This window comes from Drosophila guanche, unplaced genomic scaffold (assembly GCF_900245975.1).
Source record: "Drosophila guanche unplaced genomic scaffold, DGUA_6, whole genome shotgun sequence".
NCBI classification, from domain to species: Eukaryota; Metazoa; Arthropoda; class Insecta; order Diptera; family Drosophilidae; genus Drosophila; species Drosophila guanche.
Genome location: NW_022995750.1, coordinates 1,273,445 through 1,406,503, shown reverse-complemented (window position 1 = coordinate 1,406,503; position 133,059 = coordinate 1,273,445). Strand labels below are relative to the sequence as shown.

Sequence of the window (133,059 nt, the reverse complement as noted above, 5' to 3'; positions counted from 1 at the left end):
GGGGGTGGGGCTTCTTGTCAGGCAAAAGGATATGCTGTCATATGCATTTATTGTGGCACTTGGCATAAGTTTCGCTGCAGCTTCCACATATCTACATCCACTTTTGCTTAAAGTTGGCTTTAAGAGCGGAATCAGGATCAGAAAGGACAAACCCCCCCACACACAAACAAAAAGAGAGCGAGAGATGTATATTTATCCTTTTTATTTCTGCTGTTTTTTTCTGCTTTTCCGCTCGTAATAAGCAAATTAATGAATGCGTGGAAGTGCAAATTTGTTTGTGAAAAGGATGAAAAGTATTCAGCAGTCAAAAGCGGCACAAAGCAGTGACACGAGTGGCAGTGGCTGTGCTAGTGGCAGTGGAAATCCTATGCGGCAAAGGCGACATCCCCAAGAGTCGCTGGAGGCAAAGAGTCGACTGGGCGATTCAAGGGGAGGACTCTGGAACGAGTGGGTGGCGGGTAAATTGCTTGTAAAATGTAAGCAGCGTCTAAATTAACTTTTGTTTGCCTTTCCCATAAACGTGGAGTCCTCGAAGGGGAGTGTGGCATGGGTCTGCGAGGGGGGGGGGGGGGGGGGGGGGGGGGGGGGGGGGGGGGGGGGGGGGGGGGGGGGGGGGTTGGTGGAGAATAATTATGTAGCGCTGTCTTATTTTAATAATTTCCAGCTAAAGGCAGGCAGTGAGTCCAGTGAAAGGACTCTTCGCTTCTAATAAATATGCAAATGGCGCATTTAAATACAGAAACGAGTGAAGCGATGCGAAGTGTAGGTGTGGAGAGGGGCGTGGCGTGTGGGGGACGCAAATGGGGTGCTTCCTCTTTTTAATGTCATTTCTTAATAGCTTCGAATAAATATAAAATCTGAGAGACGGGAGACGCCACGGACTGCCCAGAAGATGCCGTCCCGCAGATAACGCGCATACCACACGTAAGCCGCTTCGTGGAGCGTTGGACACGCCGCCTGGGATGCTACCAGCTGCTCGATCCTCCTGCTCCGTACGGATGGTCACGTAGTCATTAAAAAACACACACACACACACACACACAGAATATGTCCATGACCCGCCCCTCTGTCTCTCCTCCTCTGTGCCGTCGTCCAGATTCCATTTTACGGCCAGTGACGCCACAAACCCGAATTAGATGTAGGCGGACACTCCCTCTGTCCCTGCCCCACCCCCCCCCCCCTTTCCCTTCCCTGCCACAAGGTGCAAATCCTTGAGATCCTTGTCTGTCCCTGCCCCTCATTCTCTTCCTTCCCCTCAGTCATTTTGCGGCGCGTGTTCGTGTGTGTGTGTGTGTGTGTGGCGGGGGCCCTCCGTAAATATGAAAATAAATAAATCCTAAGCGTAAGCCAAAGTTTTGATGTATGCCCCAAGCAGTTAAAATGTGGCATGCAGCACGGACACGGGGCACGGGCACGGTACGGAGGCGTACTCTAAATCCTAGGAGCGCGCTCCCAAAAATCTGTGGGTTTGTTTGCCTGCCAGAGAGAGGAGAGAGAGAGAGAGAAAGAGAGTGTGCCAGGGGGAGGGGAGGGCCAGTCAAAGTTATTTTAGGGCCGCATTTTAAGCTCTTTGCCAACGTGTGTGTGTGTTTGTGTGTGTGTCCTGTGCGCATCCTGGCAGCCGAGGGAACGTGCTACAGCCTTATCTTCAGCGCCACCGTTGCTCCTCCAGTACGCTCCAGCCACCTGCCTGCTGCCTGCTGCCTGCTCCTGCTTGTGCCTGATGCCTCCGGTTGGACGTGGGATTTGAGGGACTTGAGGGTGGTTTTAATATTTTAGGTGCTTTAAAGTTACATAACGCAAGGATGAGCCTGATGGCCATGTCCTGCCCGCTTTATGTGTGCTTGGTGCATGGAAGGGGGGCATTATTTATCAGCAAACAGGAAATTAACAATCCTAAAGCGCAAGCAAAGGCCTCAAAGGATCAACCCGAGAGTTACTACCGCAAAGAGAGGAGAGGAGCCTCCTTTTACAGGAGGAAACTTTCAATCATTGACTCAAAGCAGCAACAATACACAGCATTTACCCAGCGGATTAAGGATTAAAGATCGGGCATCATAGAAGGGGATTAAGGACTGCCTTTTTGATTATCTTTTAGCCTTAGCAGAGAATTTGTTTGCTTGAAAGTGAGTGGCGACATCGCAAAAACGAGTTTAATTAATAAGAGACTGTTCGCTGGTTGGAGTAGGAGAAGCACCAGCAGAAGGAAAGAGAGAGAGAGAGAGAGCGTGAGCTTAGGGGTGGTTGGCCTTCGCTTTCCTTTGCTGATGCTTCTGTGGTCTTTTCCCCTAAAAAGTTTCGTACATGTGTTGTGTGCTGCTCCTGCTCCTCCTGCTGCTGTTGGTGGGCGGAGGTCAGTCCGTGTTCCCTTATCAAATCCACCGCAGCGGCAAAGTTACAAAACTATTAACTAAAATTTTCTATTAAAACTTTTCGCTGAAACGAAAACTTTGCCCCGATGTTGCCGCCCTCCCTAGTGCCCCCCGCAACGCGTTGCTTTGGTGTTGCTTTAGTGCCCACAAGCACACACGAGTTTAATTTGTTGTAAACTTTCATGTCCTCGGACCTGAAAGTAGATAAAGCGGAGATGTACGCTGGTTCGTTGGGGTTGGGGTCCGCTTCGGACCGGTCCATCGTCTCCTGTGGCTTTTTTGTCTTCGATGTCGCAAGGACACCAAAAACACAAAACACAAAACACATTTTGTTTTAACTTGTTTCTCAACTCATTTCATTTTTTTTTCTCTCTCTCATCTCATTGCAGATTTCCAACAACGAGAAAGCAACAGAAGGTTTCCAGTTTCCCCATAGATGCCGAGTCCCCCACTAACCTTTCCTCTAGCCCTAAGAAAATGCTTAATAGAAAACCCAATAGATATTTGATACTTGTAGTGTTTGCTTTTGGCTTTAGTTAATTTAATGCTTCTTCCTATGATTAATCGCTTGAATAAAATGCTTTGGGTTTATTGCAAATTTTATTGCCTTGTTTTGTTTGCTTTTTAATGATTTTTCTTACTCCCAAAAGCCAAAGGAGGATCGAAGGATCGAAGGATCGAAGGAGTAGCAGCAGCAAAGAAAACATAAAACAGAAACAGGTTGGTTCCCCCCTTCCCTTCCCTCTTCATTTTCCACCCTTCAAAATTAAGTTCAATCACCAAAAAATTGTTCTAATCAGTGGGAAAAGTTCCCGACTGGCGCCATCTGTGGCTTGTCGCTCGCACCACTTGCAACCCTTGCCACACACGACACACGCTGAAGGGGTGCACATGGAATGCTTTCTAACATTTCAAATCAGAAAGCTCTCTTCTGTGCGCAGAGCTTTCAACACGCACTCAAAAGAGTTGAAAATGCTAATTAGAATTCTCGAGCACTACTTGGACGGGAGAATCCTTCATCTAGGGGAATGTTTCCTGTTTAGGTTTCGCTTTATGCTGTAGTAAATCTTTTCAACTAAAGACGAGCATCTAAATCACCTTTCAGCTGAGTGAATCCCCCCGGAGGAGTGGAAGTCTGAACGAGTTTGTGGGCTTCCTACTGCATAAACATTAGGCAGATATTCCAGCCACATCCTCTCATCTGTAGAGTACAACAAAAAAATTGGTAGACAAGCATTTATCGGTGGGTGGGGGGAGACCTTATCAACGACAATGCCAGGTCGTTAGGCTTGCATTCAAATTTCACCTGAAGGAGCAGGAGGAGCAGTGGCGGAGGCATGCAATGGAATGGACTGGTCACGGCACAAGAAGTAACCCAAGGGGGGAGCCTGCTGGGCATAAGGTGGGGTCTGCTTTCAAAGGACCAAGACCAGGACCAGGACACGAACACGAACACGGCCATGGCTCGCACCCCAGAAGGGCAGAAGAGAAGATGGGTCTGGTCTGGTGATGGTTTTAATTTTATGACTCGCCAGGGTTAAAAACTTGTGCACATAAAATGGCCAGAGACATGCAAATAAAATGAAACGCCACAAAAATTTTCGCAAACACAGAAAAGGGGCACAAGGCAGGCAGCAGAGCAGGAGGAGCAGCAGCAGGAGGTCCAGGAGTGTGGAGGATGGAGTATGGGGCATGGCCATGATTTGTTACAGATTTCCTTCTGGCTGCGCCGCTTGCAATTGAACAGCTTACGGCTCAATTGGTAGCAGGTAGCAAACACAGCACAAACAGCAACAGAAAACAGAAAACACAACAAGTTCATGTATGGCAGCGTCTCAAACAATGACAAGGATAACACAGGTTCTGACACAGGCACGCACATACACACAGCGCAAATAAGAGAAGGAACAATGGGTAGAGCTTTGCTTGCACCTGAGGCAATAGAGAATCAGAGGAGCAGAGAATATTAATGGATCTGTGCCATAAAGACGACAGCTGGCAGACACGCAACAAGAAGAACAAAGAACAGAGCACAGCAGAGCCGAAAGGCAATGACAATCGGCGTCGCATTAAGTCAAGCAGAATAAAATATGTTTGCGTGTGTGTGTGTGTGTGTGCAGCCAATTGGTGGCATGGTTGGGAAAGGTGAAAAGGGTTACGGGGTTACGGAAATTTGGTGTTGCCAAAAGTATGCAAACGGAACAAAGGTTCAACGGAAAAGTTCATGACAGCTCACAACAAAAAAATAACAATAGAAAACTGCTTTTTCGAAACACAAAAGACAAAAAAGAAAACCAAAACCCATAGACGGCGGCCATTGTGAAAGCAGCCACCTCACCCCCCACTACCTTACACCCCCCCCTCATCAGCTTGAGCTACAGCTACAGCTGCAGCTACAGTTCCAGCTATAGCAAGCCAAGAAGGGTTGTTTGCAAGGGTTGGTTTCAGTTGGTTTCGGTTGCCACAAGAAGAAGCCGCACACAACATTTGCCATTTGCGTTTTCCAATGCCGCATTTCCCTTTTGCATACTTTTAGGCTTGCGCCTTAAATATTCCAAATGGGGAAAACCTTTCTCTGTCTCTGTCTCTGCCTCTGTCTCCCACACCGCACTTTTGCTTTTGAAATGAATTTTAATTTCTTGTCTGCGGTGCTGCCTCCCCCCTGCAGTCGCTCCCAACCTCATGAATGAACAGACAGACAGGGAGACTGGCAGGGAGACACGAAGAGAGTGAGCAAAACAAAAAGAAAAAGAAAGCAAAATCAAGTTGAATTAATTTCGCAAATCATGGCCGCCGCCAGGGGTGCACACCGCATCTCTCCACGCCGGCTACTGCCATGTTTGAGTTGCTGCCTGCCACTGACAGGACGGCAAGGACGTGCGAGTGGCCTGTCCGTGTGAGGACTCCCCTTTCGGGTGGTACGTGTACGATAATCTGCTTGCAGACGTTCCCTGCGATGCGTGTCTCCTGCTTGACTCCTGCTGAAAGGTAGCAGGAGGAGACGGTAGAAGGTCCTGTGCCGGTAGTCATCATCAACAGCAAGAGCAGCAGCAGCACCGGCACCAGCACCGGCATCATGGGGCATCAGAGTGGCATCAGGCGCATCGAGTCAACCGCAAAGGCGAGTACGGGGCAAGGACTCTGTCGTGTCACGTAGTCGAAAGTAAATCCACTTTCACCCTTGTTTCGCATTCCCCACGTCACCTGGCTCCCTTCTCCTTCTGGCCATTTCGTCTCATATCCTGCTTCCCCTACCCCCTTCGTTCCACTGCAAAATGGCTTCTATAATTTGCCTTCTTCTCTTTCGTCGGCAGTTTGTCTGTTGTAGTTCACCGCCTAAAGCACGTCCCAGCACATGCCCCTTTCCTGCTGCTTCCATTTTCCATTTTAGGCAGCCCCTAACCTCCATCCCCTGCGTACACCCACAGTCTGCATAATGGATGCGCCGGAAGCTTTTTACAATTTATAAAATTACATTTTGGCTCATTAATTTTACTTATTGTTCGCCCTGCTTCGCCTCGTTTGCCTCTGTTTTCTGTTTTCCGTTTTTCACAATTTGTTTTGGCCTCCAAAATGGTTTTCTAGCGTATTTTCCACATCACATCGCTGTCGCTGGCGCTGGCGAGCTGATATATAGCCAGGGTCAGGGCTCAGACAACAACTGATAAATGGCTGAAAGTTGATGCTCCGCAACGAGAGGGAAGAGCCTCCTCGCTTATTAATTATCCTTGGCCGCAGGATCCTCCTTTTTCCAAGCAGCTTCTTAGCCCCGTTCCATGGCTATTATCGACATTAACAAATAGTCCAAGAGATAATGAAAGCGCTCTGTTTTGCACGTAAATCAGAGACACAGAGAGTGGAAGGAGAATAATGGACAAATGAGAGAAAATTTAAAAATGTTACCCTTTGCAGGAGCATTAGTCACCAAGGAATATTCCTACTAGATTTCTGTTAATATTATTAATTTAATTTGAAAGTTAACTCAATTAGATGCTCCTCTGTCTCTCTCCCAAAATCGTTCTCTCCGAATTTTTGTATTTTTATACCCGGTACTCGAAGAGTAAATAGTAATAAATAATAAAAATATTGTAGCTGTGTGGAATAACGGTTGAAGGAAGCGTTTCCGACCCCATAAAGTATATATATTCTTGATCAGCATCAATAGCCGAGTCGATAGAGCCATGTCTGTCTGTCCGTCTGTCCGTCCGTCCGTCTTGTTTGTCGGCTAGTTCTCAGAGACTATAAGAGCTAGAACCACCAAATTATGGCTCCAGACTGCTGTATGCTCACACTGACACCAGTGACACTGTATTTCAAAAATGAGCCCCGCCCCCTTCCGCCCCCGCAAAAGGGCAAAAACCTCTCAAATCTACAATTTTTAAGATAAAAGAAACCTAAAAACGCCATTCTGTAAGGAATGACCATATCTATCAAACCAAATTGGGATCCGATTGGATCATTATTATAGCCACAATGCCTCTGCCGCTAGTCTGCAGTGTGTGGCTCTAGGGGAGGGTGGCGAGCTAAAGGAGCATGTTGGCTTGAGAAGTGTTGTAGATGTAGATGACAGATGAAGAAAAAATGTAAAATTTGACAAATAACCGCAAAGGTGCAGATTTAGTACTGAGTACCGGGTATAAAAGTTGTGACGCGTAAGAAGCGTCTCACACGTCCCTTCTCGTTTCAATTTTTATTTCAAAGGTCAATTGCCAGTCAGTACGTCAGTACGCTTTCTCCCTGTTTCTCCAGTAAAACACTTCCTTTAAACCATTCCTTAAAAGTTATCCCAAGATCAAGAGTACATAAAATAATCTCTCCACCGAAGAAGATGCACAAAATCTAGCAGGAAATGCAAAAGTTGCTGCCTCGCCCGAGGGTCTGCGTCAGTTTTGCCCTCGCTCCCAGACTTTAATTTGAAATGGGATTTGGATTTGCTGAGCGGCAACGAAACGGAACGTAACGCTGCAGTGACTATAATTAAATATTTTCCCACTTAATAAATGGGAAATATTTCGGGAACCGCAGCAGTTAGCCATGCCACCATGCAACACACACGAAGCCAGGGCGCCGACTACTGCTGCTGCGGCGGGCCACTCGCACTAATTAAACAAATATTTAATTATAAAATATTTTACTGCAAAATGCAAGCAGACGCATAAAATTTATAGCTTAACTATTATGCGACACACACATCCTGGTGCACCCTTTCTGCCGCATCCTTCGGGAGCCCTTCCAAAAAATCCGCATCAACAATATTTTCCAACTAAAAGCGTGGAAAAGTTTTTTAATTTAATTAAATTAGAAGCAATTAGTGGGAAAGCTAATAAAAGTTGTGCCAAAAACTGCAACAGCAAGCAGATCGAAGGAGAGGGATGGGGACGTTACACAGGAGTGTAACCAGGCGGGAAGGACAAAGGACAGACCAAAGCCGAAAGTTGGGCCTCAACTTTTGGATTACATTTGCACAGGGCAGAGCTCTCCTCCCTTCCCATGAGTGGATGTTTGCCACAGCAAGTAATTGGGCAAGGAGAGCTGCTGGAGCCGCCACAGTAGTGATAATTGAGTATCACTAAGTGTCATTAAGTGCTCCGGTTCAGAGGCCTCTGCCTTCGATGTCCTTCAGTGCGTGCATCCGCATACGCATCCCCACATCCTTTGAGGCACACTTTCCACTCCTTGCGTTTGCCTGGTCGCCGCTTGGCAAATAACTAAATGTGTTTACTAAACCACTTACTAATCACTCAACGACTGCCACGACACAGCCAGGACACACAGCCATGTTCCCTCTGTCTGTAGTTGTAGTTCTTCTCTGCTGTTGCTGTGGCAGGATGCGGATGCGGATGCAACGTGACCAAGTGCGGCAGAGGCTGCCCCCAGTCCCAGTCCCCTGTCCCAGTAGCAATAGAAAAAAGAACAATGGCAAATGGCAACAAAACAGCCAAAACACATTCCATGCAGCATGGGACATGGGCAGGGGCAGGGTCATGGTAGGAGACGCACCACAGACGCGTCTAGTCGGGAGTGCAGGCAGGAGGGAAGACAGGCGACAGGAGATGAAGGAGCAAAGGAGCAACAAGGGGAAATCGTTTTCATTTTTCATAATGCTGTTAACTATAAAATATATCCTCTCCCTATCGCCATTGTCCCTCTCTCTCTCTCTCTCTTTATGTCTTTCTCTCTCTCTCTCTTTTGGTCTCTCTGTTCATAAAACACGCAGCACGCAAAAATATAAATGTTAAAAATAAAATGTGAAAAAGCAAACAACACAAAATCAAAGGCAGGAAAGCAGCATCAGCAGCAGCACCAGGAAAAAACCAGGAAAAATCCCCTCAACACACACACACACACACACACACACACAGAGACATCTGTGTGTGTTGGGGTTTTTGGTATGCTGCTCCGAGTTAGCCTTTTTTCCCCCTCTTTTAGCCCGTTTTCGTGCTGGAATGGTGATGCTGCCACTCCTGCTGCAGCTGCTGCTGCCGACGACTACGACGACGACGATGTGGCAGCAGCAGCAGCAGCAACAGCAGCAGCCAATGGCCGTGCAGCAAGTAGGTGGAGCTTAAAAAAAGACAAAAAATTCTCTGAGCGAAAAAAGCAAAAATGTTATTTAAGTGTGGACCCAGGGAGGAGGGTGGCGGTCGGCAGGTGGGTGGCAGTTCTGGCAGGGTCAGGTGGGTGTTTCGTTGTATGGACTTTTTGCCACGTTTTTCTATATGAAGCAACCGGCTGCTGGCAGCAGAGTCGTGGCGAGGCGAGGCGAGGCGAGGCGGCGTATCTGGACTACAGAGTCCTGAGTCACAGGACCTGCGTCTGAGCGACTTCGCCGTTCAGCAGGAGGCTGCCACACGGTTCAGGGGAAGGCAGAAATTGGTGGGGCAGGATGTTGGAGCTTTTCTTGCTTTGCTTTTGGGCCGCGCATTTTATGTGATTTTATTTTATTCAAACTCTCGCGTTTGCTCTCTTTTTGCATCTCTTTTGTGGCTTTCTCTCTTTCTCTCTCTCTATCTCTCTGTTTCTGTCTCTTTTTGTGTTTGTGTGTGCCATCGGGGGGTAGAAGTAGGAGGGTAGGCGACACTGCAATGGCAAATTGTTGGCTTGTGCATTGAAGATGCAGTCGAAAGAGAGAGAAATGCAAGAGAAGACTCTCTAGCTGGAGAGGAAAAACGATAAAAGATTTACGAAAATTAATTGATTTCAATAACAATTGATTGAACAATTATTAAAAAACAAATAGAAGGGGGGAGACTTTAGGATACTAGCAGTAGATGCATTGATTGCTATTGGAAATGGTTTAAAAATAAAATTTTTAAAGGTTTAAAGTTTATGGAAAATTCCCCAATTAAAAGAAGAATTAAAGAGGAAAGATGAAAGAATTTCTCTTACATTCCAGCTTGAACTATTATATGGAGTAGCACAACCAAACCTTCCGCGACATCTTCCCCTTGAACTTCACCTCCAGCTCTCCAGATCTAAAACTCCATGTCGTTGCCCCATTTGGTGGCAGGGCAAAAAAGAGAACGAGGCCTCAGCAAACAATCTCCAAATGCTGCGTAAATTCGCAGCGAAAAGCAAAGTAAAAATCGCTTTTTGTCGCAACTGTACTGCCTTTTTATCCTTTTTTCATGTGTGTGCGCTGCTGCTTGCTGCTGCGGCTGTTTTTCTCTTTTTTCGTTAATTTTGTGTACACATTCGCATCCTTTCGCATCCTCCGATGCCGCCGTTGCCGTTGCCGTTGCCGTTGCCGTACGCTACGATGACGACGACGATGATGCCAATGGAGAAGGAGAAGGAGACGTGGAGCACTGGCTTTGGCTGCCACAGCTTCAAGTCATCCTTAAATGTTAATTTTGAATTTCGAAATGTCAGAGGGTCCCAACCCCCCACAAGGAAGATGATAGGAGAAGCGCAAAGGGTGTGTGGGCATGTGAAGAAGCGTGAATAATTTAGGATCTTTGGAGCGGCATTTGAATGCATAAAAAACACCCCGAAAAGCAGGCAACAGAAAAACAGATAAACATCCCAGGAGCGAAACACTGCGGAAGGCAAATGATGGAAATGGCAAGAAGGGACGCAGGACGCAGGCAACGAAAGAACTCTGCAGGGCAAAAATCCTTAATGCCCAAATAGAGCTTACAATAAGTTGAACGACAGCGAGAGGGGGTGCAGGGGGGTGAGTGAGAAGAATAAATGAGCCACCCGAAGGGGGTGGACAGGATTTTCTGTATGCAGCAATTTCCAATTTTTCGTTTGTTGTTCCCGTTGTTGTTTTTGTTGTTGCATGTTGCGGCATTTTATTTTCTATATGCGAGAGAAAAGCGTCGAAAAATGGGGGAAATTTGCGAAAGCAGAAAAAGGAAGGAAAAAAACAAAATGGCGGCTCTTGTTTCTCTTTTTATGCGTACTAAAAAGCGCCGCCCCAGTCCGACAGCAGCAAAGAAAAATGCGAAAAACAAAAAGCAAAGAGAGAGAGAGCAGAAAAAGGAGAAGAAAAAAAAGAGAGAAGCAAAAGAGCGCAGAGAGAAGAGTGAGAGAGGGGGGAGTGGACGGGCAGACGGGCGGATGAGCGGCTGTGTGGATGGAGGTGGGGAACAAAAGGATGAAAAATGTCGAGGAGGAAAAGCTCATGATTTATGATTTAAATTTCAGGCGCGTGGTGTGAAGACCAAGAGAGTCATTCCTCCTCTTGGCCGAGGAGTATCTGCATCTGTGTGTGTGTGTGTGTGTGTGTGGGTGTGTGGCTGCTTTTGATGTGTGAGCGCCATGGCTCATGAGGCAGAGGGGAACATGGGGTCCACGGACGACAGGCGACAGCCGCATCCTTCTTCCACGCCTCGAATCCTGCAGTCCTCTTTCGCGTTTGCCTTTGCTTTTTCTTTCGCTGTCAACTTTTCAATTGAAGCTGTTTGTTTTAATTAATTACATTAATAAGTTTTTCTTGTTTGCGCCGCTTCACATTGTCATCATTATCGCCACTGGCTCGGGATGTGGCCTCTGCTGTTGCCTGCGACTGCGAATCGGAGGAGGCAGCAGCCACTCGCATGTAGATAATGGCAATCAGGTAATCTGCCCCATCTTGAACACACAGGCACACACAGAGGAGTCCATTGCAACCGCCAGAAAATGGCAAATGGAAAATGGAAAAGCCATTAGCTGCAACGGCAGACAGACCGACAGGCAGTAGCATTAGCCGCGACATTAAAACGGGTTTACTGCGGCAGCAACAGCAGCAGGGTGGAGGGAGGCATGCCAGATTCGGCGGCCTTTTGTATCTTTGAATCTAACGGCTACAGAAATGAGAATTCGCTTGCCACAGTAGGGAGTGCCGCAGAGGCAGCTGCCGGGCTGGGCCAGAACAAAACAAAGCAAAGCGAAATGTGCGGCAAATTTGATTCCTCTTGGCCATTTAATCGGTTGCATCTGCACACACACACACACACACACACACACACACACACACACTTGCACACAGAGGGATGACACGCAGAGGGACACACACAGATACTCGTGTGAGATTGCATTCATTTCTGTGGCTTTTATGCCAAATTGAAATTAAATTTAAAGCACAAAAAGTTGCTCTAAAAAAAGGTATCCTTGGTATCCCTGTCCTTCCTTCCGCCCCTTTGTGCTTCGGCTGCTTCTATTGGGAATCCAAAATGGCCGCCACAAAGATGAAAAGTTACCCTTTATTTGTGTGCTTCTGCTTATTGCTGCCTTAAGGGTTTGTTTAGCTTTCCACCCCATTCCAATGCGGAATGCCGAAGCACAGCCCACTCCACTGGCAAAAGGGGTGGCTTTTCGGCAGCTGCGTTCTTGCAATTATTTAAAGCTTTAAATAATAAAAGCGTTTGGATGGATCCTCGCTAGCAGCTGCTCTGCCAAGGATCGAGCTACCGTCAATGAGGATGTAATTTCAGCATAGGACACGGATACTCCTCGGCGCTTTTTCCCGCTCTCTTCTCCCGTTTGAAGCCCTTGATTAATGGAATTTTCTATGGCAGATTGCATAGCAGCAGGGCTTCGCTTCCATCACAGCCATTCATCTATCCATCAGATACTTCAGCGCCGCACAAAAGTCCCTTTGGAAGACCATATATTTATCCGCAAAACTCTATGTGTTCGTGTGTGTGGGTGTGCGTGTGTGTGGAGGATATATATTTTCATTTTAAATGCACGTTGCGTATGCGAACGAGCGAGCCTCAACGTCAAATTACAGACGACATTACATAAAATATCCACGCAAATACGCGCTTCTCCCTCTCCCTCTCCGTCTCCCTCTCTCTCTCTCTCGCGCTCGCTTGCTCTATCACTCTATATCCCTCCCTCTCACTCTCTCCCTATCTGGGTGTAGCTGTGTGCGTGCGTTCGTCGTTAATTTAAAATTTTACCATTTTTAGTTTAAGCCGAGAGGCAAAAAGTAGGGGGAAAAGTTTACCACAAAGTGCCAGCCAAAACGAATCTTCAGAGTCCTGCAGTAGCCAATGTGGATACGAGGGATCGAAAAGCACAAGAATCTCTGGGAAATGCTGAAATTTCTAGGAAGAATTCAGCTTTAAAAGAGATTCCGTAATAATAACTTTTTTCAGCTTCGTTTTTGTACTTAATCTAATTATTTTTAATTATCAGAAAGCAAGAGAAACCTACAGAGTGGCCTTCCCCCTTGATTTCCCCCTCAATTACTCATGAGACATAATGACAATGAAGAGCTCCAATGCCTGTCTGCCGCTGACGTAGGGCGCATATCCGGTCCCAATTGCACGCACAAAGCGCTCACACACACACACACACACACGCAAGCAAATACCCAGGACGATAAAGGTTAGAGAGAGCGAAAAAGAGAGTGGGAGTGGCAGAGGGAAAGGCAATAGATGAGGGAATATGGCAAACAGCAGTGGGTTGGGACTGATGGCCGCAATGGCAAAATATAAAATACAACAAAAAAAGCTCCAAACCCAAAAACGAGTCGAGTAAATTATATACGCCAACAAAAAGCAGCCGCAGCAGCAGCAGCAACAGCAACAGCAACAACAACAGTAATGACAGTGGCTGTGGCAGCAGCAGCGGTAATGTAAACCCACTCGCTCCACGATATAAAAATATATACATATATATCTACATATACTGCACATCCTGTACATATATTTGATGGTGGGTTAAAAAAAAGAGGTCCATGTACTCGCACAGTAAATTATATTATATGCGGCGATGTGTGCACTAAATAAGGTAATTTGTGTGTGCGGCCGCCCAGCGGCAGCCCAGCGGGCAACCATCGGGGCAGCCAGCAACGACAGGAAAAACAACATCAGTGGGCAGATGGAGCCAGCAAGAACAAAAACAGCACAAAAAGCAACAACAAAAATTCATTAAAATGAAAAATGAAATTCAACCTTTTTTGAAGTGTGATGGAAAATTTTGGTGTTGTTTTTGGTTTTTTGTTTTTCAGCAGCCTGGGGTACCCCGGGTGGAGCGCAGGAAAGCCAAAACCCAAGGGAAGCTTCAGCTTCGCCAGAACAGGTTTAAATTTGCGCCATTTTCACTCGAACGTCAAATAATTTTTCCACTTGATGTATGCGCCTGACGCTATGCCACTTGGCACTTGCCACACGGCGCGCCTTTCCACAGCTACAGCTCCAATTTCAGGCACCGCAGAAATGAAGGGGCCTCCACTTATTCTTTATTCTATTTTCGCAGCATTATTTGCTTATGTCGAGCGTGCTGCTTCGTTCTACAATGTCCCTGAGGCGTCTGTTTTGTAGGAGTCTTTGCAGTGTATACATATCCTAAATTTCTCCATGAGGAATGCTAGTTGGAGATTTAGTCTATGATTTAAATAATACGCCATACCATAATCATAGCGCGGTTTCGTTTCACTTTCACATTTCCCCGTCGCCTCATTAAGCTCTCCCTTCGATTACTCTTTCCTCCATTACATAAACTCCCCAAAAGGTTGCGACAACACGCCCCCCATCCGCCTTTGTTGCAGCTGCTGGACCGTATGCATCGTAATCGTAATCATCGATTAAATGTCAATTAAACGGCTGACAAACAGCTGATTTTCGACTGCTGCCATCCTGCAGGACAGCAGGACACACACTCCCCTCAAGCAAACACACACATGTGGAGTGATGCACTGGCCGTGACGTCATAATGTAAACATTATAAAGTGTCAAAAATAAAAAACAAAATACAAGCTGGACGGGGCATACAATAAAAAGGGAAAAAAAACTTTAAAAATTCGCGCCTGCAAAAGTGGCACGCGCCAACAAAATGAGAAAACGGAAAACAAATTGCAATTAAATAAAAATAAAAATGAAACGAAATACAAATTTAAAAACCAACCAAAAAAACCAAAAAAACCAACGAAAAAAGGCAACAACTCAAATGGCAACAATGACATTGACAATGTCAATGAACGGCCAAAAAAAGAGAGCAGAAGGAAACAAAAAACACTCACACAGAGGGAAAGAGATAAGCATGTGTGTGTGTGTGTGTGTGAGTGTGTGTGTGGAAAATAAACAGCCAAAAAAGAAACGCGTGGAGGGAAGAGTGTGGAGGAATGCATGCCACGTGCCAGGACACAAGCAGGCGGCAGCGCAACCGGCAATTATCATAAGCAGCAGATGCAACAGTCTCTCTCTCTCTCTCTCTCTCTCTGTCTCTCCTTCACTCGTGAATACGTTTAAGTGTATGTGTGTGGCTGCCCAAAAAAAAGAATAAACTAAAAATGACCGAATGCACAGCGAGAGGAAAGAGAGCGAAGGGCAGCGCCTGGGTGCAGGGCCAGACTGAATGCGGCCAGACTGCGGCTGGTCATTCATTTTTTTCACACTTGCAGCGACACGAAGGAGGGGCAATGGGAGTGGGAGGGCAGCAGCAGCAGCAGTGTGGCAGACTGGTGGGGCAGGCATTTAATTTAATGCCAATTACGTGTATGAGCCGCATTAACCGCACACACACACACAGACACACAGACACACGCCGAAAAAGGACGAATTTCATCGCAAGCCGGCAAGTATGCAATGGATGGAAAAGTGCAAAGAGAGGGAGAGAGAGAGCGTGAAAGAGAGGGGGAGTTTAACAGTGGGACCGGGAGGAGAGAGAAAAGTTGCAAAAGGGGATGAGGAGCAGGAGGAGGCAGAGGTGCATCCAACTATTGAATGATGAATGAAATTCAGAGATCTGCACAATTCACTATTCGAGTTCGTACTCCCACACTGCCCCTCCCAAACCACCATCAAGTCGCTTGGGAACGAGAGTTAATTTCTGTTTTTCGCTGCACAGTTCATGCCACACTTAATGAGCGTGGGAGGAGACTGAGTGTCAGTGGAGCGGAGAGGAGATGGAGTGTAGTGCCTGCCGCCTGTTTGGCATGATGCATGCATGCGGATGCGGCAATGACAACGCCAGACTCTCTCTCCGGTTGCTGTCCCCAGGACCTGCCACCAACCGCTTGGACCTCAAGCCGCGCGAGGAGTCGCTTAACACAGGGACAACGGGACAACGGGACAATGAGGACTGGGGGTTACAAATAAAAAAAAAAACGGCGAGAAAAATGAGCGAAAATCGCACATACGCCCCGTCGGACAGAGTCGCCTGATGCAACGGGCAGACCGGCAAACCGGCAAACCGGCAACCGGCAACCGGCACCCAGTCATCTGGCAGGGCAGACAGCAGCAGCAGACCTTGACAGTGTCCTCGTCCTTCACCTAGAATTATTTTTGTACATTTTTTTGTTGCCCCACCAGCAACAGCAACAGCAACAGCAGCAACAACAACAGCCACAGTGCACTGTGGCAGCAACAGCAGACAACGCTCTTTACATAATATGCAATTTTTATTTTGGTGTTTCCCGACCCGAAGAAAAATAAACAGCAAAAAAATGGCACTGCATTACGCTTGTATCTGTGTGTGTTTCAGCATCAACAGTAAGTGTGAGTGTGTGTGCCATTGGTGCCACACGGTTGTGTGTGCGTATTCCATCAATGCACACGCATTAATAAGCCCTCGTTCCGGGTCCTGCATCCGCGATCCACGCATCCGAAACTGAATCTGGGCGCCGGGTGCCCTCACCACCCCACTGATATGCCAACGATGTCAGGCTGCCAATGGAATCGAAAGCGAAAGTGCGAGGATTCCCCCAAAAAAAAAGGAAGAAAACTGCAATGAGAGGCAGGGAGGAGGAGGAGTCGCCCGAAAAATAAATATAATTGCAGGCCAAAAAAAAGCAAAAAAAGGGAATAAAAAAAGTGTGGAAAATGGAATGGAAAATGGGGAAGGGGAAAACGATTGGAGCGTCCGAAAATGGAGAGCCGTCGACATTAATCGACTCGAAATTGGTTTAATTCATATTTAAATGGAGGCCGCATGGATGCCGACAAGTGGCCTGCTGCATGGTGCAGGGGATACGCAGGAGGAGGGATGTGTGTGGCACAGATACACAAACAAAAACACAGAGATACAAGAGAGTGACAGAGCAGGAAGGGGGCCTTGAGGTAGAAGCAACAGTTGCGTGCCGTTCGCCCTTCTCCGTGCTTGTTTGTTTTGTTTGTCTGCGTGTTTCCGTTCAATAATTCAATTAAGCTTTATTTATGGCCAAATCAAATTCAACTGCTGCCTCCCCCTCCTGGCACTGCCACACACAAGAGCTAATGCGACAGAGGAACAGAGCCGCACACGGGTGACCCTGCCACATAGATAGAAAGCCCCCATGGGTGACCCACAGCGAAAGCCAAAGGCAGGGACAGGGGTCAGCGCCACGAGTTGGTGTGGCAGGTGTTCCACGTGGAAATTATTATTGTTCCAAATTATTGTCCAAATAATTGAACACAAGGCAGGCAGTGCCCATTCTGCCAGTTCGATTGTTGCATTGATTTATGTTTCATAATTTTACGAGGAATATTCCACTAATTGTTGCAACACTTTCGCTGTGAAAATATCTATCTAATGTCTATCTCTTTTATTGCAGGACATCTCTGGCGTGACTGCAATTTCCTCGCTTTAATGTTGAATAAATAAAGACTTTTCTTATGAATATTATTTGCCGTTTTCTTGTTCCATATTATTGCATCAGCAGAAAGAGGATTCTTTCCCCCCGTAGTCCTTACTCATGCCACTTCCTGTCCGAGTTGTGCTCCTGCTGCCGCCTCTGCCGCAGTTTTAATCAGCAAAAGGCATTCATCTTGTTTGCCAAACTAATTTTTTATCTTGCCGGGCAGCCATCCAGGCAGCCAGCACAAGGACCAGCCAGGAGTCAGGGAGGATGTCCTGCTGGCACGTCTTTCAGGCAGCGAGACAAGGCAATGCTCTCAGTGGCTGGACCCACTCCGGGTCCACGTTCTGGTCCCCGAAGAAATGCACACAGAACGGGCAAGACAGAGTGGCAGAGAGGGTGAGAGACGTATAAAACAGGACAAACAGGATGTGCGGCACAAGTAAATGGTGGAAAGTTTTAACGCCCTCGTCCTGGTCTCGAAGCTCTGGGCTTTGGCTCCTGGGTACTGGGTACTGGGTACTGGCTCCTGGCTGCGGTGGCAGCTGCTGCAGCTGCTTCGCATTCGCATTTATTTAACTAACAGTAAAAAATTACTTTTTACCCCTGTCCTGCAGCCAGCAAGGATGCCCAAGCATCCGCAAGTTCCCTCCCAGGGGGAATATTCCAGCGTCCAGCTCCTGTCCAACAAAGTTGTTGGCCCCAAAATGGGAATGGCTACCCCTTGCAGGGAGAGGGAGCTCTGGGGTAGTGGTGGGTGGCTGGCCGAGGACATTCGTTATGCTTAAGCAAAAGAATACGAAACTGTACTTGACAGCCACTCTCCCAACTCTGCCACATGCCCCATGCCTCATCGTGCTGCTGCTGCTGCTAAAACTAATGGCAAAGGGACCCCAAAGGGTTTCTATATGTTTGGCATATGAAAAGAAGAGAAATATAAAAATAAAAGCAGCATCCATCTGCAGCAAAAGAGGTGAAAAAAACAAGAAACGTAATGGATGCCACACACATACACACACACACACACGGTACACGGGACTTCTTCGAGGACTGCAGGGGGGTGTGTCTGTCTCTGTGAGAGTCCTTGCTCGTTGGCCCAGCCTCGGCCTTTGCTTCGTCCTCGGACTCGGGGTTGTTTACCGGCTGCTGCCCTCCTGCCTCTTACTGTCGGCTGTCGTGCTGCAAAAGGAAAATGGCGTCGCCTTAATTTATTTTAAGTGGTTGATGGTTTTAAGGATTCACTTCGAGCCAAGGATACAGGATTCAGGACAAGGAAGCAGAGCCCAAGCAGAGAGCAGAGACCAGAGACCCTTAAACCTGTTTCTCTTTCTGGCTTTCCTTCTTTCTCTCTCTTCCTCTCTGTCTCTTCCTGTGTTAGAGACAGAGTCAGAGAACCACAACAAAATACTCAACCCCAAGCTGTGAAGCCATTGTCCTTCGTCCTGTGCTCTGTAGCTCTGTGGACCTGTGTGTGCCCTGAGCCCTGGCTTTGTCTTTTTCTATAAACCATTATGCAAATGTCCCTTGCCTATGTGGGTGCTTGCCCCAAAAAGGGGCACACAACCCTTGCCTCCCACTCTGCCACACCCCCCACCTTCCCTAGGCGAAGAACAAGTCAAAATTTATGGGCGACTTAACAATTTGCAATGGACTCAAAGGCAGAGGCAGAAACCCAAACAAAACTGCAAAGGAAATCACGAAAAATGTGAAAAAAACGATTAAATATAGGAGGCATGCAGCAGCAGCAACATCCTGCAGCCACATCCTCCTTCCCGCTTCAAACGAAAGCAAACGAATGCAAATTAAAATCTTCCCCTTAAGTCGCTTGGGCTCCAGGATCCACTGACCAGGGTACTCCTCCTCCTCGATGGCTGCCATAAAAAAGTATGTGCTCGTTCACACAGACGTTTGTTCGTTCCACTTGTGCCCCAACCCCGCTCTCCGCTACCCGTTCCCTGCATTTTATGCATAGGGGAGTCATTATATTGAATTGAACGTTAAAGCGCTGATAAAATGTGCAACAAAAGAACCAACAAGAGATGAGAGGAGCGAAGCGGAGTACATTGACTCACGGACGGCCTTCTGTGTGGCATTCCATCCTTCGCCTTCTCCTTCGCCCACCTATATGCAGTGCAGTTAAGTGTGCCGTTCTCAACCTTTATGGCTTCTTCTTCCTTCTGCCTTCTGCCTTCCCCATCATCATCATCATCGTCAACCTCATCATCGTCGCCATCGTGGTCCTCGTAGTCCTCTTCGCTGCTGCTGGCAGTCGAAAAGCCAGTAAAGCAATTGAGGCCTCAGACACTTAAAATGTAAGCCAAAGGCCGCACCGTATCTGTGTCTGTGCTTTTGTGTGTGTTTTTCTCACTCCCCACTGCATGTCTGTGTGTGTCTGTGCAACGGTGTTCATAGCCGTAAGCCATAAGATATTTTTCCATAGACACGCAGACACAGGCACACGCCTGAGAGCCTCCTGAGAGCAGAAGGAGCAGAAGGAGAAGGTGCAACATCGATTGAGTTGCTACGCTGCCAGACGCCAGACAGACGCCTCGCCAGACCTCAGACAGAAAGGAGGCGCAGCCGGGTAGCCAGGCCGAGGAAAGTAGGCTTTTCCAGCGTCACACAGGGTGTTCAAGGTGGCGCCAAAGGATGCACAGGGGAGTACTGCATACACTCCAGAAATGGGAGTGGAACACCCTGCTAAAAAGTGTCGTTCCACCTGTCGTATTGAAGTAACTACCAACTTCCTCGATGGCTTCGCTTCGTGCCCTGCCCTCCAGCCTCTACTCAGAGCCAGCCAGAGACGTCTCTTCATATCCTGTCAGAGAGAGAGACTGCATTTTTTTGTCTCTGTCTCTGTTCGTGCTCCTGCTCCTGCTGCATCCTTCCTTGCTTCGTTTCTTTTGCTGCTGCTGCTGCTGCTGCTGCTCTTATCTTCGTTTAACTTTCTACCATGTTATGGCCCGTTATCTCTGCCTCTCTGTGTGTGTCCTGTGTGTGTCCTTCGTCTCTGTTTGCATTTTTGAGCAAATCAAGTGAAATTACATTTTTCTATGCGATGCTCTTAATGTTATTTGCATACGTATTCTCCATATCCTCATATCCTTCCTGCAGGCTACAATATTTACAAATGAATGCAGTCCCCTTCTCTCTCGTTCTCTGATACTTGGGTCCTTTGGTCCATGCTTGGTCCCCAGAGCATCAGACAAGCGGCAGTTGAGCCTCTCCACCTGCTGCTAAGGGTTGGGCAGTGGTAGGGGGAAAACTAACAACGTTTGCGAAAATTCTTTCATATCCTTTTCAACCATCGTTACGTGCCCTCAAAGTGCCATTTTGTCACTGGGTCCTTTGGCTCTGCTTTTCCTTCCCCTTCCCCTTCCCGTGCCATCCCCTGCTGTCATTTGCATTTTCTTCTCCTCTCGCTCGCTCACTCTCTCCCAGCTTCTTCCACTTCTTCCCTCCTTTTCTGGCATTAATATTTGTTTTCGTTTGATAATTTTCTTTTGCTGCCTTTTATACTTTTAAGTGCACATCCTGCTGCTAGTCCTTGCTAGTTCACCTCCCCTCCTACACTCCCCTTGCCTCACTCAGTTTCTCTCTTACTCTCTGTCGCTCTGTCTCTGTTCAGCACATCCTTGCTTCCTTCTTGCCTTCATCTTATTGGACTCCTGCTGGTGGAACGAAAGGAAGCGAAAGCGCAAAAAAAAAAGCAAAGCCATGCCACACTTGCCGCATTTAAATGTGCTCCGCCCCTTTTCTATTTAAAAAATTCAAAGGATTTTGCTTGGCTTCGCTCTCGTCCTGCCTCCGGCATCGTCTGCTCTCCTACATCCTGCTCCTGCTGCTGACTCTTTCTTTTAATTTATTTTATATATCGCTGCCTCCTTGTCCTGCGCGCTACGGCTGTCGCCACGACTTCGGACCACGGCTACGACTACGGATGCGAATAGAAGGAAGGAGGAAGAGTCCCAGTGGCAGTGGCACTTGAGGATGCCTTGGCTCTTAGCTCTCTCTCTCTCTCTCTCTCTCACTCTCTCTCCTTCACCAATAAGACTCCTCCTGCTAACAAGTCGAATGAGTGGGCTAGCGGGGGTCCAGCGTCCAGCTCTACACTGGGGTTGAATTTTAATTGAATGTTGCCATGGAATTTGGTCAAAACGAAGTACGGGCAGAACTACTGCTGTCGTGGGATCAAGCATGGAATTGATCCCACACTTCAACTTCAAGCTGTTTAGCATTCCTGCAAGGACACTCAATATTCTAACAGATTGCTGTGCTATAATTTTGAATCTTTAAATAAACATATTTCAATTCTAAACTAAATTTGTATTTATTGTTTATCTTTTAATATTTAAAAAAAAATAATTTTAATAAAATTGAATTAAGTGCAAATAAATACCACATAAAAACAAATATAAATTAATCTATCATTTTCACTTATGGCCCACTTAGGCCGATACAAAGCGGAGAAATTGGGATGGGTATAGCAGGTAAAAGGATCATTGAACCTAGATTATAGCTGCATCCGATAACAGAACGGAATGGAACGCCCTAATCGGCTCACAATTAGTCCATAAAATTAGTCCCATCTCGTGATGAGATCGACAAATACAACTGGAATTATGGAAATATCCTAACGAGCTAACAAAAAAAAACTCGTTCAAAAGCTGACCGGCATGAAACCTGCAGGCAGCAGCGCCTCTAGTGGCCAGCAGCTGAAACTTAAACATCCGGATAAACTTTCGGGCCAAGCACCGTCGCTAGGTGTCGCCACAGAGAGATTTAACAATGTAGTTACCGGTGTAGTAAAATGTGTCAGCCTACATCTACTCTGGTCCTTTTTTGTCGATTGCATTTGTTGCATACTTTTGGAATTATTTGCTGAGGAATCCTTTAAAAGAGAATCCTGTACAAATCTGGAAGAGATGCGAAAACCAATGCAAAGCTGATTGGAAAATTTAAATGTTTTTGTATATTTAGACTTTTATTAAATCTTTAATATATCCACGGTTAATTCGAAATATATCCATAAAACCCTCCATCCGTTACACTGCCACAAAAGTTCATGTCCCGTTCGTGTCACGCAGTGCAGCAGCAGAGGCTGCCAACAAACACCAACCCCTCGCCCGGTGATGACCAAAGTCCACCCTTAAAGAAAGAGAGAGAAAGGGCACCGAACAGACAATCCTTTGACCTATAGTCCAGGGTCCGATTCCGTGGTCCTGATGCTGCTGCCGCTGACCAGTTTCACAGGCAAAGAAAATCCTGAGAAAATCAGAGAAATCCACGCAGCATCTTCGGGTGCTTTTACCCTTTTTTTCGGTGGCGTGGCCGTGCAGTTGGTTCAAAGGTTACTGACCATCGGCACCAGAACGCAGTCCGGTCCAGGACCCGTTCTACCAGCAACAGGACCAGTTGCAAGATGCAAAGTGAGGCAGAGACTGATGCTGTGGCATCAGAGGCCTGGGAAAGTTCTGCCTCTGCCTTTGACTCTGACTCCGACTCTGAGTCTGCCACTGCCACTGCCACTGCCGTCGCGTCGTCTCGTTGTCGACAGGAACAACTTGTAGACCAATTAAATGGAATGCCAACACAAAGAATACTTTTTGTTGTTTTTCCCGTTCTGTTTGGGCCGTTATAAATAAATGCATGCCATGCCCCCCCCCCCCCTCCTACAATGTACCGCCTCCTGCCACCCATTCGATTGCCTTCCCTGTCGCTCCTGCGCTTCGGGTTCCGGGAGAAACTTTTGGGGCAAGGAAGCAAGCGAGTAACTTCTACAGAAAATATTCTAATGAGCTACAAAGTTCCACACTCCCCGCAATGGATGGATGGAGAGGAGCGGAGCGGAGCGGAGCGGATGGAGAAATGTCCAATGTCCAAGCATCCTGCCGAGACTGCGACTGCGTCTATGGCAGGGATGGGGATTGGGATTAGGGCAGGGGCCAAATCAAAAGGATTTTCAAGTGAACGGATTAAAGCGAAGAATTTCCCAGCATTTTGGCGTTGGAAAAGCCAAAGCCAAAGCCAAAAGACAAGTTGGCCGCAAATTAGGGAATTAATATTAACATGAGACACACGACTCCTAAAGCAGGGACAGCGGCAGAAGCATCCTCCTCATCCTCCTCATCATCTCTGGTCCTCGGCTCACGTGTCCTTCTTGGTCCTTGGTCTCCTTACGTGTCTCGCAATCTCCCAATCAGATCCACTCCGACCCCCTGCTTCGGGCGACGCGACTAATTAGTTTTGGGGCCTTTTTCCTAGCGGAAGGACATCACATCGCAGCCCCCACCTTCCCCCTTCCCACTTCGCCCTGTTGCAAAGTTTGTTATGCAAAATACAGCGTGGCGCGTATCTCTCAGTATCTGAGCAAATGAAGCTCCATTCAGCTGTGCGGAAAAGCTGCAGAAATCGCTCCGACGGTGGCTGTGGCTGTGGCTCCAAGGCAGCGTTGAGGCAGAGATGATGGCCAATTGCCGGATAGGAATATTTGATAAGTTGCAGCTTCCCACCTCTCCCGCGCTCACCTGAAAGGCAGACTCGAAACGGTGCATAAAGTATCATATTTAATATTTATGGGAACCAACGCAAATGGCCCATTGCCCTGTCCCATGTCCCCCCCTTCTGTGACTGTTCCTTCTTCTCCTCCGATGACTTCCCCGGAAGCAAACGGCGCAGAGAGGCAGACGGTTGCATGCAACCAACCAACCAACCACTAATATCGAACTCTTGGGGCGCTGGGGGCCAGCGTAGCCAATAAATCGAGTTCCTGCTAACAGTGTCCCTCCCTCTCCCTACTCCCTTCTCCCCATGCTGCTGAAAGGATTTTGTTGTTGGCCTGTGGCTTCGTTTGGTTCATCGGTTGGTGGGTTAGTGGCTGCTCCTCCGGTGTGGCTGGATCGTAATTATAATTCTCCGAAACTCGTGAGCAAAATAAATTAAGAAAGGCAAAGTTTGGCCTGCATCAAAGTTTGGCTTCAGCCAACATCCTCCCGAGAGCAGGAGGAGGCCATGGACTGGCTGCGTTCCACTTTTATGCAATTTCCCACGAACAACAACAGCAGCCATGTCCTGGCAATTGCAGTTTGCGCCTGCATGCAAATAAAATTGCAACAAGGACGAAACTTTTATTGAACTTGGGAGCCTGTGAAATTGGAGGCTGCCCTCCTGCCTGCTGCCTGCTGCTTCCTTCCTCCCCCCTCTGAAGGCACATTTTTCCATGCTGCTCTGCTGCTTTGCTGCTGGTAAAAGTTAGCTCTGAAAACCAAAGGAAGTTAACTCTGGAAATTAGTAAAAGTGCAGAAAAAGTTGATGAATGTGCGCTCCGAAGGAGGCAGGAGCGCACTCGGGTGCCATGGAACCAAGAGGGGTCGACTGCAGTTCGCTCCTGTGCCGTCGAGTGGCCACAAAATGACGCCCGTGGCGGCAGCAGGGAGCTCCAGAAGGAGCAGCCCAGAGTAGGACAACGACGCAAGGAAAGGCAACACCCCATTGACATTTTGCCAAAAACTTGATGTTGATGTTGAAATTTTTCATTCAAGTTGCATCAAAAAATAACAACGAAAAACACACAGCAGCCAGGCAAAAGCCAGGAAGGAGCAGCAGGAGCAACAGGGGCAGGCAGTGAGGAAAACAAACTGTGGGGAAAACTCATCTAAAATGCATAAAATTTGAGTTGATGAACTGAAGGCAGGAGAGTAGAGAGTGGGGGCAAGAGGAGGCGATGAAGCAATCAACATCAAGCTGCTGCTGCTGCTGCTGCCAACAGCAAGGCAAAAGGAGAGGCAGCCTCCGATGACTTATGGCCAGGACATGAACAATGGTAGGTGGCGGAAGGCAGTAGAATTATGCGAGCAGAGAAGAGGAGGAGGAGCAGGAGAACTTATTGGCTAATGCGAGTGAAGCTGCCAATTGAGGCGAAAGGCAAGGCAGAAATTTCTGAATAATTCAAAAATCAATTTCAAATAGAAACCCAGACAAAAGATGGACAAGAAACGAGGGAAAAACATATTTGCAAGTGCATGAGGGATACACAGACACACACAAGGACATATCCTTGTGGCAGAAGGAGCTTGCAGCAGCCAGGACAATGGCCTGCAAGAGTTGCACAAACAATTGAATGGTAGTACATGGCAGCTACATGGCAACTACAGCTACAGCTACAACGAATACAAGAAGCAGTTTAGGGCCTCCAACCCATTCTTACTTTTGGCTTCAAAATAAATAAATAAAAGCAGTTAGAAATAAATGCAAAATGATCTCTGGACGACAGGCAGAAGGACATGTGCAGAGACATTCAAACAATGGAAGCAGAGCAGCAATGGAAGCGTAGCCAGGACGAAGAAACAAGAAATCAAGAGCAAGAAATGGCTGCCACAGGCAACGAAGCAGCAAGAGGACGTAGACACGGGTCAGGGGGAGTCAAAGCGTGCGAAGGACAACGTCGTCCAGACACTGGAGGAGCATCATCACTCCTCCTCCTGCTGCTGCTGCTGTCTGGCCAGAAAGTAAATATGCACACACACAGCTCCACGTACTTATGTACACACACACACACACACACACACACACACACAGACAGAGAGATTTGTCTTTGCTGAATTTCTTGTTTTATTTCGGCATTTTATTGTCGGTACATTCCTCTCCTGCCTTCGAGAACTCCTTTTGCCAGAAGATGTAGCCAAGGGGCAATGGCAATGACAAGCGGAAGGACAACCAAAAACCCTCAACCAAGATGCAGACACAGAGAGATGTGAATCCTGCTGCTGCCTCGTGCATCCTTCGTTGCTGAAATTAAAGTTTTCAATTAAAATTTTGCCATTGTTGTCATTTTGCCTGCTGCTGCTGCTGCCTCTTCAGCCGCTTCTTGTGGCACTCGCTTCTCCTTCATCTTTTGCTTCTCGTTTTTCTTCCTGTTGCCATTGGATATATCCCAAAAAACGTTCCATTCCCCGGGGCCAAACAACTCAGGGCAGAGTATAGAGAAGCTGAGAATTTCAGACATTTAGCTAAAATTTGATTAGAGGCCTAATTCGTTTGATTAGTCAGCGCTTTCCCTCAGCTGACAATGGGACATCATTAATATTCATAAATCCAGACAAAAGGATGGATTGGCTGGATCAACGGATGCTTTCTACAAAATGTGGATACTGTCGGAGAGAGAGAGAGAGCAGCATTAGCCCTGATTCGTTCAGGATGTTTGCTTGATGGCTGCAGGCTGGCAGGATGGAAGCCTCATTAATTAGCGATTCATTCATAAATTTTAATAAAACCGAACAGCAGCAGAGAGTGTATCCGCTGGATACACACGCAGCCAACAGATACACGAGATACACTATAAATTGTAGTTTTTTACACATGAACGAGCTGCTTGCTGGTGGATAGGCTTCGGCGGGTGGAGTGTCCCGAGTCCTGAATTATGATAACATTCATTTGCCTGTAAATTGTGGATGTAAATTTCCCAAAAGGCAAGCACTACTCCAAAAACTATGCTCAAAGAGGGTGCAGCGCCCCACGTTGGGGTGGGGTAGGCACACGCATGGACACACATAAGATCTGTGTGGGGCAGGACTCTTGGGCCTGGGCGCTGGGCTCTGGGTTCTGGGGTGTTATTTTTGTACAAAGGATTATTTCGTCTCGACCAAACATGCAATTAATTATAAGCTTAAGGCCTTGGGTCCCTTTTCGGCTCGGTGGCTGTGTTGCTTCTGTGCCTCTGGTGGCACTGCTACATGCTACACGGCCACTCTGCCCCCTTGCTACACGAAGCACTAAAAGCGGCCCAGAAAACTTGAAAGATAATAACCTTAGCTTAAAGCCAGACAGAGAGAACAAGAGATGCACACAGACACACACAGAGAGAGAGAGAGAGAGAGAGAGAGGGGAAAAGAGGGTAGAACTGGAAACCGAAAAGAACTACAACTATTATTTATTCCCAAAAGTTTAAGGCAACATCATTATCTTTTATGCACAACAGAAACCCATCCCAGGCCCAAAGCAAACGCCTGACAATGTCCTGCGAAGGATGTTCTGTTCCTTCCTTTGGCTCCTTCAAGGCAGTGTACACACACTCTTTCATTAAAAGCCACTCACACACTCACACACACACACACACACACACACACCCGCATACAAGTTGTGCTGCCGCCATTCTTCCTGCTTCTCTGTGTGCGGCAACAACCCCCAAAAAAGCTGAATAGAGGGTGGCTGGGATTCTGTGTTTAGTTTCAGCAGAAACACACAAAACTTTTCTACACCATCAGCTCTCAAGACATAAAAACTTATCGCCTGCCACAAGCCTACCCTTCCACCCACTACAGCAGCCTCCCACCACCCCATCTGTCGACTGGCGCCTTGCCTTGAGTTTGCGTAGGAATCCAACCCCCAATTTGATAAATTTCCAAGCAGAGGCAGCTAGAGGCTTGCGGCAATGTGGGATTGTGGTGCATGGTGTTGGGGCAGTGGGGCAGGGGCATCCTTCACTTTTTCGAATCATAAAATCTCCCAGAAATCTACACTATTATATGCATCAGTAGATCCTTGAGAGATCCTGCTATATCCTTGTCTTAACAGCATCTTTTGGACTGCATTTACCACCCCTTTTCGCATCTCAGAATCTCTCGCATCTTCTAGGATCGTCCGGTCAGAGGTCAATCTGGCACAGATTTTCTCACACATTTTTTGGGCAACTTTTCAACTCTTTTTCGCTGGCAACCGGACAGTCGGGTTTTGATTCAGGGCAGGCGCCTCTCAGGCTCTGAAATGGCTCTGGGAACGGATGCTGCTGGCTGTGTCCTGTCCAGTTGTGGAATCATCTTCGTGTGGGAAAGAGCATCTTTAGGGCAGCCAAAGTTTCAGCCTGCAACTCCAAGAAGCGACGTGAGTGAGTACACAAAAATGAGTTTCCTCTTTTATTGGTTGAAATCGTAATCGGAATAAATTACCAAAAATATATAGCACAAGTCACAAGGAAAATTAAAAAAAAAGAGTTCCACACAACTCGAAAAAGTCTGCTGCAAGCCAGCAACAATCTATATATTTTCCCTCCTATCCCCAAACCACTTTCAAACTCCCCATTCCCCCCACTTTCATTGCTGGTAGTTGTAGAAGAACTATTCAAACTTTCAGTCATGGGATAATACCTCCAGCAGCAGCCAGCCAGCGTCCAGCAGTGGCAGTGGCACGAGGCACGTAGCAGGATTTAATGTCCCGCAGTGGTACTTGAGAAAAAGTAGTTGCCACATTTGGTAAATGGCCATAAAGCAGTCGGAGGCAGGAGGAGGCAGGGACAGGCCAGGAACCAGTTTCGGGGGGTCAAGCTAAGAACTTTTACTTTGCCTCTGAATAAAGTAATGGGAGATGCACCACCCTCCATTGGCATACCCCCATTCTCCATGCAGCATCTCCATCTCCAGGCTGCCACAATCCTTGAACGAAAGAAACTTTTGCCAAAAGCAAAAAGTTTGCTCAGCAAAAAGAACCTACACATAAAAGTGTTTGCACATATCTGTAGTATATGGCCATGAATCGTATGTACATATCCATTTATGTACACATATATAATGTAATGAAATAAAACGAAAACACTTTCGGCCTGGCACCCAATAAAAACCTCCCAACCCCATCCCAATCCCAATCCCAACCCCGAACCCCACACACTCGAATCCCAAACTCTGCCTCAGACTCCGGGGCCATCGAGTGGTGGGCCTTGGCAAGAAAACTTTCTCGTGCCGAGGATTGAGGAGCAGCAGGCAGCAGGCAGGCGGCTCGGGGCAAGAAGAAGACAAAATTTAATAGAAAATGTTCTTGTTGGAATTTTCATTTATAAATATTCGAGAGTGTGAGAGAGCACAAGAGACAGAATGAGAGACGTACAGGAGAAAGGCTGCTGTGCAGGAGGACAAGGCACCAACTATTTGCTGCAGCAAATTCCAAGAAGTTTTGGCCCCAAGCAGAAGAGTGCGAGTAAAACCAAAAAGGGAAGGCAGATGTACGCCAGAGAGACCAGAGAGAAGCGGTGGAGGAGCAGCAAGAGTGGACTCTGGTGCATGGCTTCTATTCCTAAATACATTCCATGTACAAAACATTTTGTCGAGTGGTTTTTTTGCGACTCTTTTGCTTATGATTTATTGCAAGAAGACTTCTCCTCAGAGTCGTGTACTCCTGCTCTTCCTCCTGATGCACCATTTCCACTCCAAGTTCTTGTGTCCTGCCGCTCCGTTTAAGTGGAAAGTGCTCTGAGATGTTGGGCAGAGTGGGGGTGTCCTGTAGGATATTTCGTATTACTGCTTCATACTCCATGGCCGAGTGCTTTTCATGTTCCACTTTTGATGTTGCTGCACGACCGCACGCATTACGGCCTTCATTCCAATTTCCCCATGCCCATCCCGTTTCTGCGTCCACCCCCTTTTATAGCGCCAAGAACATTCGCCATCGCCAGAGCATCGAAAACTATTTCTGAGGCTGGGAGAATGAGAAAACGAGAGCCAGAGAAACTTTCCCCTCGTCAAAGTCAGCTTAATTAATGAACAGCCTTCAGCCTCCTGCCTTCTGTCTCCTTCCTCCTGCCACTCCCCCGCCACACACACACACACACACACACACACATTCTTTTGCTGTGAGTGAAAATCAATATTCAAATGCCAGAATCCTTTTGGAGCGGAGGCCGAGGGCACATCCGTGGCGACATCAATTAGAGCACATCATCTTGGGCTTCTGCCTTTTCCGCAGCGCCGCCTCTGAAACTTTGGCCTCTGCAACACAATCGAGAGGTACAGTACACACCCATACAAGTACACACACAAGTGGCCCCGTAGCCGCAGCAGCACAAGAAAACGAAAGGCGTGGCATAGTCCGAGGGGTGTGGAATTCGAGAACTGGTTTCGACTGCCGCAGGACGAGAACGAGAGAACTCACCCCTAGAAATCGACAGGAAGATGCTGGCTGCTGGTCTGATGATGCTTCCTCCTCCTTCCCCCCCCCCTGCTCCACCCTTATTCTAATAAGAAAACGGCGCCATTTTGGAATGCCAGCATTTACCAACCCCCGGGACTGTAGAAGGCGGAGGGAGAGCAGTCCTTTGCGTCCGTCTATAAGCGTGTGCTTCTTATTTATGTCATTTTTATGCTAATGGAATTCACGTCCTACCTCATGTGAGTGTGTGTGTGTGCGGGTACGCAGGGATTAAAGCATCTGATAAGAATCCTTCTACGTATCCTTAATAGACTTATGCGAGCGGCTCTGTATGTGCGTGTGTGTGGGCTGCAGATGTCGTGATGTTGGCAAATGGTGGCACGTCTTTATGGCTGCCAAATTAAAATCCAAGAATCCATCAGAGGAAAGGGAAGGAAGGACAATATGTGTTTAAACTTAGTTCGAGGCAAAAAAGGCATACTTATGGGTTTAATCTACAGTTACAGATTCCTTACACTGCTCTTAAAATATGATAATAAAAATATAAGATACATACATAAAAGATAAAAGAATCCTTCAAAACTGTGTAGAAATCTGAAAGGTTAGCTTGAATATTTTTCAATTAGGGATTCACTTTATTTAAAATTTTTTAAATATTTACCTTAAACCTCCATCGAATGGAACACTCATAAACCAGATACGCAGATACAATAAGAAACCCAAGATACATTTACAGATACAGATACTCGTGCCAGGGCACACATTAGACACTTGTATCTTTATGTGTTTGTCTCTCTATGTGGCATGGGATAAACTCTTTTGTAGAAGGAATCCTCGTACTTGCAGCTGACATAATTATAAAAGGAAACAAATGTGCCACACACATACACATGTAAAGGGATAGAACACTCTCCGAGGACACGCAGGACACAGAAGCAGAGACACAGAAATAGCAATAGCAACAGAGACACATATCTAAAGGGTTCACAACTTGAAACAAAAGGATTTTCGTTTTGGTTAATGATAAAAAATACAACAAAAATGGGTAACACAAACGAAACGGAGAACGGAGCTGGCAGAGGACGAAAAAGGACACACGCACACACACATACAGACACAGTAAACATCTAATGGGGAAAATTTTCAAGTAAACCCAAAGAGCGAGAGAGAGAGAGAGAGAGCGAAAAACGAACCTAAATCGGGGCTTTAATCAAGTTCAGCCTCCTTCACCTCCACCTCCGAGTTACAGCAGGAGGTAGGCGCCCAACCACAGATTTGCCACGCCCCCATTTAAAGGATGCCGACTAAAGGAGTCCCGAGTCGTTGTCCCCACGCCAGTCGGAAAGACGGACAGACGCACAGACGGAAGGAGGCCGGATGCCTGTCGTCGTTGTAGTCAGCCTGAAACGGATAAATAATCCAAAAATTTCCAATTAATTTCCACATCAATTTGTTGTCGTAAATAAGAACAGGATCTCTGTGCTGAAGGACCACTTCTGATGGGAGTGGGGAGTGGGGAGTGACTGAAATTGCCATGCGAAGCATCAATAATGGCATAAAAATTGATTACATTTGGCAGCCACGACACACACCAGCACCAGCACCAGCACAGGACACCAGGAATCCTTCTGCATAGTTATCCTGATAGTTGAGATCTCCCAAAAGTGTTTTTCGACTGACCAGGAAATGGGAGAAGCAGAGTTCGAGTCCCCCAGCCCACAACCACTCCCACACCCATTTGCTGTTTAGTTTTCTTGGTGCAGAATATCCTTGAGGGTCCAGAGTGTGCAGGACATCCAGCAGGAGATATGTAGTTGCCACATAGCAAGAGGCAGCAGCAGCAGCAGCGGGAGGTAACAGGAGGCAACATCATTTAAACTTGCCCCGTGATGAGGGTGAATACAAAGTACAAAAAATGTTTCCGTTTCTTGTTGTCCTGTTTTGATGACTCTCTCTCTATCTCTCTCTGTCTCTCTCTCTCTGTCTCTGTCCCTGCCTGTCTCTCTGCCTCTGTGAAAATGTGTCTGTGCTTTTGGCCAACAACTAATAAATATGACCGAAAATGAAACTGCCCAAAAATTTCCACACAATCACACATTATGCACACCCCCCTCCACACACATACACTTTTGCCCCACACCCCACTGGGTGGGCTCCATCGCACATTAGCCATATTCTGCCTCATATTCTGGTGCTCGTAGTCATAGTCCTTCCTTGTAGTTGTAGTTTTTGCCTATTTTTGGCTTCCAAGTTGACTGCAAAATCCGCAAAAGAACGCCACACAAATACAGTTACACGCACACACACTCTGGCCATCCTTTGGCATCCTCTGGCATCCTAGCGTGTATCTGTGTATATATCTGTGCATCTGTCTGTGTGCGTGCGCATGCCAACTTTCGCTTCATAAGTGGTTGCCATCCCGCATACGTGTGTGTACGTGTGTGGATGTTGCCTGAAAAATGAACCCATCATGGCCGAAAAACTACAGCAGGAAATTCGGTTAGCAAGTGTCGGCTCCCCATTCACCAATGTGCCATGTGTGTGTGTGTGTGTGTGTCAATGTGTGTCTATGTGTGGGTTTAATGAGTGTCCTTGTTCTCATACTCTTCCATGCACAGAAAGTTCATCGGCCCAGCGCCTCGATCAAGGGATAACCAACCAAATTATTTCACATTGAAGAAACAATTTCGAATATCCATCAATTTATTGTCTGGATTGATAGTTCTAAGATCTCTCTATATATCGCACAACTCATTTACTAATTTCTAAGGTCCTTGCCCTTAACCTTCTCTCCTTCTGCATCCCTAAGGCTACACTCCAAGTGGATCCAGCGTATACAATCGTCAGTGCAATATCTGGCGCCTACAGCAGCAGGCTGCTTCTCCATTCAACTCTCGTTTCACTCTGCTTTTTCCTCAAGTCAAATTATGGTAACATAAATGTGGGCGAAAGGCACAGGACAACAACATGGATAAGGATATAAAAGGATGAAAAAAAGAAGCATTTGACCAACCAAAAATGAGGGTCGAGAGATAGCAACTTGTGCGAGTATTTTTAGGCGTCTTTTTGATCCAAACAAAAGGCCGCAGCACTCCCTCCAGCCCTGCCCCTGCACTCCAACACCCAATGCCCCCCATTCTTGAAGGCCCTGGACTCCATTCTGGGCGGGAGCCTATGCTCTGGAAAAGGCTTTTGTTGAATTTATTTTCGGGTATCTGTGTGAGTGGCCGTATATATTGTATGCATGGGTGTATGTGTGTGCATGTGTGTATGTGTATCTTTTGCTGACTTTTCAGGCACAGACACACACCGGACAAAAGGACACTGGACTTTGGACACTTTGGCAAGAGGATAAGGCTGATGGCACGCACAATCCTTCGTGCGCCTTTGCAAGAGCCTCCTTTTGTGTAGGCCCCCCTTTTCGGACGGTGTGATTGTGTTAGTGTGTATCCTGGCAGCTGGTTGTCCTTCTTGCGCCTGTTGTCTTTAGCAGGCAGACCCTTGGCAGATCCCAACACCCCACCACACCTCCTCAATCCTTGGCATTCCCCAAATCCATTTCTCTCTTTCTCTGTTTTTACTTGTATTTTATATGAAAACTTTACGGCACACAAATTTGCATATATAGAAGTCCTTCCCCCAACCCATTCCACCCCACTCGCCTGTGTGTGTGGTTGTGTGTGTGTGCGTATGAATTTGTGTGAGTGAGGAAAATGTATGCAAATTTCAAGTGTTTCCTCTTCGTTATGAACCCAACTTCAATGCAAAATTAACAGAAATATGTAAATTTTCTTTACGTCGAGTCGTCGTCGGGCCTCCCATTCTTCTTCCTTCCTTCCTTCCCTTATTCTTCTTCTACTCTCCCTACCGGTACTTTCTTTTACATGATTTTTTACCAAATTTTAACTGCATTTATATCTACATATACAGATTACATTTAAGAGCATAAGACAGGAAACCCATAATGTAGCAAACGATTATAAATATTAAATAGAGCGTAAAACAAAATAGACAAGATAAAAACAATATTTATTTATTTATTTGGTAACTTTTGGTACCTTTATGGACGATGAATAGCACTCACTCACAGCCACTCACGAACACCCTCAGTGTCGCTGTCGCTGTCACTTTCACTCTCACTATCACTTATGACTTGGTGCCGTTATATTTAATTTGCTGCCTCTCCGCTCATATTATGGATATGATTGAAAGCATTATTGTCTTTGCACACACAAAAAAAAAGCACTGCATAGGGGCTTTAACTTTTGCTGGTTATTAGAAATGCTTTCAATTCTTTTGTCATTCCATTTCTCAATTATGCTCTGCACTTGATCACTTTTTTGGGTTCTCACATCACTTTTGGTACTTTTTCTTTGAACATTCCACTTCAATTCACTTCACTTTCACTTTTGACACACCCGAATTAAATTCCAATAAATCCTGCACTTCTTGATCTGCAACACAAAAACGTGGCTCAACGCATCGAGTACATTGATTTTTGAGCTTTGATATTTTCTTCCACCTGCAGTTACCATATGAGCACTGATCGTTGTTGCTGTAATCTCTCACATAAGCTTTCACAGCTTGAGTGGAAAGCTTCAACTTGAAGAAAGCTTCAAGTGCTAAACTAGCGATGCAACTTACGATGCTTTTCTCTTCCTCGCACTAAGCCTTCCACGATGATCAGATTAAGACAAATTAAAAAGGTTATGAAATCAAGAAAAGTGATGAATTTTCTGCATTTATTTCTGCATTCCATTAGTACGCAGGGCGTATGCTCATTCACAATAGAGAGCCTGCACTCCTCCCTCCGCTCTCCACTCCTTTTGTCATTACTCATGAGAGTGTCCCATTTCGGAATACTCTCACACACACACAGATGTCGTGACCTCACCTCTAACCCAATGACCAGGGCCCAACCCCTGGGCCAAACAAGGGCTAACAGCAATTTGAATTTTGAATTCGGAGGAAAAAAAGTATCCGCAGCCGCAGCCGCAGCGCAACCCTTAACTTGTTGCTATGCCTCGAATTGTTGAAAGATGGCATCCAAAATGAAACTGCAAAATGCGAAAAGATGCGAAAAAAAAGGAAAGTAACGGAGACGGAAGGAACGTTTGCCGCCGACTGACGTCTGGGGCGGAGCGAAGAGAAAGGTTTGACCCACAAGCGGGCGACGGAATTTGTGGAGCATTTGGAGCGGAGATTGATGCATCGTGTGGGGCGGGGATGAGGTGGAGCATTGGTTACATGGAGTAACTGGGTTATAAACGTCCTTCACATGTCCTTTTCGCCGACCTGTGCAGGCCATAAATTTAATGAACGACAAATTCCGCTCGACTCTGCAGAAACTTGTTTCGATTGAATGCGATTCGGGAGCGATGCCACGGCTTGTGGAAAAACAAGTTCATATGAGGACTTTTTCCCATCAGAAGCCAGACAATTGCAGTTCAAATGGTCAAGGATATTCAAGGATGTTGCCAGGCGATCTGCCCGGCGATCACCCCAAGATTAGGCTCAGTCGCTTGAAAACCAGTTCTCTGAACCGACACTCCGGCGGCTGCAGCTTTTTCGCATTTCAGCCCTGGACCGTGGACCCGACGCCGCCAGGTGTGCATCGGATGCTGCCTGATGCTGCGATCCGATCCAACCCCACCCCACAGAAACCAACCGAACCACCACCCGATCCGACAATGGCAATTCGTTTTTCCAATCTTTTGGGCATGAATTTTTCTATAATAAACTTGCGTAACGGGTTTTTCGAGGGTCTCCTGCCTCCGGCCTGCCTGCCAGCGCTCTCCTTTGTTGCCCAAGGGGACTGGACGGACTTCGCCTTTGTCCACATCCGGGCAGAGGGGCAGACAATGGACAAAGCTTTCGCATCCTGCGATTACGATCGCCCGATCTGCCTGGAATTTGCCTGCGATGCTGAGTATATAAGCCACGGCTGCTGCGGAGATTCAATCAGTTTCATTTCAATCTTCAAACGCTGAGGATCACCAGCAGCAGCAGCAGGAGCAACAGTAGCAGCATCGCAGGACCAGGAGGACCACTCGGATTCCCTGGAACTACCGCCATGTCCAGGCGGCGCTAGGAAGGCTGTTTGCAAGCCGCACACATCCTTCAAAGCACACACCGAAAACATCAACCAAAATTCAGTCGAAAAGTTGCCAATCAAAAATATTCACAACTAACACAGAACCGAAAGTCAGATTAATTTTTATTACACTTAAAAAAAAAACACCCAAAAAGACAATACTCATCCAAAACTCCAAGAAAAACGAACAATATTTTCGTGAGAATATGGTTAAAGTATAAAACAAAACTAAAACTATAACAAAAACTAAAACAAAAATCATCATAAATCAAAGACAAAACTAAACAAAAATCAGTTACGAAAATACGCAAAAATTCAATTTAAATATTCTACAAAATCGAACACAAAATTCACAAAAAACAGTTTACAAAATCAAAAAGAAAGTCTTAAAAATCGATACAAACCCTGGAAATACATTGGAAACAAAATATAGAGAAAAAGTTCATACAAAAATCAACAGTGTGAAGAGTGATAATAATAACGTTTTTATATCTTACAGGTAAGAAAAGATCATAAAAGAAAGCTATAAATAGATATAAGAAATTCCTTTCAACTCATTCCTTACACTCTTTCCTCTCTAAATTCTTTCCCACCAAAACAATAGGATCCCCAAGCCGAAGCAGCAAACAGGAAAACAGCAGCAGAGTGAGAAGGCCACAATTATGGATCGGGCTGTAACCTCAAGACAACTCCAATCCAAATCTCCATCCCAAACGAGAAAATTGTTATGAAACTCAACAAAATTCTCAAGTGTTTACTGCTCATCATTCTCTACTGCAATGACCATTGGCCGCCACCCATTCTTCCACCGATTATCCACCGATACGCCACGAAATTAAGCCACCAAGTGGTGTCACATCGCCACCAGAACCGCCACAAAATTCAAATCTTCAACGAAATTCAATGCAAAATTCAACTTAAAATCAACTCTAAGCCAGCAAACTGTAAGCATCTTCAGACACTGCCACGCCCATACGCCTCAGCCAACAGCAGTACAGCCACCTCCGCCCCAAGAGGAGGAGCATTGTGCCCCAAGCAGCAATCGAGGCCAGCAAATCACTCAGAGTCCAGGCAGAAACTGCAAGGAAGGAAACCAAAATTCAAGCATCCAGAAACGCACAGAAACCCCAAATCGCAAACACAAGGAAAGCTCGGGGCAAATGCAGAAGGCGCCATTGCTGTATCGCCGATGATGATGACATCGAGAGCCGGCACTCCAAGACGAGGATCGAGCATCTGAGGGCGACATAAGGAGGTAAAAGGCAGCGACAGGCAGCGACTGAAGCAGCAGCAGAGGCAGCAACAGAGGCAGAGGCAGCGACGTCTTTATCTAAGGCAGCGCTCCCCTTTCTAAGGGGAACAAGTTTTCTACCCCGTTGCCACACACACACAGATACGACGAGTATCTAGATATTTAGCTGAATATCTAAGCAGCAGGGGCAGTGAATGCTGCTGCCCCATGCACCCCTCGACAGGAAGGACACTCACACATACACAACCACCCCAAGCAGGCGCTCCTGCGGCGAATTCACACACAGGCGCACACCCCCTAAGCAGCACTCACGCATACAATCTCAAGCCACAAAGAGAGACAGAAAGAGAGGGAGAAAGAGAGAGCTCAACTTCAGAGAACAGCACATATCTGATGGCGGCACATTACATTTCATCGCAAGTATGTTTCGACTTTTGTTTAGACCCTAAACTTCTGTCACAGGTTCGAGGAAGAGCCAAAGTTCAGGACTCCAAAATGGTACCAAAAATCCAGGGGGGAGAAACCCTCAATCCAAATCCAAATATAAAAGTGAGAAGAAAATTCCAAATTCATTAAATTGAAATGCCTCTTGAGTGAGGCAAACATGCAGCAGAGAGGTAGAAAAAGCAGCAGAAACAGCCAGAACAAAATCGCAAATTTCAAAATCAATCCGAAAGTCAAAATCCCGAAGAGAACTCTTCTTCTACGGCATCGCAGAAGGCTTCATTTCCAGAGCCCCAGAGCACTATACCCCCAAACCCTAAACCTATCGAATCGAACCAAAATCAAAGAATCGTTGAGCAAAAGTCCCGCCCCTGCCACAACCAAAAATCCACACACACTATGCAATAGTTTATCATTTTGTGTCGAAAACGCAAATCGAATCAAATGTAAAATTCAAAATTCGCGTTTCGTCCTTACAAATCCTTAGTTTAACCCACAAACCTTTAACCCAACAAGAAAACAAACTCAAAGAAAAAGACCGTTTCGAATGCCCCAGAGCTTCCAGGCACACACAAATCAACCACCTCTTTGGTCCTTCACACACACACACACACAACACACAAACAATTTAGCACACATACACCAGCAGGGGTGCGCTCAACACACACACCACAAACACACTTATAACCCCCCACACACACACTCAAACACTGATACACACTCACACCCCTTTGGTAATAAAATGGCTGCAAAGGAAGCTGCTTCTACGATTCCCAAGAAGAAAAGAAACAAATAGCCACAGGACCCAAAAAGAAAAAGTCAGAAAATGAAAACCCGAAAGAAATCCGAATTCAAGTTTTATTCACACATTTCTTGGCGCTTTCAATATTTCGTTGATATTTTCATCAAGAAAAGCAAAGGCGTTGCGATATTTTTTAATCCAAAAAAGTTTTATGAAAATTCCAAAGAAATATTTAATGCGCAAGAAATGTTGATGGAAATTTGCACAGCAAATCGAATCCACAACGAAACCATATAGAAGTCAACGAACCATCTTTGAACTCCAATCCAACCACCAGTTAACCCAAAATGTCTCTTGGCCATTGACACAGCCCCTTAGAATTTGACCCAAAATCAAGACAGGCAAGAAATAAATCATATGGGAAAGGTGAAATCTAAACGATTAGGCTAGTGAAATTTACCCACGTGATATATTAAATTCCTAATTCAAAGTTATTACCCCCACAAAGACTAAACTGAAAATCATAACCAAATTCCTTTCACTTTAGATTTCAAAATCAGAAAAAATATGATTAAAAATCATCGTTAATTATTTATTCTTGTCAGATCAAAATCAAAGATACAATTTTAAACAACCAAACTCAGATTTAAAAGCTCCCTCAGATGAAGGAAAAGCCAAAAAAATCAGATATAAAGCAACATATTCTTCCCACAAATTCAAGAGCCTTACTTCCCTGTTATTTATTCTTTGAAAGAAAAGTTCACCATGTAATCTATATAGTAAAAACATCTTCGAACAAATTCAAAATCTGACAGAGTATCAAAAAAACCTATTGAGAAAAACAAACTAGCAAAGTTCAAAAACAATTTCAATAAGTTAAAAACCCCAAAACCAAGGATTTCAATTCTAAAAAAAATCGAATTATAAATTCTTACATTTCAAACGAAAGTTCCCAAACGTTACAAAAAGTTCATACTTTCAGCAATTTTGAGAAATTCATGGAACATTTCCAAATCAGACTAAATATTCCATTTGGCAAATTTAATTAGATATATTTTTCGCAGTTGAAAATAACATTTAAAATTAGAATTCCATTAATCAGACCTGCAGAACACAAGAGAAAGAATAGTCAGATGCAAAGTTAAACATCAAGAAAATCCGAATTTACCTTAAAAATAGGAAACCAAACTATAAAAATTAATTGGATAAATTCTGAGCAACATAAAGCAAACAACAAGAAAAACAATTAAAATTTACCACCAAAAATTATGAAAAACAAACCATATATTATTAAAAAAAAAAACACATAAAAGATAATCAAAATTAGGCTAAATTTATAATCAAAACCAATATCAAACTTAACAAAATCAACAAAATCAAGTTTTCTGACCAAAATCTTCAAAATTCTCCATTAGACTTCAAATTATAAGAATTTAATGGATATTGGCCATCAAATAGAGTTCCCCTTCGTGCATCAACAGAATGCCAAACGCTGAAATGTATGGAAAATTCGAATGAAATTCCAAACTGGCTTTCACTTAAAAGTATTCCATTCGACTTACCATCAGAACAAAGCATACTTCGAAACTATATTCTCATATTCCTTCTGATAAAACTTTAAAAAATATCTCCTTAATTCGAAATAAGACATCACTTATAAAAACTCTTCAGCGTAATCAATTAGAAAGCTTTAAAAATGTAAAGACATAAATTAACATTCAAGACAATAACTTATCGCCTTATTTGAAACATACATTATGACCTACTGAAATATCTTATTTATCTTTAACCTCCAAAACATGCTTCAACGAAATTCCTCTTTGCTCAAACTTAAATTGAATGTATGGCTATCATGAAAAACATTTTTTGCTTGCCTTTAAAAAAGTATAAATTAATTTTTAACCAACTTCTTGAATCAAAAAGCACGGCGCAATCACACATTAATCACGTAAAATTAATAATGAAACTTTACCAATGAGCAAAATCATAATTCAAAGAAAAAAATAATTTGCCAACTTTAGAAACAAAACCATAAATATTTGTTCGACAAAAGCTTTATTTTAAACAAAAACAAAAATAACATAAAAATCATCATTCTAGAAAACATTTTTAAATTCCTTTCAAACAAAAAACAGTTTAGAACCATTCCGAATAGAGAATCAAGAGTGATTTAATGCTTTTCAAATACATTTTTTTTTTAAATGTAATCCTTTTAAAACTTTGGGCTTTAATGCTTTCGGTAAATTCCACAACTTCGTTTAAAATATTACAAATATTACAGTTTTTATTAATCTAATTCTGAGAAAATTTTAAAAGTTTAGGTTTAAAAAAACAATTCTCATTCAAATTATATTGTTTATTCTGTGAAGTTTATTAAACTCAAAAGTCAATATCTAAAACATCAAAAACTATTTATAAAAAAGTCACAAAATTCGAATCGTCCATCCAATTCTGATAAAATTTTATATGTTGAGGTTTCAAAACACAATTCTCACTCAAATTATATTATTTATTCTCTGAAGTTTATTACATTCAAAAGTAAATATCTCAAACATCAAAAACTATTTATAGAAGTGTCACAAAATTCCAATCTTTCATATCGAAAACCAAACCCATCTTATCTCAAATGGAAATCTCCTCAATCCAAAAGTAAATAGGCAACTTCCGAAGAGTAAAACATTTAAAAATAGTATATAGAAGAAGCACGACGAATTTTTACTGTCTCGACATTCGTATTAACATTTATTTATCAAAATTATTTAATTTTAGAAACTGAAACACTAGAAATCCAAAATTCAAACTTTCAACTTTCGGCTCCTCTCTGGCAAACATCAAAATCCGAAAATCGAAAACCAAAATTCCAACAAAATTAAAACACAATTCCATCAAAATTGCACCACTGACCGGCCACAAAATTCAAAATCCAAATTAAATTTAAAGCTTTCCCAAAAACACTTAGAGCAGGTAAACCGACTATTAGCTCAAGACACAAAATAAAATATCCAAAACTAAAGAATCAACAAAAGAAAAGCGAAAAGAAAAATACTATAGATCGATGCTGATGGCTGACCAAAAGAAAACCAAAACGAGAAAAACAAAATCGAGAAAATCCAAAATTCAAAACCCGAGCTCCAAACCAGCCAACACACACAAAAAGAAATCCAATTGAAAATTGCCAAAAATTACCAAAAAATTATCAAAAAGAAAACAAATGTCGCGACATTCGCAAGGAATCCTTCGGTGCATAATTATGGCCACATTACGATGATTAAGTACGCCCGTGGACAGTTCTGAAAACAAAAAGCAAAGCCAAAAAACAAAACACGAAAAGCGAAAACCGAAAAAAGAAGAAAGAAATTCCAGCAAAATTCCAAAAAGGCAGCATTATAAATTACAAGAAATTGCGGAAGTTTTAATGCGACAAAATGTCAGGAGCAAAAGCAAAAAGGAACCCGCGCGCTGGCAAGCAAAAGACGCGACAGGGACAGGCCACCAAAACAGGACGAGGGCAGGACAGGGGGAGGCTGACTGGCTGGCAAAATGCTGGCCAACTTTCTGGCCCAAAATCTTACAAATGGCGGCCCGAGAGCTCGAGAGAGGCCGCCACTCGACTCGGTAGATAAATCACAGCGAAACAAAACAATTCCGCAGCTCTCCGCAGCGACCAAAAATCCACAAAAACACAAACCAGAATCGGTATCCGAATCAGAACAGAATCCGAATCCAGACCAAGAGACAAAGACAAAGAACACGCGATTTCAAAGAACTTTTTGCCTTGATGAAGGCGCAGATGGGGTTAAAGCTGGTCCATAAAAAGGAACAGTTGAGCATAAAGAGGCATAAACAAAATTTCATAAACTATAAAACCCCAAGCACACCCACCGCAGTTAGCCCAAGATTCGACCGATGACCACTTTGATGGCCTCCAGGGACAGGCCGCCTCAAGAGCATTACTTTCGCTCGAAGGCCGCCATACAAATATCACAAAGATGAAAACCATTCCGAGCCGTTCAGAGCTATGAAAACTATCAAAACTTAACCCAAATTCAATTCGAATCAAAATCAGCATCGCAAACAAAATGAAGGCACAACCAGCACAACTTCCAGTTTCTGAACTTTAAGTAATATTTCGAGACGAGTGTCACACGCACACGGCAGAAAAAGCAGAAACCCCCGCCCTACTCCAGACACACACCCAAACACACCCCAGCTACCGTTCAGACCTTTCAAATTGTGGTCAGGCGAGAGGTTTCTTTGGCAAAAGTTCGAACCATCATCATCTGTAACATTCAGAAAAACTCCACCAGCATCAGCATCAGCATCAGCATCGACATCAGCATCATGCAGTTGAAAGCACATCAAACAAAACTTCAAATTTATATAAACTACTGGCAATAGTCGAGGTCGAGGCATAATTGCCATCAATAAATAAAATATGGCTGGGCAGGGGAGCCACCAGCACCAGCAAGAGCAACAGCAACAGACCAGAGCAACAGCAGCAAGAGCAAAGCAGACCCCGAAGAGACACCAATCCTGACAATCCCTTTCCCAGATACAGCCCCAAACTTCAGCAGCAAGCACTCAATGGCCACTAGACAGCAGCAGAGCAGAGCACATTTTGATTTATAAATTCATGGCGAAAGTTGCCAGGCCAAGCGGCAGCCGACGCCACCCAACCCACCAATCCACTCAATCGCCACACGATGACGAAACACACACACGCACCACCAACTCCACCACCTAGAGACTTGGCAGCAAAGCAACAAGAAAATGCAAAAACCGTCTTATGAAATTACACATTTCCGACTTGTACTAACAGCAGCAGAAAGAGAAAAAAAAGCACCCAAAAAACAACATCCAAGCCGAAGCCAAACCGAACATTTAGCAGCAGTGAGCAAACCCTACCCGTCCCCCCATAATAACCAAAACGTACCGAAAGAAACCCCTTATGATACGGCGACTAACTAGCCGAGAAATTTAGTTATGCAGGGACCAGGAAAATCGAAAGTAGACATTCCATATTTGGCCAGGAAAATGCACGTTTCGGGCAATTTGGAAATTTGCAACATCATTGAGACGCGCAGCAGACGCGAGAAGCAACCACAAAAAGTAGCAAATGGAATCTTGTACAATAGTTCTATTGAAAATCATATATAAAAAACCGACCCCCATTCCAGACTCACGATCTATAAGAGATCCAAGACAGAGAAAGATATATAAACAGGAGATATACATAGTGAATATATAGAAAGAGAGACAGATAGATAGAGATAGTTAGAGAGCAAAGCAACACAAAACAGATTTAGAGAAAAAACAACATAGAGAGAAAGATAAAAAACATTTCGGACACAAGGTGGGGATACCTAGTGTAATTGCTTAGTCTTAAGAGTGCTGCACTTGCAACGGAACAGAAACCAAGTGCAGGACTGACTGACCCATGACCCACCCATTACTTTCACCACAGACCTCCCCATTACTGGCCCCACACCCCACCCCACATATATTCTAAATGAAAAATGAATACCCTTTGGGCAGCTGACAACACAAATGTGATCAGAAATTTGATTCAGAAACGCATAAACTTAGGCCATTCTAGACCCTAAAAAAATAAATAATCAGATATAAGCAACATATAATAAGCGTGAATCGTACAATGTAACTACACTCTGTATCCCCTTAGTTAAGCTACAAATTAAAATGCAAAAAGTATCGAAAAGGGCCCCAAAACAAAAACAAACAAAAACTAAATGTAGATAATGCCAATCCTTTTGCCTAAAATGTCAGTTCTTGTTTTAGACGAAACGATTGTGGCATTTTTTATGTGATTTTTATATAAACATTCATGTACACACAAACACACCCCAAGACACATATACACACACACACGTATAGTTTTACATATTGTATAATTTATTTCGATATTCTCGCTACTATCATTATCTTCGTACAGCTTCAGATTTCAGTTATAATTTCAGTTCTTCTTTCGACACCATAAATTGTGATAAGCAAAAGCATTCTGGAAGACAAAAAGCAAAAGCAAAAAGCAAACCAAAATCAAAACTGTGTTAATCCCCATCTTTGAAAGATCTATGACAAAACCACATACATGCATTCACACATACATAAATTGTTTCTCTTTAAGTAAATTTAAATATTCGAATAATTCATGTGGCCCAAAAAGTTTAATCAAGTTTTGAAAGAAATTCCTTCATTTTGTATAAAAATATTATTTTGAAACCAAACAAAAATCACACACAAAACACATCGCTACCATTAGACATATTCGTAAAATTAGTTAAAAATACTACGTACAAAAAACACAAAACTAAAACAAAAATCAATAAAATTGTACAAGCCAATTTGCTCAAATAACAAAACAAAACCAAACCTTCAAGAATTTTATTTCGTTTTCTACACAGTTCCTAGAAGCAAATAGACTTTTCAGTATACCATTCTGGAAGAAGCATTACATGGTCAGCTAAACAATCTAAATATTGCAAAGCAATGGATGGGATCACACCTGGAATTCTGCAAATCTACCATTCAGCATTGACGTGGATATCCGGCAGTGAGGGTCATACCATACCTTTACCTAAAATTATAGAACTCTTTCATTCATGATTCTGCCCATTCAAAAACAAGAGGGGACGTGTGAGACGCTTCTTACGCGTCACAACTTTTATACCCGGCACTCAGTACTACATCTGCACCTTAGCGGTGTTTTGTCAAATTTTAAATTTTTTCTTCAACTGTCATCTACATCTACAACACTTCTCACACCAACACGCTCCTTTAGCTCGCCGCCCTTCCCTAGACCCACACACTGCAGACTCGCGGCAGAGGCAGAGGCAGCGCCCTCACCCAAAAAAAAACAAATATAAGCTGCGGGCGAGGTTGGTTAAAAGTCGGCAGAGGCAGCGTCAGGGGGAGGGCAGAGGCAGAGGCCGAGTGAAGCAGAAGCAGAGTGTGAATGAGAGAATGTAAAAAGAACAACAAAATCTGCGGGACAGGGTGGGTTTAACCACTGCAAATTAATTTCTTCATTCTGGCTATGATAATGATATAATCGGATCCCAATTTGGTGATCTGATAGATATGGCCATTCCCTACGGAATTTTGCTACGTTTTCTTTTATCGTCAAAATTGTAGGTTTGGGAGGTTTTCGACCTTTTGCGGGGGAGGAAGGGGGAGCATACAGCAGCCTGGAGCCAAAATTTGGTGGCTCTAGCTCTTATAGTCTCTGAGAACTAGCCGACAAACAAGACGGACGGACGGACAGACTGACATTGCTCCATCGACTCGGCTATTGATGCTGATCAAGAATATATATACTTTATGGGGTCGGAAACGCTTCCTTCCGTGAGTTACATACAACCGTTATTCCACACAAATACAATATACCCTATTTACTCTTTGAGTACCGGGCATAACTACATTTTCTATGACTACAAAGCCGAAAACATATTTGACTAAATAAATAAATTTATAAAAACTCATTCTCTCGATTTCTTCCTTAGACATCGTTGACACAATCTTACTTGTGTCACTGGCAATGTCTCTGGCAATTTTTGTTTTCACTTTTCAAACATTTATGGCATACATATATCTACAATTATAGAACACTTTCTTTGATGATTCATCTCATTCAAAACCAACCTTTTCTATGACTGCAAAACATATTGGACAAAATAAATAAATAAATCAAAAATACAAAATCTCTAGCTTTCGTCATTAGAAATCGTTGACTTTTTACTTGTGTCCCTGTAAATGTCACTGCCAAATGGAATTATTATTTTTTCACTCATAAATCATGAATACGATGATATGTGTAATATGAATAAATCATAGGACAAAGTCCATATAATACAACAGAGGGAGCGGAGCTCTCATTCTACCCTTCCATAAGTTAAAAGAAAGTTCCACTACCTTCTACGAGTCAAACGATTTGCTTGTGATTGTTGAGGTTGGTCGATATTCGTGATCGCTTTTATTAAATTACATTATTGCATTGCATTGCATTTTGGTTAAACATCAAATGTTCTTTTGGGGACAAAGTGCGAGTGCAAGAGAGTACGGAGAGGAAGGATAAGCAAACAGCGGCGGCGTGTACTTAGCAAACAAATTCACTTTTCAATGTTTTATTTCGACTAATTGGTGCGTATCGAATGCATTTTAAATCGTTTTGTGACCTTGGCGAAAATAAGATAATAAATAACCGAAAGGGGAGCTTCATATTGAGGAGACGACTAATATCAACGAATGAGCGTGGACGCGCACTTGACATCATTGCACTCTACAAGCCGGCGACAATGATCGCTGGGTTCTCAACGGCAGCCTTTATCTTGCGCAGGAACAGCACGGCCTCGCGACCATCGATAATCCGGTGATCGTAGGTCAGCGCCACGTACATCATGGGACGAATTTTGACCTGCATTAGAAATGCATTAGCAATCCATCAGCAATTTGTACTGCAACTGCAAAACTTACCTCTCCTTTGACGGCAATGGGACGCTCGAAGATGCCGTGCATGCCGAGAATAGCACTTTGAGGTGGATTAATGATGGGCGTGCCCATGAGGGAGCCAAACACTCCTCCGTTGCTGATGGTGAAGGTGCCGCCGTCCATGTCCTCCACGGTGATGGCATCGCGCTTAGCTTTGTCAGCCAAACCGGCCAAGGTAATCTCAATGTCGGCATAGTTCATGCTCTCCACGTTGCGTATGACGGGAACCATCAAGCCACGGGGAGTAGCCACAGCCACCGAGATATCCACATAATCACGGTACACCATGTCCTAAAAGAGAGAGTGAAATTTTTCAATTGAAAGGTAAAATATTGCGCTGACGTAGGGCCTTATCGTAGCCACGGGAAGTTGCATAAATAAAGAATACAACCAAGTGGCCGAGATAAGGCTACGTCACGGACTGATAAGAAAGCATCTATGGGGGGGCGGGGCTTGGGCCTGTTTACCGTGCCATCGATGACAGCGTTCACCACTGGCTGATCCTGGAGCGCATAGGCACTGGCCTTCGAGAAGATGGACATAAAGCCCAGCTTAATGCCATACTTTTTCACGAATGCATCCAGATTCTGTTTCCGGAAATTCATGGCGTAGCTGCAAAGGAAGGCATTAATTCCGAGTGGCAGGAAATGAGCTGTACTTAGCTTGAACTTTTTACCTCATGTCGATCTCGTTAAAGGTGGTCAGCATAGCTGTGGTGTTCTGGGCATCCTTCAAGCGAGCCGCAATCTTCTGCCGCATGCGATTCATCTTGACGCGCTGCTCGGAACGGGTGCCCAGGATCTGGCGGGTTCCATCTGCAGGCGGCAGTTTCACCTGGGCGAGCGCAGCTGGAGGCGGCGCGGCAGCACGAGGAGCAGCTGGTGGGGGTCGAGCCGCTGGTGGTGGTGGTGGCGGACGAGCAGCTGGTGGGGGTGGTGGTGGCGCCTTGGCAGCTGGTGCCGCCGCAGCTGGCTTGGGAGCAGCAGCAGCTGGAGCTGGCTTAGGGGCAGCAGGAGCTGGTGCTGGTGCGGCGGCACCCGCCGTCTTGGCAGGCGCTGCACCCGGCTTCATCTTAAACAGTTCCTGTCCGGGCTTGACAGTGTCCCCGTCCTTGACCAGAATGTCGGTGACTTGACCGGCAAACGGTGCTGGCACTGGCACCGTCGTCTTGTCGGTTTCAATCTCCATGACCGCCTCGTCCGCGGCGAACGAGTCGCCCACCTTGCAGGTGAACCTGTGGCGAGTGAGAACTTGTGGTTGGCATTTGTTGGGCTAAGACTTGCTTTAATCTCATATCATCAGCGGCAGACCAACAGGTCTCCCGTTTCTGACTAAGTAACCTGTTGCTCGATCCACGTCAATGACCTGAAGCTGCTCGCGACTTACTTGATGTCTCCCTCGGCGATGGAGTCGGCGAATGGTGGCACCTTCACCGACGTCTCTTGCCACAGCTGCGAGGTGGTGTGGAAGCCCTGCCATGTAATGGCCCTAGACAGTGACGAAATTAGTTTCAGTTGACATGGCAAGCCGAAGCAGATTCTTGCTTATTGGCACTCACCTGGGGACTTCCTGGCAGCGCAGATTGGCATCTTGGTTGAGGAGTTGCTGCTGCTTGGCCACAGACACGGCAACTAGTCGGGAATACTGGCGTAGGCAGCGCTTCAGCTGTGGAGGAAAAGTCTAAAATCAATGATTGCACAACCAGGAGCAATGCGGCGCGTCGACGTCACTCAGAGTACGTCACGTGTGTCGTGTCAGCTGTGGGCCCAGACCCGTGTCAACCGGGCTGGGCAAACATTTTTGCCATTTTTTCAGCGGCGCACGCACACACACACACACAATTACATAATCGCATTGGGAGAACTGCCCCTGGTCTAGCCCGGTCTCAGCAGCAACGGCAGTGACGAGCAGACGCGCTGCCTGCAGCTCGGTCTCCACATAGCCGCGCCCCTTGCCAGGAATCGCCTGCAACTCCCCCGCATCGTTGACCCTCCTACACTTACTTCATGACTCCGCACGGCGCGCAGGCCAATGGTTTGGACACTGTTTGGCAGCCGCCTCGTTATTATGGAAATTATACCCGTCATCGCTGCGACGTCGCTTCGTCTCTACTGGGAAAGAGTGTGTGTGTGTTCGTGGAGGACACTTGTCAATTTTTCGAAAAATTCTTAAATAAAACTGCGGTTAATGGAAAAGCAACGTTGATAGCTAGTTCCCCTGCGACCCTAATGCTTCTTATGTCATTCCTTATAAATATACCGCAGAATATACCATTATATACCGATATCCACTATCAACTTAATTTCGATATCAAAATATACCGCAAAGCGTATAACTTTTGAGGTTCGATTGCGTTTCAGATGTTTCCGATTTTTCGCTTGACCGTTCCGAACGTGGAATCTCTGTACCTTTGAATTTTTTGCTTAATAAATTAATACCTGCGTTCAACATGAGCTCCAAATCCTTTTTCGTCGAGGATGATGCTGAGCAGTCGAACAAATTGTCCAGGAAGGCCAAGGAATCGCCGTTTATGTTAGTGGGTGAGTAAACCCGAAAATCCGTGACGTCAGGTGGAAACTTTTCGCGCACGCAGGCTGATATAAATGTAGTGCGTGCAACCGAATTATATAGATGCGTCTTGACCTTGACCATGTAATTTGTGCGTTGTTAGCAGGCGCAGAGCAGCAGATCTGGGCAGATCTCCTCCCCCGTTGGGTAGTGACATAACTGTTAATGTTTCGCTGCTCGTCTGGAAAGCGCATGATGCAACAGTTATGGCTGGTATGAAATTCGGAAATGCAATAGAAACTCCTCGAAATACAACGGGAAATGGCACTATTAGCACATCAGTGACGTTGATGCGCCAGCTGAACCTTGGCGCGTGCTAGAAATCGCATCATTGTGTGTGTGTGTGGCCGTCTGGCATTTATCAGCAGACGCTAACGTCTAGTCACCAGATTCTAGGTAGTGGGCAGTGGGTAGCAACAAAATCAGATCCGTAATGGAACATTTCTAATCGGATAAACGCATTTTTAACCACTCATTTACAGGCATTGCGGGATTCGTGGCGGCGGGACTGATTGGAGCCTACAAGTACAAGCATCGTGGCACCATGAGCACCAGCGTATTCCTGATGCAGCTCCGTGTGGCGGCCCAAGGCACCGTCGTGGGATGTCTGACAGCGGGACTTGCGTACACAATGGCCAAGGAGTACCTGTTCGAGAAGGAACCCAAGGAAAAGTAATGCTAGCCTCCACCCACTTAGTTAATCGTAAATGTAGTTTTAGTTGATGTATTTTGTAAGTCGCTGACACACAAACCCCACACACTTCTTTCATCATCCCCACCGTTTTTGTGTTTCTCACACCCCTACGTTATTTTGATTTCTCATTTTAGTTCCAAGCCACTGACTAACTAAAGAACCTTTCTGATTGTGCGGGCACTCCAAAAACCCTTCAAACATCTGTGGACAACTAAAACCCTTGGCCAGCACCTTATCCTATTCCTAAGCGATTTGTAACTCTATTTATTGCATCATCATAAGATTCACTCTGACCGATTGACGATGGCTCTCCATCGGGAGGCCAGTAGCCTTTGCTGCGTCTCCTGGTGCACGTTGTCCCCGATAAATGTAACTAGCTAAATGTCTTGTATACCTGCGTAAGATTGTGATAATGTTTGTTTAATTGTACGACAGTCAAAACGAACACGAACACCCTGTCGCTCCACAGGCGACAGACGAAAATATGAATACCTCTCGCATGATATAATATGATTAAATAAAACAAAATAGAATGTATGCAAAAGTAAAAGTCCCTCGCTGTTGATTTAACAAGAGAAAAGATACAATTTTGGGATCTCTACACGAGTATTGAACGTTTTTTTTGTTTATATAACATTAAAAGACAAAAAGATTGGCCTGATTTACCACCGCGTTGTGAACGTAAAACTTCTTTCCATCAAACAGAAGGCGGCATGTCCTAGGCTCCTCGGGAGACCCGGCCCGTTTTTCATTTTAACTTTCATTTGGATTCAACAACAGAAAGTGGGCCTAATGCATATCGTTTTAAAGCTTTGTCACGCGCTTCTAGGGTCTTGTGGGTCATCGATTTTAGATGGGCCTTAAAATGTTTCCTAAGCTTGAATCCTAACCTGCAGATGTTACAGCTGAAAGATAAGCAAGATTATAGATTTATTGAAGCACTCATGATGTGGTAGACGGTACCTGTGTTCGCGGCTCATTGTGTGTTGTATTTGATGGGACCTGCAGTCTCCCCTGGTCACGAAGGACTTGATGCAGTACTCGCAACGGAATGGACGCTGGCTCTCATCCATGTGAGTTCTGTGTAGGGAAGTTATTTATACATGAGGATCTCAGAATGGTGCTATTGCTCACCTCTCGTGTATGCTGCGGGCGCTGCAGTATTGAAAATCTTTCCCGCAGTTATACCGACAGGAATAGGGACGCACTGCCGTGTGCTTTCTTTCGTGGGAACGGAGCTCCGCAGCCGTTGAATACGCTGCACTACATTGCTGGCACTTGTGTGGTCTGGTGCCGGCATGGCGCACCAGGTGACACTTCAGACTGAAACGCGTGGCCAGCGATTTTCCGCATAAATGACAGACATGTCTCTCCTTGGGTGGTTTGTGGTGACGACCCGTGTGGTTGTCCAGCAGCACTTGGCTGTGAAACTTTGCACCGCACTTTGGGCATTCATGCGTTAATTCGGCACCAATGCAACGGAGGTGTTTGGTTAGTCGAGAGGCAATGGGAAAACTTTTCCCGCAATGGCTGCAATCAAAGCTGGAAGGAATCGACATTAGAAAGGGTTGTGTGTAGAGTTTGGGCAACTTAATTTACTTCCTGCCAGCGGGCACAACATCATGTAGCTGGTACAGGTGCGTCCTGAGCTCGATTCTGCTAGCAAATTGAAGGCCACACAAGTTGCACGAATGTTTATCGGCATCCATGTTATTATTGGCATCTTCTTGGACAATAAAAGCTGTCTCTTCAATGTCCTCGTCTCCTAGGTTACTTAGATCGCTTTCACTCTCCTGTTGTATCTCATATTTATGGCGAATGGACGCTATCTCTACAACATATTCCTCTGGTCCTAGCTCAGAATCGCTTACCATATTACTTTGAGAGTCCATCTCAAGCTCCAGCCGTTGCTGCACTTCAATGCAAACTCTACGGAAGTCAAAGGCAGCCTCTAGATCCTGCTCGCATTTTTGACACAGGAGTTGTGGCAATTTCTCATCATTTCTTAGCTATTTAATTAAAACAAAGAGGAAATTTCAATTACAATTTGAATTTGATTTTATACTCACGAGCAGGCCAGTTAATGTTTCGATTTTTCCCAGCAGACCGTTTCTGGAGACCTCGAAAACGTTTCTCGCTGCAGCATTGTGTATCTGCCGCGAACATGTTCTGCAAAACATCTTCATATTGAATGTAAAATACTTAAATTATAACGAGAACATTGGCAAATAATAAAATTCCCCAAATCAAATCAAGCCGTTTCATGGACTTGACGAAAAAGCAAAGCGCCATTCACCCAGATGCGCAACGAAAAGCTTAGCCCACGTTTGTGTCGCTCAGCCCGTTAGTCGTCCATGGTGCCAGCCACTTGGCGTTTGTCGAGCTTGCTTCTCTTGTGAAGCGTCAAGTGGGAGGAGCAACAATCAGAAACGACTGATCGCACGGCTCGCAGCTGCAACATAAATCGCTTAAACTACGTACATTAAATTAAAGCAATTTGCTGCCTCAGCAAATATGGCAATACTTTCGTGCATGCGACGTGTGGCGCTGGATCTGAACGTCTCGTCACAGTATTTTGCACGAAAAAGGACGCTCGTTGGTATGATTCCTGAAGAAATAAACAAGATTAGTATGCACATACAAACAGTTGGAGTTCCATGTACCTCTCGTGCACAGCCTTGCTGCTGTAGCCGCGAAAAGTTTTGCCGCAAAAGCGGCAGGCATAGGGTCGTGCACACGTATGCAGGATCCTGTGACGTCGCATTTCGTTCTTCGTGTAGTAGCATGGCAAATGTCGCACTCGATTTGCTTCTTGCCCGAATGACGCATAATGTGCAATTTAAAGTACGTCGAGCACTTGAACTCGCCCTCGCAAATGTGACAGATCCAAGTTTTGTTACTCTTCTTCCGTTGTCTGGGATTCCTTTTGGGTTTTCTTTTGATAGTGGGATTCGAGGATTGTGTTTCCACCACGAGGTTCTTATTACCGTCCTCATCCTTTCCTTCTTCGCCTTTATCGGGTGGAACGAGACACCCACATGGTTTTCTATGACTTAATCGGGGCTGACCGAATACTCCACAGCATAATCGTCCATCGCTTTATATTCGACATTGTCGTCAATTTCCTTATCTATATTAACGGCGGCGAGCAGCGATGCCACAGCATCGTTGTCCATTGTGTTGTCCTCGGCATTAATGGCGGTGAGCAGCGGCTCTTCGGCATCATTGTCCATCGTGTTGTCCTCGACATTAATGGAGGTGAGCGACGGCTCCTTATCTTTACCCCCACCAACAGTTACGATTTCCAGTGTATTCTCTTCTTGTTTAACTGCGAGCAGCGGCTCATCGTACGTCTCATTATCCTCGGCAACCTGTGGCTTGGTAGCTATCTCTTTATCCTCGATATTAACGGCAGCGACCAGGTCATTGGCGCTGTCAAATTCCTGTAGTTGGAGTGCGTTCCTTTTTTACTGCAGAAACTCATTGTTGGCCATGAACTTTGTACGAAATTCCAGGAACCTCTCGAGGTCCCGCTTGCAACATTGGCATATGAGCTCTGGCATATCATGTTCCTTCTCCAACTAAATGGCAAGGATACAGGATAAACAGGATGTTGCCATCACTCAAAAAACGAAAATTTAGTTTCGACAACTTACATAGGACATAGTGATGTTTTCAATTATAATGACCATGGGGTAGTTCTCCCCCTCAAATAGTGGGGTGGCACTCGATTCATCTATGTGGGTGCCACAAGTGCGGCACAGCCGCTATCGCCACTCAAAACATTGTTTGCAAATAAATTCAACAATTTGTTGGCATTCAGAGCTGTCAACTTCTCGTTAGCTTCCAGGTGAATGGCAAATCAGACAGACGAAGAAGAAGAATCCTAGACAGCTGCTTTTTGTTATTTGACAACAAAAATAAATAAAAAGACTAATAATTGAAAACTGCCAAAAATGAAGTTGGAATGCAGAGCGTGTGGCGAGCAGATATTCATCTCCAATCCGAAGAACCTATTCGACAAGGAAAACTCGCTAATACTGCTGAGAATCAAGCAGCTGACGGGCATCCCGGTAAGACACGGGAACATAATATTTGATAACAAATTATTTGAATTGAAACTTGCAGTTTAAATTCGAAGAAAATCTACCAACGCATATATGTTCCTGTTGTTTGCTGGACCTCAACCAGGCAACAGTGTTCCGGGATCGTTGCCTGAAAACACACAAGCGTCTGCATCTCAAGGTAACCAGCGTCCAAGATGCTGTGGAAGAAGCGCACGACCCACTGGATGATAATGTGCAGCCTGCGGATACCTTCGATGATGACGACGTCGTGAGTGAAGAGTTCTCCGAGCCGGAAGAGGAACACACCCATGTATTTCCGGCATTGGAAGAAGCCAAAAAAATAAAGAAAACAGAACCGAGTCCTAGAAGCGATTATCCCCGCGAAATGGTTAAGCGCACCCGCCTGCCAGAAGGAACCTTGATAACTTTATCGGCTACCAAAACACCAGGCCCAGGCCCCAAGCGGACTACCAGTGCAAAAGAAGCCCAGCGGATGGGGTCCGGTCCGCCAAAAAAGAAGAGAAAACGAGCTCCTTGCTTAGAGAAAAAGTACGTGTGTGACCAGTGCGGTTGGTCCTTCAACGACATAAGCAACATGAGAGACCACAAGCTGCGCCACTCTGAGAAAAAGTTTGTGTGCAAGGATTGCGACTCTTACTTCTACACGGCTGCCCAGCTCAAAATGCATGTCCGCGTCAAACACAATGGGGAGAAGCCCTTTCTCTGCAAATACTGCGGCATGGCATTCACGAACAGTCCCAGTCGATGCCGACATGAGCGGTAAGCAATCAAATAGCGTCTAGCATGTACTCCAAATGCTGAATTTGTGTGTTTCTACAGGCGATTCCATTCAAACGACTTGCCATTCGGCTGTGTCGAATGTGGCAAGACATTCATCAGCAAAGTGGGTCTGGCTAAGCACGGAGAACTACACAAGGGCGGAGGAACGGGAAAGTTCTAGTAGGTTTCCATAATACTATAGATAATTGTCAAAACTAACGACCCGCAATCCAAAACTTCTTGTTCAGCTGCGACATTTGCGAGAAAGAGTTCAAGGAGGCAATTTTCCTGCGTGGGCACTATCAGACCAAGTATCATCTGACCAGGGTGAGAAAATATGAAGATGCCTGCGAGTACGAAGCGATTGACGAAGACGGAGACATTGATTTCGATTTAAGCGAATCTGTAACTGATGACTAAAAATAAATTATTCTCTTAATTTTTGGCGCCAAATTGGAGACTTCGTGTACAGGACACAGCATTTCAAATAATGCGAATTGTACATTTTACACATTTAACATATCATTTATCACATTTATAAGCCATTTTTATTACATTTATTTTAATTTTTTTTTTTTTGAGGTTTTGAGTTACCGCTCTACCCTTGTGTAGAGGGGAATTATTTGGCCACCCGCCTTTATAAGGGGGAAATCGCCACGTCGAAATATGTAACTTGTTACAGTTTTGCTCCAATACTTACCTGGCGTAGAGGTTATGTTCCCCACGTGCTTGCAGTGTGCACACCAGGCTTTTACCGGCCATGTTATTATTGTATATTACATTTATTGTGTAATAATCTTTGTTAACTCTCTTTGATTATGGCGCCCGCAATTGGCAGTCACACACCCACGCCGCCAATGCAACAGGCCATTCACATAAATGGGCATAAATACAAAAGAAAGCCAGAAATTTAATAAAACAATATTATTGGGGGTATAAATTGGGTGCCTCATTATGTCGCTGCGGTGTCGAACCTGCGGCGAGACAGTATACGGCCTAAATGCAACAAATCTTTTTGAAGGGGACAACGATATTGTGAGGAAGGTTTCATTTCTGACTGGCATCTGGGTAAGTTGGGACTCCCGACTGTTTTCTGTGCTAAAGTAGACTCCTGGCAGATGACCGACCAGCTAGATATGCCCAGGAGCATTTGCGCTTGCTGCCTCATGGATCTGAACACCGCCATCTTGTTCCGAGAGCGTTGCATCAGGACACACGCTGTGCTGACGCAGGGCAACTGCGAGGTGTTCCTTTCTGATGATGTTGCCCTAAAAAGGCATCTAGACGACCCACTAGGGAATGAGGACGGCTTGCCACTTGAAATAAAATGTGAGGAGGAAGATCAACTCTCAGATGCCCAGCCAGATATAGTGGAAGCCCCGAACAGATCTCAAGACAAGGAAACATGTAGCAAACATTCCTCTAGACAAAATTCTTGCGACAGCGCCCCGGCGGACACGTTGCATTCACCAGTGGCAGCGCCAGTCCCGTCTGTGGAGTTGACGGAAAGTCTTATAGCGGCCGAAAACACAGAGGCTTCTCCCACGAAGGAAGCTGAGCGAAAACGTAGAAAGCGCCAGAATCGAGTTAATCAAAATTATATTTGCGATCAGTGCGGCAAGCACTTCAACGACAAGGGAAATCTGAATCTACATTTGGTGCGCCACACGGGCATACGAAAGTTTCAGTGCCCGGAGTGCAGCCACAAGGAGTACAGTCAGTTCCTGTTGAAGATGCACATCCGGGTGAAGCACAGAAGAGAGGCGCCATACGCCTGCAAGTACTGCGACCAGAGATTTGTGTGCAGCAACAAACGCTATCGTCATCAGAGGTAACTACTCAATATTTTGCAAAAAGACAGAACTAAATTAACATTTTGTATCTTAGAATCCACGAAGGGCTCAAGCCGGAGAGGACTGATAAACCTTATGCCTGCAATTTTTGCCCTCACAGGTGCAACAGCATGAGCAACTTGAGGAAACATGAAGTGGTGCACTCTGGCGATCGTCCATTTCGGTAAAGAGAAAACATTTGCCACTATCCTGCATATGGATTTAATCTTGAAATTTATTAAATTCCCAACAGCTGCGAGATCTGCGATGTCGCCTTCAATCGCATGTCCAACTTGAGAACTCATTTTCGTTCGAAAACCCACAAAAAGAAGACTGAAGAAACGACAATCCCTGAGGCCGCAATAGTCGATCCAAACTGAAATTGTTTACCTTGAGCAATGGATAAATGCACATTTTATCCAAAATAAACTTTGTTATATTAATTCCAGTTTCTGAGAACACAAAACTTTTGCACATTTGTTAAAATTTCCTTTTTTATTTAGTATACAAAAATTTAGAACAAAACAAACAGCTCCCTCGTCCGACACGGAGCATCTAGCCATGCAGTTTTTGTGCTCAAGCCCCTCGCTCAAATTGAAACTACTCTCTTTTCGGGCACACCCACTCGGAGTTTTCACTCTGTGCAATGATGGCTAGCCGGCCCACTCACATCACTGTCTGCTCAAGGCGTCTGGATTAACTCACCTAAACTTTCTGGCGCAGCGTTACAGCAGCCACGAGACTACTTGGACTTGAACGTGCAGGACACATCACTGTGGGGCGCGGCGAGGAGTAGTTACCGGCACAAACAATATGATGGGACATCCCAAAGTGTCGTCGAGCGGCTGTTAAGACGTTCAAAAAGATTGCTGCAACTTCTGGTCGTCAAGGATCTAATAAAATTCTGGCCCACAACCTGTAGAAAGCATTCACTGGTGTCATCGCTGGAGTCGCGCCCAAAGACCTCCTGCTACTTTCGGCTTGCATTGCTGGAGTTCCAGCTAGTCAGCGTTCCATTGGCAAGCCATTGGCAGAACGCCAACTGTCCGTGCTGCGGTTGCTGTCGTAGGATGCAAAATACAAGTATCCGATGGCCACACATGTTCATCCAGAAGTGGGAGCACGTTAAAATGCACGTACAAAATTTCGAGTTACATTAAAGAATGAATGAAAATTATGATTTTATTTACGAAAGAACTAAGTAACTATATGTAAACTCTATTTGTTTAACTCGAGTGTTTGTTTAATCCTCAGTCTCCGAGTTTTCCTGAGCCTGCGCTGAGGCCTCACTAGCGCGCTTTATGCACTGGTTGACACGATCCAAAAACTGATCCGCGACGTCTTGCTTGCCAAAGCGGCAGGCCAACTGTTCAACAACTCCCTCCATGGATGTCTTGCCCTCGGCGTCGGCGGCATAGTTGAGGCCATACCACGAGAAGCTCTTCTTTTGGCCATTCATGGGCACCAGCTTCAGGTCGCCGGCTATCTTCATGTTCAGCAGCACCTTGGGCACCAGCTCCTGTCGCATGAGCATGCGGAAGGACTGCAATTGTGGATGCTCCAAGATCTTCAGCTCACCAGTGCCTGCCACAAAGGAGATTTTTTGTAATCAAAGTGGATAAATAATTGGATGTATGGAAACCTACCACGCTCCTTCCATTCTTTAGTTTTCGTATCGAAGCGGTAAAGCCGCGATCGCTCGCCAAACAACTTAGTCTCATCCTCCTCTCCCGTCTTCACAACGATCTCATCGGGCAAGTCGACAATGGGCGCATAGTAGGGATCGTAGTTGTCATCGTTTGTGGCATCACCATCACCCTCGCCATCTGCATCACCACCTCCGCCCGTTGTGTTGTTTCCCTTGGGCGATTGAAAGTTTTTAAAGTCATTCTGGTGCGTGAGATTGTAGAAACCGCCGCCGCTGCCTGATTTATTGAAGCCCATGGGTGTACCCTGATTCTTCGCGGACAAGCTGGCAAAATCATCGCTACCAGCCTTGCTGGCCAAATCCGCCAAACTGGAGCTACCCACAGCTCCACCACCAGCACCTCCAGCAGCAGGCGAGGAAGTCTCCTTCGTGTCACCAAAAGCCAAAGAGAATACCGACTTTGGGATGTTGTTGTCCTTCGTCTGTTCGTTGCTCTCACCCGTCTCTTTATCTTTGGGTGGTGTTGGCGGCTTGGCCAGATCTCCAAACGTGATGCCTTGGGTCTTTTGGCCAAAAGCGGGTACCTCAGAGGCAAACACAAAGCCCGACGATCCACCGCCAAATACAGAAGTGTTTGTGCCACCGAAAATGGTCTTAGGCGCCGCTGCCGTCACGGGATCCACTTTGGCTACGCCGCCGAAAATTGATTTCGTCAACTCTGGATTGGCGCCGCCGCCAACTCCTCCGAATATGGACTTGGCACTCTGATCTTTGGTCTCGGCAATGCCACTGCCAAATATGGATCCCAGTACATTGCCCTGGCTGCTGCTGAAGATCGACTGTTGCTGCTGCTGCTGGGGTTTGCCACCACCAAACAGGCTCTTGCCAAAGGTGGGTTTATCTGAGGGAAGATTTTATCAAACAAATTAATGGAATTCTTAAGGGTATGCCCGTTGGCAAGACTCACCTGATGCTGCGCTGCCAAAAACGAATGCAGTCGATGGTTTATTCTCCTCTGGCTTGCTGGCAGGAGTAGAAGCCAAAGCCTCCGTGGAATTGGCAGACACTGCCTGGCCAAAGCCACTGAAGCCGCCGCTGTTGGCGCTCGCCAGAGAACTGGCTCTAAAGATGGATGAGCCGCCGCTCAACTGAGCAGCTGCCGGCTGCTGTTGCTGTGATTGAGCGAGCAGATCAGCGGCAGGCGGTAGCTTCAGGGCTGGCAAATGCATGGGCAGTGGAGGGTACACTTCATCCGCGATGGGGGCGGTTGAGGTCTGGTGATTTGTCCAGTCAAACTTCTCTGGATCGCAGCCCACACAGCCCGTGCAGCCAGATCCGAACGAGAGGTCGTGTTCATCGGCCAGGGATTTTTTCTCTTGGGAAATCAACGAGGCGCTGTCGCGACTGGCTTCAGTAATGTCAGCTGCAGGCGGCGCAGCGGATGTGTGTGGTTCCTCAACAATGGCTGGGGCGGTGCCATCGAGGGCGCTCTTGACCACCTTCAGGAAGTTATCGGCAATGTCCTTATTCTTGAATCGCAGCGTGAAGCGCTCGTTGACGCTTTCGCCCCCGCTGTAATCGTGCACGACAAACAGCCAGGAGCGCTCGTCCTTGGGCTTGTAGGCGACGCTTGCGGTGAGGGCGTGATTGAGGCACACCTTGAAGATCGGCTCGCGTCGCATCAGCACTCGCAGTTTTCCGGTTTGTTTGTGGCGCAGGATCTTCACATTGCCTACGCCTCGCTCGCGCCACTCGTCCGTGAGGCGATAAAGCTTTGCCCGCTGCACATATAGCACCTCCTCGTCCTCCTCGCCAGTCTTGACATCGACCTTTTCCGGTAGTGGGATTACAGGTGCAAAATGCGTATTATTCTCCTCCTCCGGATCGGAATCATTGTTTTCCCCATTATCATTGCCAGACCCGCCGGGGCTCTTTGGCTGCTGCTGTGCGGGCTTTGGCATCGTGAAGCTAAAGGTGCCCGATTCCAGAGACACAGGCGCCGCTGCCGACGTTTTGGGCACAAAACTGAAGCTGGCCGATCCAAAGACGCTCTTGGTGGCTTCGCCGTCTTTGACTTCCCCTGCGACAGTGGGCGGTGCAGCAGGCTCTCCAAAGCCGAAATTAAACTTTGTCGTGGCCGGCAAGATGAGGCCCGACGTTGAGCCCAAAGCGTTGCTCTCCTTTTTGGGCACTGTGTCGTCCTTGGGCGCCTCGCAGGCACTGCAGTAGAGGGCATCCCCCGTGTTGCTCAGATAGCAACTGCGGCAGGACCAGCTGCCCGCCTTGGGCTTGAAGGCATCACCAAATCCAGACGCTTTGTCAGGCAATGCGGCAGGAGCTGAGGATGTGGCTGCCACTGAAGCAGCTGGCTTCTCCGTTGACTGTGGCTTGGCTCCGAAAATGAAGCCCGAGGGGAGAGTAGTCGCTGCTGTGGCTGGGGCTGCCTCTGTTGTGGCGGGGGCAAAGCCAAATGAAAACTTACTCGCGCTGCTGGTAGATAGATTGAGAGCATTCGATAGATCCAAGCCTGCTGGCTGCTTGGGCGGCACTGTCGCATCCTTGGGTCCCTCGCAGGACAGACAATACAACTGATCCTGGCCATTGCTCGTGTAGCAGGCCTCACAGTTCCAGCTGCCAGCCTTGGGCTTAAAGGCATCGCCAAAGCCTTTGCTGGCGGTGGCTGCTGCTCCAGACTTTTCTTCTTTGGCAGCCAACTGCTTTCCATCCGTCTTGGTGCTGGACGATTCAACCTCTTTCATTTCTTTTTGTGCCTTTAGCACTGCATCATAGAACTCCTTGCATGTCTCTGGTTTCTTGAAGCGCACGCACAGCGTTGTCTGTTCCAGCTCCTGATCGGCAAAGTCCTGGGCCGCCCAGGTTAGGGCCGTGGTCGAGTTGACGAGATACTTGAAGGTCGTCTCTGGCAGCAGCCGCTGATTGCAGCACGTCTTGTGCACCTGCTCGCGACGCATCACGAGACGCACCTGGCTAGGATCTTTGCGGTTGCGCAGCAGCTTCATGGATCCGAGGCCACGCTCCTTCCACTCACTCGTCTCCTTGAAATACCGCAACAACTTGGCCCGATTCTCGAACAGCACATCCTCGTCCTCTTCGCCTGTAACCACCTTCACCACTTCGGGCAGCGGGATCACTGGGTTAAACTGTGCCGTCGACTCGTACTCCTCGGCATCGGATTCGGTCTCCTCTTTGCCTGTTGACTTTGACCTTTGCTGTTGCTGCTGTCCCTGCAGCGTACTGTCCTGGAGCACTGCTGTGGTAAACAAGGTGTTGTTGTTGCCGCTCGTATTACTGTTGACGGCCGAGACACTGCCAAACGACATGCTGCCAAAGGACAAATTGCCAAATGGCGAGGCCGTTGGCCCGGCTCCCTGCTGGCCAAAGCTGAAGCTGGCAAACGGCGGCACTGTCGGCGGTGCTGCGGATGCCGTGGGAGTGGACGACACAGCAGTGGAAGTAGGAGTAGTAGTAGCAGCAGCAGCAGCAGGCTGCTGTCCACCAAAGAGAGACTTGGCCACTGTCGTCGATGAGGTTTGGTTGGTCGAGAAGGCTGGAGCAGCCAGAGCTGCCAGCGATTCCGATAGCTTCATATTTGAGGGCTCAAAGGGTTTGCCGAACGATGTGGCAGGTGTGCTGGTCACAAAGCTCTTGGGTACAGCGGTTGCTGGGGCAGGGGCTGCAGCAGGTGCCTTTGGCACCTCGGGAACTGCAGCAGCTGCGGTGTCCGTGGTGGTTGTGGCTGCCTTGGAAGCCTCCTGACGCGCTACAGTGTAGGCAATGTGAAACTGTTTGGCCGTGTCGGGAGACTTAAAACGAACGAGGAAAGTCTCGGGCACCACCTCCTCGTCGGCAAAGTCGTTAGCCGCCCAAATGAACGACTTTTGCTCTGTGTCCCCTTGGGGTGTGGCCAGTGACATCTCTGAATTGATTTTGTGATTGGCACAGACCTTGTGCGTCTGCTCGCGTCGCATGAGGATGCGCGAGACGCCGGTGGCCTGGTTCTTCAGTATCTTAATGTTGCCAATGCCACGCTCCTTCCACTCGTGCGACACCAGCCGGAAGAGCTTTGCACGGAAACAGAACTTGACCTCCTCATCCTCCTCGCCCGTGCGCACTTCAATCTCATCGGGCAACGCTATAATGGGCTGGAAGTCCGGACGTGGATCGTAGTCCAACTCCAGGGAGGCATCTGCAGCGACCGCACTCTTATTCGGCTCACTTGCGGCACTCTTGGCACTCTCATTGAGGAGCAGGGCCTGGGCCTGTTCGGCCTCCTGCTCCTTTTGCTTCTCGGCAGCGGCCTTGGCCACCTGCGTCTTGAATGAGAACGGACTCTCCGCATTGCTGGTGCCAAAGCTAAAGTTGAAAGCCCCGCTGGAGGTTGCTGTCACGGCAGCTGTTGGCACAGTCACTGGCAGTGCTGCTGGCTGTTGCTGTAGCTGCGGCTGTTGCTCTGTGTTTTGCACCAAACTCGGCTTGATATGCTGTGCAGGAATTGTTACACTTAGCGTCGGCTGGACGCCAGCGACTGTGGCTGGTTTGGGTAACGGATCGGAGCTGGTTATGACCACATTAGCCGGTGGCTCCTTCTCCACGGGCTGGTTGTTTAGGGCGCGATTGAAGAGTGACGGAATGGCCGGTGTTGGGGCCACTGCGGCTGTTGGCGGTGGAGCAACGACTGGAGCTGCAGCAACCAATGGCGGCTTTGCCTGCGGAGCCTGAATGGGCGATGGCATAAATACCGGAGCAGATGAGTTGAAGAATCCAGGACCTCCCACTGCAGCTGTTGGAGGCTTGGGCGGCTCCACCGGTAGAAGCGCAGCAATGGCCGGGGCTGGACCGGGTGGCTGCTGTGGTGGAGCTGCTGCTGCTGGGACTGCGGACTGTGGCGGTATCAGACTGGCAGGCGTTTGTCCAAAGCTACCAGCCGGTTCCAGGTAGGACCTGGGCGGTGCCACAGCGGGTGCTGGTGGGAATATTCCCGGTATGCCAGCAAAGTTTGGATTCTGCGCTCCTGCAAATTACGACATTTCAGATGAAACATAGTCAGGATTTATATTTCGATAGGGTTTAGACAAACTTACCAAATATATTCAGAGGCGGCAACGTGCCAGCAGCCGGTGGAGTGCGCATATACTGCTGCGCTTGGGCTGCATAATAATTGTAGAGCTGATTCTGGTTGAACAATGGACTGCCGTAGGCGCCCTGCAGGAAGCGATCCTGTGGCGATTGTATGCCCGGAACGCCATTGAAAAATCCACCCGGATTGGCATTGGGTGCACCATAATTCGTAGACAGCAACTGCTGATGTTGCTGCTGCTGCGCTACTGCTGCTGCGGCTGCTGCCTGGCTCTGCTGATGCTGCTGCTGCTGTGCATCGAGCTCCTCAATGATGAGGAGATCATCCAGACCGAGGGCCGTCGCTGGATCCACATCCCTGGTGGGCGTCTCGCGGTGTGTAATCTTCAATTTTTTAATCAAATCTTCAATGCCCGTAAACTTTTCGGTTAGGTTCTTGATCTCCTGCCGCATGTCCGTGATGCCGGTGCTGACATCGTCCTTAAGCTGGCACAGGGATTTGCTCATCTGATTGACTGTCTCCTCCAGTTGATTGAATTTCGCATTGGAGGCCAGCGGTGTGGCCGCTGTGACCGGCGTAGCTGGTGTACCACGAACTGGTGTGTCCCTCGAAGCGACTGGCGGCTCCCCGTGACGCCGTGAACGGTTGAGCGTGAGCGAAGCACCTGCATAGAAGTCCGCATCCTCGGCATCCTCGTAGCTCGACGAATTGTTGTGATTTTCCGGCGAGCCGTAGACATCGTAGTTCGTCTCGCAGCGATCCTCCTCGCAGCGTCCAACCTCGCTGCGGATCATCCCGTACAGCGGGTGCTTCACCTGGTTTCGTAGCAGCTGCTGTGTCTGCTGCAGGTAGTCCCTGCGTTGCTCCCAGTAGCGCGCTTTGGCATCCCTGTTGATCTGGCTGGAGTACTCCAGCATGCGATACGCCTCCGCCTGCAGGTACGTGGCCATGGGCAGGTTGAGGCCGCGCACCTCGTCGATAAACTGCTGATACTGATGCGCCTTGAACATCTTCGAGCTGAAGTACGAGACAGCCTCTTCGGCGAGACGGAGCCGCTCCTGGAAAGCCTCCCTTGAGGAGTCCGAAACGATCTTGAAGAATCGCGGATAGTGCTCATGGCCGCCTCCTCCTTGCTGCTGTTCGCGGCGCATCATATTAAAGCCCTGCTTGTACAAGGTGTCGATGCGATGCTCGAGCACATCCCGATCCTGGCGCGAACACAGAATGGCGCCCAGCTTGAAGAGTATGATGGTATCGGCCTTGGCGCCATTCACGCCGCGCACCGCCTCCAGGCCCATCTGCATCTGGGCACGCTGCTCGCCGCGACTGCAGTCTGGCACTTGATTCTTGTGTGAGCGCAGAACCAGATCCCACCAGCCGCTCTGCTCGGGCGTGGCCAACTGGCTGAGCACATTGGCGTAGGGCAGCATATGGGGTCGCGCCGATGCACTGAAATTGCCCAGATTGCAGCTGTCGTAAGACTCCCGCTGGCTGGCCAAGCGGCTGTGCGTGTGGATGACCGTGGCGTAGAGAAACACATCAATGTCTAGCTGCGAGAGCGATTCCTGCCCGCAGAAGCTCAAATCTTGCTTCACATCGCGGCGCAGTCCCTCGTAGAAGGCGACGCGTGGAGCGCTGCCGAGAGCCTCGATGGCCCCCAAGGCCAGATACACATGTTGCGCCAGCGACTGGGGCTGCAGGAGCAGGGCCTGCCGCTCATACGACTCGATGTCCGCCTCCTCAGGCCATTCGTACAGCGGCTCTTCCAGCTTGGGGTTGCGCACGAGGTGCGATGAGTTCTCCTTCAGCTTGTGTTCGGGATGGGAGAAGAGCACCGGGAAGAGCTGGCGACGCCAGTTCTTGTCCTGCCACTGCAGGCGGGCACAGGCCAGCAGCTTATCAGAGTTCTCAAAGAGGCCAATCATTGGCTGATTGTTCTGTCCGCCCGTCTGAATGTTCTCCTTCTGGTCCATGTCATGGGCATTTGCGGGCTCGAGGCAGCCGAACAGAGTCCTGCCCAACTGGGCGCAACGAAAGGCGCCCTGGAGGCGCCAAAGCTGCAGAAGTTTCTTCTGATCCTCGTCACAGTGCTTCATCCAGGGCTGGGTGCAGTTCTCCGGCAGCGGCTTCGTCTGGTAGCCCAGCAGCAGCAGGGGCAGCGCGCTCTTCAGGCTCTTCACCCACTTGTTGTGGTTGCTCACAAGCTCCCGCTTGAAGACGAGCGCCACCGCATGGAGCAGCAGCTGTCCCGAGTAATGGTCGATGCAGGATTGCTGCAGCTCTGGCTGCAATTGATCGGCCGACGAGGATTTCTCCATGCTGAACCTGTGCAGGTACTGGTCGAGGCGGAACAAATGGCTGCTGCAGTCGAGCATGGTCTTGCCCGACTCCAGGCTGAGCTGTGCGAGGCGGTCTAGGGTGAGGAGTGCCAGCTGCCAGAAGCGCGGACCCCACTTCTTTAGGTCCTTGCCCTGCTCCAGTTTGGTGAGCGTGGTCCAAATAATGTCATACCAATCGGCACACTGGCTGGTGCCACTCTTCTCGTCCAGCTCCACCCGGAAGGCATAGGTGAAGGCCTCCTCCAGTTTCTTCTTCTCGAGATAGCAGCGCATGAGACGCACCCGCAATTTTACGTCCTGTGGCCGTGCCTGCAGCTCCCTGTGCATGATCTCCTCGAGGGCGTTCATCTCCGAATTGGCTGCTGTGATGTCGCTCAGCGCCCCATAGCCCGATCCAACTCCTCCATCGCCGCCATTGGTGCTCTCGTGGAGTTTTATCTTCATTCGCAACTGGAACATCAGTTCGCTCTCATTCAATTGTATGCCGCCGGCTTTGTCCAGCCAGAACTTGGCGCACTCCACGCTGAAGAGGCCCTTGCTGCTGCTGTTCTCGTCCAGAAGCAGTTGGCAAGCATCGTTAATCACTTCGGGCTGCTTCGGATTCAGCTGGATGCAGCGCTGGTAGTGCTCCAGGGCCAGCTTGGGGTCCGGCTGTTTGCGCAACGTGTAGCAGGCGGCAATCAGCTTGTGGGCATTGGCCTCGTCCTTCACCTTCAGATAGCTGTTGAGGTATTCGATGGCTTTCGGGTATTCCTGTATCTTATAGTACATTCGTGCAACCGACATACCCTTGACATCGCGCTACAAATACGGAAAAAGAAGAGCAGAAAAAAGGACTAGAATAAATGTCGCCTAACCTCACTTTGCAAAGGGTATTCCTGCAAACATTACAGCAAGCAGCACAAGGCTAGCAGCAGGCATATTAATATTAATATCCCATGCCCATTGCCATGCGACGGTAGAAAAGCGCGCAATTTTCAATTGAAAGATGCATCCCCGAGCAGCCGTCGCGAAGTGACGCCGCAAACACACTCAAACACACGCAAACATCTTTACATACACGGCGCCAATGGCGGCGCCGACTATTTCGCAACATTGAAGAATTTCGCAATGCAATAATTACCAAATGTCCGGGCGGAAATTTGCTAAGTATTTTGTGAACCTGCTCGTCCACCTCCTTTCGTGACGTCCACATATCTTATGTACAGTTATTTAACTTCAGTTGACAATCTTTTTCACGACTTGCAAAAATGTGCTTCGCGCTTGGCTTTTAACTGGACATCGGCTCTGTTCAACTACTTATGCTCAAACAGGAAGTTGCCAAAACCAGAAGTGAGTTCAATTCTAGCTCGGCAATTTCTAGATAAATACGCTTTCCTGGTTTTTTAATCCAATCAACTCGTATTTTTTGCTATATACTTATTTTAAAGAAACGAAATTTGCTTGACGCAGCACTGCCAACAAAGACCGGGACCGACAAATTAGTGTGGCCGAATTCGAGCACTCACAATGCCACAAAAAATCGTCCGATTTTGCTGGTATTTTTCTCCCGTAACCAACACTTACATCAAATGTACTAGTATTTATTTAAATTTTAAATGCAGTGTTTTTTTTTATTTTATTGGTTACTTCATTTGTACTTTCCAGAAGAGCAATTTCCTGTCCGATGCCGCACTTATGTAAGGCAGTCTCTGGTGCCAGGCCAATCCTGCGTACGTCTTCAAACCCGTTTCCAACAGCAGCACAGCAGATTTTGCAGAAAAAACTTTGAGCGTCAAACCCGGGCGGCCGATGCTGGCCAGGACCATGTCTGAGCTACCGGGCGCAAAGCGTACCACCCGACCACCGTCCTCGTGGATCTGTTTCACGTCGGCGGGCACAAATGGACGATTGAGGTCCCACGTGATGACATCGCCACCCGCCAGAGCAGAGACAAACAAGCGATTGCTCTGGGCCCAATCAGCGGACATCAGGGGAAACTTTGGGGATTCCACAGACAAAACAGTTTGCTTCTGCCTTACATTATAGAGATGGATGATGCCTGAAAGTAAGATTTAGGTAAAGACTGTCCACCAAGGAGAGCAAGATATAAATCCACCTCTCTTCTCGGCCACCAGGACCTTTTCATTGTCATCTGGATGGCTTTTAATCGACATTCCAGCCGAGGATAGGCAGAAGGTGATGACGTTGTCCGACACTGCAGCGGTGCTCCAGAACCGGCACGTAAAGTCATCGCTGACAGAGGCCAAAAACTCGCCTTCGCACACCCAGGATATGTCATTCACGTAGTCGGTGTGGCCCCGCAAGGTGTCCACCGTGTTGTACTGATTGACGTCCGTGCGAAATATCATCAGGTCCGTGCCAAGGGCAGCGCAAAACGTCACATTGTTTGGTGTGCTGTTCAGAGAAGTGTCCGGAGAGAAGGCAATGGCTTTCACGCAGCGCGAGTCGCTTTCACCTAGCTCCAAGTCCTGCAGATGATGCCACAAGAACTCGCCGTTCTCCTCCTATGGAAACCAAATTCGCTTTATTACAATTTTTAAGTAAAATGCAGTAAAAAACTTGCCGGCAATCCAACCACAAGCAAACAAATGCGTTTGTCCAGCGCCACGGCGATGAGATTGTAGGCAAAGTCATTTGCGCAGATTTCATAGCACTGAATGGACTCATTCAAGTCTATTGTGTGATCGGGTCCTGTAACAGTTCGCATTTCTTATTATTTGTATATTTTAGTGGAATAAATGCAACAATAGCCCGCGCCAAATGTGTTTACTTTGCTTTGCCACAATTTGATGCTAACGCCTTTCCGTAAAAATACCATATATACCACAATGGTGGCTTACAACACTAAATAGTAGTGGTTTTCGGTATATTTTAGTGATTTTTGTACCGAGCTAAGTTGGCTGCGAACTAGACTACTTCCTTTTCCGTGTTAGCTGTGAAAGAAAAAACATGCCGGTGGGTGCTAAATAAATCTAAAAAATGGTTTTAAACAAAGAAAACTCTCAAATGGCCAAGCAAAACCCATGCAGAGCACACCGCCAAAGTGTCTAGTGCTCAAGAAATGTGTGTTTGGAGTGAAAGTCACCGATTCCACCCCAAAAACTGTCTCGGATCAACATCTTGTGCCGTTCCGTGTATTGGTGTTGTCCCCACGCGTGCCATGCGCTCAAGAAATTGGCAAACAATTGTGAAATAATACGGATATTACGATTTCTCATGAAATTGTGTCTGTCGAAAACACAATTCGTGTCAATGCATTCAACTTAACCTAGAAAAATGGTGGCATTTGCGAAATTTTGTTGTTCTTTAAACGAATCGAATGCATTTTGTTGATGCGAGTACTGATCATATGTTTTCCTCTCCCCGCCGACTACTTTCAGCTAGCAAAAGATTTACTGCACCCTCTGCCCGCTGAGGAGAAACGCAAGCACAAGCTGAAGCGTCTGGTCCAGCACCCCAACTCCTACTTCATGGACGTGAAATGCCCTGGTTGCTACAGAATCACAACTGTGTTCAGTCATGCACAGGGCGTCGTGGTCTGCGCTGGCTGCGCCACCATTCTGTGCCAGCCAACTGGAGGACGTGCCAAGCTGACAGAAGGTGAGTCTGCCCTCTGGGCCAAGAGAGGGTCTTGCTGCATTACTAACTGCTCCTTTTGTTGTTCCTTTCAGGCTGCTCGTTCCGCAGGAAGCCACAGTAAAATGGGACTCTTGGATGAACCACAAATTATTAATTTTTTAATAAAAACTAAAACGTAAAGAATCCACACGAAAAACTCACATCCAACTCTTTTTCATTCGAAAATGTGTACCCGCCCATCGCCTTTCTAGACGCCGCCGCTGTTCCGTTCCTAAGGGATTTGTGAGGAGCGAAGCCCCTGCAAGGCGATGCACAGCACACAGCAACAACAAATAACAACAGCAGAAAGCAGCAGGAGCAGCGACAATTTTTATATTAAGTAGTTTTAAAACATTTCAACTACGAACAGGAAGGATTGACTGTGGCTGTAAAATAGAAAGAAAGCTTGTAATATACAATTTTCTGCCTTTCTATGGTTCATTGTGTGCTCTGTATATTAAAGAATTAACGATCTTGTGGTTGGTAACCGTGAAAAAGAGACTCTGATCTGTCCTGCCTGTGGTATTTGTTGTTGATTAGGATGTGAAAGCTCTTTGTTTAAATATTTGATGGCTGTCGTGTGTTGCATTTGTTGTTTGACTGTGCTCCGTGTTGCCAAGTGCGAAACGGTAAAATATTTAAACTTGAATTCTAGCGCCCATAATCGATCGAGAGCTAGTTGCCACTCGATAGTACTATCGATGACTGTCCGATCGTGGCATATATTTCTGGTATATTTTCGAGGGCTACATTGTCGACCTTGAATGCCACAGACAGCTTGGCGCGCGTCTGTCTGCCCAAAAAAAAATTCTTCGAACCCAGACAGCTTGGCACCGCGCCATTTTCGCACACAAGAACAACTCCACTCCCAACCCAAGTCGACTGAAATTTTAAAGCGCCAAAAATGTCCAACTCACAATTTGACAAGAATATGGACTGCGAGAACAAGATGCTCGAGGATAATCTCATGGAGATGGGCACCAAGCTGTGCACCCTGCTGGAATCCAATGAGAACTCGCCGGAGTCAGAGCTGGAGCCGCAGCCGCTGCCCTCGGGCAGCACAACTCACCTCGTGCTGGCCGAGTTGCAGGCCAACTTCAAAGATTTGAGTTTGGATAATGCTCCGCACTTTGAATTTCACGGCTACGGGTGCCACGCCCTAGTCAAGCGCACCCGCGACCACGAGGAGCCCATCCCGAGTGGGCGCCATCAAAAGAAGTCCAAGTCGGGTGCTGGCATGCAGCAGCAGTTGCAAAGGCAGAATCTATTCAACTGGAACCAGCTGGCGCCGATGATGCGTTCGATTGGTCTGCGTGGCGATTGGTGAGTGGCGGCCATTGATTAAGTTCCAGCAGTTTTCATGTTCTTTCTCTACCACAGCGTGGAGCGCAATGTCGTTGTGCGTTTGATGAATCTCTTCAAGTCTCTGCATGACCACATGAACCAAGATCTGGGCGTGGGGCCGGAAAACTCTCTGCCATCGGACTATGTGTTTGATCTGCCCAAGAAGATCACCATGCCTTGCAGCCTTGATCTGCACCACCAGGTGCAAGTGATTTGCACCAAGGCGGATCGCTTTCTGGCCCACCAGCGCCGCGTGCTGGAGGCAAATCGCCACTTTGACTACCGCAAGTACACGGAGTGCGACAAACTGCTCAAGGGATCGTCGACTTACTTAAAGTCCTTTAGGCAGTTCACCAGATCCCCGATCCGCCATCGTGATGGCATCTTTTTGGGCTCAGGCGCCAGGTGTAAGTGCCATGCAATCCGTCCATACAAACATCAATCCAAGGCACTGATCATCTTGCTTTCTTTTCAGCCAATGCCCTGAAGCTGGAGGACATGCTCACAAATCTGCGCGAGTGGCTGCGCGCCGCCTATCTCTGTGTGTATGTTTTTAACTGGGAAATGGACCATGAGCATCGCTACTCGCTCGCCATGTCCAAGGACCACAATGCACTCATGGACAGGGCCAAGGAGCAGGCAACCAGCGAGCTGAAGGCGGCACAGCCCAAGGAGCTCAGCGCGGAGGAAAAGCTCATCGCGCATCGCTTTAAGCTGCAAAATGTCATCGAATGTGCCGCAGAGAACGACGACTTCCTGTCTACACTGCTCAAAAATCCGGACGCCTACTTTCCAGCCGAAGCTCGGGACATATGTGCGCAACAGGAGGCAGCTGCTGGCCCAGCGGCTGAAGCTGTAGCACCACCCGTGGGCGGCTTTGATTTGCTGGACATTAGCGACTTGTTGGAGCCATCGTCGCCTCCAAAGCGTGCCACCACCACGCGTCGCTTCAAGCCGCTGTGCTTCCGCAGCTAAACAAAAGAAGAGAAAAGAAAGGAAAGGAAGGAAAGATAATCAAAAGTATAACGACGAAATGATAATCAAAAGTAAAAAGGAAAAATCTTTACAGCCCCGAATGCAAATTGGTTTGGCACTCTTCATTATAAATAACAATTATAAGCACACAATTTTTGATTTGTTTGTAGATTCGTAAGCAGAAATCACTTTGTATTTAATAAGTTGAATTTATTTGGATGGAGTTTAAACGTTTTTCGTACCAGGAACTTTTGTATATTTTCAATTTGAAACTCAATTAAATTTGTGCACATTTAACCAATCACAACTGAAAAACAATAATTATAACGAATAAGTAATTTAACAGCGGCTCTACACTATGAATAGCTCCTCGAGGGGAGTTTTGTCAAAGACTTTGTTCAGCACAGACTTGACTATGAGGCCCATGGCCTCGCCAATGCTGGGCTTCAGCTCATTGAAGATATCCTGCCAGTTCTCGTTGATCAGGATGTGCATGTTGTCGCTGAGATCCTTCTGGCCATGGAAGAGACCCTCCAGCTTGTAGCTGACATGCGAGGGATCGACCTGCATCTTGATGTCCGTCACCTCGGCGTAGGTCTGGTTGTCGCCCTTCCTTATGGGCCGCAAAGTGATGAAGGAATGAATTTTGCAGTGCTCTGTGAAGGTAAGAAATATGTAGATGAAGTTTGTTTGTTGGCTGTTGTCATACTCAGCACAATCTCGGCCCTGCCTTTGCCCACAATGGGCAGAATGAGCACCTTGCCGTCCACCGAGTAGGGTCCCTTGAAGGACAGTTCGGGCGCCTCTATGACAAACTCGATTGGCTTACTGAGATCAGTGGTGAATCCGCTACAAAACGAGGGATAAAGATGGATCATTAGATCAAGTATCAAAACATCAAGGCATCAACTTACCCCACACGCTTTGAGATGACACGTGACAGGCCCAACAGGTCTACCTCCCTGAAGCTCAGATCTATGTTGACCGGACTGTGTGGATTTCGGCCAATATTGAATTTGGTGATGTGCAGCGGATCCAATGGTATCAGTCCCAGCTCCTTGATGCCGCTCTGCGCGTAGTTTTTAAGCACATAATTCACGCCATTCATCACACACTGATCGTCCATAATGGCGCATCTCTGGATACCAGCGGCTGTGCAAACAATTTAATTAGCAAATTAACAAATAAGGCAGAGTGGAGGCGGAGTGGAGGCAGGACTCACGCAAATCAGAGGCGTGTCCGTTAACGGACATTGCCAGGCAACTGACAACAAGCAGCAGGACGAAGCTGTAATTTCCCTTCATTATGAACACCGTTGAATGCAATTGAAGACTGTATCGCTGGCCCACAGCTGTGAACAGCTTTATAGTCGGGTTTTTTTCGGGTTGTTCTCCTGGCCAGTTCCTACAACTGAACTTTTGGGTCCGAGTCTGAATTTAAATGGTATCGTTTCATATCATTTGTGATTTGTTAATGCCGCTGTAAACCGCTTTTGCGTTTTAACTGGCCGAGCATCTCACTTTAGACTGAGGGAGTGCAGTCTCGGCAGTCTGAGTGAGTTGTTATTACCGGTAGATTTATTTTACGACTCCCTTTAATGAACTACCAATTTGAACTTGATCGTGCAATGCAGGTGTGTATGTATGTAGGGGTGGGGGGGTTCCAGTTCTAGTTCCAGTTCCAGTTCCACTCCGCATGTCAATGACACTGCCCTGCCCTGCCCCGACCGCAGCTGAAATGCAAATTTTCCAAAGTGCACCTCAACATTATTCATTAAGAAGCGCCTTTGACATACTTTAATTGCGTTTAATGAATTGAGTGGCTGATAACTTGTTAACACAGGCAACACATTGTAAGTGGGGTCACCCCATACAATAAAATATTTCCCTGTAGGTCAGGAAGATCGATCTCCATGCCAATGCCACATACTTTCAGGCTGGAGTAGGAACACGTTCGACTGGGAGGGGATCAACCTTTGGTCAAATTAAGTTATTTAGTTACTTTTCCACTTATTGCAATATCGTAATCAAGAAATCTAATGATGATTGCCCGCATATGCGTGCTTAGTTGACTCCAATTATAGTATCTTCTTATTATGTACTCTCCTCCGCGGCAAAGTACTTGGCATAGGGATACTTGGAGAAGACGCGCGTGATTAGGGGCTCGTATACCGCGCTGAAGGCTTTCTCGATTGACTCCTTCGTCTCACTGAAGATGGCCGCACTGTTCTCGTTGAGGAAGGTGTTCATTGTGTCGCCCAGAGTCTTGTCACCGTTGAAAAGATTGGTAAAGTAAAAATGCTGGTCCTTTGGCTTCACGGTGTACTTCAAATCGCTGGCCTCCATATACATTTCTCCATTCTTTTCCACCGGCTTACCCGTGAAACTGATTTTGACATCCGATCCCACTGAAAAGAAGTGGAATTTAGTAGGGATCTTGGAGACACTCCTCTCTCTTACTCAATGTCATATTGCTGTAGCCGGTGCCACTTATGGGCAGTACGAGGACCTGCCCCTTGATTGCGTATTCACCCACCAGGGAGAAAACCTTGGAGCTCATCACCATCTCATGCTTTGTGGCAATTTCCTTGCCGAAACCTCTGTGCAATAAATAAATGTAAATTCTGTTGGCCTCCATTTGGAAATATCTCAGAACGTACCTCATCTTTTTGAAGCGCAAATCCTTGTTGCCATACAGTTTGTTGTTCGTGAAGGTGAGATCAATGTTCACTGGACTCCCATTGGCGCCCTGCTTGAGCACCATCTTGTCCACAATCAGTGGATCCAGCTGTATCAGGTTCAGGCTGTCATCGCCCTCGGTTGCCTTCTCGGTGATTAGTCTGTTGCAAAACTCGACAAAGCATTCGGTGTCTCCGTATTTGCATGGCTTCGGATCATCAGCTGTAGGGAATCGGGGGTGTTAGTGAGAAGCCTGCTTCCTGGTTGCATCTACTCTTACGGAAATCCGCGTGCACAGCCACTGCCAGGCTCAGGACGAGGGTAAGACCAATACGCGACATGTTGAAACTGCTTTAGAATGTGAAAACTACTGACTTTTTACCGGCATTTCGTTTACTATTTATAGTGGCGCGGCACGTCAATTGCACGACACTCCATTTCCCATACTCACCCGCTCCCATTAGTCGCAGCAAAACTGTGAGATGCAGCCTGCTGGTGCTTGCGCGGGGGATGGAACCTGTTTGGGATTGGAGCTATCAATTGCATCATTAGGTTACGCTTGGCCTGAATCCATAATTAAATGTGATGCACTATTTGTTAATTGCTCATTCTTGTTAGCTAACACTGGCAAACAGTGTTTTGTGTGTGTGTGTGTGCGTGTGTGTATTGCTTTACAAATTGCTCAACTTACTTGCGTTTAACGGGACTCCTTTGTGGCGGGCCGGTAACTTTAATTGATTTATCATTTAATCCATCAGCACACAATTTACGATTCCAACTGTGTTTATACAATTTCGCAATGTACTAGGACGCTCGGCAGTGCCGATCTACACTGATAAACGTGTTATTGAACGGCCACACAGCGTTGGGCTAGGAAAGTGGATTTGATTGTTTGAAGCTTATAATATGTGTGCTAGCTGGATTCAATTAAATATTTTCCCTACACAATGCGCAAACTGACCTGCAGATGCTGCTGGCATCGCCTTGCGTCTAGCAAAATCTGAGAGACAGAGATAGCACTAGATAAAACAGCTTGAAGTGCAGTGGAATTAATATCAACGAATGTTGGGATTACGGTCATTTTAAACAAGAATGTTAAGTATACAAATTCTATAGATTGTTATATGTTGTTGTTATATACAGAAACGCGCGAAACTGTGCTACTGTGCAATGTGCAGATCAGATCCATTTAAGTTGGCAGCGCAGACTTCTAACTGTTATAATCGAGGCCGCATGGAGTGCAAACTTTGTCAATTTTTCTTGTTAAATCAAATTACTAGTTTACGACTAAACAGCTACCTAAAGATATAATATGTATAAACGAAATGCTTTTGTTTTCAACGCTTAACGCTTTATAATACGATGATAAGCAATTATCGAAATATAAATTTAAATGCACTTGTGTAGAAGGGGCAAAGTGTTATAATTGTTATTGTCTGAAAAGAAATTGTTCGCCAATTACAGAATTAACGCGTCAATTCAATGGAAGAAAACGATTCATTGTATAACTATTTACACTGGAAACATGGAGGAGGTCCAAAAATAGCCAAATGGGACAAAAACAACGGAGTCATCATGACGCGCAGAGACGCGGCGCTCTTGCAGAATGGGAATAAAAAAGATTTAAGGTAAGCCGCAGTAACAGGTTCCGACACTATACATTTTGTTAACCAAAACGCCCCGTTTTACAGGCCAGCCTCCTTATAATGGGTATGGGAATGAGAATGGAAGCATAACTAGTTTTGCCTTGGGTGCAGTTGATTGACTCGCAAATGGAAGATTTTTATGCACTGTCCGAAGGTCAACCAGGTGTCGTGTCGTCGCCTGACGCTGATGCCCTGGACGCCCCCCTCGTTTTTACCGTTGCATACACTTGAACTTGAGAGCGAGTTTTCACTTGGAGTGGACACGAGTGGACTGCAGGCGATCTTTGCTGCTTTTGTCATGCAAATGGCGGGCACCGCCGTCACGTGAGGCGATTGCTAATCAGTTGCCAAAATCGAATGCGACAATTGTGCGGAAATGATCAGAGCCCCCCCCGGCGCAGCAAAGCACAGGTAATAACCGGTTTTTCATATACAATTTTGTTTATTCTATCGTTTTGTTCTTTATAATAAGTAAATAACCTAGCAAATATGATAATGATGATGATATGGTGGTGCCATTGTCATTGGCTGCACGCTTCATAAAAAAATGTCTGTGAGGGGGGTGGGGGGGAAATACTCGTACACTTATGCTGCTGCCTTAGGGTTAATGTTAATGACTAAGACACTCTGTTCTTTATCAGTTCTCCAGGTACAGATCCTCGTAGGGGAAGCGCTTGAACAGATTGGTGAGAACGCTCTTCATGATCTCCGCAATGGCCAAATGAATAGAAGGATGCAGCTCGCTCCAGACCTCGACCCAGTTTTCGTTGAGGAACTGATTCAGATTGGCACCCAGCGCCTGGTCTCCGTTAAAGAGGTTAGTCAGCTTGATGTTCATTCTGGAAGAAACCCATAAATCATATAGAAAGCTGCCTGCAACTGGAACTGAATCGCTGTTACCTCTGTGGCTCCACGAGCACCTTGAGCTTGTCCACGCTCAGATAGGTGCGTCCGTCGCGCACCTGCGTGCCAGGCTTGAACTTAACTGAGAACTTGGGCGAATGCAGGGTGATCTCTGCATCACCGTCGCCGCGGATGGGCAGGATCAGTATACGTCCGTCAGCTGTGTACTTGCCGCGCAGCACAATCTTCGGTATGCTGCCGTACATCTCGAACTTGCTGGTGGCGGGATCTGCACCAAAACCACTGCAACACAATCAATTGGGTTAGTCCTGCATCACTGTATGTCCTTTTGTACACTTTTATTTCCACTTACACAGCATTATCGAACTTCACGCCGGACAGGCCCTCCACATTGACGTCTTTAAAGTTGAGCTTGAGGCTGAGGGAGCCCGTGCGACCGTCTGAAATATCAAAGCGCTTCACCAGGAACGGCTCGACCTGCGGGAAGCCGGCTGCGGGATAGCCCGTCTTGGCATACTGGCGCACCACATGGTGGGAGGTGTTGATGATGCACTTTGTGTCGCCAACGTGACAGCGTTGCAGATCGGGAGCTGCAATTGGGGATAGGATAGGCCAGGAATTAGTCTGCAAAAAGAGTGTATCCCGGATGGGGAGAACTCACGAAAACTGGAAGCACCACTGGCCAGGCACACTAGCAGGGAAAAAAAGCACAGCTGGAGCAGCAACATGCTGAAGGAGGAACTCTGATCAACGGATGGCTACGAATACGAATTCTACTACGACCACGACTACGACTGAGCGACGCGTTCTCGATTATTTTTGGCGAACTCCCGACCAAGTTCAATGCTAAACTGTAAATTGGCTCGGGACAGACGCAAGCATTTATAAAATTTTGCTCGCGCTGGCTGCGGCGACGGGACGGACCCCAGAGCCGGGCCAAAACGAAGACAACCAGACGGGCAGCAAAGTGGAGGTGGAGGGGTACACTTTATAGTTTATTCATTCTTGACTTGTCTTGCCTGTTATTGTTGCTGTTGCTTTTTTGTTGTCTCTCTTTTTGTCTGTGGCTTCTCCTCATCATCATCACCATCATAGGATGGATGCCAGTTGATAGGCTACACATATCGAGAATTCGCAGTCAGCCCCGCACAATATTATTAATTAATATTGTTAACATGTGCCCGCAGCAGCAGCAGCAGCAGCAGCAGCAGCAGCAGCAGCAGCAGCAGCAACAACAGCAACAATCAAAAGTGATTCTATAAATTTTAATGCTCAAACTGCCGCCAGCCAGTTTTTGGACAGCGGGACAATTGGACGGGAAAGAGCTTTAATTCCTTTTATCGTATACTTTTTATGGAACTATAAGTCGTAGAGCAGGCAGCCAGCCACCCGCTCGCTCGCTACCCCCCAACACTCCTCCAATACAATGTGAAATTGAACCTGTCCGTCTAGCCTGGTCTGTCGATCGTTGGGTTGGCTGTTCGTTCGGCTTTGTTCGCGCTTTAATGAAGTGCAAATAATATTTATAAATTATCTGCAGCCAGTCCAGGGATGTACATACATACATATATCATCTATCTGCTGTTTTCTGTTTGAGATCGGCGATCGAGGATTAGAATATATTCGGGGATTACCAAAGCGAATGTCAAATAAAAAGTGAAAAAGTGTTAAGTGGCGGCAGGTCAGGCGAAGCAGAGGTAAAATAGTGATCAAAGGTTAAAGATCAAACATGAATAATCTTGTGGGTAAGCTAGTCTAATCTTCATAATTAATTATAATTAATCATCTTCACTTCTAGATTGTACCATCCGTCTGTTGCATTTGCCAAATTCTACAGAAGACCTCGAAGATGATTGCAAAGAATTTCCGAATGAAGAGACAAATTGATCTTTTTATATGTATTTTCGGCAACAGCTCAATTCCGAGCATAAACCAATTAGACATCATAAGTCAAAAGAGCAACGATAGGCGACAACAAACTGGTTTGCCCCCTTAATGGCGTTTCGCTGTTCAAACAGGCCCAAACCGGCAGCACGGACAGGGAGGGATTCTAATCCAATCCCACCCGACCCGACCACTTGCCAAATGGTAGTTAAAGTCTTCGAGCGTTCGTCATCGACAAATTAGCATATTCGATGCGGTGCGGTGTGCTTTGCTTTATATACTATAATACTTATACGTAAACCGGCATTCTGTTTATTTACCCATCCAATTGGCGCCAGGTGACTTCACATATTCAAAATTTATTCATTCTTTTGGCAATTTTCAGCTATGTTTACAGAGGCAATTCCTAGACGCTGGCGTAGACAGCGCATTACAGCGGCTGCCGGTTGCGCCGCTTTAAATAATAATATGAAAATATTTAAATGCTCAAACAACAAACAAACACGCGTTGTTTTTATACCCGGTACTCGAAAAGTAAATAGGGTATTTTGTATTTGTGCACAAAGTGAATGTATGTAACACACAGAAGGAAGCGTTTCCGACCCCACAAAGTATATATATTCTTGATCAGCATCAATAGCCGGGTCGATTGAGCCATATCTGTCTGTCCGTCCGTCTTTCCGTCCGTCCGTCCGTTTTGTTGAGCGCCTGGATCTCAGAGACCATAAAAGCCAGAGCCACCAAATTTTGCATCCAGACTTCTGTATTCTCACACTGAAACAAGTGTATTTCAAAAATAAGCCCCGCCCCCTTCCGCCCTGCTTAAGGGCGAAAACCTCCCAAAGCTACAATTTTGAAAAGAAAAAAAAACTAAAAACGCCATTCCCTAGGGAATAACCATATCTATCAGATCACTAAAATGGGATCCGACTGGACCATTATTATAGCCACTATGAAGAAATAAATATGCAGGGGCTAAACCCACCCCGCCCCGCAGCGTTTATTTTTTTTCACATTCTCTCATTCACACTCTGCTCCGCGCAGACACGTCTCTGCCTCTGCCGCGTCTCTGCCGATTCTCTGCCCTGACTCTGCAGTGTGTGGGTCTAGGGAAGGGGTGCGAGCTAAAGTAGATGTAGATGACAGATGAAGAAAAAATGTAAAATTTAACAAAACACCGCTAAGATGCAGATGTAATACTGAGTGCGGGGTATAAAAGTTGTGACGCGTAAGAAGCGTCTCACACATCCCTTCTCGTTAATATTTGTGCGTGACTATTTGCATTTATTTACATGTCAATTAACTGACAATAGCTCTCAAGTATGTATGTGTCTCAATATTCGATTGTCTCGAGTATCTGGTCTGGTCTGGATGATGATGTAAATCATGATTCTGCAAAAATGTTCCAGAAATCTTAACTTGATTGTAACTCCGCCTTGAGTTGCTGGACTACCTCTAATGGATTTACGATGCTTTGATTATGTTAGATTCTTTTAATGAAAATTATTACACATTAATTGTTTAAATTACGTATTTTGAGGAGAAACAAGATTTTCCATTGATAAATTTTGTTTGAATTCGAACTGTTTCGCCATTTATAGGTATATGGTCACATTGAATTGAGCAGTGTTGGCTAATTCCTTACTTTCACTCCCTTCCATTGTGGTGAAAACGATTCTTTTATGTGGGTTTAACTTACGATATATTTTGACAGGAGAGAATTTCCCTGACCGTTTAGACACAGGAGAGGATTTCCGGCGTGTAATTTACCTGGCGCCACTGTAATTTTTGTGACGTATTTACCTCTTGTCGACACCTTCATTTTTGGAACAAACTTCGCACCATGAAAGCTTATTTGCTTTGCGAAGGGAATTTGAGCAACTAATGGACAACTAATAAAAACTAAATATCAAACAAATAAAATATATTAATATTGGAGTGAAAAATATATAGTATATATAATTTATTTATTTATTTTCAATTAAGAATTAACTGCTAAGTATGGAATAAGAATAAATATAAAAAATTAATATCAGTACAGAAAGATCAAATTTACAAATTTGCTAAAATAAGGTTCAAATATTTATAATTTATAATTATTGCATAAAATTTGGATATGGTAGAAATCCATTTCATACCCGGCCATGCCAACATCCCTCAGAACACGGCAGTAGACACAGCAGCCAAAGAAGCACACAGACTGGGAAAATACACAGTCGATATGTGAGATACACCAAATACTAAATGAAGAATGGGAGAGAGAGTATGCCGACTTTGCCAGCGTTAAACGCAGAGTATACTGCTCCCCTTTGCCCTCTACCTCAACAAAACCATGGTTCCTAAATAGAAATAAGCTAATAGCCATTGACGCTAAAAGGATCAACAGACCGTGTTGCTGGTTCATTAATGATACGAAATCAAAATTTTAAATTTTTAACCGTCACCACGCTCTCACCTCTCTCTCTAATATTGTCAGCCTGCTATCGATATTTCGTAACTATCGTGTGGTATGGTCGATTGTCGCACATCTCGTTGTTGTTGTTTTGCAGCATTTGTGGTACTTGCGATACTATCGATAACGCATCGCATATAATAATCCACATCAGGTTTAACTTTTTTTAAATTCTTGTGAAACAAATAAATGATTTGGTGAAATACCTAAAAGAACCAGTCTTAGACAGAGCAGACAACTACACCATGAATGGAAAGCAGTTAGTTTTGGTTCTAGCAACCGTCCTGGCGCTGGGCAGCCTACAAGTGGCGGCGACAGAAACAAGCGACAACAAAACCGGGGAGTTTGTGGCCACTAGGGACTGGCAAGTGATCAGCGAAGGTATGTGGGGTATTACGTGTCCTACGCCGACACATTACTAATTCAAGAAGCATTGTCTTGCAGGTCAGGCCATACCAAAGGGCTTGCACGTACGCATTAATTTGCAGACCGGCCTGAAAGAGGCCAAGCTGCTAGACGAGAGTGAACGTGGCACAGCGCTGCAGAGCCAGACGGAGGAGAGTGACAGTGAACCGATGGCCCTGGACTACAAGAAAGATGTTGCTGAGGCGGCGCAGCGCCACGCCAAAGAGTACGTGGAGTTGCGCAAGGCCTACAAGGAGTTCCAGAAGAATTTTCGCACCGATGGCGAGCTGATTGTCCAACTTATTGGACAGTACCGAAACTTCAGCAAGAAGCCCCTAGAGTCTGAGCTGAAGACCAAGCTGGACGCGCTGGAAAATCTCGAGTTTTTGCTTCACCAAATCGACAATGCCCTGGTGTTCATCGACAACGGCGGACTGGATGACGTGTTGCTGCCCATCGTGGTCAACGACACGAACACGGCGCTCAGAGTCTCCGCTATGCGTGTGCTGGGCTCCCTGACGAGCAACAATCCCAAGGCGCAGATCAAGGTGTTTGAGAAGAGCTTCGGATCGTATCTGTCCCAAATACTTATGAGCTCTACAAGCTCGGCGGAGATCTCCTCGGCGTTGCATGCCTTTGGGGCGCTGCTGCGAAAGTTTCCGCTAGCCCAAACGCGAGTCCTCTCCACATCGGGCACACAGGCGCTGATTCGTGTGCTTCGCAGCCCGGACATGGAACTGCGCAGCAAGGGCAAGGTGGTGACGCTCATCAGTGATTTGGTGCTGGAGAAGCGTTCGGTGCTGGAAGGCAGTAAAGACACGACGGATGCTGCTTCGTCCTTCGCTCAATATGTGCTCATCGAGTTTGAGTCTTGGCTGGAGACGCAGGGCTACTGCACAGCATTGGATGATGTGCTAGCGAAGGACTTTCTGCACTTGCTGGACCAGCCCGAACTGGTGGAGCAGTTCTCCACGGCCATCTGGACCACGCAGAGTATGTGCCACGTCGTGTGGTCGCAAAGCTCGGCCCTGCGGCATGCCCTGCTCACGATCCGCAATAGATATGCCAATAGCAAGGATGAGTATCGTCTGGAGGTGTCACAGGCACTGGACAATATCTGCAAGAGACTCTACGACAAGCCGAAGCACACAGAACTGTAGGTGGACAGACAACATTCTCAGAAACGTAGCCAATTTTAGTTGTATGTATTTAAGTCTATATTTATTTAAGTTGATTTGAATGCAATTCGAACGCCAAATCGTAGGTCTCCAAATATGTTTAGGTTAAGTCTGAGGATACTTTTGTTACACACACATACACACAGTTGCCAAGTACTTGTGATGCGCACAGAATGCTCTTGATGTGAATATAGAACTGGTCATAAAGTTCGAGATTTCAAGATCCATTAGGCAGCCCAATCAACGCGACAGTCCAGGTCAACCCCCTGTCAACTAATCGACTTTCCCCTTATAGTAAAAACTTCCTTCAAGACCCCCCCACACCCCACTTAAAGGCGTACCTAATCGACCTGCTCATAAAGTAAGTCAACAGTATGGCCTGCCAGGGTGGCGGCAAGAAAACCAAAAACCCACTGAAAGCATGTCCCAAAAAACTACTTGAAAGGAACTACACGAAACTGTACAGGAAAGCCACTTTTAAAAGGGAAGGGCGAAAGGGATTGTGAGAGAGTGCAATTATGTGCCGCCTGCGACGTCCAGCTCCAAGAATTACAGCAATTAACGGGGCATCCACATGCAAATGCAATGTCACTGAGCTGAGTCACGAAACGGCAACTGGAGGGAAAATGGCGAGAGAGAGAGAGAGAGTGAGGGAGAACCGGCACCTAGGGAGAGCATGAATGCCGGCAGTGTTGGGACGCCACTTGCTTCGGTTGTCATGGCAAAAATGCAAGGTAAACAGAGAGAAAGAGAGTGAGAGAGAGTCTTGCACACACGATAAGGTGGAAGGGGATGGTAAAGCCCCGCCAACCACTCGAGCATAACGAAAGCCCAAGTGAACAACTGAGAATTGAATGAGCAAGTTGAGCAGGTGCGAGAGCCTGGACTCTACAAAGGTGGTAGGGCCATAGGGTGAGTGCTTATGTGCCACTGCGATCATTACGATCATTTGCTACTTGTTTGTGGAGCATGGAATACCTCACACCTCACCAACTTGTATCCCGTGGCTGCCACTTTGCCATCAATTTGGCCGTTGATTGAGATGAGCTGGGGCGCGTGCGCCATGGAGTGATTCTAGTTACTCCGTCGCACTTCGCCCGTCCCGTCGTCTTCGTTGCTGCTTTCCGTTTCTTTTGTGCTTCTTTTTGTGGTGTGTTGTGTGTGGATGGATGGCAAAGAGGAGCTTAAATCGAAACGCTTGACGAGTGATGTGGAAACATTTTCAACGCAACAACAACACAAACAGCACGGACGTACCGAGAGAGTGGCTTCCACTCACCACCATCATTCGGGAAACGGCACTCGGTACTCACATGTGTGTGCATAAACTTACATACATACATGTGTATGTATGTGTGAGCATAAGTCCGAACGGAACGCAACGCACACCGGCTGGCTGGCTGGCTTCACTTTACAGGCTGTTGCTGTTGCTGTTGCTGCTACTCTTTCTGTTTGCCTCGCCTGGTTGTTAGGGCCATCCAGTGCTCGGCTCATTCCCTGCTTGTGGCAACATTATGGAAAATCAGTTTGTGTTTGGATCGTGATGAGCTCGTGCGGCGCGACGGAGTGGTAGCAAAGTGCTTCGCCTGGATAAATCTCTTAACTTTAATACAAACTCTAAACTCCAACTCTGTGCAGTGTGTGCCCATAATGGCAGTGAAAAGATGAAGCATTTATTTATACTGCTAAAAGGAGTAATGCATTAAGGATAAAGTGATTCCCCTATTTAAAAGATATATTTATCTGTGACTTGTGCAAAAAGGTTATTAGTGAAGGAAGAAGCAAACATTCCAGAAACTTATTTCAAATAATTCTACTACGCATCCTTCCCACTGAGCTGAAGAGTTTTCTGATTTCTTACCTTTTTTTTATTCAGAAACTTGCTAAAATTCCCAAAAAACTGTTCCTTGAAGCGGGCCCTTTCCACTGGACAACATAGAATGGAACTGACACACCTTCTCTGAGCGTAATTCGAAACAAATATATTTTTAAATCTTCAAACAAATTTGTACAAAACAAACAAAAAAACGGATTTTATTCCCTTAAATTTGCTTTGCCCAATGCCTCATCTCCATTAAGTTCCTCGAACTACAAATCAGGGGCGGCGAAAACTCGTCGCTTGTGGAATGAATATTGGAAAATGTAAACGTTTTTCCACAGGTGAATGACTTTTTTGTGCGCTTCCGCGAGTTTCCGGTCAAAAAACCGTTTTCATTTTCGCTTCCAATAGCCAACGGCGAACGGCGAACGGCCAACGTCCAACCGGCCAGTGGCTGATTTGTATGCAAATGTTTGTCTGCGCCCCCTTGCAGCCATTCATTCCGTGCAGCACCACCCCACCACCCCACCACCACACCATACGCTCACACTTTCCCCAAAGTGCCCACCCTGCCTGTGGCATGCCATAAATCCTGGCCATAAGGAAGCTACTTTAGCAGGGGGACAGACAGGCTAAAGTGGCGCCTGAAATTCTTGTACGATTGTGGACGGAACGGAACGGAACGGAACCAAGGAAACAACTACAAAAAACTATTTAACAGGCGGTTGGGTTGGTTGTTATTGTTATTGTTGTTGTTGTTGTGCTTGGTGGATGGTTGGCAAAATGCCGCCAATTCCGTTGGTGGCAACAACTAAGGCAATGTGGCAACCGACCCCCACGACTCTGAGCTGAGGTGACATGTGTGCGACATTTGTGCCACAAGCAAAAAAAGACAAAGCGGAGCTTGAAGAAGGAGACCCCCCTCAACGCTTCGTATGCTTAAGATGAAGAATAACTGCGAGGAGGGAGGCTCTCGGGTTGGGCTAATGTTCCAGTTGCTTTGGTTTCTGTGCCAAAGTGTTTTTCGTCTATCTAATAATCTTGTAATAATCTAGAAGACTGTTGTGCAGATTCTGGTTACACCTACACCTCCTTCCCCATGTGGAATGATACTCAACCATTTCCCCCCTTTCCGCTATTTACAGAGCACACAACAAAAGAAAACCTCACCATAAATTCCATTAGAGAACGTTTATGTAGAACATCGCAGATAATAAGCTAATTTATAGGTGTCAGAAAAAAGGGAAATATAAACTGCAATAAATAAGAAACTTAAATTATGGCAAGTGCAAAGGAATTGCAAGAAGTGCACAAGGATCGATAGGGAAACAAAAAGTGAAAACTGTATGTGTTTTATGTGCAGCTAAAGACTTGGTTAATGCTTTAATTGGAATACAATTGAAATTGCGGAACAAAATGTGGATAAAAGAACATTGGATATGCTACCTGATTGGCGTCTTCTGCTGGCTTGATAAGGGTAAGTGTTTGGGATTGATTACATTATGCCTTAATTCATCTTTCTTCTTACTAGAGTGGGAATGGAATTGGTTGGGGGTCTTGGCATACCTTTCCCCTTGGAATGTCGGTTGAGTAACAGTCTCTGACGATTGCGTTGTGTCGTCTTTGTTAATCGAAAACAAACAAAGTAATTAACCGCATGGAACACTCGAAAGTAAAAACCGAACGCTGAAAAATAGTGAAATTCCTATCGCGAGAGACTCTCAATAAATTAAACGCAAAAAGAAAAGTCAGGCTCGGCAAAACTTAGACGTCAAGCGACGTTCTGGTCCAACGATTTATGACGAATAAAAGTTTTTACGTGACTTACTTGTATCGCAAGTGGAAAGACCCTGCTGGGGCAGCTAAGATAGTTTCAAGTAATGCCCCCGAGGTAGTTGATCCAGTTTGAAGTTCCATTTAGTGCATTAATTTCGGTTCATTACATTGTCATACATCAGCGATTGCTTCCCCGGAGAGAGAGATTCTTTGCGCATTCCGAGTGCTCTGCTTTTAATGGGGAAATTGGGGTTGTGGGGTTGTCACAGTTCAGGTTCTGCCTTAACGGTTCTGCCTGTCTTACTGCTTGACCTGTGCCACAAAAAGATTGATTGCGAAATGCTTAGCCTTACCCATATGCCGATGCTTATGATGTTTAACCAGACAGAACTCACTCGCAGCTGCCACATATGTGTATGTACGTGTTCCCCCTCTCAAAATATATCTACAGTACATATGTGTATCCATCCCCCCAAAAGTCAGTGGCCCAGACCGAGGAGTTTGACGTTTCGTTTCGTTCATGGAAATCACCAAGCTGAACGGTTTTTCTTTTATCTTTCTTTTTCTTTTTTTTTTTGGAAAACCAAAACAAACCGAATGAAAATTTGTTTTTTTTTTTAACTTTGCCTAAAACTTTTGTGTTGCGGTGTTGTGTCTCTGTCTTTTATTCATATTCATATTCACCTACTCTGGATAAATAAATTTGTACAGCTGCAAACTCACTTTCATTTGTTCAACACACAACCCACGCCCGTCCTACCTCCCTACACCCACTCCCCATCCAAAGTTTTTGCGAAAACTAAACAGAACTTATGCAATCTGCGGCTGGAGTTGGAGCTTTGTCTTTAATCTCCAGTTTATTTGTGCAGAGCTTCACGGATTTCCGCTTGAGATGTTTGCACTTTATGGATGGGTTTTTGTGTTTTTGCGTTTTTGCGTTTTTGGAACCCGCTCTGTTAGTCGATGGCTCTAATTAGTTTTTGGGTCTTTTACATAAAAAAGGGGATTACACAAATGCAACCGCCACTAATTAGCGGCACAAGTAGAGTTACCAAATCAAAACTTAGCCTGCCAAGTTCTCTACTCTACCCAAAAAACTTTCCATTTTCTTCCGAAAGTATTTCATCCTCTTGCCAGTTTGAGTGCGACCCGTACGTGAGCTATCAGCACACATCTTTGAAAAAATCCAGATTTTAAGATTTGGTAATTTAGCTCCATCCACATCCACATCCACATAAACATCCACTTCCCCCTCTCCAGCAATTAGACTCATTTCAGTAACGTTTTCATCAGCCAAAGAAAGTCTGACATCTGCTGGCATCTGGCATACGAGTGTCGAGTGTGGAGTGCTTGCATTGCCCAATGTCACAACCGACAATTAACCCAACAGCAAAGATCTTGAGAATGGTTAGAGCAGAAGATTTCACTCATCTGCATCTGGCATAAAGAGAAATTTCCGGCCCGAGATCCATACAACAGAACAGAAAGACAGACAAGTACGAGTACGAGTGCGAGTACGAGTACGAGTATATGTGACCGTCAGTCAGGGTCATTGCAAACAGTTTGCAACCGAAACCGTTTACCAGAACGAACAGGAACCAACAACAGAAACAACAACACACAGAAATTAAACTCTTAGCACATTTGTAGAACAGACTAAACGGGTTCTGTTGGCCAAGGGGGTAAGCTAAATACTGGATGTAATTATGAGAAATACTTGAAAAAGTTTGCCATTGCATTAAGCACATAAGAAGCTGTTATGTCATGCTCCCAAGAGGTGTTGGGTAATGGAGACCTTCTCCAGAGAATACACATACTTGGGGGCATATTTGAAGATCTTTAAACATTTGAGTTTCCTTGAATGTAGGAAAAGTAGGAGAAATTGTAAGTACATAAATACATTAAGTACTCCTAGCTCTGCTCTTGAATTACCATCTCCTAAACAGCTTGAGGCACAGTCTTTGAATAATTGTTAAGCAATTATCTAAAATTATGTTAGCCATTTTATGGGCACCACTTTGTTGTAGTCTGGGGGAAAGGCAAAGTGTTTGCAGCTTACAAATTTGCATGTCTATTCAGAGTTGAGGTCTTACCCATTGCACCCATAACACAATTAGATATTAGAGCTTGTCCGGAAACGGTGCATCAGCGGCATGTGTTCCATTTGGCCAACTGCCAGGCGATGGCCAAGTTTAGCCACATGTGAGGCAGGTGGAAGGAGGAGACTCTAGACTGCAGACTGGACCCCAATGTTGGTGGCTCGCTCGGTGGTTGGTCTTCAAAGCTCTCTGGACGCTGCCTAAAATTGCAACAATGAAGCGAAATTAAACGAAAAGAAAAGAAAATTAAAACGGAAGCTTAGTAGAGCGTGTCCAAAGACAGAGAGCAAACACATGTCTGAGGCTGTCCAACTCGGACTTGGATCACTCTCTGTGGTGGCTTCCTTCGCTGGTTCTCTGTAATTTGCTTTTACACGACGAGAAACCCCAGCCGAAAGTAAACCTGAAAGGGAGAGAGTGTCCCCACTCATTTCACTTCTTCTTTACCTCATTTCAGCCACCATTGGAGCGATACTCGACTCGCGCTGCTACCTGGAGGGCGGCGGTTCGGCGGAGAGCTTCCTGGCCACCGAAGATCTGGCGGTGGGCTCCATCATTGGCAAGCTGCGCATCAATGGCGATCCCAATGCGGAGACAGGCGACATCAGTCTGTCGCTAAGGGAGAAGGTTGCGCCGGTGGAGATTCTGGCAGGCAGCAAGGATCTGGCTCTGTCTGTGGAGCTGGACAAGGAGGGTGTGCGAGGACCCTCTTCGATTTATGTGAATGTTATATGCATAAGGCGACACTCAACGGATCCGGTAAGTGAAAGCGCTGCAATTAGAGTAGGGGAAAAGGTCCTTACAGCCAGAGGAAGTTTAATCTAGAATAATGGCACCCAAGCACTTGACGATCCGCTTAACGTGGCAATTAATCTAGCGCTCAGGCATTCCCACTTCCCCACTTCGCCCCCACTTTGCCAGCCCCTCTTCCCTGGTCAGTGGCCGCAATTTTCCTGAAGTTTTTCCATTTGTGTGAAGCCGCATTCCACACCTGCAAAGGTGGGTTAAGGGGCGCCACCCTTAAATCCTTACGTGCGATGCTCGTAATGGGGCAAACAATTAACCTATATCCTTAGGAGTTACCCCATTCCTCCTGCTAGTGCGTGTTCCTCCTTTCCGTGGGGAGTGGCTCTCCTGTGGCTTGGCTCTTGTTAAATTCGGGAAAACATGTTGGAGTTGCAGCTATTCGCTGGAACTCTATAAACAATTGAAAAGTTTTAGGCCTAGACCAGACGCCCATTTCAATTTTAGAATCAACAACACAATGTTTGGCTCCAACTTGCAAGCCAAGGAGCAGCTACAGGAGCAGGAGCCACCGCCACGTTTGTGTGTAGGGGCCGGGCCTGTGGTTAGCCCCAGGTTGGTGGCCATAAATTAGCCATTAGAGCTTCCGCTCCTCCGTGGTGGGGGCAAGAACTAGGGACGAGGCGTGTGTGTATCGCCGAGCTAAACATGCAAATATATGCAGGCTGGCAGGCAGGCAGGCAGGCAGGACGCTTGGGCTTTGAACTCTCGTGGAGGTCAGTGACCAGCAGTCAGGCGCTCTTAGACCTAGTCCAGTGTTTGCTTTTCCTCAATCCAAAGTCCGTCTTTCCCTTCCCCCCCACACAGAGCTTCGTCATTCCCGTCAATGTGCGCGTGACGGACGTCAATGATAATGCTCCCCAGTGGATTGGCACACCCTACACGCTGACCCTGTCGGAGGTGACGGTCCCTGGAACGAGGATACTGCAGGGCGCCCGTGCGGAGGATGCCGATCAGCCGGGTCCCTTCTCCACGGTGGAGTATCAGGTGCTGCCCGGACCCTATGCGGAGTTTGTGCAGTTCCTCAATCCCCTCGAGGGCACACTGGTGCTGAAGAAGGCGCTGGACTACGAGCAGCTGCAGAATTTCACGGTGAAGCTGCGCGCCCAGGATCAGGGTACGCCCGCGCGCCACTCGGACACGCTGCTGCGCGTGGTGATCACCGATGCGGATGATCAGAATCCCAAGTTCCAGCGGGAATCGTACAGCGCCGAGCTGCCCAATGACGGTCGTCCGGGGGAGCTGCGCATGCGCCCCGAGCCTCTGAAGGCAGTGGATCAGGACGAGGGAATCTGTGCGCCGATCCAGTACACCATTGTCCAGTCGCAGGATGCCAAGTACTTCCGCATTCATCCGCACAACGGACAGATCACCCTGCTGACGCCCATTGGCTATGGGGAGATTGCACACGGAGCCACGCTGGTGGTGAAGGCCACGCAGATAGACAATCCCGATCGCTATGCACTGACCACCGTCCAGCTGACGCGTCCCGGCAGCCACAGCGATCTCAGCACACTCTCCTTTGTCCAGAAGCGTTTCGTGATGCGCATACGCGAGGACACGGCGGTGGGCAATCGCATCCTGGCGCTGCCCACCAATAAGCCGGGCAAACACCTGAAGTACACCATTGCGGATCCCGTCAACTCGCAGTTCTTCAGCGTGGGCTCGCTGGGGGAGCTGGTGCTGGCCAAGCCGCTGGACTACGAGAAGATGACGAAGCACGAGTTCCAGGTGCAGGCCACCGACGGCATGACCAACAGCACAGCGGAGCTGACCCTCGAGGTGATCGATGTCAACGATTGGGAGCCGCGTTTCCGGGAGACCCATTACGAGTTCATGGTGCCCAAAAGCGTGAGTATACTAGTGGAAATCCCTTGGGTAATGGATTGATCAACCAGAAATTATCTTTCAGCAGTCGCTGCAGTCGCGAACGGACACCTTTGAGGGTGTGCTCATTGGCAAGGTGGAGGCGGCTGATGGGGATCGCAATGACAAGCTGGAGCTGTCGCTGCGCGGGCAGCATGCGGGGCTCTTCGAGATCGATGCCACGGGCAACATCTACATGCGGCCGGAGCAGCTTCAGGGCCTGAACGAGTCGACGGTGCATCTGATAGCCATTGCCACGGACACGGGTGTGCCGCCCAGGAGCACCTCCGTGCCGGTGAGCGTCACCATGGAGGGCCTGACGCTCGCGCAGTCCGGCTGGAACAGCAATATGCTGGGCATGTTCGCCATGATCGTGGGCCTCTTCCTGATGATCATCATGGCCCTCAGCTGCTACATTGTGCGCTCCAAGAAGCAGGGCAAGAGCAGCGCCAGCGCCCTGGGCATCGGTCGGAACAGAGTCCACAGCCAGGCGCACAGCAGCGTCTCGTCCGCCAATCTGGTGACGCACGAGAAGCTGGCGGGTAATGGCAACGGGGCCAGCGTGACCAGCGGCGGTGTCTCGGTGCTGCACATGAAGCACGGCGGCAACATCACCATGGCCAATCCCATGAACAACGGTCTGCACCATGTGGCCAGTGGCGCCAGCAGCAGCATGGCTCTGGGCAGCTCTGCCGCACTCCTGGAGCGGGAACGGGAGCGCGAAAGGGAACGCCAGCGGGAGAGCTATGCAGCCACAGTTCGCAGTAAGTTGGAGCCGCATCCGCCCTTCCCCTCCCTCCCAACACTCATCCCGAACATTGACTGTTAATAGTCTTCTTGCCAGGCATCGTGTCGCGCGCCTCGGCCAATGGCCAGCTGTACGAGGAGGATGAGATCGAGCACGACTCGCTGCAGACGTCAACGACGACGCCGGAAAACAACAATCGAAAAGTGGCAGCCCCAGGAGCTCCAGCTGTAGGTGTAGGAGGTGTGACGACCATTACCACCAGCAGCTCTGCGAATGCGGGTGGCCAATCGAATCTGCTGTCTGCCACCGATGCCATGGGCTCCTCTGAGAACAATCTGACGGTCTACTTCTAGAAGCTGAAGGAGGAGTTTGTAAATATTGCTGCTAAGTCAGTTTAGGTTTAGGATTAGGGCACATCCCCCCATCCATCCCCCCAGCACTGTTTATGTACATTGAGTAGACCAAATATAGAGTTGTAAAGAGAACCTCCCGTCCCTGCCCCTGCACACACACACACACACATGTACTTAGGCTAAGTCCAAGCGATTTCCAATGTAAAGTTGTTGCTTCCCAGTAAAGAGAGAGTGCCGCGAGAGAGATCCATACATAAAATACGTTTAAGTAATCTCGATGTCTATAATTCGGAGGCTTAAATTCTACTTTCGATGCGGAACGATCTTTACAACTTTGGCATGGGACGAGGACGAACATAAAAGACGCGCAGGAATCAAATCGGTGGACACAAAATCACTGAAAATTATACACGTAGTGGGGATAGGGGAAATTACAATTGTTAGATAGGAAAATGCTGTCGTTTGTACTCCTTGAATGCGATCGAATCTGTTTCCTACCTGCCATTGCGTTTGGTTTTGCGCTTGAGCAGATTAAAGTCGCCGTATTGGATGTGATTGTCCGTGAGGAATGGCACGTAGAAGGCACGCAGCAGCTTGTGCGACTTCTCGGGTATGAGGAAAGGCAGACTTTTCATGATGGACCAGTCCTTGGTGCGCTTCGAGTAGCTGGGCTCCAGGGCCGTGTACTTGCCCTCATCGAAGTCCACAAGGAAGTCGCAGCGATCGTAGTCAAAGTACATGTGCTCGTTCTCCTGGTTGAGATCATTAAAGTAGGGATGCACCACTTGTGTGGCGTTTGGTCCGTCCGTGTAGTAGGCCGGCAGCATGCCGCGGAACTCGGACTTGAGGAAACGCAATCGGAAGTTGCGGGCCGGGAAGAAGAAGCTGCCAGGGTAGCGATGCCAGTCCTTGCCGATGCACACATTGTAGATCTGGTTCGGATTGTACTGCGGCGTCGCCTTGAACTGATTGAGCTCCAGCATCAGGTCCATGGGTGCATGGTAGTTCCGATACAGCGAGAACACGCGCGACAGCCCCAACAGTGTGCTGGCCACCATCACAATGATGGCAATGAACATGGTGTGGTCGAGGTAGTGTACGTTCGTCTTGATCTTAAATATCAGCATCTTGATACGGAAGAAGATGCGCTGGTACACGTCCACGGTGATGGCGCCGCACAGCGAGATCAGCGGATACACGGGGAACAGGAAACGTTCCTCCTTGTGCGGCTGGGCGAAGAACACGATGAGCCACAGGTACAGTGGCGCCAGCGAGATGTAGTGGGGGAAGTTCAGCGTTGACTTCGACTTGGCGGGCACAACCAGATAGTCCAAGAAGAGCATAATGGGCAGTTGCAGAGCCAGCAGCTAAAAGGACACGCCATGAAGTGGTCTGCAGATGGACATACTCTGGCTTGTCAGACTCACCCAAATGATGTTAAAGTTGAGGAAACCGTTGACAATGTAATAGCTGATGGGTTCAGTGCCGAAAATGTTCGGCCCATGGCTGGTGAAGACGTTGTACCAGACGATGTTCAGCGGCGCAAAGGTCAGCTTGCCAAAGTAGCTCGTATCGATGGCAATCATAGGTATGGCAACCGTCGCACCCGAGATCAGGGACCACTGCACAAAGGTCTTCCAGTCGCGCTGGCGCAGCAGCAGTTCCAGCACCAGCGGCACGCCAATCAGCGCGGCAAACGGCCAACCGAGCAGCGCCGAGATGGCCGTGAAGAAAATGGCTAGGCTGTAGTGTTGCTGCCACCAAGCGGCCAAGGCGGAGCAGCCAAAGTACATGGAGAACGAGGAGGGCAGCAGCGCCGTGCTGGAAACGAACATGCCCACACTGAACAGTTGGAAAATCAACCAAAGGCGTCCAATGTGTATGCCAAACTCCTGACAAATGGATCTGCAAGAAGTTCGAAAAGCATTAGAGACATCCTCGAGAAATGCGACGGCCTACGTACTTGTACATAAACCGCTCCATGACCGCACAGCCAAAGCCCAGCATGCAGCGCACCATGTAAAAGATGAGTATGGGACTGGGATTGAAAATCTTCTGGTAAAAGTAGCCGGGCACGCCCTGCAGCAGCAGATAAGTGTATGAGCGCAGACCGAACTCCGGACTGTACTCCCACGTCTGCAGGCCATGGCCATTGATGATGTAGTGCAGCGGCTCCCAGTAGTTGAACGTCTCGTCGCAGTCGGCAATGTACGCCCAAATGGCGCTGCACAGACGCGCACTCACGAATGTCTTGAATGCCGTGTCCAGTCCGACACTAGGCGTTATGTTACTTGCATTGGTTGCCTCCGGCGCACTGCCCGTTGTTTGCTTTCTGCAAAAAAACATCTTAATTTAATGGAAATTGTATTTGTTTTATTTCCGTACTTACCGCTTTTTTGACTCTTTTTCCTTTTTGCTGCCGGCCGGGGCGGCGTCCTTGTCATTACCGTTGAGACCCAGCCGTTTGGGTGGCTTCTTGGACAGAATCTGGTTGTCTGCCTTGTTGGCAATGTATCGAGCCCTTGCCGAGGGTGGTGCCATTATCTTTCAGCTTAATTGGGAAAAGCCCAGAGTGAAAAATCTAATCAGGAGTTCCAATTGGATATCAAACAGCTGATTAGTGATGGATAACGTAGAACCGGCTTGACGTAAGTGCTGGGTAACAGTTCATTCAGCTTTTATCACTCTTAGAGATGGACAAACCTTGATGTGTGTATAGTCACGCACGAGTAACACATAGGTGATGAATATGAAAAGGTATGAGCTTGAGATCTATCTCAACGAAATTTGGCAGATTATGGATATCGAGAATGTATCTAGAATCTAGATCGATATATACATAAATATGTACATAGAAAAGGTACATTTATACATGTTAATATTAATCAATGGAAATAGGGTATACAAATGATCGGCAATTGATGCTGATCAAGATTATATATTCTTTATGGCGTCGTAAACATTTCCTTCTGTGCCTTACATACATCCACTTTTGTGCACAAACACAATATACCCTATATATGATCCTGTGGTTAGTTACCGAACTTATCAAATATCAAAACTATCGCAAAAACATCAATATATTGATATTTTGGGAAACAAAAATCACGATACAAATATATTTTTATTTTTAAAAAATATCGATATTTTGAAAACATACTTAGAACATAAAATAATGTCGAAAGACGATAAAGATAAAGTACAAATTATTGACAAAGACTTGGATCTTTCCAATGCTGGACGAGGCGTGTGGCTGGTAAAAGTGCCCAAATACATTGCACAGAAATGGGAGAAGGCTCCCTCGAATATGGACGTGGGCAAGCTGCGGATCAGCAAGACGCCGGGACAAAAGGCCCAGGTGTCACTCTCACTCACACCAGCCGTGCTGGCCCTCGATCCGGATGAGAAGATTCCCACTGAGCATGTTCTGGACGTGTCGCAGGTGACGAAGCAAACGTTAGGGGTATTCTCGCACATGGCTCCAGAGGCGGCTGCCAACATTGGCAAGGAGAACTCCACAGCGCCCGGGGCCACGCCGGACAACGAGAAACTGTATATGGAGGGCCGCATAGTCCAGAAGCTGGAGTGCCGCCCCATAGCAGACACATGTTATATGAAGCTGAAGCTGGACTCCATTCGCAAGGCGTCGGAGCCCCAGCGCAGGGTGCAGCCCATCGATAAGATTGTGCAGAACTTCAAACCGGTCAAGGATCATGCTCATAATGTAAATTCGTGCAACATACTGGTGTTTTTATATGTGAAAAATTAAATTTTGGGTATTTGCAGATCGAGTACCGGGAGCGTAAGAAGGCGGAGGGCAAGAAGGCTCGTGACGACAAGAATTCCGTGATGGACATGCTCTTTCATGCCTTCGAGAAGCATCAGTACTACAACATTAAGGATCTGGTCAAGATCACCAATCAACCCATCAGTTATCTGAAGGAGATTCTCAAGGATGTCTGCGACTACAACATGAAAAATCCGCACAAAAACATGTGGGAGCTCAAAAAGGAGTATCGCCACTACAAGACTGAGGAGAAAAAGGACGAGGAGCATAAGTCGGGCAGCAGCGATTCGGAATAAAATTTCATTCCATTTCACACTCGAATCGAATGCCATTTATTCTTTGGTTGTTTGTGCACCGTCGGGGGGTGATCTTTTAGTACATATCCAACAATTTCATTAAAAAAACAAATATTAATATTGTATTGCATCTTTTTCTTTTAATTTCGTTAAAACTAAATATGTGCTTAAGACTAAAAAAAATTTCATTTTTTTTTGTTGTTATTTTGTACATTGTAATAAGATGTTCGGACCTTACGTCAGGTAAAATATCCCATATATATCATGCATTGTTGGGTAATATGTACATGGCTTGTGCCAGGCTTAGCTTATTTACAATTAAAATTTCAGAAGAAAGTTTATATTTTTTTGATACATTTGTACACTACGAGATCAGGTACTTGATGCTAGTACTATCAGCTCACGAATTCCCAAAAAACAGCGATCAAGCCATAAAATAAATCATCTCTGAAATGCTTTAAACGTGCAGTGATGAATGATAATTCAAATGAAATAAGGCAGGTAAAGGATAGTGTAGAATATGAAATGAATAATAATGCATAGCCCGACTCGGCTTTTCATCCTAATCAAGGATTAAAGCCTTAGCAGGGTTTACTAATTAAGGAAATAATAAAAAATGGATGCAATTTAAATAATAACAAATGAAAGAAATCAAATCAATAAAGCAAAGAAAACGTAACAAAAAATTCAGAGTAATTAACGCAAAAAAAACTTAAAATAAAAAAAGCAACCGAAAAGAGGCAAGAATTATTCGAAAAACACTTTCGCGGCGATCTGAACTTGTTCAATGCTTAAGGAAATCGAGCTTAAATAATACTGTTCCAAAAACTGTCGACACATATGGCCTGTACAGCCGCTATAGTCGACAGAGGCTGAAGTTCTTATAAAATTAGAACTTAAAATATAAAATATTTTCACGTGCTCAAAAAAAAAAAAGAAACTAAAATAATGTATGGCTATTGCGGAGCCTCTTAATTTTGGAGTACAGCTGGGAAAAGTGCAGCATTTGCAGACCCTGCGGAGACACAATATAATGTGTTAGAAAATTCGATATGAACACAATAAAACAAACAGAACTGTACAAACTCTACACACACCTACACATAGGGAGACGGACAGTCTACTTAATAAAAGGATAATAGACATTAAAATATTTACGACTGATCAAATTTCTACTAATTCTTCTCCAGCGACATCGTCACGGAGGAAGCCAGTGATGATATGCCGGAGTCGCCATCGTCTGGCGACTGCGATATTTTGGGTATGGCCTTAATTAACCGCACCATTTTTACATGCATTTCGGCTGCCTCTGGACAATCCGTGGATCTTCTTTTTTGTCGTTTCTTATCTGCAGCCACAGGCTTTGGCTTCCCCACATTCCTGCTACCTATGTCATCCTCTGGATGCACTTGCTTTCGCTCCGTACTCTTAAGTTCCATTTTGTACTGGGAAATATCCAATGGCTTGCTTTTATCACGATCTTTATCTTTCAGCACGATATTGCCATCATTCAACTGCAAAAGAATTGTGAAAGTGAATCGTTTGCAGAATAATCTTTAATCTTCAACTAATTACCAATTTCAATGATGCAAAAAAGTGCCGACCCATGGTGGTTTCATCTTTGCCCTGCATCACATCGGCCAATGTAGCACTGCCATTGCCCTGCTGACACGCTTCAATTATTTCAGTGCCCAAATCTGCAAATTTGAAATTCTGCCTCTCGTGAGCCACTTCCAACATGGGCGCTATTCGTATGTGCCAATCCCTGACCTGCAATTCAATTGATTAGTTTGATGGTTTTGAAAGTGTAATCTTAAGGGGCTCCTACCAGTTCGCTGGAGTCTGAGTAACCTCCTTTGTCAATTTGGAACGGATTTTCAACACCCAGGTCACTACCCTCTTGAGTACTATTCGTATTTTCCATCCAGTCCTCCAGGGTGTGCGCTGGGGATGATGATTCGCTTATTGTTAAATTGTCTAAAATTGAGTCAAGTTGTGTGGGATCAAAGCCACTGTCGTCCGTATTGGTTTGATCATTTGCGGGCGGCAACAATGCCGCTGCGTCAAGTTGTATGGCATCTAAGCCACTGTCGTCTGTATTGGTTTGATTCTTAGCATGTAAAGATGCTGCTGTTGTAGCCTCTAAACCACTGTCATTCTCGGTGGTTGATTCATTTGCTGCTTCTGTGTCAAGTTGTGGAGCTTCTAAATCGCTATCACAATTATCCTGCGCTGCTATGTCAGGTTGTGTGGCATCTGCAGGAATTTCGGTTTTCGGCTCGATAATGGCCGATGATGGTCGCGAATCGAGTAATCTGATGTCGTCAACGCCAGAGTCATGGGTGGGTCGCCGAAAGCCAAGGAAATCTATTCGGAAATGGGTTTTATGATTTTGTTAGGAAAACAATTATGGGGGTAAGGCACATACTGTTATCCAAGTCAAACTCCAAGCTTAGCCTCGCTTCTCTGTCTAGGACAGGTTCTCGGATATTTTCCGGGACTGCCGTTTCTTCATCTATCACTTTGCGAGGAGCTCTTGGAGGATTTGGTTTTGCGTCTCTCTTGGGGGGAACACGCTAAAACAAAAAAAAAACATTAGTTATAAACATTGAAATGGATGAGGGGATTTGTACTACTTACAGATTTCTTGAAATTATCGAACTCAACTGGTAGCTTGAATATGATTCTGCGCCTTAAGCGTGCTTCGGAAAGCCCAAAAATGTTTAACTCAAGCGGATGACAGACTTCAATGGGAACTTTTACAACTTCTTCGAAATCGGGCTGGTGTTCCTCTGGTTCTTCTTCTTTAATGCCACCCAGAGCACGCATCTCTTCATCAACGAGCACAGTGACTGTGTCTTTGTTGGGCACACCTGGTAGAATATCCCTGACCCTTACCTTGGGCGACAGCGACTGCATGCGCCGCTCTTCGCTATCTGAAAGTACAACACCTTCGTCGTCAGATGACAGCCCTGCCAAAACAATTTGCAAACCAATTATGCAAATTCGCGGACAATGTCCACAACAACGATACAGAAACGGAAACAATAATGTGAGTAAAATCAACTTCTACAAAAAAAAAGTGGGTTCAAAAAAACTTATCCGTAGTACGCTTAAACTATTGGGTTGGCCATTAGTTTACCTCTTGTCTTGTCGGCAGTGATATGCAGAGCGTTTATTTCAGCGTCCGGAGTGTCCAGGACGCTGGAGTCGTTCATTAGCCTTTCTGGCAGGAGGAGGGTGCTGCATAAAGCAGGTCCTTCCACTCGGCTGGCATTAAGAGTGGCATCCTCAAGTTGACTGCTGTCCAGTGTGGGCATTTCCTGAGTCATTCCAAGACCCGAGTCCACTGAGTTTATCGTTTGCAGCTTTTCCCGCGGGTTCAGCGATTGATTCACTTCCATAGGTTCTGAAGCTTCGATTGCTGACTCTTCTGTCGTCGCGTTGTCTGCCGAATCATCTACTTCCATTGCTTCATCTTCTATTCTCGCGATTTTTGGGGAACTGCCATCTTTCTCCTCCGCATCGACCTTCCTATTTATTGTAGTCTCTAAAGCAGTATCCTCTCTTCTCTTCCTCACTGTGGCACCATAGCGCGAGGCCAGCATTTTGTTTTCCAGGGCAATGTACTCAGTGAGGAACTCGGCCGTGCTCATGTGATCGTTGAGTATTTCCTGACTGACATTGTTCGAAGTAACGTACTCCTTAATCAGATTAAGCCTTTCGAAGGGGATATCTGGCAGGAGCGTGTTGTATCTGTGCTCAACGTGGTACGTAAACAGTTTGTATTGTTTCTTTTCGTCGAGCTCAGAAGTCAGGTGGGGATCCACGATCGGCGCGTTTCTCCACAGATTCGGCGGCGTGTGGTCTTGGTACAGGTACTCGATTGTTCTATTTCTGTTGCACTTTGCCATGCCCGTCGTACTAAAACGTTTTTCTTCCGACATTTTTTTGAACGCACGCGGCTCCAGATTCACCATAAACGGATCTACTGTCTTCTGCGTTAGTTTTTTAACTCGACGCTTTTGCGGTTCTTCCGGCTTGGGTGCGGTACTCTCCTGGCTGTTGAAAGGGAAGGAAAATTTAGATGATTAGCACACCATTGAGGATTGGATAATTGGGAGAAGTAGAAAGAAGGTATCATGATATTTGAGGCGTCGCACCGTCTTCATGTTTCCGTATACTAAGCAGTTTAATATTTGTTGACTTTCAATGCGAGCAACTCGAACCCGAACCGGCTCGCTGATCAAGTAAACAAATCGAAAGAAAGGGGCACAAAAGAAACGCCGATAAGAGGTACGATAACGAAAAAACGCCTTTCGAGACGTTCGCTGAGCACATGGCACCGACTCCCTACACTCCATACACTTCTCTCTTCCAAGCGTTACTCACCCACTGGTCGTCTGCTCACTGGTTTCACGCTGCGCCGATGACATAGACTCGTTTATGTTGTCCGTGGTCTGGCTGATGTACTCCACGCGATCAGCGTAGATCTTGCCGAACGACTGGATGGCACTGCCGCCAGATCCGAGGGCCACACGTCGCGGCACATCCTTGTCCCTCAGGCAATGCCGCAGCAGGTGATTGCCGTACTGGTGCACAGAGAATGGAATGCTATATACAAATAATCTCTTAGAGTTTGTTTATGCTTACATAGTCCGTGGATAGACGGAGGTCCGTGGAGTAGTCCGAGTTCTTACTGACCTCCTCCAGGAGCGTCACCAGTCGGGAGAGCTCTGGCTGCTCCTCATACGCAACGATGCATTTGGCGACATTGGTTGCAGGTCGTTGCTCAGCCACCATCAAGACCTGCTCCCTCTGCCGTGCGGTGGAAGCGGGATCTATGCATACAACCAAAATTTCATTCAGAATTCAGCCATTCAGATGGGCATGTATGGAAATAGCGCTGACTTAATCGGTGCCGATCGTTTGGTTCGTCTTTGGAAACGACCGCAACAGGCCGGCTGCGCAGAAAGTGGCGTCAGATCCACGGGATTGAGCGTGAAACTTACCGGACTCCTCGGGCGGGTTCCCGTCCATTGCTTATGCCACAAAACTGCCTAGTAGTTTGTCTTTTAAGCGATTTTCGCTCTGTGCGCCCATTCTGCGACAGGTTCCGTTGCTATGATTATACACATAAACGCACTGACACATACGAACACTGAGACACGAGGAGGCAGCTTACAAAATGGTGGAAGCACGCATCGCTTTGCATGGGCGTAATGCGAAAACCAAAAACATTACACGAATCACTTATTGTAAGATAATTCCAAATGATTATTTATTAATATTTCCATGCTGTTCGAATGGTGGTTCTGTTTCTTATTTCCCGAATTGGCGCGAATTCAATATTTAGATATATGTATCTAATTTGCTATTTTGTTTTGCTCCAAAGAGTACGGTACGACGAATGAGAGAAGAAGCTGACAGAGAGAGGAATTGGTGGTGAGTGAAGGGTTGCATTTTTGTTTAGTATTTTCCAGTATTTTTAAGACGCACTTTCAGTGTGTACACACCCGCAAGTAACAAGGATTTATGTGGTTGCACAAAACGGCCACACTACAAACGCAACATCAAAACAGAGAAAATCGAATTTTTTTTTTTTAAATAAGATATCCAGAATTGCAGAATGTCGACACAAGAGACCCAAGTATCCAGCCTGCCGATGCCGCCTGAGCGGTACATCAGCAACTACACGGAGGAGAATATACGACGAAATCGCGCTCCACGGCCACCGCCGCCGCCGTCGCAGCACGAAGTTTACAGCATGTTTGGCATCCAATACAACAATGACGAAATGATACGCTCCCTGGAGTCGCAGAATATCAAGCGCCTCATCCCCATACACTTTGACCGTCGCAAGGAGCTGAAGAAGTTAAACCACTCGCTGCTGGTCAATTTTCTGGACCTTATAGACTTCCTCATCCTCAATCCGGACAGTCCGCGGCGAACAGAGAAGGTGAGTTGGATGCATTTGGACTAATCCATGGACTAATCATGCTGAATGCCTGGCAGATAGATGATCTCAGCCTGCTGTTTGTCAATATGCATCATCTGCTGAACGAGTTTCGGCCGCATCAAGCCCGTGAAACGCTGCGCGTAATGATGGAAATGCAGAAGCGGCAGCGTGTGGAGACCGCCACTCGTTTCCAGAAGCACCTCGAGCGTGTGCGTGAAATTGTAAACAGCGCGTTCTCTGCCCTGCCCGTCCTATGCGACGACGATGATAAGGACAATGCCAAAGTCAAGACGGAAGTGGATCCCCTGGAATCGAATGCGGCAGCCAAGAATGATCCAAGCTATCAGCACGATCGCATGATGTGCAAGCTGGTAGATGGCATCGAATGAGAGTGCAGCAGACTGGTCATAGTGAATGACATCTATTATATTTATAGCCCCCCAAATAGCACTCTAAGAATAAACTAGTTTTTTTTTTGTGAAGCGAATCCTTTATGTTATGTGAGTTATTCTCAGCAGTTTCATTCATTCACATCGATTTAAACATGTTTAGTCATTCAAGTGATACGTTTTATGGGAGACAATATCACTGCTCTGTCGTGTGGCGACGTATATCTGGCGATAAGAGATTTTCGGGCAGATTTCACCACCAAAATGACGTAGCTAATGAAACGTAATATGGTTTTTGGCAAGGGATAATCATGGATCTGGTTAATGCCAAGCGAAGTGAACATTATTTGGCAGGGAAACCTCAACCGCCTCTACCTCACAGTAAATATGCGTATCAACAGTACAGCGCGTTTCATTGTCATACGAACATGTTCACAGATCAGTAAAACTGCAGCTTTAGTGCATCTTCATGATGAATGTGTGGTTTGCTACTGTGCCTACAGTTTTCAAAACGCACTGTACTTGTGTCTCCCCTCTATGACAACGTGTTCGCTCGTTCATTCCGTCTAAAGATGATGTATGGAGAACGTCTTATATGTTTATTACCTTCCTTAGCCCGTAGTAATGCCCGTGCGATAAGCAGTGTGTGGATGGATGAATCTTGAGGTTTTTATTGAGACCAATCCCGATAAAAGCAGCTACCTTCACTCAGGCAGATCATTTAGCGTGCAGCATTGCAAGTGGAAGCAACAATTGTCGGAGCCGTGAACTGTGGATCTTTAAGTTATTTGTGATAGTGCTTTTCAATTAAAACCAACATCGAATTAATTGAACAATTGAGAACATTCAAGTGCAAGTTAATAAGAGTAATAAATAAGGATACATATACACGTTGAAGATGTCGGAGAAGAATATAGAAAGTGTGGATCCAGCTAACAGTAAAGGTAACGTGCAGGAAATTCAAAAGGATACATTGAGAAATAGTGACAATAAATCCTTGAATATACATATTCAAGATTCATCAAGGATCAAAGAACTTAAGTGCTTAAAAATACAAAATTTGTGAAGAAGAACAAATGAAATCTTAAGAGAATTTCGCAAGTGTGTGCAAAATGCTAGAAAAGGATTACAACACTCTTACAACTTTAATTCCTCTAAAATTGGTCAGAACTACGAACTTTATTCTGCGCCTAGCTCTCTGTCCGGTCTTCTCTTATCAAAGACCTTGTTTTATCTAAAATAATGTAGAGATTAGACATAGCAGTTCCTTGAACCATAAAACGAGTGACACAAGTGCAACTATATAGAAAACCCTACCTAAATCTTTTGGTTTACCCTACAGAACCCGAAGATGACAACGATTTGGATGCTAATTCAAACAGTACGGCGGAGGCGGAGGCGGATGCGGGGGCACCCAAAGAGGATGCACCTGCGGACTTTGACAAGGCCATCGACGCGGCTGGCTTTGGCATCTTCAATCTGATCCTACTCTTCGTTTCGATACCCGCGCAGAGTGCTGCCATTTTTGAGTCGAGTTCCATGTCATTTATCCTGCCGGTGGCCGAGTGCGATCTGCGTTTGACGCTCGAGGACAAGGGTGTCCTGAACGCGGTGGCCTATGCGGGCATGACCATATCGGCCATTGCCTGGGGCTATCTGGCCGACACCAAGGGACGCAAAAAGATCCTCTACTGGGGCTACCTGATCGATGCCGTTTGTGTCTTTGGCAGCGCCCTCAGTCAAAACTTTATGATGCTGGTCGTGTTCAAGTTTCTCGGTGGATTGGTGTAAGTTTTACGATACCCTAAGGGTCTTCTTTATGGCTTCTATCTTTGTCTTGTTGTAGTGTTAATGGTCCTGCAGCTGTGCTGTTTACCTACCTGACGGAGATGCATGGACCGAAGCACAGATCCTCGGTGCTCTTGATTGTGGGCATGGTGACATCTACGGCCACAATTTCGCTGCCTCTCCTGGCCTGGGGCATCTTTCCCAGGGATTGGGACTTTGAAGTTGTGGGTCTAACGAGTGAGTTTCAGCGTCGGAGGGTGTAGCCTTAGTACTTAGTACTTACTTTATTTTGTTTTACAGTTCACAGCTGGCAAATCTATTTGTTTGTCTTGGGTATCCCCAGTCTGGTGAGCGGTTTGATTTTCTGCGCCATGCCCGAGAGTCCACGTTTTCTTATGGCCCAGGGCCGCACGGAGGAGGCTCTGCAGGCCTTCCAGCACATCTACCATGTGAATACCCGCAAACCCAAGGATACCTATCCAGTGAGTAGCTTCGAACCACCAGAGAAAGACAAATTCTAACTGCTTTTCCCAGATCAAGCTGCTCGTGCAGGAGGTGCCCAATCGCAAGGCCAACCGGGACGAGGTCATCTACACCATTGAGGAGAAAACGGGCGAAAAAGTGCCGCAGAAGACGCAGTCGCGCACGCTGATGGAGAGCCTGCGCTCGGGTTTGGCTCAGATGAAGCCACTGGCACACAAGCCCTTGCTGCGCCTCTCCCTCCTGCTGTACATCATGCAATTTGGCATCTTCTTGGGCATGAACACAATCCGTTTGTGGCTGCCACAGCTGTTTGCCTCCATGGCGCAGTACGAGGCAGAGTTTGATGGCGCCACCGCCAGCCTGTGCACCGTGCTCGAATTTAGCGTCAATAAAACAGCTGAGACTGCCTTAGATTATGCCAATGCGTGTTCCGAGGTAAGAACTATCTTTCCATTTATTATATCTTCTAACTAGATAAGTCAGATAAGTCTTATCTGTCAGTTAACTTTCCGTCTAATCATGCTGAGAGTGACGTAAACCTACCTTTCTTTATCCCACTCTCCTCTTAACTCTGTTTTCTGATCTGCCTCGCAGCCCAAGGAGATTTCCATGGATATGTACACAAACAACATCATCGTCTCGGCCTGTGGCTTTTTGGGCTACTTCTTTGCGGGTGGCATTGTGAAGGCATTGGGACCCAAGCGTTTGATGAGTAAGTAGCCTCTCGCATTTCCACCCATTAATCTTTATATTAATTTCCATGATTTACTTTCCACAGCCTATGGTTTGTATATTTCGGGCACCTTTGGCCTGTTGCTTTACTTCTCCGTCAGCAGTTTGATGACTCTCACAGTCTCTGCCTTATTTCTGACCATCACGGGCATTGCAGTCTCCTCTCTTTTGGGTGCTGTCGTGGCTCTGTTCCCCACACAACTAAGGTGAGTGATAGCTCTCCCTCTCCCTTTCCTTCTCTCTATTATCTCCTATTTACATCTTTTTGCCTTTCAGAACTGTCGTCGTTGCCATTTCCATGATGTGTGGACGCTTTGGCGCCTTGTCGGGTAATCTACTCTTTCCTGTCTTCGTTCAGATCGGTTGTTTGCCTCCATTCATAATGGTATCATCCGTGCTTCTGTGTAAGTATAACAATTCTGCATTTCTTATTAGAGTTCTTTTATTTAATGTTTTTATTATCTTTTATTCTTTTAGTGGCTGCCACACTCTCTATATTTGTACCCAACCCAGCAAAGGCAACCTTTTCTTAAGACACTTCGCTTGAAATTTCTCACCCATAAAATGGAGCAACTTCCACTGAACTGTAGTATTAGATTATGTAAAAGCTTAGGAACATTTAGTTGTACGAACTAGCACTTATTGGGGGCTAAAGATAATTGTTTATAACTATTTATATTTAGATTAGGAAAATCCATTTAAATATATGTAATCGTTCGTATTATTCGTATCAATCGTTATTATTTAAAAAATGCAGCGTTAAATGTTCGGAGCTGCAACCGCTAATGGGGCTACAGCGCTCTTAACAGCGCAAAGTAACAGGGACAATAGTAACAAAGCGCATCGTAACAGAGTCAAGTGTAACAGAGCGTTATCCATTAACAGACTGTAGCTCAGCCAACTGCAGCTCGGTTAGCGCTGTTAGCGAGAAGAGCGAAGAAAAGAGAAGAGAAGAGCTATGCGGACAAGAGCTTTCATGTCTGTGGGCTACAGCTTCGATCGGACTGGGGGCAGAATGAGAGAGACATAGCTGAAAAGCTTCAAAGCACGGCAGCGATACTATGCACTTAAAGCTATAAACCAAACTGTATAAACCGCACCGTCTACGTATTAGTACTTCTATTTTCCTGTTGCTTATCTATGCAGTCTGATGGCCGCGCAATCCCTCCTGCTACAAGCACAGCACTCAGTGAAATGTTTGGCTAAAGGTTATGCCGCTGGTTGAGCAAGGACAAAGGTTTACTTACGACTTCCTTCGACATGCAAATCTCATTAACACCAATTAAGTGGCAGCAGTGTGGGCAGAGAGGCATGGTGTGGAGTGCCAGTCAGGTGCGTGTGTGTCTCAGAAGTTCCGGAGCTCTATCACTGGATAAACATCAAGTGGAAAGGAAATTAGTGATGCCTGAATTGTCTAATCCGACTCTGGTGCTCCCTAAGTGGCAGCGATTTATTGGATTGCATGCTCCATTGAGTCGTCTAGAAGCTGTTGAACTTTCATGGGAGCTCGAGTGATTTCTCACACACTGTCCTTCCATTAGTTATCAAAATTTACACACACAGATCTTTCACATTTACATACATCGAATATTTGTTGGATATTTCTTGCATATTTGATGGGTGATATCAAAAAGAACTCTGAGGAGGCAGCAGCTGACTTTGAGACGGCCATTGCGGAGTGCGGCTTTGGGCTCTTCAATATCCTCATGATGTGCTGTGCCGCGCCCTGCCTCATGGCCATGGTGTTCTCTGCCTCGGCCATGTCCTATGTGATGCCCACCGCCGAATGCGATCTGCAGTTGACGCCCTTCGACAAGGGTCTGCTCAATGCCGTGACCTATGGCGGTATGATCATGGGCGCCATACCCTGGGGCTTCATAGCCGACACCATGGGCCGCCGTCCGGTGCTCATTTGGGGCGGATGGATCGATGGCATCTTTGTGCTATGCGCCGCCCTCTGTCAGGACTCGACACAGCTGATGGTGTTTAAGTTTTTGGATGGCCTAATGTACATGAAACATTAATCGACTGCCAGTTGAGACTCGCCTCGCTAATGAGTTTTCTCTTTTGCAGCATTTGCGGCCCATTTGCGGTGGTCGTCAGCTATTTGGCGGAATTCCATGGCAAAAAGCATCGCCCCTACGTCATGCTATTTGTGGGTCTCTGCGTTTCCGCTGGTGCCACCTGTGTGCCGATTCTGGCCTACCTATTGCTGCCCGTGCATATACTTTTCTCCGTGGGCAAAATGAATTGTGGGTACAAGTCGCTGTCTGCCTAAAACTCTCACTAACTTCGCTCGTTTCTCTGGCAGTTCATACCTGGCAAATTTTCTTGCTGGTCACAGCGTTGCCCATTTTATTAAGCGGCTTTCTGCACATCTTTCTGCCCGAAAGTCCCAAGTTTCTGATGGCTCAGGGCCAGTACAACAAGGCACTGGAATCCCTACAGCGAATATACGCCGTAAACAAGCGCAAGACGCGCGATTCGTATTCTGTAAGTATCCTCTAAGACTTCGAAAATCCTTTGAAAGCATTGTACCCACAGGTGAAACATCTCACCGATGCCACGCCCGATCGCTCAAATGCCCCGGATCGCCCGCCACAACAACGCTTCACTCAAGCAAAACTGAAATTCCTGGAGGGCGTGGGACAACTCAGACCGATGTTCTCCAAGCCTTATTTGTGCATTTCGCTGCAGGTCTACTGCCTGCACTTTTGCCAAATAATGTGCGTGAGTTCGGTGCGGCTGTGGCTGCCACAGATCTTTGCCACCATGCACACTTTCGAGCTGCAGGGCATCAACGATACGAGCATGTGCAACGTCCTAGACCACAACTCGCAGGTGCGCAGCATGGACTCGGAATCGATGCGGCAGGAGTGCGACCTAGTAGGTAGGAATCGCTTTGCCATCCAGGCGGCCCGGCCTTTAAATCTAAATCTTTCATTTCCCCCCGCATGACTAGCACATGGATCCGGGCATCTACAAGGATAACATCATTGTGGCAGCCGTAGGTGTTTTTGGATTTCTGATGATTTTTCCGCTGATGCGCATACCCCTGGTGGCCAATCATATATTGAGTGAGTTATGAACAAAGTTTCCTGTGAGCACTCTCTAAGTTCCTTTTGCTGGCAGAAGTATTCCTCTTTGTGTGCGTCTTCCTGGCTGGTGGCTTATACTTTGCCAAATCCGCGCTGGTCACAATGATAATTGCCTCGGTGTATGTCACAATGATGGGTGTCTGTGCAACAATTATTATTGGCATGTCTGTGGTCATGTTTCCCACACTAATGAGGTGTGTATAGCTCTATCTATCTAGCTCTATAACGATGTTTTAGCTGTAAATTATATTTGCCCTTCTGCACCCCACAGAACAATGGTTCTCATGCTGATTATGACCTTTGGGCGACTCGGTTCGGTGGCTGGCAATATCTTGTTGCCGGTTTTCATGCAAATCAGCTGCCATGCCCCATTCCTCTGGCTGATGGCACTCATGAGCAGTGAGTTTTAGTCTTTAATAATCCATCTATAGATCTAATATCCTCCCCATTGAACATTCAACAGTTGCGTTTATATTTTCGGTCTTTCTGAAGGTCGATGTGCAGCAACCGCTGGCCTGAGGCTCACGCAGAGAAAACTTCTGGTTTTGCTGTTAATAAATGAGGAATTTTACTCTAACTTTGTCTTAACTAAAGGTCAAAGTTGGAGTCAGTGCAGGGGGTATGCGAAATGTGTATTAATCAACGCTATCGATGCTGGTCACTGGCCTGTGGTCTCTGGTTTATCCTGGCATGCGGTTAATTCAACTTAATTACACTTTAATCACGTGCAGACAGCCACTGAAAATGGCTTTGATTAATTTTAGCTGCTGTCTGTAAGGAAAAACAAACTCTCTCCATGTGTGTGTTTCTGTGTATCTGGTTAATTATTCTTTTGCGGTCATCAATTAATTTGCCCAATGCAAAGAAAATACGCGCTTCATTGCATGGCAAAAAAGGTTTCCCTTTTTGAATGCGAATATTTCTTGATATATGATACACGTACCCCTCTCAGGATTTGATTTTCCGCGCTTCTTTTCACATTCCACCTGTCATTTGATACTCCTCCCATTTTCTGTTTTTTTGGGCTACACAACTCTTACGCCCCTCTGGACAGTCTTTGGCGGTGGCAAACCCCATTTCTCATGCTGTCAAAACAAAGTTAAAACAAAGCCAAGCTGCGATAATTGACACATGTTGCCCTTGGGGGTGTGCTCTACACTTTCTCCTGTTTTCTATTTCCCGTCTGTGGACTCTCTTTTTTATTCATAGTTTTATCCCACACCCCCAAGCAGACATCTCTTTAAGGTCGACCACTCGACATAAAATTTGACTAAAAGTCTGCTTAATGCATAAATCTTTTACCAACACAATTTTTGTCCACAATTCGCTGGATTTTTAGGGCTTCTTTCTATTTGGGGTGCCGCTGCTGCCACTCTATAAAAACCGACCCAGAAGCAACAGCAAATGCGCATAAATTTATCATAATAAACATGCATAAATCGCCGTGAATATGCCGTATAAAAACCACTGAAAATCCCCCATCCTGACCCCCACCACATCAACAAATGTGCACAAATATTTTTAGGGCGTAATGGGCGTAGTACTAGCTCGCTGAAAGGGGGGCGGGGCTAGAGAGTCATAAACTAAACGAAACTGAATCGTAAAAAAAACCCAAACATGGCAATGCACATAATACGTGCGAGTGGGTGGGTGTGTGGGTGTTCTGGATCAACGTGGTACTCCCAGTTACATGTGTATCTAACGCTCTGTGAAGACCCTTCGGGTAGGTTACAATGACACCCACCAACCATCCACCCTATGTCCAGTCATAATCACACAATTCACGCAAATATTACGCTGTATGGGTTACAGGGGAGGAGGGGGGGATGTCAGAGAGTCAGACGTACAACATATGCAGACATTAGCAAACAAACAAAATACAACAAACAAAATTCTAAGAGGGAAGTAAAGGATGGGATGCTTCTAGGGGATAGCCTGTATTTTTGTGAATATTGTGGGGTGCAGAATTAAAACTCAATGATTTAATGGGTGGAAAATATAATAGGGTATGCGTGGGGTAAGCATTAAGAGCACTTGCTGCAGATGTAAGCACATGAATCAATATAATATTCATTATCAAATTCTTGACTCATTATTCAATCCTTAAAGCTTCCTTGTCGCTAACATCAATATACCCCTCTCTTAGCTAATACTTAGCACAGGGTATAATAACCACACACAGACACACACATGGAGCATACATCATTGAAATCCTTCACGTTCTCAGACCTTGAAGTGGCCATTGTTCGCGTGTGTCTCGTGTCCTCTGGCACTCATTTACAGGTCATTCATCAAAGCACCACAGCGCTTCAAATTTATTTGGAGGAAACCCACAAAAAAGCGACAAAGGCGTAAGCGTAACAAGTAACAGTAAAGTAAAAGAAGTTACAGCAAAGGGATAATCGAGCTAGCTAACCCTAGATGCTGGATTCCATGATTTATTTACTTTTATAGCAGAAGTCAGCCATAGATCTGGAATTGAAGGAGCAGCCAGGAATGTTAAGTACCAGCAGGTAGGAGACAGAGAGAGCGTCCCGTAATATACTACAAATATTTAATGCTAGCATTCGGATATTCCATTTGTTACTCCATGAATGAACCATCTTAGTAGGCTCCTCGAACAAGTTGTTCTGTTAGGTTGCCATAAAACCTACAGCAACATGTTGCCCAAGGAGTAATGTTGCATCAACAGGTTGCATGTTGCGCGGCTTTAAGTGCGTGGTCTTGCCACTAACTGTGGCAGTGTGGCACAGACGTACATTTCCAAGCCTGTCAGTCGGCAGCGGCACTTGCAGAAGAGCGCGCGCACCAAACATAAAACTGTAAACAAGCGACGCCATTTGAAAGCTAACGTGCGAAGCTCTAACGGTTTATACCTCACATTATGTGCGTCCCGCGTGTCTGTGTGTGTGAACGCACAATAAGCGCCAATACGCGCAGCTGATGGCCATACAAAAGGCCAACAAATTGGCAAAGTGCCGCATAAAAAGTGCAGTAAATCAAACAAAAAATCAAAAAAACAAAATAAATAAAATCCCAACAAAAGATGAGGGTGAAAATAGCAAATGCAAACAACAGATTTTAATCAGCATAAAGTGATGAAAAATCAACATTGAAAAAATGAGGAAGAGGTGTTGACAACTTACAGCAAAAAAAAGATTTAATGTGCAAGATAAACATTGAAAAATAAATGTACTTTTAATTAAATGAAAGTGATCGAAATTTGGATTAAAAATCGAGGGCATTAACGAAATTTAACTGATGTTAATATGATGACATATTAATTCAAGTGATTTCCCAGGAAAAAGCTAAAAGAAATACAATAATAAAAATGAATAAATGTTAAATAATTAATAAACAGAAAGAATATGATCAGTGTTTAACTACTTATTAAATGAAGCTGAAATCAATGCATAAATTTAAATCAACTTAAATGTGAAAATAAATTTGTGTTGAGAAATATTTTCTGTGTATTTTAAAACTGTTTGAAACAGAAATGGTGTTAGTGAAATTTATTATAAGACCTAATTATAGCCCCCTGCTGAAAAATGTTTTAAAGTTTAACATTCATTCAGTGTAAAATATTTTCTGGCACACTTAAAATTCAATGTGTAGTGCGTATACGTAATCTCCTAATTGAATATCATTTCCCACGACGCAATGGCGTCGCTGTGCCTGTGCATCGTGCGACGCCCCTCAAATTAAGCGCCGCCCCCAAGCCACTGATGAGGAACAGCAGGGCTGCCGCGTGCAACGGGCAACAGTTAAGAATCCATTGAAAGACCTCCCACAAAAGAGGATCCAAAGAGTAAGGACACAAAGAGAGAGCGAGAGAAAGAAGCAACAGCGCCTGAAAGGTCAACTTGTGGCGCCACTGCAGCAGTAATTAAGGTGCAATGTGCCATGTCTCCAGGCCACCAAAAGGTTTATATGACATTGAGTGTGCAATAAGTTGGCCAGGGGATCAGCTTACGCATTTCCATTCACACACGTGAGACCGAGGAGAGTCCTTGCGCAACAGAGACAGTTACAGTTACAGTCGCAGTCCTTGTGGTTGAATCCCCGAAAGATGTCAGAAATTGTGGATACGGAGCTGCTGGTGAACTGCACCATTCTAGCGGTGCGTCGCTTCGAGCTGAACAGCATCGTGAATACAACGCAACTGAATAGCTACAATCGCACAGAGGTGGTCAGCCTGCTGGCAGGATTCATCGAGAATCGGGACAATCTCGAGAGCATCGACGAGGCAAAGTGAGTGTGGCAAAAGTTCGCAAGTCTTTTCATTATCCCCGGTATTGCTCCCTGCTGGCAAACGACACCGAAGTTATGCAAAATGAAACGAAAGAGTTAAATGCGAGGCAGGGGGGGTGGTGATAATTTGAGGCAAGCGCCGCAAATTGAATAAAGTTTTTCCCGCGATAGACTGAGAGACAACTGGGAGACAGACACCGGGAGACTGTGTGTGGCAGTGCTTGGCTGACACCTTTTGCTGGATTTACGTTACCAACGTAACGTGTTCTATCAGCTTATCAGAATAAAGAACACACCAAAAAGGCAGCTAAGACTAGAGAGCTATTTGCACTAGATTATAGGGTACTTGGAGTTTGAAATAATGGGTTTGTTTAGGTTGGAATTCTATTAGTTTTTATGTGGCAGAAAGCACCAACTGCCAACCCCTTAGAAACCTTATTTATTAAGCTGCAAATTCACACAGTTTCTGTCGTAATCTCATTACCAAAAATACATCAAAATACTTTGCCAGAGACACTTATGCCTCAACTTGAAGCAATGAAAATTGCAATTATAATTGATATTTTCCAGATGTGTTTGCTTGTCACAGAGACTGCTGCCACGTTAAGCTCAAATAATCCCACATTTGCCACTCAGTAAGGTTGCTTTTCCAACCGCATTCAAATGTGAATTGCTGAACCATACATTTTGTTCCGAATGCATTCGAAATCGAACAGCAGCGCAGCTCCTACAAAGACAGACAAATAGCAGGATGACAGGGTGGCAGGATGGTAAAAATCTTTGTGTTGTGTTGAACCTTCGCAAAATATCTTTTAATCGTTGTAATTATTTTGGGCTGACCAAGAACTTAAACCCTTTCAAATCATAAATAATTCCCTGCTAACGAGAATAAGCTGCAAAAAGTCAAATTAATGAGTTGTCTGTAAAATAACTCAAAAGATGTCCAGGGATAAAATCAATGGGGGTTTTTCCTTAAGACATTCCACTTGCCATTCAAACAATTTTATCCGCATGGCAGGGATCGTTGTTGTTTTTTTGTTGAGCCTGGTTAATTCGGTTCTTTGTTTTTCAATCACATTCGAATGGGGACTCTCCATCGCTGGCAGTTGATTTTCTGACAGGAGCAAGAGGAGCATCCTTGGCGAAAATTCATCTATTTTCCCCATCAAGAGGAAATTAAATGTTGTTTTCCCGTTCCCAATGAAGGGTGTGCATTGCTCTCGACAGTCAATGATTGCAATTAGCAGAACGTGAGTTTTAAACGTTGAACTTTTTCGACATAAGAAATTCCCGACTGCAGTTACGAGTGGGAGTACGAGTCGCATCCATGGTTGAATTTTGACAGCTTTTCTGCAACTCTACCAATCAAAATTTTCCCTCTTTGTTTTGAGTTCTTCATTTGCTGGCACAGATAGACAGACATTTGGTTATGGGTTTCGATTACAAAGGCCTTGCAATTAGCAAACGTTTTCCCTTCACTTACATCAACTTTGCTGGCACTTCAAGTGTGATATGTGCTCCTTTTTCACTATCCATTTCCATGAAAAGATGCCTGGGAACACAAAGGCTGCCAATTAGAAGAGTCTTTAGGCTTTGGCCTAAATAAAGCCCTTTTTGGATCATGTTTCCATTGAAATATATTCAGCAATTATGTAAACTATTATTCGTCTATCTATCGTCACTTTTCTCTGGTTTTCATTGTCCAACTTTTCTTTGAAATGCGTTTGATCTTTTTGGGTCACACATATTTGAGTTTGCATTCTTAAATGCTCATCCTTTACTGCTCTTCCAACCTTAAAGCCTCTCTGCCATTCTTCACTGAATTCTCAACTATTTTTATGCACTATAATTATTCTTTTTCAATCGACTAACAACAAAGGGAAACCAATAAGCTGTTGGGGCTTTAGGGGCAAATTCCACTAATTGTTTTACTCCCATCTAAGCGCCCACATCCTCTGAAAAGGTGACACAAAAAAAAGGGAATAAGAAAAACCGTGCCAGAGAGAGCCTCACAAATAATTAAATTCCGACAAATGCAAAGCCTTCCCACACCCAAAAAAGAACTTTGACAGAAACAGAAAATATCATTGGAAGTTGTTGTTCGAAAAGCCTCGAGGATTGGGAAAGTGAAGGGGAGTAAGGACTTATAGAAAAAGGACATTTGTTTATTCAGGCAGTTCGGGCAGCAGGTGAATGGCTGGGACTGGGCGCTTGTCTTTCGGTTAAGCTCATTATGTGCCGCATGCCCCATGCCCCATTCGCCATGACTTGAAGTTGCTTCAATCAGTGCCAAGCGTCTTGGACACGGCCCATGGATTATGTATGGAAAGAACAGCTTGACAGCAGCAGCAGCAGCTACACACACACTTACACACTTTTCCTTGAGTCTCTCTGTTCGTGAGTGGCTGTCAGTGCTGGGTTTCATGGCCAAGCTCATGAGGCGTATACGCACTGATGCCCTTATCCACAATGCGTATACGCTATATGGCATGCCAGCAACAGCAGCAACAGCACTCGACGACATGAAAAAGTTTATTACAAAGTCGATTTAAAGAAGAGGTTTTGAGCCCCTTTTTGAATTTGATGCTTATGTCATTTCATACGCTTATTGATTCCGATGCGCAGCCAATGATAGAGAAGGAACAAAGGACAAGGGACATTAGTCCACATCCTTAGTTGTCTTCCATTCCTCCTCCTTTCTTATTCCCACTGTTGCTGTTGTGTGGGCGAGCGGTGGGGCTTTGGCATTTTTATGGCAAGGCTCAAATCCAATCAGAATGGATGGCACACATAAAAATAAGAGTGGCTGCGGCACAACGACTAGGGAATGCACTCAAAGGATGTACAAGGAGTTATAAATTTATAGTTCCAATTTTAAAGTACTCTTTGGCAATCGCTTAGCTATAAATTTCACTGAAAACGGCAGGCTATGGCCGATCCATAGTTGCTTTATCAGCTCTTTATGCTTTGACTTGCACTGACTCCAATGCCTGACACAAGGCAATATGCCCCATGGGGGAAATGTTTCGAGTCTTGCATCGAAAGAAATTGTTTGGATTAGGCACTCTGGACAGCAGAGTCAGAAGGATGACGCGGATGAGTTTGCTTCATGGATATGACTCGAGGTTGAGGCTGCCACTGAAGTGGGGATATCATGGATTTTGTCTATAATAATGTACGCTCTGTCCTGTTTTTTTCTTGGAAAATTGGCAGTGGCAATGTTTCAGGTTAGCAATTTGCATATGACAAATTTTTCAATTAACTTTTTCACCGAGAAACCGAATCCCCAATGAAGGGGTTGGCAGCAATGAAGGGAAGGTAGAGCAGGACTCAATGAAGGGCAGAACTCAAATGAGGAGGCATAAGGAGATGCACAATTAAGAGCTGCATCGGTGGGAGGAACGAACACACGAATGCAAATGAAACAGATATTCGAATCGGCAGTATGAAAATTTAATGGCCACTCGATGGAGGCGCAAACAACATGCAACATTTCTGTTACCATTCGATGAATGCCTGGGTCAAGTGCAGAGAGAGAGAGGCAGATACAAGTGTGTTGTATTAATAAATCTTTAAAGGGGAAATGAGTTCCATTGTGAGAGTGTCCTCCTACTGCTCCTCCTCGCTGTGTTGTACGGCTGCCATGGGAATGCGCTTGAAATGCGAGAATGATGATTACGAGAAGTAGTTGCATGAATGATCAAAATGATGAGTAAAATGATGAATAAAATGATGCATGACTATGAGGATAGACTAAATGATGATTGAGGATAATGTGTAAGGCAGCGATCAACATTAAAGAGAGAAAGAAGCTTTATCTTGAAGCTATTGCCTTGACTACTAGTAAATAGACAACAATATTCTTGTGATGCAAAAAGCCAATTTATATTTCCATTGATTACCCTCAAAAGACTCTCTCTTGCCCAGCACAAGTTTATAGCCCCCAGGAAGGGAATCCTCAAGCTTAAAGTACGTGACGCAGCCAGTGGCTGTCATAACTTGTTAAACTTTGGCAAAAGCAGCGGCAGCAGCAGACAGCACCAGAAGTTAGCGACTTACTCGACGAACTATAAACACAGTCAGGCAGCAACTTTTCCACCTGCGTGATGCACTCAAAAGTAGGTAGAATACCCACTTCCCATGCCCACCTCCCACTTACCATGCCGACTGCCCATCTCCTGCCTGCCTGCCTATTACCTTGTGCAGCAGCTCGAAAGTCAAAAAGCCAGTCAGCTGGCCGCCAATTTGGTCGGCATTTTCCCTGGTTTCCCCCACGATGCATAAAATATGCAGTGGAAAATAATCAGCGAGATGGGAGTAATGCAGACCGTCACCAGAAAATTGTGTAAAATTTTTGCCAGCACGAAATGAGGTACTGAGTACATATAGCAGCAGCTACCACCCTGAAACCTTTTTGTGCCACTCACATGAGGCACGACAACAACAGCTATCAGCCAAGCTAATGGCAACGAATTACATTTTCGAGTACTGGGGTAAAACCCTTTAATAGACTTGCCAGCAATTTATTCGAGTCGACAGGAAATTGCCTATGCTGCTTCTTTCATTAGCAACCCACCGTAATTGGCCGCTTGCTAAAACTTGAATGAATTGATTCACTTTTAATTCGATTTGAAACGATAAAGGAAACGTTTTTGATGTCATAATTAGGCAAGGCAACGCACAGCGATTTTTAGGTAATTTTTTGTGAAATGCCGATATTTGGTCGATAATGCCTTACAAATGCACAACACAAATAGCCCATAAATGGCATTTAAAGTCCTTCCAAATATCGATTAACCACACAGCCATTAGCTGATGATTTATAAGTACAAAAACATAAATAAACCATTCATAATATAATGTAGCTCTGTAACATTCAATATTAAAAATTCAATTGAATCGCCTCAATTATGCTAAATGCCAATATTAAAATAATTGCCCACTGATTGATGGTTAATTTTAATCCACATAATTATCTTTATACGCATGTAGAAATAATTTGTAAATGTATAAATATATTGAATGTATTTTGAGAGCTGATTTAAATGTGAAAAGCAAAAAAATGCGCAGTGAAATGTGCCCCAAGAAAGTCAGCTTTAAAATGTATCTGCAAAATAAAAAAAAGCTCAATAGAATTTTTATATTTTTCATTCTTTTAGCAAATCGCAAATCAAAGCTGCAGATATTCTGCTGAATTTCGGCGAAAAGAAAACCATTTCCGTTTCACTGCCAATAGACATTTTTGCAGCACAGTTTTATTGGAATTTTTGGGGCAACAAAAATTTGCATATACCCTGCAAAATACGCCTCTGATTGTACCGATGCCAATTTTATTGCTGCCAAAAATTCCATTCGGCGAAAACACTGTAGCTCCCCACTGTCATTAGTCGTGGTTGTGTCGGGATACTAGCAGGACACAGGCAGGTCCTTCTGCGTGCGGGCCTGACGGATATAATTAGTTGACTGTTGATGGGGTTCACACTTCCGTTTGTTCGTTCATTCGCTCGCTCGTGATGGTTATTATTATTACAGGAACAAACGGCAGTTTAGCACGGATTTATAATGCCATCAAACTCAATTATCCGCAGTGCCAAGGGGACTGTCGTAAGAGAGGTCTTAAATAAATTACTTTAATCAACTTAAATTTGAGTGAATTTTGCATGCGGCCTGAAACAAGACCTTGGCCACTCTTGGATCCCCTTGAGACCCCTATCATAATTTGGGTATCCGTGTCATTTCCACCGCCAGGCAGCTATAAATCTGCAAGGAAGTTTTTATACCCGGTACTCGAAGAGTAAATAGGGTATATTGTATTTGTGGGGAATTACGGTTGTATGTAACGCACATAAGGAAACGTTTCCGACCCCATAAAGTATATATATTCTTGATCAGCATCAATAGAGCCATGTCTGTCTGTCTGTCTGTACGTCCGTCCGTCTGTACTATAAGAGCTAGTGCCACAAAATGTTGCATCCAGACTGCTGTATACTCACACTGAAACCAGTGTATTTCAAAAATTAGCCCCGAGCCCTTCCGCACCCGCAAAAAGGGCAAAAACCTCCCAAAGCTACAATTTGAAGATAAAAGACAACTAAAAACCAAAACCAGATCACCAAATTGGGATCCGATTGGATCATTATTATGGCCACAATGAATAAATTAATTTGCAGTGGCTAAACCCACCCCGTTCTCGTTGCACATTCTCTCATTGACACCCTGCTTCGCGCAGTGCCGCGTCGCTGCCTCTGACACGTCACTGCCTCTGCCGCGTCTCTGCCATGACTCTGCAGTGTGTGGCTCTAGGGGAGGGTGGCGAGTTAAAGGAGCGTGTTGGCGTGAGAAGTGTTGTAGATGACAGATGAAGAAAAAATTTAAAATTTGACAAAACACCGCTAAGGTACAGATGTAGTACTGAGTGCCGGGTATAAAAGTTGTGGCGCGTAAGAAGCGTCTCACACGTCTCACACGTTCCTTCTCGTTTCTTTTGTCTCAGACAACAGAATTATCATAATAGAAAAAGGCAGAAGAAAAGGTGGAAAAGCGAAAACTTTTTGTGCCCCGAAAAGGGTGAACTTTTTCAACAAACAAGCAAAAAAAATGAAGGCTAAACGGATGTGTGTGAACGGAAATGATCACAAAAATAATTATGCAAATGAGTGCAGTTGAATTTTGTTCTGCACTCAAGCAAATTATTATTCGCAAAGCAGGAATATTGCAACAATAAGATACATAATTATCATATGCAAATATGCATATTTATCAGCATAATTTCTGGCTATGAAATTCATTTGGCCACCCATGCAGCTCTGATTGTAGCCCATTGTTGCCACACTCCTGGATGCTACGCTTATTTTGTGTGTGTTTGTGCTGTGCTTGTGCTGTCTGCTAAATATCTTATTAAATGTGAAATGAATCCTTGATTCTAACAAGAATGTAATGCGATATACACACAAGTACTCGGATCACGAGTCCAGCAACAAACAAATTACAGCGAAAACTCAATCAAATGTTTAGGGCCAGACTGAAAGTATCTAATGAAATGCACACTCAACTACAGCTACACTGGTAATACAGAACTCTCTCTAGCTGTCAGTCTTACCACTCTTGTGCGCCTAGGGAACACTCAGAAAGATGCCAGAAAAGTCACTGAACTTTTAGGAACGCCTTTAATGATCTGTGAATGGATGATCCATATGATGAAGTGTGTTTAATAAATGTATTAAAGCGAAAAACATAAATATGTTGAAGTGTTTTGATAAAGTGTTGTAGTTGCTAGATTTCTACAAGTATTCACGGTAATATTTATAGCTACATTTCGCTTGTATAATCGCTTTCCACACCCATATTTCATTGGCGCTTATATTAAACTCCCTTGAATATTCATAGACAAAATCCTACCTAAATTTTAAATTCATGGGAATATTCGTTTAGCCGTTTGTATTTTTGTCAAGTTCATTGATCTGTAACCCGACCCATATGTGTGTGCCAGCAATTAAATGGGAAAACTCTGCAATGCCAAAAACTCTCGCAAATCAATTTTTTGTACTGGGCTTCCCATTCTGTGAGGTTTTTGGCTGGTCTTATTCAATTGCAGCCGCCACAAAATTAGCTGCCAATTAATTATGGCCTAGCTAAATACGAGTACGAATATATGCTACGGCTCGGAACAATGGCCATTTGTGGGCTGGCAGCTCTCTAGACTTCAGAAATGAGAAATGTGCGAACAAAAGTGAAAATTGAAATTGAAAATTCGATTATTGAGTCTCGGCTGCTGCTGCTGCATATCTGCCACATGTGCCACAAAGAGAGAGACACAGAGACAAAAGCGATAAGTCGCCTGGCAATCATCAAACAACGTGCCACTAATTAATGGAGGGGCTTTCGGACATCACCAACGGTGTCCAGTGGTTATCAAAGGGGAGGGGCAAAAGGCGCTTCCCTGGAAATTAATTAGTCAACATTCATGCTGCTGCCACTGCTAGTAGTTGTGATTAACATAATCTCTTATATGCTAATCAGTGCCGTTTCGCGCACCGTCTCCACTCGTCTTGATTGCAGTCCTTTGCTGCTGCTTTCACTGCGTGTCCTAAGCTGTCCTGTCCTGTCCCATTCAGTCGATTTCTGCTTCTCATTTCCGCTGCCCTTCCTTAACAGATGCCAGTCCAATGAAATTACAACACAATTTCTTATGGAGTCTGGACGATGCCTCCTGCTACAGCGCCTTCAGACTGTTTCGCTACGGACATTTTTCTTTTGTGGCAATAGCCACAGAGTTTTCCTTTTCCCAGTTTGTGCTTCATTGATTTTCTATTGTTATTGCTCTCAATCGAAAAGTTTCAGGCATTTTGTGATTGAATTTCCCCACCCAGAAATGTTGGCTGCCGCCCAAAAGTTTCCCAGTTTCCCCACAGATTTCAACTGTGAAAAATTGATATTTTAAGCCCCCCGAAAAACAGTGCCCTATAAAGTGTATCTACATTATATTCGTAGTTGTTTTGACTGATGATTTTGCTGATTTCTGTTGCAGAGACTTTCTCACCGAGTGCCTGTTCCCATCGCCGACGCGTCCGTACGAGTTGCCATGGGAGCAGAAAACGATTTGGGCCATCGTTTTTGGACTGATGATGTTTGTGGCCATTGCTGGCAATGGAATTGTTCTTTGGATTGTAACAGGTAAGCCAGACAGCTGTAGGGCCAAAATCGGCTTTAAAGCACTTAGTAAACTGCAAAGAAAGAAGATAAAAAGGTGAAAACAGTAACATCACGTATACGCCGCATTGGGCACCATCGATTGGTTGCTCGTCGCCCATTCCACTTTTTAATACCTGGAACATTTTTTTTCTTGTCTCTCCGCAGGACATCGCAGCATGCGAACGGTCACAAATTACTTCCTGCTGAACCTTAGCATCGCCGACCTGCTCATGTCCTCGCTGAACTGTGTCTTCAATTTCATATTCATGGTAAACTCGGATTGGCCTTTTGGCTCGATTTATTGCACCATCAATAATTTCGTGGCCAACGTGACGGTCTCCACATCGGTCTTCACGCTCGTGGCCATCAGCTTTGACAGGTAAGTCTCTTTCTTTGCTCCAATCTTATGCGCTTTGGCACTTCCGGTTTCCGGTTACTTCTGCTCCTGCAGGTACATTGCCATTGTGCATCCTCTGAAGCGTCGCACATCCCGTCGGAAGGTACGTTTCATACTGGTGATGATCTGGGCACTCAGCTGCGTGCTATCGGCTCCCTGCCTTCTCTACTCCAGCATCATGACGAAGCAGTAAGTGTAGTGGCAATGGTAATTGCCACCAGGCAGCATAAGCATTCAGAGTTCTCATTCTCATCCTCTAAACCTCATTGGGGAGCTGCAGGTATATATGTTTCTGTTTTTTCCATCTGCCTAAAGCATAAACAACTTTTGTAAGCCATGGAGCTTAGCATTTGGGAGGTAGGAGTGGAGCTACTTGCCTCCTGCTGCTGTTGCTGCTACTGCTCTATCGATTCCAGTAGCCAGAAATGCTTACACATCTTCTCTCCATCTGCATCGTTTTGCTTCGTTGCGGCCATAAGCATTAACATCCATCTAAATCACCTTCTAGCTTCATTTGAATTTTACGCAAATTTCGTGGGCGCAACTTTCGGCGGGTGTCCTTTTTAATAGAATTGAACATTTTTTATTTAGACTGCAGGATAAAAGGTCTCCCTGGGTAACAGACTTCAGACATAATAAAGATGGCAAGTTCATATATCAAAATGCGATATGGTTATGGGGTAAAGAAGGCCATAGGTGGTAGCCCTCTCGAACGAGAGTCAAACGATGCCACATTCTGACAAGAAGATACACTTCTGAAGGAGATTTTGTGTGTGTGAAGGGCACACACAAAATTGGATAACAAATTTCGAGGAAGTCTCACAGGTGATGGTGGGTGTGGGGAATAGATGAAATATACCTACCATGGGCTAGGAATAATAAATTTGTCTACAAAATAACGGAGTTCCCTGTAGTCTTTCTGTAAAAACATAAGTTAATAACATACCCCCAAGTAAAAACCACAGAGATAAAGTTTAAGCAATCAATGAATTGATTCTCGTTATCGTGTGTCGAGCATCCAGCATCCGCATTCATATCCGCCTTGAGTACGAAGCAAATATTTGAGTGCCACAAATCAACTCCACTGCTGCTCCCCAGTCAACAGCTGGTCCTCCTACGCTCTGAATCCGCATGCTAACTGGATGACCGCAGAGTCCTGGTTTCAACGCTTGGGGTGCAGGAAATTTCCATTTAAATCAATTGAGAGAGTAAGCTGGAGCTGGAGCAGGAACTGGGTGCTTGTTGCCACTGACAGATACTCAGGAGGTATCTATGGGGTTGAGTGGTTGAGAGTTTGGTCAAATTATTACCTGTCTGGCATGTTGTTAATGGTCCCGAAAATAGCCCTTAAGGGTGGGGGAAACCCACAGGCAGACAGCAGCGCCCATCCGGCCAGCCCTTTAAGGGGCATCAAATGTTTTATAATTTGGCAAATTAGGTTTTCAATTTGATGACACTTTCAAGCCCCATTACCCATTCCATTTGTATTATTATTTTATGTGCTGTATAAGCGTGAAACTTTAAGGCTTTTTGGGTCTCGTATAATTAATTATTGATTGAGATGAAAATTGAACCATTTTCACAGCTACTATAATGGAAAATCGCGAACTGTTTGCTTCATGATGTGGCCGGATGGACGTTATCCCACCTCAATGACGGACTATACGTGAGTATTCCACACATTCTGCAATTGAGAACTTATCTGTAAAACACTTCTTTAGCTATAATCTGATTATATTGGTGCTGACATATGGCATACCCATGATTGTGATGCTCATCTGTTACTCCCTAATGGGTCGAGTGCTGTGGGGCAGTCGTTCGATTGGCGAGAACACGGATCGGCAAATGGAGTCCATGAAATCCAAGAGGAAAGTGGTGCGCATGTTCATAGCGATTGTCTCGATATTTGCAATCTGCTGGCTGCCCTACCACATGTTCTTCATCTATGCGTATCACAATAACCAAGTGGCATCCACAAAGTATGTGCAGCACATGTATTTGGGCTTCTATTGGCTGGCAATGTCCAATGCCATGGTGAATCCCATCATATATTATTGGATGAACAAGAGGTACGTTTCGGGGGAAGTAGAATCTTGTTAAGAAAATGACATTTATGGGTACTTGCTTTGCAGATTCCGCATGTACTTTCAACGCATCATTTGCTGCTGCTGCGTGAGCTTCACCCGCCATCGTTTCGACTCGCCCAAGAGTCGACTGTCCAACAAAAATAGCTCCCATCGTCATACAAGAGGTAAAAAAGTGCTTATCCCATAAATGCTTTATCTTCTTAGCATTTTATTCCATTCTCTAGCCGAAAACAAGAGCCAGTGGAAGCGCAGCACAATGGAGACACAGATCCAGCAGGCACCGCCCACCACCACATCCTCCAGGGGGGTCAGGGACAGGGACAGTCGTCAGCCGCTGTCCATGAAGAGCAGCCTCAACCGTACGGCCGTGGAGTGCATTATGGAAAAGCCAGCGGATGATAATAGTTCTAACCTCTGTCTATCCATCAACAATAGCTTGGGTGAGCGGCAGCGCGTGAAAATCCAGTACATCTCCTGTGACGAGGACAATAATCCAGTGGAAAGCAGCGGCCCCAAGCAGCTCTGATGTTGTTCTCACATGACCATGCCCACTCCCCCACAGAGAGTATGAATTGGTTTCGCTCTAAGTGTACATAGAATTATTCCTTAGAAACCATAAATACCCTTTAGTGAAACTAGAATTTCCGGTTTTCAACGAGAAGCAAAACGAGAAAATGCAATTTGTATAAAGTACTGTATACTAGAGCTCTGCATGAACGAACAGTCGAATGTGCTCCCCGTGTCACTGGGTACTCTGCGCTTACATGTATCATTCGCTTGCTGGTGGCGAGAACGAGAGAGTCAAAGATAAATAAATGTACAATGTTGTGCTTTGCCCGGCTACCTGTACTAATATTTATCAGGCGATAGATCAACCGAAAGCAGAAACCAATGTAAAATGCAAAAACAATTTTGCATCGTTTGTCTCTACCCATGAAGTACCTATAAGGAGGTCTCGTCGGCAAAAATAAGAAATTCATGCGAGTGAAAAGGCTCTCGCTGATGAACCCTTTGAAGGCAACCAACCTTCCGCGTCGACAAGCAAACGAGCACTGGCAGTAAGAAAATGCGGCGAGTAACTCTGCCATCGACGAGACCTCCTTATAGTTAATTCATGTCTCTACCCGTGCCTTCGCCTTTGAGCAGAGCAACAACACTTGCGCTTCAACTTCGTGGAGGTGGACGGCAGCTCTTGCTAGCTGCATACTATACACGTGCACGCACACACACAAGCAGATTTCTAGCTGGTAGCGATTTCAGACTTGGGTGAGAGTGTAGCTGTGTGGCTGATTGGACTCATGCAGGGCTCTGTTGTCGACCATCGAGATCATTACCATCGAAGAGCTGTAAGATTTTAATTGTTGTAAACATTTTAGGCTAAGCCACCTTTTGTGTATATATCTGATAATTGATAAATAAAACTTTGTGTATATGTCTGTATTGGTGTGTAAAATCGTGCTATTAAATCAATTAAAGAGATTAACGTTTCAAAGATTTAACTTGATCTGAATTACAGTTGAACGATTTTTTTCCAGTATTTTCTGGCCTTTATTTGTACAAAAGTTATTCTCTTGTTTTTGTGTAAATAAATTGTGTTACATATTTTTTTGTAAGTGCCAACAAATACATGTAATTCATGTGAATAAAATGAACTGACCACAGGTAGATACATACATACGTACCTTTTGTGTTTGACATGCAATCTGTCTATCTATATTTTCATTTGTCTGTGAAAATTGTATAATTAAACAGAAGCAGTTGGGTTGCTCTTTCGGCTTAGTGTCTATAATTGGTTGTAGGAAATTTGTTCACAAAACACGAGACTTGTACATTCCTGAGAACAACATAGATACCCTTGCACTTCATTGATTGAGGTCCATTTCCATGATTTCCACTTCCACATGAAAATTAATATTCAGCAGGTATTTATTTGCCTGAATAAATAGTCATTTTACAGCCCCATTTCATTAGGAATTGCATTATATTCATATTATTGATGAAAAGCTCCGTGTCCGCTGGCCATGCACGAGTGGTTTGAGCCAGAAGTAAGTATATTTGGTTATTACTCAGAGCCAAACAGAGTGAGAGAGAGTGGTTGGTGAGTGCCAATGGGTTGAAAGGTTCTTTCCAATGCAAATTCCAGCAAAAGATTTCTACAAATCCTTTCAGATATGCCCTTCAATTCATATCCCTTTGACTCCCACATTTACTGATGGATTTTCGACTCCTGCACTCAAAGCCAAAATCAAACACATTTTAGCGTCAATGGAGGACGAAGACCCACGCATAATGGCCAGCGATTACCAAATGTAATTGAAATTTTAAACACACAAGAAAACACTCATTCATTCACATATCTAATTGAATAACAGATAAAGTTCAAGGTTAGGGTCATTTCCATGAAAATCAGCATAGAAATCAAAGAAAGAGATGCAATCTTTTTTCCAATGGGTAGGGAAAAGTCGCTCGTTAATGCGCCAAATGGCTTGTTGTAATAACTTGACAATACAGTCATGCCTCTAACCATTTTATTGAAGGTAATAGGATTTAATGGCAACAACTCTACGATTCCTAGAACAGCCATTTAATGGTATGAAAGCGTAGGAATAACAATTTGCATAATAAGTCGATGTTTTGAATCGCATTTACCCAACGCTCACTCACCCTCTCTCTTTGCTTTTCCCTGTTCTCCCGCTCTCATTGTCATGGCAGTCGCAGGAAAAATCCTTTGAGGGAGCGTGGTGTGGGTGGTGCCGGAGTCAGTTGAAAAGATTCTTCCATTACACATTCTATGCCTAAGGGAGTGATGGGAGCGGAGCCGTTGCCACGAGCAACAGACTGAATTCGAGACACTTGTATGGCAGTTGGAGGCCCCCCGAACCGGAGGTCACACCGCAAATTGTCGGTGGAGTGGATGTGTGTGTGTGTGTGTCGTATCATGTCACATGGAAAATGCTAATCAATTCCCAAATATTGTACACCAAACATATGTTTCGGCTACTATTTATTCCAATGGCAGGGCTGGGGGAGTACAGAAGACAGATGACCGAAAAGGTTAAAGTTCGCTTTGCATTAATAATATTAATCGCCCGACAACTCAACAAATACAACTGTCAAGTCCATCTGCTTGTCAGAGCAACAGTTCGCATTTCTTTTTTCTTTTCTTTATCTTTGACCTTTCTTTTTGCTTTTATTTATTTTTGTGTACAATTTCTCTTGCATTTTTTTTGGTTTTTTTGTGTGTTGTGTGTTTGTGTGTGTTTGTGTGTGAGCAATGACATTTAGAAGGATTAAAAGGAGTGACAGCGTGGGTTAATTTACGGAGTAACTTCAACTTTTAATTGATTAATATACAAATAAAATCTCCCCTAAGCTAAAATGTTTCTCTGACAACTTTAGATAATGTTTATCCCTCCATAGTAGGCCTTGTAGCCCAAACCCTTCTTTGCGTCTGGGGTTTCTCCCTAATATATTCAGTATACAAAACAGCTTCGTGCTGAACGAAGTCAAGTCTACAAAATTGTCGAAAAAAAAATTGTTTCTGAAGCGGGAAAGTTACGAGTAGATAATTGACAATGCCTTACAGTGGCACTTGCACAGTTCTGGCCATCTCCGCCGTTTCATCCGTGCTGGGTTTTTGCGTTTACTACGATAAAAAACGACGCGAGGATCCCGACTACAAGCGCAAGGTGCGCTCCCGTCGTCTCAACGCGAAACTGGCCAAGGAGCAGAAGCAGCGTGATGCCACAGTGTCAGCAATGGCACAGGTGCCCCAGGCACCGGCCCAGGCGCTGAGCGGCCTGGTGAGGCCCAACACTGAGCAATACTTTTTGGAACAGATCCATCTTGGAGAGCTTCGTATATTGGCCGGCGATATTGAAACTGGAATCACGCACATGATCAATGCCACCAGCGTGTGCATCCGCCAGCAGACATTCCTGCACATGCTTGAGAGCACCCTATCCGAGGAGGTCTTTAGCATGTTTATGTTAAAGATGCTGCAAGCAGAGCAGGCACGCAACAACAGCAACGGCATCATGCCCAACGTGGCGTCCCCTCGCTATGGTATAGCCTGGTGAACTTCACACTTTCGTTTCATACAACAAAACACAGCGCAGCACAGCACAGCGGAGTACATAACCAAAATTCTTGTTCTTGTTCAATACCCACGATTTAATGGTGATTTATTTGTGGAAATTAATTGTTTTCGAAAGTCTCTTGTGGAAGCGACAAAAAAAAACCGTGAAATCGTATGAGTAAATGCTGTATGCGATTATTTCCACAGAGAAAAAATATATTTTGGTGTTTTATTTGTGACAGGAAAAATAATTAAAGAAATTTGAAGCATTTGACAAGCATAAAGGGTGCAAAGGAATTTACTTTGAAGGCAAATGCAAACATTGTAAATTAATAGCTTATAATTCCTGGTTACATTACATTTTACATTTATCCCCGCTCAGCAATTTCAGAGCTAGCTACTAGCCAAAGTGTTTGTCGCTCCCCTCTCCGCTTTGAAATAATAATTTGGTTAAACAATTAAATGCTGATTCTGCATAAGCATGACAATCGTGTTGTTTGTCTATTCAGTTGCTGTCGATGCTGCAAAGGATTTAGTGCCTCACCCGTATCCTGCCGCAAGTTCAAAATGTCTGCCAGCCCATTTCCGGGCGGCATTCATGACTGCTCGTGTGTACGTCTGCCGCTACTCCTGCCCCACCGTTTGAGTGAGTGTGTGGCTGTTTGTGTTGAACCCATTGTTGGGAATTGGCAAATAAACTGCCCACCAGGGATGGTCCTCTGCGTCTTCTGCGTCCTCTGTGTCCTCCTTTGGCTCTGTGGTTGGTGTGCATAATTTCAGCGGAACAACCACAGATCCTCCACCTCTCTCTCGCTCGCTTCACAGGGCATTTGTCATCCGGATGCGTTTGATTGATGGTCATGGTCGAATGGATTGACCAACTGGCATTAGCTCCAGCCCTCTAACCCTGGATCCCAGAGTGAACTCAAGGACACGTTGTCAAGGACTTAAAGCTGTCGCCGTGTGGTGGCCATTGGAGACAACATCTTAATAGGGGGCTTTAACCCCAAGTAACTTGGCTACAAAAAGTTTAAACAAAAGGAAAATTCCGAAGGTCAATATTCTTGGCAACTTTCTTGCAGAGTTTTGCAAGACATTTAATGGGCGGAAAGTTCAACTGATTTTCACACCCCCATCCGCCTGTACGAATCTAATTACATAATGTCCTTTTTAGTGGGGCTCTCCGCACTCATTGTCCAGCAATTACCAGATAAGACGGCACGGACAATGGGGCTTTGTGTTGACGTTCCGCTTGAACACTAATTTCCACGATGAGCAGCAGCCACAGTTTTCCATCAGAAGGAGTGCAGCAAAAAAAAAAAAATTCTATGTGGGTTTTTACCATTACAAGAAGGAGGAAACGAGGTTTTTCTTTGGCAGGATGAGCAGATGAGGTTTTCTAATAGAGGTAGGAGTGGTAGAGGTTTTTCCATTAGAAAAAGCAGTGGATGAGGTTTTCCCCATTAAAAGAAGCAGTGAAGGAAAAGATTTGGTTCAGCGGCGAGGCAGACGTCTCCAAAAGCAGCAGCCACTAGTTTAATGAAATTTCCCGTAGGAACACAGAAGATTCACTGTGACTCGGCTAGGGCATATCCTACAAAAGAGATGTCAAAATGATGGCATAATTTTCCAAAGGAAATCCTGCCACCAGTATCATCTCATCTCATGTCTTTCCACAGCTGTTTTGTTGCCCTGAATACGTTGGCTGCATTATCATAAAGATATTAATTAGGAGCCCACACAAAGAGCAGCAAAGACCCCACACATATTTGTTAGTATCTATGGCTAACTGGCTCCTGGTGGGGGCAAAAGTCATTAGCAAAACCAGATCTCGAAAATGTCAGAGTTCTGCTATGAGACTATGTGCGGCTGGGGCTGCCACATCAAACAAACTAATTGCTAGTTGCCGCGCCACAACAGGCGTTGAATAGTGGCTGGCAGTAACAGCAGATTAATGTCAAGAAAGTGTCATCATGTCTAAAGTGTCCTTCGTGTCTGATTTGCTCTGAAAGATGTGGACAAAACGGGGAAGCTTCCAGCTTTAAGGTGAAGGCATGGCAAACCTTTAAGGAGTGTGCGAACACTCGTATTTCTACCCACCCAATCCAGACAATAGTTGCGGATACAACTGCTGACAAACTTTGCCTTTTTGGTTGGAGTTTCCCAACTATAGATTTTCTTTATTTTTTGTTTACCAAAAATAAGTCGCATCCTTCACAGAAATTCAATTTAAAAGATGACTCGAACAATATGTGTTGTGTGCGTGTGCAATGGGGCAGAGAGCGGCAGCGTGGCCTGCCATTTTTTGGGCGGCCTCATGCCTCATGCTTGAATAAACAACAATTTTTAATAAACAATATCAGCAGGGAGAGGGAAGAGAATGGGGTAGAGTCTGGTAATAAAGAGTAAGGTGCAAAAATTTTGCACTTACAACGTTTTTGCGCATAAAGCGAACTGTGAGCGACTTTCAGTCGGGGGTTACAGTTTCTTCCACATAAATTGTTTCACTACGCACGTAACTTACACAAACAAACATTCACACACTCATACTTATACCCCCATACTCATAGCCAAACTCACACTCACACGCAAGAGACTTTCATTTCCTGACAGCGGAAGTGGTTGCGCCTCGCCCTGTCTATGTTTCTGGTGTCAAGTTTTATATCATCTCTTTTGCATGTGTTTCTTTTTTCTTCACTCAGCTGTTTTTGAATTCCATTTTTTTATGTTTGCTCTGGCCCCAACAGGGCTGTAGAAATGTGCAAATGCATAACCCCACATGCGAGAGTTCTCTGTAGCTCCCCATTGGCTGGTAGAGGTGGTAGCTTCTCCTCGTATCTACATGGCCGAATGTAGCAGCTAATAAAGTGGCATTTTCCCCGTAAAGTGTATTGAAACTTAAGCTGCAGTCAACTTATTTTTTAAGCACTTTTTGATGAATGCAAAGCAATATGTTGCAGCTTATTCTTAGACCGAACAAAAGGAAGTGTGGATTTAATATAATCCAATAAGTTTTTGTGATATATTTTCATAGTTGAAGGCAGACAGGCAGCTGATATTTCTTGTGCTTGCTATCCACTTATTGAGATGAGACTAGAACGCCCTGAAGCTGCCAAAGATTAATATTTGTCATGAATATCTATGAATATGCCTAGGCGAACATTTGATGCACTTATGTTTATGCTTGGGGCTTTGGTTCTACAGTCTATGAATATTTAACAATATATTGTTTATCAATGGCTGCTGGCTTGCAGCTTCTTGGAAATTTCACCATAAATAGCAGCAGGAAATCAATAAAGATTTTGGCTCCTACAAAATGTTCTTAAATGTAAATAGAGCGCAAGTGTTTCAACTGACTGATTGGGGGTTTTCTTGCAGCTCTCTCAACACTATAGTTTCATAGCACTTAACTTTGACTTATTGCATTTGCATCTCTTCAATGGAATTCCGGAAAAGTCTCTGAAATTTCTTAAGTGAAATTACAGCAGCAGCAAACATATTTTGAGTTTATTCTTAGAATTTTGGCCACTAAGCCAAGGCCAACACATAAGGGAGTACATATATAAATCTACTGCAACACTTTCCTTCCCCTCCGCGTTACTCCATCACATTGTTTGGGGCAAAGTCTGGAAAGTTTTTGCGAGGAAATAGGAAATGCGCTGCTCTGGCTTTACTTCCCTTCATTTTGTAAGTTTTATAAGTATGTTTATAGTGGCAGCGTGTGCCCCAAACATACACAATCCACTCACCCCACTCTTGTACGCTCTTGCTGCCCCGCTGCCACACTCTTTCTTGCCCCGCTGCCACACACTTGCTAGCACCCTTGCAGCACTTTCTAGGGGATTTCTTGTGCCCTGCATTCTGTTTGCACAACCGCCAAGGAACCAAGTAACCAAGGAACCACTCTCGATGCAGGTCCGGGTACAACCATGGGGCATGCTGGGAATCTCATGAAAGGATTTGCGTCACAAAGTTCCCCAGCTGTCCACACCCACTGGCGCACTGGCCGCCCACTAGCCTTCCTCTTTCAACATTCTGCGTCCCTTCTGCAACAGCTGGCAAAGCAATTTGTATTTTGAACTGAGAGGAAACTTCGATTTGGACAACACGCCAAAAGACGCCAAAGGGAGGAGTGTCAACTCCATAAATGGACACTGCCCCAAGGCCTAATTTTG

General features: G+C 45.8%; 21 protein-coding genes and 2 long non-coding RNA genes across 36 annotated transcripts; 15 read left to right on the top strand and 8 right to left on the bottom strand.

The window, feature by feature from the left end:
• Positions 1-36,785: 36,785 nt before the first annotated feature.
• Positions 36,786-43,648, top strand: LOC117586305. Of its 2 annotated transcripts, XR_004573988.1 has the most exons (3): positions 36,786-36,869; positions 36,975-38,042; positions 41,578-43,648. It is a non-coding gene; the product is annotated as an uncharacterized LOC117586305 (long non-coding RNA). The 2 variants fall into 2 exon arrangements; XR_004573987.1 differs by lacking the exon at positions 41,578-43,648 and having other exon boundaries at positions 36,975-38,593.
• A 3,109-nt stretch (positions 43,649-46,757) lies between these two features.
• LOC117585961 (dihydrolipoyllysine-residue succinyltransferase component of 2-oxoglutarate dehydrogenase complex, mitochondrial) lies at positions 46,758-49,543 on the bottom strand. The gene is made up of 7 exons (XM_034275770.1): positions 49,314-49,543; positions 48,869-48,975; positions 48,697-48,798; positions 47,987-48,544; positions 47,778-47,922; positions 47,296-47,601; positions 46,758-47,236 (listed from the first exon to the last, which is right to left on the bottom strand). The coding sequence occupies exons 1-7, from the start codon at positions 49,395-49,397 to the stop codon at positions 47,102-47,104; spliced, it is 1,437 nt and encodes a 478-aa protein (XP_034131661.1). The 5' UTR covers positions 49,398-49,543; the 3' UTR covers positions 46,758-47,101.
• A 130-nt stretch (positions 49,544-49,673) lies between these two features.
• On the top strand, positions 49,674-51,122 carry LOC117585963 (HIG1 domain family member 1A, mitochondrial). Of its 2 annotated transcripts, none has more exons than XR_004573960.1 (3): positions 49,674-49,850; positions 50,361-50,609; positions 50,707-51,122. XR_004573960.1 is itself a non-coding variant. In XM_034275772.1 (3 exons), the coding sequence occupies exons 1-3, from the start codon at positions 49,760-49,762 to the stop codon at positions 50,726-50,728; spliced, it is 303 nt and encodes a 100-aa protein (XP_034131663.1). In that variant the 5' UTR covers positions 49,675-49,759; the 3' UTR covers positions 50,729-50,755. The 2 variants fall into 2 exon arrangements, 1 of the variants encoding a protein (XP_034131663.1); XM_034275772.1 differs by having other exon boundaries at positions 49,675-49,850; positions 50,361-50,550; positions 50,707-50,755.
• On the bottom strand, positions 51,108-54,404 carry LOC117585960 (transcription factor Ouib). 4 transcript variants are annotated; one of them, XM_034275767.1, is made up of 9 exons: positions 54,229-54,394; positions 53,236-54,153; positions 53,054-53,180; positions 52,642-52,741; positions 52,444-52,581; positions 52,172-52,365; positions 51,707-52,114; positions 51,536-51,652; positions 51,108-51,477 (listed from the first exon to the last, which is right to left on the bottom strand). In XM_034275767.1, the coding sequence occupies exons 2-9, from the start codon at positions 53,399-53,401 to the stop codon at positions 51,333-51,335; spliced, it is 1,395 nt and encodes a 464-aa protein (XP_034131658.1). In that variant the 5' UTR covers positions 53,402-54,153; positions 54,229-54,394; the 3' UTR covers positions 51,108-51,332. The 4 variants fall into 4 exon arrangements, with proteins under 4 accessions (XP_034131658.1, XP_034131657.1, XP_034131659.1 ...); XM_034275766.1 differs by having other exon boundaries at positions 52,172-52,581; positions 54,229-54,395; XM_034275768.1 differs by lacking the exons at positions 53,236-54,153; positions 54,229-54,394 and having other exon boundaries at positions 52,172-52,581; positions 52,642-52,752; positions 53,054-53,071.
• Positions 54,405-54,433: 29 nt separating this feature from the next.
• On the top strand, positions 54,434-55,872 carry LOC117585962 (transcription factor Ouib). Its single transcript, XM_034275771.1, has 4 exons — positions 54,434-54,645; positions 54,701-55,419; positions 55,480-55,599; positions 55,668-55,872. The coding sequence occupies exons 1-4, from the start codon at positions 54,529-54,531 to the stop codon at positions 55,837-55,839; spliced, it is 1,128 nt and encodes a 375-aa protein (XP_034131662.1). The 5' UTR covers positions 54,434-54,528; the 3' UTR covers positions 55,840-55,872.
• A 411-nt stretch (positions 55,873-56,283) lies between these two features.
• On the top strand, positions 56,284-57,694 carry LOC117586490 (transcription factor Ouib-like). Its single transcript, XM_034276588.1, has 4 exons — positions 56,284-56,487; positions 56,538-57,250; positions 57,307-57,435; positions 57,505-57,694. Exons 1-4 carry the CDS (start codon positions 56,374-56,376, stop codon positions 57,629-57,631), a joined length of 1,083 nt encoding a protein of 360 aa, XP_034132479.1. The 5' UTR covers positions 56,284-56,373; the 3' UTR covers positions 57,632-57,694.
• A 708-nt stretch (positions 57,695-58,402) lies between these two features.
• On the bottom strand, positions 58,403-67,827 carry LOC117586488 (E3 SUMO-protein ligase RanBP2). Its single transcript, XM_034276586.1, has 5 exons — positions 67,460-67,827; positions 64,002-67,137; positions 59,867-63,931; positions 58,898-59,800; positions 58,403-58,835 (listed from the first exon to the last, which is right to left on the bottom strand). The coding sequence occupies exons 1-5, from the start codon at positions 67,529-67,531 to the stop codon at positions 58,495-58,497; spliced, it is 8,517 nt and encodes a 2,838-aa protein (XP_034132477.1). The 5' UTR covers positions 67,532-67,827; the 3' UTR covers positions 58,403-58,494.
• A 91-nt stretch (positions 67,828-67,918) lies between these two features.
• LOC117586491 (nucleoporin Nup37) lies at positions 67,919-69,144 on the bottom strand. Its single transcript, XM_034276589.1, has 3 exons — positions 68,903-69,144; positions 68,435-68,843; positions 67,919-68,377 (listed from the first exon to the last, which is right to left on the bottom strand). Exons 1-3 carry the CDS (start codon positions 69,044-69,046, stop codon positions 67,962-67,964), a joined length of 969 nt encoding a protein of 322 aa, XP_034132480.1. The 5' UTR covers positions 69,047-69,144; the 3' UTR covers positions 67,919-67,961.
• Positions 69,145-69,151: 7 nt separating this feature from the next.
• Positions 69,152-70,444, top strand: LOC117586495 (40S ribosomal protein S27). 2 transcript variants are annotated; one of them, XR_004573996.1, is made up of 4 exons: positions 69,152-69,294; positions 69,720-69,939; positions 70,011-70,093; positions 70,170-70,444. XR_004573996.1 is itself a non-coding variant. In XM_034276591.1 (3 exons), exons 1-3 carry the CDS (start codon positions 69,289-69,291, stop codon positions 70,037-70,039), a joined length of 255 nt encoding a protein of 84 aa, XP_034132482.1. In that variant the 5' UTR covers positions 69,152-69,288; the 3' UTR covers positions 70,040-70,391. The 2 variants fall into 2 exon arrangements, 1 of the variants encoding a protein (XP_034132482.1); XM_034276591.1 differs by having other exon boundaries at positions 70,011-70,391.
• A 284-nt stretch (positions 70,445-70,728) lies between these two features.
• On the top strand, positions 70,729-72,293 carry LOC117586489 (protein bag-of-marbles). The gene is made up of 3 exons (XM_034276587.1): positions 70,729-71,280; positions 71,338-71,708; positions 71,777-72,293. The coding sequence occupies exons 1-3, from the start codon at positions 70,862-70,864 to the stop codon at positions 72,274-72,276; spliced, it is 1,290 nt and encodes a 429-aa protein (XP_034132478.1). The 5' UTR covers positions 70,729-70,861; the 3' UTR covers positions 72,277-72,293.
• A 202-nt stretch (positions 72,294-72,495) lies between these two features.
• LOC117586390 lies at positions 72,496-75,389 on the bottom strand. The gene is made up of 8 exons (XM_034276421.1): positions 75,235-75,389; positions 74,936-75,176; positions 74,736-74,875; positions 74,373-74,683; positions 73,499-73,706; positions 73,191-73,428; positions 72,986-73,125; positions 72,496-72,932 (listed from the first exon to the last, which is right to left on the bottom strand). Exons 1-8 carry the CDS (start codon positions 75,293-75,295, stop codon positions 72,628-72,630), a joined length of 1,644 nt encoding a protein of 547 aa, XP_034132312.1. The 5' UTR covers positions 75,296-75,389; the 3' UTR covers positions 72,496-72,627.
• A 542-nt stretch (positions 75,390-75,931) lies between these two features.
• Positions 75,932-77,087, top strand: LOC117586496. Its single transcript, XR_004573997.1, has 3 exons — positions 75,932-76,030; positions 76,419-76,582; positions 76,646-77,087. It is a non-coding gene; the product is annotated as an uncharacterized LOC117586496 (long non-coding RNA).
• Positions 77,088-77,128: 41 nt separating this feature from the next.
• LOC117586492 (protein takeout) lies at positions 77,129-78,339 on the bottom strand. Its single transcript, XM_034276590.1, has 4 exons — positions 78,126-78,339; positions 77,817-78,054; positions 77,501-77,746; positions 77,129-77,439 (listed from the first exon to the last, which is right to left on the bottom strand). Exons 1-4 carry the CDS (start codon positions 78,190-78,192, stop codon positions 77,238-77,240), a joined length of 753 nt encoding a protein of 250 aa, XP_034132481.1. The 5' UTR covers positions 78,193-78,339; the 3' UTR covers positions 77,129-77,237.
• A 3,598-nt stretch (positions 78,340-81,937) lies between these two features.
• Positions 81,938-86,463, top strand: LOC117586677 (nucleotide exchange factor Sil1). Of its 3 annotated transcripts, none has more exons than XM_034276927.1 (3): positions 81,938-82,181; positions 82,245-83,361; positions 85,260-85,362. In XM_034276927.1, exons 1-3 carry the CDS (start codon positions 82,046-82,048, stop codon positions 85,345-85,347), a joined length of 1,341 nt encoding a protein of 446 aa, XP_034132818.1. In that variant the 5' UTR covers positions 81,938-82,045; the 3' UTR covers positions 85,348-85,362. The 3 variants fall into 3 exon arrangements, with proteins under 3 accessions (XP_034132818.1, XP_034132819.1, XP_034132820.1); XM_034276928.1 differs by lacking the exon at positions 85,260-85,362 and adding an exon at positions 86,348-86,463 and having other exon boundaries at positions 81,939-82,181; XM_034276929.1 differs by lacking the exon at positions 85,260-85,362 and having other exon boundaries at positions 81,940-82,181; positions 82,245-83,610.
• A 72-nt stretch (positions 86,464-86,535) lies between these two features.
• Positions 86,536-111,912, top strand: LOC117586672 (protocadherin Fat 1). Of its 3 annotated transcripts, none has more exons than XR_004574006.1 (7): positions 86,536-86,679; positions 89,535-89,836; positions 90,689-91,732; positions 91,797-92,511; positions 92,592-93,068; positions 103,895-103,900; positions 111,901-111,912. XR_004574006.1 is itself a non-coding variant. In XM_034276922.1 (5 exons), the coding sequence occupies exons 1-5, from the start codon at positions 86,619-86,621 to the stop codon at positions 92,846-92,848; spliced, it is 2,382 nt and encodes a 793-aa protein (XP_034132813.1). In that variant the 5' UTR covers positions 86,536-86,618; the 3' UTR covers positions 92,849-93,086. The 3 variants fall into 3 exon arrangements, 1 of the variants encoding a protein (XP_034132813.1); XR_004574005.1 differs by having other exon boundaries at positions 91,794-92,511; XM_034276922.1 differs by lacking the exons at positions 103,895-103,900; positions 111,901-111,912 and having other exon boundaries at positions 91,794-92,511; positions 92,592-93,086.
• LOC117586674 (alpha-1,2-mannosyltransferase ALG9) lies at positions 93,108-95,487 on the bottom strand. The gene is made up of 4 exons (XM_034276923.1): positions 95,238-95,487; positions 94,812-95,180; positions 94,276-94,753; positions 93,108-94,215 (listed from the first exon to the last, which is right to left on the bottom strand). The coding sequence occupies exons 1-4, from the start codon at positions 95,387-95,389 to the stop codon at positions 93,343-93,345; spliced, it is 1,872 nt and encodes a 623-aa protein (XP_034132814.1). The 5' UTR covers positions 95,390-95,487; the 3' UTR covers positions 93,108-93,342.
• LOC117586678 (general transcription factor IIF subunit 2) lies at positions 96,001-97,049 on the top strand. The gene is made up of 2 exons (XM_034276930.1): positions 96,001-96,572; positions 96,635-97,049. The coding sequence occupies exons 1-2, from the start codon at positions 96,024-96,026 to the stop codon at positions 96,929-96,931; spliced, it is 846 nt and encodes a 281-aa protein (XP_034132821.1). The 5' UTR covers positions 96,001-96,023; the 3' UTR covers positions 96,932-97,049.
• On the bottom strand, positions 97,055-102,326 carry LOC117586671. Of its 3 annotated transcripts, XM_034276920.1 has the most exons (10): positions 101,944-102,326; positions 101,585-101,772; positions 101,324-101,523; positions 100,074-100,993; positions 99,572-99,903; positions 99,360-99,507; positions 98,760-99,298; positions 98,507-98,701; positions 98,215-98,445; positions 97,055-97,946 (listed from the first exon to the last, which is right to left on the bottom strand). In XM_034276920.1, exons 1-10 carry the CDS (start codon positions 101,969-101,971, stop codon positions 97,872-97,874), a joined length of 2,856 nt encoding a protein of 951 aa, XP_034132811.1. In that variant the 5' UTR covers positions 101,972-102,326; the 3' UTR covers positions 97,055-97,871. The 3 variants fall into 3 exon arrangements, with proteins under 3 accessions (XP_034132811.1, XP_034132810.1, XP_034132812.1); XM_034276919.1 differs by having other exon boundaries at positions 97,055-98,445; XM_034276921.1 differs by having other exon boundaries at positions 97,055-98,445; positions 99,572-99,867.
• LOC117586679 (mediator of RNA polymerase II transcription subunit 7) lies at positions 102,490-103,377 on the top strand. Its single transcript, XM_034276931.1, has 2 exons — positions 102,490-102,890; positions 102,947-103,377. Exons 1-2 carry the CDS (start codon positions 102,561-102,563, stop codon positions 103,277-103,279), a joined length of 663 nt encoding a protein of 220 aa, XP_034132822.1. The 5' UTR covers positions 102,490-102,560; the 3' UTR covers positions 103,280-103,377.
• LOC117586675 (synaptic vesicle glycoprotein 2C) lies at positions 103,996-107,006 on the top strand. The gene is made up of 9 exons (XM_034276924.1): positions 103,996-104,223; positions 104,622-105,066; positions 105,126-105,304; positions 105,368-105,549; positions 105,602-105,985; positions 106,145-106,262; positions 106,329-106,488; positions 106,559-106,686; positions 106,760-107,006. The coding sequence occupies exons 1-9, from the start codon at positions 104,178-104,180 to the stop codon at positions 106,813-106,815; spliced, it is 1,698 nt and encodes a 565-aa protein (XP_034132815.1). The 5' UTR covers positions 103,996-104,177; the 3' UTR covers positions 106,816-107,006.
• Positions 107,855-109,957, top strand: LOC117586676 (organic cation/carnitine transporter 7). 2 transcript variants are annotated; one of them, XM_034276926.1, is made up of 8 exons: positions 107,899-108,290; positions 108,356-108,534; positions 108,594-108,775; positions 108,827-109,168; positions 109,245-109,359; positions 109,415-109,574; positions 109,652-109,779; positions 109,844-109,957. In XM_034276926.1, exons 1-8 carry the CDS (start codon positions 107,899-107,901, stop codon positions 109,897-109,899), a joined length of 1,554 nt encoding a protein of 517 aa, XP_034132817.1. In that variant the 3' UTR covers positions 109,900-109,957. The 2 variants fall into 2 exon arrangements, 1 of the variants encoding a protein (XP_034132817.1); XR_004574007.1 differs by lacking the exons at positions 109,652-109,779; positions 109,844-109,957 and having other exon boundaries at positions 107,855-108,290; positions 108,827-109,172; positions 109,415-109,547.
• Positions 111,913-113,449: 1,537 nt separating the features above from the next.
• On the top strand, positions 113,450-125,332 carry LOC117586060 (tachykinin-like peptides receptor 86C). Its single transcript, XM_034275906.1, has 8 exons — positions 113,450-113,631; positions 122,159-122,304; positions 122,488-122,701; positions 122,774-122,908; positions 124,305-124,385; positions 124,441-124,788; positions 124,852-124,970; positions 125,031-125,332. The coding sequence occupies exons 1-8, from the start codon at positions 113,450-113,452 to the stop codon at positions 125,330-125,332; spliced, it is 1,527 nt and encodes a 508-aa protein (XP_034131797.1).
• A 3,049-nt stretch (positions 125,333-128,381) lies between these two features.
• On the top strand, positions 128,382-128,885 carry LOC117586389 (mitochondrial import receptor subunit TOM20 homolog). The gene has a single exon (XM_034276420.1). It carries the CDS (start codon positions 128,382-128,384, stop codon positions 128,883-128,885), a length of 504 nt encoding a protein of 167 aa, XP_034132311.1.
• Positions 128,886-133,059: the final 4,174 nt, after the last annotated feature.

Bases quoted from the DNA above. Each gene is read 5' to 3' on its own strand.
- LOC117585961 (XM_034275770.1), bottom strand. From the start codon at position 49,397: ATGACGGGTATAATTTCCATAATAACGAGGCGGCTGCCAAACAGTGTC. The intron at 48,799-48,868 runs GTGAGTGCCAAT...GTCACTGTCTAG, and splicing joins CGCTGCCAGGAAGTCCCCAG to GGCCATTACATGGCAGGGCT. The intron at 47,602-47,777 runs GTAAACAGGCCC...TCTCTCTTTTAG, and splicing joins ACGCTGTCATCGATGGCACG to GACATGGTGTACCGTGATTA.
- LOC117585963 (XM_034275772.1), top strand. From the start codon at position 49,760: ATGAGCTCCAAATCCTTTTTCGTCGAGGATGATGCTGAGCAGTCGAAC. The intron at 49,851-50,360 runs GTGAGTAAACCC...ACTCATTTACAG, and splicing joins ATCGCCGTTTATGTTAGTGG to GCATTGCGGGATTCGTGGCG. The intron at 50,551-50,706 runs GTAATGCTAGCC...TTCTCATTTTAG, and splicing joins GAGAAGGAACCCAAGGAAAA to TTCCAAGCCACTGACTAACT.
- LOC117585960 (XM_034275766.1), bottom strand. From the start codon at position 53,401: ATGCGTCATTCGGGCAAGAAGCAAATCGAGTGCGACATTTGCCATGCT. The intron at 52,115-52,171 runs GTAAATTAAGTT...GATTCCTTCCAG, and splicing joins GTTGTGCCCGCTGGCAGGAA to CTTTGATTGCAGCCATTGCG. The intron at 51,653-51,706 runs GTGAGCAATAGC...TTCCCTACACAG, and splicing joins GCCCGCAGCATACACGAGAG to AACTCACATGGATGAGAGCC.
- LOC117585962 (XM_034275771.1), top strand. From the start codon at position 54,529: ATGAAGTTGGAATGCAGAGCGTGTGGCGAGCAGATATTCATCTCCAAT. The intron at 54,646-54,700 runs GTAAGACACGGG...TGAAACTTGCAG, and splicing joins AGCAGCTGACGGGCATCCCG to TTTAAATTCGAAGAAAATCT. The intron at 55,420-55,479 runs GTAAGCAATCAA...GTGTTTCTACAG, and splicing joins AGTCGATGCCGACATGAGCG to GCGATTCCATTCAAACGACT.
- LOC117586490 (XM_034276588.1), top strand. From the start codon at position 56,374: ATGTCGCTGCGGTGTCGAACCTGCGGCGAGACAGTATACGGCCTAAAT. The intron at 56,488-56,537 runs GTAAGTTGGGAC...GACTCCTGGCAG, and splicing joins CATTTCTGACTGGCATCTGG to ATGACCGACCAGCTAGATAT. The intron at 57,251-57,306 runs GTAACTACTCAA...TTTGTATCTTAG, and splicing joins AAACGCTATCGTCATCAGAG to AATCCACGAAGGGCTCAAGC.
- LOC117586488 (XM_034276586.1), bottom strand. From the start codon at position 67,531: ATGTGGACGTCACGAAAGGAGGTGGACGAGCAGGTTCACAAAATACTT. The intron at 67,138-67,459 runs GTAATTATTGCA...CCGTATTTGTAG, and splicing joins AATTTCCGCCCGGACATTTG to CGCGATGTCAAGGGTATGTC. The intron at 59,801-59,866 runs GTGAGTCTTGCC...ATCTTCCCTCAG, and splicing joins TTTTGGCAGCGCAGCATCAG to ATAAACCCACCTTTGGCAAG.
- LOC117586491 (XM_034276589.1), bottom strand. From the start codon at position 69,046: ATGCGAACTGTTACAGGACCCGATCACACAATAGACTTGAATGAGTCC. The intron at 68,844-68,902 runs GCAAGTTTTTTA...TGGTTTCCATAG, and splicing joins TGCTTGTGGTTGGATTGCCG to GAGGAGAACGGCGAGTTCTT. The intron at 68,378-68,434 runs GTGGATTTATAT...TCTTACTTTCAG, and splicing joins CCTGGTGGCCGAGAAGAGAG to GCATCATCCATCTCTATAAT.
- LOC117586495 (XM_034276591.1), top strand. The intron at 69,940-70,010 runs GTGAGTCTGCCC...TGTTCCTTTCAG, and splicing joins ACGTGCCAAGCTGACAGAAG to GCTGCTCGTTCCGCAGGAAG.
- LOC117586489 (XM_034276587.1), top strand. From the start codon at position 70,862: ATGTCCAACTCACAATTTGACAAGAATATGGACTGCGAGAACAAGATG. The intron at 71,281-71,337 runs GTGAGTGGCGGC...TCTCTACCACAG, and splicing joins ATTGGTCTGCGTGGCGATTG to CGTGGAGCGCAATGTCGTTG. The intron at 71,709-71,776 runs GTAAGTGCCATG...CTTTCTTTTCAG, and splicing joins TTTGGGCTCAGGCGCCAGGT to CCAATGCCCTGAAGCTGGAG.
- LOC117586390 (XM_034276421.1), bottom strand. From the start codon at position 75,295: ATGTCGCGTATTGGTCTTACCCTCGTCCTGAGCCTGGCAGTGGCTGTG. The intron at 74,684-74,735 runs GTAAGAGAGAGG...ACTTCTTTTCAG, and splicing joins CTACAGCAATATGACATTGA to TGGGATCGGATGTCAAAATC. The intron at 72,933-72,985 runs GTATGACAACAG...TTACCTTCACAG, and splicing joins CAGGGCCGAGATTGTGCTGA to AGCACTGCAAAATTCATTCC.
- LOC117586492 (XM_034276590.1), bottom strand. From the start codon at position 78,192: ATGTTGCTGCTCCAGCTGTGCTTTTTTTCCCTGCTAGTGTGCCTGGCC. The intron at 77,747-77,816 runs GTAAGTGGAAAT...ATTGTGTTGCAG, and splicing joins GTGAAGTTCGATAATGCTGT to TGGTTTTGGTGCAGATCCCG. The intron at 77,440-77,500 runs GTAACAGCGATT...GGTTTCTTCCAG, and splicing joins GTGCTCGTGGAGCCACAGAG to AATGAACATCAAGCTGACTA.
- LOC117586677 (XM_034276927.1), top strand. From the start codon at position 82,046: ATGAATGGAAAGCAGTTAGTTTTGGTTCTAGCAACCGTCCTGGCGCTG. The intron at 82,182-82,244 runs GTATGTGGGGTA...ATTGTCTTGCAG, and splicing joins CTGGCAAGTGATCAGCGAAG to GTCAGGCCATACCAAAGGGC. The intron at 83,362-85,259 runs GTAGGTGGACAG...TTTTTTATTCAG, and splicing joins AAGCCGAAGCACACAGAACT to AAACTTGCTAAAATTCCCAA.
- LOC117586672 (XM_034276922.1), top strand. From the start codon at position 86,619: ATGTGGATAAAAGAACATTGGATATGCTACCTGATTGGCGTCTTCTGC. The intron at 91,733-91,793 runs GTGAGTATACTA...ATTATCTTTCAG, and splicing joins AGTTCATGGTGCCCAAAAGC to CAGTCGCTGCAGTCGCGAAC. The intron at 92,512-92,591 runs GTAAGTTGGAGC...TCTTCTTGCCAG, and splicing joins CTATGCAGCCACAGTTCGCA to GCATCGTGTCGCGCGCCTCG.
- LOC117586674 (XM_034276923.1), bottom strand. From the start codon at position 95,389: ATGGCACCACCCTCGGCAAGGGCTCGATACATTGCCAACAAGGCAGAC. The intron at 94,754-94,811 runs GTACGTAGGCCG...AACTTCTTGCAG, and splicing joins ATGGAGCGGTTTATGTACAA to ATCCATTTGTCAGGAGTTTG. The intron at 94,216-94,275 runs GTGAGTCTGACA...GTGTCCTTTTAG, and splicing joins TCAACTTTAACATCATTTGG to CTGCTGGCTCTGCAACTGCC.
- LOC117586678 (XM_034276930.1), top strand. From the start codon at position 96,024: ATGTCGAAAGACGATAAAGATAAAGTACAAATTATTGACAAAGACTTG. The intron at 96,573-96,634 runs GTAAATTCGTGC...GGGTATTTGCAG, and splicing joins TCAAGGATCATGCTCATAAT to ATCGAGTACCGGGAGCGTAA.
- LOC117586671 (XM_034276919.1), bottom strand. From the start codon at position 101,971: ATGGACGGGAACCCGCCCGAGGAGTCCG. The intron at 99,904-100,073 runs GTAAACTAATGG...TTGTTTTGGCAG, and splicing joins CACTGCCGACAAGACAAGAG to GGCTGTCATCTGACGACGAA. The intron at 99,508-99,571 runs GTAAGTAGTACA...TTTTTGTTTTAG, and splicing joins TCGATAATTTCAAGAAATCT to CGTGTTCCCCCCAAGAGAGA.
- LOC117586679 (XM_034276931.1), top strand. From the start codon at position 102,561: ATGTCGACACAAGAGACCCAAGTATCCAGCCTGCCGATGCCGCCTGAG. The intron at 102,891-102,946 runs GTGAGTTGGATG...AATGCCTGGCAG, and splicing joins GTCCGCGGCGAACAGAGAAG to ATAGATGATCTCAGCCTGCT.
- LOC117586675 (XM_034276924.1), top strand. From the start codon at position 104,178: ATGTCGGAGAAGAATATAGAAAGTGTGGATCCAGCTAACAGTAAAG. The intron at 105,550-105,601 runs GTGAGTAGCTTC...TGCTTTTCCCAG, and splicing joins AACCCAAGGATACCTATCCA to ATCAAGCTGCTCGTGCAGGA. The intron at 106,687-106,759 runs GTAAGTATAACA...TTATTCTTTTAG, and splicing joins GGTATCATCCGTGCTTCTGT to TGGCTGCCACACTCTCTATA.
- LOC117586676 (XM_034276926.1), top strand. From the start codon at position 107,899: ATGGGTGATATCAAAAAGAACTCTGAGGAGGCAGCAGCTGACTTTGAG. The intron at 109,169-109,244 runs GTAGGTAGGAAT...CCGCATGACTAG, and splicing joins TGCGGCAGGAGTGCGACCTA to CACATGGATCCGGGCATCTA. The intron at 109,575-109,651 runs GTGTGTATAGCT...TGCACCCCACAG, and splicing joins ATGTTTCCCACACTAATGAG to AACAATGGTTCTCATGCTGA.
- LOC117586060 (XM_034275906.1), top strand. From the start codon at position 113,450: ATGTCAGAAATTGTGGATACGGAGCTGCTGGTGAACTGCACCATTCTA. The intron at 122,702-122,773 runs GTAAGTCTCTTT...CTGCTCCTGCAG, and splicing joins GTGGCCATCAGCTTTGACAG to GTACATTGCCATTGTGCATC. The intron at 124,386-124,440 runs GTGAGTATTCCA...ACACTTCTTTAG, and splicing joins ACCTCAATGACGGACTATAC to CTATAATCTGATTATATTGG.
- LOC117586389 (XM_034276420.1), top strand. From the start codon at position 128,382: ATGCCTTACAGTGGCACTTGCACAGTTCTGGCCATCTCCGCCGTTTCA.